This window comes from Vidua macroura, chromosome 6, assembly GCF_024509145.1.
Source record: "Vidua macroura isolate BioBank_ID:100142 chromosome 6, ASM2450914v1, whole genome shotgun sequence".
In the NCBI taxonomy this organism is placed as follows: domain Eukaryota; kingdom Metazoa; phylum Chordata; class Aves; order Passeriformes; family Viduidae; genus Vidua; species Vidua macroura.
The window spans coordinates 50042188-50185461 of NC_071576.1; the positions used below are offsets into that span (position 1 = coordinate 50042188).

General features: G+C 40.4%; 3 protein-coding genes across 8 annotated transcripts; 2 read left to right on the forward strand and 1 right to left on the reverse strand.

The window, feature by feature from the left end:
• Window positions 1-8486: 8486 nt before the first annotated feature.
• NUCB2 (nucleobindin 2) lies at window positions 8487-34384 on the reverse strand. 5 transcript variants are annotated; one of them, XM_053979894.1, is made up of 15 exons: window positions 34243-34384; window positions 30240-32899; window positions 29647-29724; window positions 23965-24108; window positions 23224-23331; window positions 22370-22496; window positions 19760-19863; window positions 17985-18170; window positions 17227-17317; window positions 15612-15670; window positions 14392-14484; window positions 13289-13378; window positions 12581-12751; window positions 12195-12276; window positions 8487-10489 (listed from the first exon to the last, which is right to left on the reverse strand). In XM_053979894.1, exons 4-15 carry the CDS (start codon window positions 24106-24108, stop codon window positions 10377-10379), a joined length of 1368 nt encoding a protein of 455 aa, XP_053835869.1. In that variant the 5' UTR covers window positions 29647-29724; window positions 30240-32899; window positions 34243-34384; the 3' UTR covers window positions 8487-10376. The 5 variants fall into 5 exon arrangements, with proteins under 5 accessions (XP_053835869.1, XP_053835868.1, XP_053835867.1 ...); XM_053979893.1 differs by lacking the exon at window positions 30240-32899; XM_053979892.1 differs by lacking the exon at window positions 34243-34384 and having other exon boundaries at window positions 30240-33964.
• Window positions 34385-50859: 16475 nt separating this feature from the next.
• Window positions 50860-100289, forward strand: PIK3C2A (phosphatidylinositol-4-phosphate 3-kinase catalytic subunit type 2 alpha). Of its 2 annotated transcripts, none has more exons than XM_053980250.1 (33): window positions 50860-50930; window positions 62282-63456; window positions 69025-69131; window positions 69645-69802; window positions 72731-72851; window positions 73491-73602; window positions 74147-74226; window positions 74335-74398; window positions 76713-76856; window positions 78794-78836; window positions 78922-79135; window positions 79243-79365; window positions 80787-80954; window positions 83135-83243; window positions 83986-84128; window positions 84756-84944; window positions 85410-85503; window positions 85756-85850; window positions 86190-86370; window positions 86914-87018; window positions 87999-88091; window positions 88337-88466; window positions 89941-90077; window positions 90772-90941; window positions 91209-91365; window positions 91787-91896; window positions 93062-93269; window positions 95040-95164; window positions 95578-95695; window positions 95788-95869; window positions 96295-96404; window positions 96638-96763; window positions 97287-100289. In XM_053980250.1, exons 2-33 carry the CDS (start codon window positions 62347-62349, stop codon window positions 97467-97469), a joined length of 5109 nt encoding a protein of 1702 aa, XP_053836225.1. In that variant the 5' UTR covers window positions 50860-50930; window positions 62282-62346; the 3' UTR covers window positions 97470-100289. The 2 variants fall into 2 exon arrangements, with proteins under 2 accessions (XP_053836225.1, XP_053836227.1); XM_053980252.1 differs by having other exon boundaries at window positions 69031-69131.
• Window positions 100290-100374: 85 nt separating this feature from the next.
• Window positions 100375-104811, forward strand: RPS13 (ribosomal protein S13). Its single transcript, XM_053981386.1, has 6 exons — window positions 100375-100477; window positions 100757-100805; window positions 102458-102536; window positions 103442-103611; window positions 103959-104059; window positions 104734-104811. Exons 1-6 carry the CDS (start codon window positions 100455-100457, stop codon window positions 104765-104767), a joined length of 456 nt encoding a protein of 151 aa, XP_053837361.1. The 5' UTR covers window positions 100375-100454; the 3' UTR covers window positions 104768-104811.
• The last annotated feature ends 38463 nt before the right edge of the window (window positions 104812-143274 follow it).

Here is a 143274-nt window from a genome sequence, read left to right on the forward strand (position 1 = left end):
AGACACACGGTCCTGTTGACTGTGGTTTGTGTAGAAATTTCTCATCTCACAGAGACAACAGAAGACTTTGCTAAAGCAAGAGAGAAAGTCTTCCTTTAAAAAAAGCTGCTGCAGTAAAAGACTCCTGGGACACTGAGCCAAGAGTGATTTATTGCAGAGGAAAGAGCTGCACCAGAGCAAAACATTGTGTGTGTTGGGGTTTGGGTGCTCTGTACCTGAGCTCAGTGAGACACTGCACTTACATATGTACATACAAAGTGGTACATTAATATGCATATGCATACATAATATTCATACATACACACTGGTACATTAAAAGGGAGAAATATTGCTCCTTCTTAAAAGGCTGTTTTTAAAGTTTTTTTTTTTTCCTGTCAGCAGGAGTAGGACCAAAGTATGACTCCTATCAACATAATAGCAATGAAGCACTTGACTGGAGCAGGCTGTTTTCAGCCCAGTCACCATCATCCACCAACTAAAACTTTCTGTTACTTTGTATAGAAAAAGGAGAAGAGTTATAGTTTGAGGACTAACTAGTTAAGAAGTGTTTTTTGGTTAAAAAAAACCCAAGCAAAGGTTTGATGTTAACGGTCCTCAAGTATGTAATGCAAAATCTATACTGCTTTCTAGCCTCTAGGATTTTACAGCAGGGTAAATATGAAATTACATCTTGTGGTTGAGAGGGGAGGAGGAAAGAGAAATTGTTCCTGTCAGATGTGATCTCATGGAAAGCAAATTGGTGGTGGGATGGCTGGATTAAAGATAACAGAGCCTCAGTTTGTGGCTTTTATTTTTTTCCCTAACCACTTTCAGCATTTCATAGTGGGGAATATACCATTCTTCAGTCACTTGAAATAAAATAATTCAAGCAAAGTGGAACCTGAAGTAAAATTCAGCCTTTGTTTATACCAGTTTGTTGGAGCTTTTGTAGAGACTCTCAATAGCAAAAATACCATGCCAAGTGAATACATCTTGTGGAGCACTGCATGGAATAATTTGATATAAAGCTGCAGCCAGGGTCTCCTGGGCTGGACTGTGCTTGCACATGAGTTACACCTTCCTGGCCCAAATGACTCTGTACAACTGAAACAAAATTACTGTCTCCTACAAATTGCATCAAACAGCAAACGGTGCTCTGTGCTGCCCTTCCAGTGAGAGAACAACAGAGATTTATTTTACATGCCTGAGAACCTTAGAAATGTATTTTTTTTTTTTAATAGGTTTCTCCAGGCTTTGTATATTACTTTGAAAACAACTTTATGTTTTGACAAATATAAAAGCTGTAGTGTCATGTGAAGCACAGGATAAAGGTAGAAGAAGTTGCCTGAGTGACCCAGTAGCTCTTGTCTGACATTGATTATATCTTCCTCCAATAACCACTGATTTTTAATCTCTTTAGGTCAGAAGCCACTTATTCTCTGTACACAGAGAGACTATAGAGTATTTCCTACTGCTAGATAAGCAGGAAAAGGTGTGAAAAGGAGGTCAAAGAAACTTGATTATTTATCTCTTGGTATTTATATATTTGGTCATTTATAAAGGAAGAGGAATCCAGTTTCAGGAAGAAATATGAAAAATAATGTTCTTTTGACAGCTTAAACACAACTAACCTTTAGTCCTCTGGCTATGAAAATGAATTTATTTTTATTAATTTAGTACTCATCCAACTACAAGGCTTCTGTAACAAATGTACCATGTAACTACATATTTTATTTTCCCTGCCTTATGAAATTCCCAGCTTCTCCTTGCTAGTCCTTCTTGTGTCCCTGGATCAGCTATGCCAGCACAATTTAAAAATTAGGAATTACAAAGTACAAGTGGCTTCCCTGCTACAGGAGGAATAATCTATTTATTTTCTCTTACACAAAGTGTCAGTGTCATCCTATTAAAATATGCTTCCTCAGGAAAACACTTCACTAACTCCAAGAGCTATTCTTTCCTTCTTTTTTTTTTTTTTTCTTTTTTTCTTTTTTTCTTTTTTTTTTTTTCCCTTGTAAGAGTTTCTTGAAACCTTCAAAGGTAAGTATTGCTCAGTGGATAAGGCTCTATAATTTTCAGTAGGGTAGACAGGAATACAGATGCCATGGACACTGAAATTCTCAGGCTAGCTCTGTTTTTTAAGCTTAATCTAATCCTCAGGTTAAATTTAGACCTACGTCTACATTTTTCTTCTTTTTTATGCATTGGTTTGCAAGTTTAGTGCTCTGTACTTGTCTCACAGTGGGACAATCAGGTATTTGTGGGCTTCTATTTGGGTTTTTTCTAAGTACTTTATTAAGATAGCTTGTAACAAGTCCTGTGATATCAGGAGAGTACTGGTGTTGCTCCTTAGGTGCAGCCCTCTCAAAACTCTCTATTTCTGGTGTGTCAGTGCTTGTAAAGCTGGTCATGGAGGACACAGCTGCACTGACCTCCCTCCAGGGCACACTTGCAGCCAGTTTGACTCATGGCAGAGCCAGCATGGCTTTGAAGGCACTGTGTCCTCTGCAGATGTTTTCAAGTGGGCCAAAGAGAAAAGCACGAACACGTTGCCCAAAGGATACAAGATAAGAGAATCACCTTGCAAACTCAGAGGATTCCATTGCAGAACCCTTTGAGTGTGCAGCATCAGCAATGAGCCATCTGTGGGGATGTGAAAATGGAATTTTGTGGTCTTTGCAATGCAGTTTTGTCTCCAGCAGCAAGTAAAAGATCTTTGTCTTTAACTTCAGGATCTGCAGAGGATCCTTCTGAGAGCTACTCATCATCTTTTTGCCTAAGAGTTCAATTCCTTCAGGAAAGAAGGAATGGGCTGTGCAAATTGAGGAGCCTTCACAGTAGCTGGCCTGTCCATTAAACATTGCACTGCTTCCAGCTCTGGTGGGGCTAAAAAAGCAAATCACCAGATTTATAGAAAGTTTTATCAAGAGAAGAGAGCACAGCAAGGTGCTGATTGAGGGAGTCCCCAGAGGAGCCCATGCTGGAAGCCCAGAGCACAGGAAAAAGAAGAAGGTTGGGGAAGGATGGGCTTTGTGACTGCACCCAGTGCAGATGTTAAATTCCTCTGGAGAAATACCCAAGATGTGTTTGTTTTTCCTGGTTAGGGGGATCCAGTGGCTGTAACAGTGCACAAAAGTCTTGTTGACCTCTATGTGTGCCTGAAACTGAAAAGCTTTCAGGTCCCCTGGTTCTTTAGCAGAATTGCTTTGTCTTCTCCCATAGCAGTACTTTGCATGTCAGAGGAAAATGTGTACCTTCCTTTCTTGTGGATTCAGATAAAAAGTTGTAGTAGTAATGATTTGGGATGAAAACGCAAAAGGTTGTGATTCAGAACAGCTCCTTCCAAATGCTTCTTTTCTGGGTTTCCTTTGACCAGTGCTACTTTTTGAGGAGCTGTAAGGAAAAAAGGATACCCTTGTCTGTGGATGCACACTTACCCCAAGAGTGGACAGCCTGCTCAGCTTCTGGGCAGCCTTGGGGAGCTATGTGGGAAGTGACATGCATTTACACAGTGCAAGTGCCTGCCTAATATAAGCTGGAGTTTGTTTTTTTTTTTTCCCCAACTCATAAATGTGAGTTGTTTCTTCACTTTACAAAGGTTTAGATACTGGATTGTGATCGTGTGTTAAGGTATTTTATTGCCTTATTGCTTTAAAACATGCAATTACAATCTCTTAGTTGAAAAGCTGCAACTACTTAAATAGCCTTTGGTCCCCCAGTGGTGCTAGATATATGACTAAGAGTCAGCTACAGCCAGGCAGTCTCCAAAGTTTGTTCTCTGTGAATTTGTTTGTGAAAGAGTTGTTTAGATTCCTAAGTTTGTCACAGTTTAATAATAAAGAAACCATGTCATCAAGCAGTTGGGAGTTATCACTTTGAAGTTCTACTGATGAAACCTGAAATCAGGCATGAGCAGGAGGATGTGCATTAGCTCTTTTTTGGGTCAAACTGCATCTATTCAGCCAGTCATTTATGGCTGGATGTGAATGCACTGCCTATAGTCACAGCACATTTTTTTTCCATGTTTCATATGTTGCAATATGGTTTTGAGGGGCTTTGTTTTGTTTTTAATTTTTAAAAAAAATGCTCTGTGCCCACTTGGTGCCACCCTGGCTTTGTCCTGAGGAGCCCAAGAGACATCTGAAACATTTAGGACACGTCTAGACTGAAAGCTGAGCTGTGATGAAACATGCATGAGCTGGCAGGGTCCAGGTCTGCAGTGCCACGTCAGGCACAGATGGTTTAGCAATCTCCAGCCCAACTGCAGCTGCCAGGGGACCAAAGGAAAACTTTTTCCTTTGAAGCAAACGGGAGCAAAGTCGTGTGAGTGTTGCTTTTGGGAGCTGGGGTAAAATCCCAGGAATGGTAAGAAGCATTCCAGTGCTGGCTGCAGTTGTTCATCCTTCCCATTGGCCTTAGAATAAAATCATCTACAGGAACAGTTTTCAGTGTAGAAATTGTAATACAGTCAGAATTGAAATTTAGACTCTGGCAGCCACTGATGTGGTTGATAGTGCTTAATGTACAGGAAAGCTCAGCCCAAGAGGAAGACAAGCAGTTGTTAATCCAAAGACTGAGCCATCTTGAAGTGCAGCTTGGGGCCTATAAATAATTAATAGATAAATTAATAAAGACTATTATGGTGATACTGTCATTACCTGTGGATTGAACTAAATCTACTCCTCAGGATGGATAACTGGCTGGTTATTTTTCTCATCTGAAAACAAAGTAGAAAGTTAAAATACAGACAATTAGACTGTATGTGATTTCTTAAGTTCCTTCATATTTTATAATACTCAGGAAACACAAATAAATTAATATCTACAGCACTTAACTTTCCTCTTGTTAAAAAGTAAAATGCATAGAAAGAGGGTTTTTAGGCCAAGAATTATAAAGCTATTGTAGTTGAAATTGAGTTGTGGCTTTATATGCAGTGAGCAACATGACACTGAACATAGAAATTAAACTAGGCATAAAGGGAAACTGCTCATAAATTTAAGGTGTGCCTGGATGGCAACTCCTTATTCTTTGATCTGAGTTCTCATATTTAGCAGGATGATTTTTATGAGTTTTCTTGGCTGTTCCTTGCTGATCCCACTTCTCTGGGAGCTTCATAGACCAAGTGAAACAGCATCCCTAAGCTTGCTTCAATATATGCAATTTTTACCTTTAGAACTCCTGAGGGGAAAAAATAACATCTTGCATCTGCCTCCAAAGAAGCTTGAGCAGCCTCAGGAGTGACCATGACCTGGTGCCTGCATAATCTTGTTTCCTCCAGAAAAAGTGCAGGTTTTTTGTTTTGCTAATATGTAAGATCCTACTCTAGGACTGTGGTTTAAAGCTGTAAACAGGAGCTTTTAATGGTCAGTATCTTGAGGTTTTAAATACCATCTATCCTCAGGCTGTTCCCCAGTTGTGGTGTTCTGCACTTGGAGATGAAGCCTGCTACAGAGGTGTCTATTCAGGAAGAACATCATTAGTTTAGTGCTCATTTGCACTTCCAGGGTATCTTTCAAAAGGAAACAGCAGAATGTAAGAAGTGCCTTGTGCAGAAAGAGAAAACAAAAGCCCTTTCGAAACATGGCAGGTGCTGGTTTTTTGGCTTTTGAGGGATCATTCCTCTTTCAACTATGCCACCACTCTGCTTCTTAATTAGCTCCGGAGAGGGCTCAGCAATCCTTGTCTTGAGACTCCCTCTAGTGAGGGAATGGTGTGCAGCTCTGTGAGCTGAGAAATCCTGGTGAGCTGTAGCAGATGTTGGGTCACTCCTCTGCACTACTGAAAGCAGTGGCAAGGGCTTCACAGCCTGTGGGGCTGGCATGGGCTCAGGAGCTCCTCTCAGGGCTGCTGCAGTGAGCACTGCCTTCCTGTCAATGGACATTCCGGGCACAGGTGTTGCTGAGGGCTCTCCATGGCTGAGCAGCTCATCCTTTCCTCCTCGGTGGGCCCTACATGTGTGGATTGGGATAGCCTGGAATGAGCACAGGGGAGTTGGGGAGCTGCCTGTGCCTCCATCCTGCTTTCTGCCATGGCCCTGGTGACAGGGAGCACAGAAATGGAAGCCCTCTTCTCAGTGCATTATTAACAGCAATGATAAGATAGTGAGAGAGGGTGTGAAATGAGATATTGAAGGGGAACCTGTGCATTCGTTGTATGCCCTGGCACCTTCTTTAACACAGAAATGGCTCTGTGGGCAGTTTCTCGGGAGAGACCAGCTGTGAGCTGTTATGTGTTTAAGGAAATACACATTTAAGTAAATAGAAATTGTTTGCACGGGGAATGCTGCGCAGTCACTCAGATTAACAGCTGCTTGAATTGATGGCAAAGGGGCAAAGAATGGAAAGGTCACTTCTGGTGTGCTGCTCTATCCCTGCCTTTGTCACTGAAAACTACACCAGATTTAGAAACTAAGTTATCTCTGAAAAATTATTTTCCCTCACTGATATTGCACTTTATTACACAAGCAAGTAGGTAGGATGATTTTTAGCACAGTTTTTTGATAGTGTAATTCTAAAAACTCTTATTATGGGATATAATCTAATTCTGGCAAGTGTAGCTTTTAAAGCATTAGTATAACTGTAGATGGTTTTGATATTTGCTGTTTGCGGATGCATAAATAACAGGACTTAAACTCACTCCCTCCTTTCTCATTATGTAAAAATGACTCACTTTTAGAAATGTAACTAAACTATAGTCAGTGTTGGTGTTTTCAGATGGAACTCTGATTTCACAGCCTTGGTAGAACTGGGACCAACCTTAGGGACAGCTCTGCTGCCTACTTTTGCATAAATCACCAAAGGACAAGCCCTAGTTCAAAGCTTCATTTCTTTACAAAACCCTACCATACATCATATTCTCCCTAGTCCAAATAAATTCATGAGATGGAAAATTCTAATGTGGTTGGATATTGCCACATCCTGTGGATGTAAGAGACACCTTGTCCCAGCCATTCTCACATCCCGAAGTGGCCAACACCTGACTAGGAATGCAAAATCTAGGTGCAGAATGCAACCTGTAGAAGAATGTTTTACTAAGCCCATGGGGTGCTTCACTTTCTCTGGAAGTTCTGAATGTGAACAAGTCAGGGACGTGTGGGGTGGTGTTAAGAATTTGTAATGCTGTGGCACAGTAGGATTTTAATTAGTTTGATTTGTATTTTTATGAATATAGGAAATTGAGCATTCAAGTACCTAATTAGTGAATAGCTACTGCAGTGAGACAGCTGGTGCCAGGAAAGAACACACAATCTCTTACATCTTATTTTAAATTCACATCTTTCCAGAAGGCAAGAAGTTGAGGGCAAACGGGAAGGACTCCTAAGGAGGCTTCAGGGTGACCTAACTGTGGCCTTTCACTGCCTGAAGGGAGCTGGAGAGAGACTCTTACAAGGACGTGTAGTGACAGGACAAGGGGGAAATGGCTTCAAACTAAAGAGGGCAGGATTAGATTAGATATTAGGTTAGATATTAGATATTAGGAAGAATTCTTTACTGTGAGGGTGGTGAGGCACTGGCACAGGTTGTCTGAGAAGCTGTGGATGCCCCATCCCCGGCAGTGTTCAAGGCCAGGCTGGATGGAGCTCTGAACAACCTGGGATAGTGGGGGGTTCCCTGCCCATGGCAGGGGCTTGGAACGAGATGAACTTTAAGGTCCCTTCCAACCCAGGCCATTCTGATTCTATGAATACAAACCCAGCTCTTGCCCACCCACTAAAAATAAAACACTAAACCTCTGTCACTGTGCTGAGTTTCAGTTTAATCCAGTTAAAAACTAATCTATACAGAGTGGGGCTTTTTTTTTTTTTTTTTTTTTTACATATATTGCACCAGAGATATGAATTTGTACAACATTAGCCAAATTTTACCCCTTCATCTCCTACCAAAATCCCAGCCATGTACAAAACCAAATCTCTGCATCTTTGTGGTGGAACTGGTGTCTGTATCAAGTTAGATACAGTTTTATTGTAATCACCTACTAAATGAAAAGCAGAATACAGGCATAAGCACTTGTGCTCATGATATTCCAGTCCCTTATTTCTCTGTGGTTATACCTTTCCACTTCCCAAGTTACAACAATTCTTTACAAAGCTCTGGATGTTTCCAAGTAAATGGGATAAGGGGGACAGTTGCCAACAGCAGAGTCAGGACCTTACAATCAAATGTAAGAGGCTGCACTGAAACTGAAGCTTGAGCATTACGTTACAAAGCCACCGTGACATTTAACGGCATCTTAGGAGGCAGAAGTAGCCCAAAGGAGTAATTTGTATGGTAGAAATGAAACTGAAGGTTTCAGTCCTTGAATCTCTACAAACATCTGTGGCTGTATCACTTGTCCTCTGTAAACTTTCATGTGGGATGGGGAAAACACAGTAAGATTTCTCCTCACTTCTACCATGACATTTGAATAATTCCCTCTTTGTTTTCCTCCTCACCCTGTTACCCATTATCAGGCTACAACCCCAATGCCAAGGGCTGTGCCCAGAGAAAGTCCATGGAGCTGTAACTATGTCTGGGCCTCTTTGCAAACAGATGAGGCTGTTGAAAGATATTTTAATCTCCAGACAAAGACAAAATCAAACTGTTTTAGAATTGCATAGAAATGACAAACAGTGGAGACATTGGTTTTGCAAACTAAAAATGTCATCTACTTGCATAAAGAACAAAAAGAAAAAGTGAAATAAGTCAAATTGAGTGGTATAAACAAAGGAAATGCAACATGACAACAAGATAAAATAGGTAAGGAAACCCAATCTGTCCTGGCAGTGAGTTCTGCTGCATTGTGTGGAGAACATGAATATGCCCAGGTCAGATGAAAGAAGCCTTGAGCATGGAAGGAATGTGCCTGGCTGCCATCAACCAAAGTTCTTCAGAGTGAGAAACTTCCCAAAAGTCAATACAAAATGTTAGCAATTGCCCTCTGGTTTTTTGACTTTGCCTAAAATATTCAAGTCTTATTCTGAAAGGAACGTCTTTCTCTAACAGAGGCGTGTTTCTGTTTCTTTGCTCGAGCCCCAAAGTATCTCTTTTAATGCTACTGTCAGCAGTTAGCCACAGAACAGGAAGGAAATGTAAAGGATGCTAGCAGAGGTGTGTGTATCTGTTCAAAGCCAGCATTATACAATCAGAACAATCTATGTTTAAAAAATAAAACAAACTAAAAAACAACCACTAAAACCCAAGCAAACAAGGAAATCCAAACAGGGTTTACACTTTAGGATAGTTTCAGTTTGAAATGAATGAGAAGCAGGGCCACTGGCACAACTTTTCAGCATTGTAATAAAACTGACATGAAAATCAACTTACTCTTGTAAAATCTTGGCTTGCAATAGTAGGGACCTATCCTGGTTCAAGACCAAAATAATACAATCAAGTAGCACCCCTGGCTTAGGACACTTCTTAACCTTAGACCAACTGCTGAAAGACTCATAAGACTCAACAGTGAGACCCTTAACAAATCCCAGATTCATGTCTGAGAAGAGCTCTCTGAAGCACATGATGCACTTGGAAAAATCTGTTTTTATTGTAGGAGGTAGGACAATTGCACAGAAAAAGACAGTGAGCCTTGTTCTGTTTTGCACAATATTTCCATCAACATAAAAAGTTTACTTAATAACATGCAAAATTTTGAGATCAGCTGGCATCTGATGAAAGAAATGGGGACAAAAGTGCTGTCCCCAAGGGCCAGTTGAGCTTTCAACTGCTACACAGAATTCATCTCAACAAGGAGGACGGTTCAGATCAGAACACAAGCACAGTATTCCTTTTGAAGGCTTTCAGTGAAATTCTTAGGTTTCTGTAAACATGAAAAATATTCACTGTTCCACATAATTCTTTGCTGTGTTTAAATTTTAGAAAGTGCAAAATTTTCTGTGATTAAGAAATTTCATTTTTATTTGGTCTCAAAGAAGAAAGGGTTTGGTAGTGCTGGAAATAGGCCTTTTTCTATGGTCTTTGTTTCCCCATTTTTTGCTTTTCAGCATTTCTGGAAAGAGTTTCTAATCACACTAGAGCTAACTTAACATCCAGGCCTGTTCCCTGTTTCCTCTCTGAGAAGATCCTGATTCATGCCTAAACACAGAATGGCAGACATCACCCCCTTCTTTATGAGGGGAGAGTTCAACAGCTCAGTCCCCTGGCCATAAAAATCTTTAGTATTGATGATTTCCTTAATTCCCTTCTCTATTATAGCCTCTACTTGATCCCCTTGTGTTTCTTACTGATGCATTTGAGAGAAAATAAATTTAACTTAAAAATCAAATCTGACTGATACTTAATCTCTAACACTCCCGATGATTTTACAGTCTGAGGGAGAAAGTTCATGTTTCACTCTGATTTCCTGTCCCCCCCACCCCTCCCACCCCAAATAATAAAGATGCTATAAAGTTGAGGCACAAGTGGTTAAGGGTGAACTTGATCAGTTCTGACAGCTGGTTCTTGGACATGTCCTGGTGGTAAAGGCTGATCTCCTCCTGCTGGGTGTTGTGGTGCATCTGCAGCTTTGTGTTCAGCAGCTGGAAAACAAGAAGAGAACTCTTTGTAACTTCTCAGTAAACTGGCCCCAAATGTGAAAATTCTCTAAATGAAAGTTTCTAGCATAGGAACACTCAAACAAAACCTTCTATTTTCTGGTTTATAAGTGGAATCAAGAGTTTTTTGTGTGCCTAACAATGAAATTGGATTGACCCAACAGACTGCACTATTAATCAGTGTTACTTCTTAGATTACAAGTTGTTTCTGCTTTCTGTGAAATATTATCACATAACACATTGTTCTTTCTGAAATAAATCATATTTTTATGAGACCTTTAATTCCAATATGGGAAGCTTGAAAAAGAAATAATTAACAACTTGCTCCTGTATGTTACTCCTCACTGCATCAGTACTTAGAATGTTCTCCTTTTGCTTGCATTTAAGTAATACTAATTTTCATAGCTTGATGAAGATTTCAGAATATGCAGCTCCATTTCTGGATTTTTTTTTTCCTCCAATTACTCTTAGTAGCTCCAGTGGCCTGCAGATTTAAAGTAGTGTCTACTTGGACATCCTTGATTCAGTGAATGAGTAGTGGCCAGTTCTGGCTAATATAATGAATTCTCCTGACACCTAATTAAATGAATTTACAGAATGATTTTACATAAAATAATACATGTGTTAAGAACAGTATCTGCTACAATATTGACTGTATTGAAAGATGTATCATCTGCAATTACACACAATGGTTTTACTGAAGGTGAGGGCTCTTGGAATGAAGGGTCATAAAATTAAGTTACCTACAGAGAGTTTCAAAGCAAGTATAAATAGGTTCTGAAATCTCATCACTTCCCTTCACAGAACTGAGTGGGCAGAATTTCAGAGTGCCCAACAAGGTAAGGTGTAATCACTGAACACAGCTCCAGAGGTTTGAAATCCCACTGTTGGCCCTGCAGGAGCAGTTAAGAGCTCCTAGCACTCAAAAGGCTGCCTAGATAGGTCTGAAGCTTGTATTTGAGATCAATGTCAAGAAGTTCTTGAGCTTCACTGATCATGTCAGCACATGAACATGGAATCCAATAAAGCCAGCATAGTTTCAACCTTTCTAGAGACAAGAAAAGGCTAATTTATGATGCATGGGGCAGCAGAGCCCAAAGGAAAAAAAGCACAAAGGAAATCTGGGCAATCTGCTACGGATAAGAAGTGCTAATATATACCTGACTTTTGCTGCCACTAGTGATGAAATGCAGTGATTTATTATGCCTCCACCTTCTGCAGAGGGTGTTAAAGCAATTGGTCATTCATACTGCCCAAGGCTAACTTCTTGTGTCATGCTACATCCAATTGCTGGTAAATTGGCCACTGAGGATTTTAAATGCTTTGATTTGTTCTGCAGCCTGAGGCTGCAATGCAGCCATAGATCATGGGTCCTTGCCTTTTCTATGTCCCTGTTCTTCCCTGGATGCTCTAGATCTCAGTATTTCAGACAAATATGACACAATCCTCTTCCTCTGCCCATTGGATGCCTTGTCCTAGGACTCTGGTTTCTTACTATGGACTTAAAAGCAGTGAGATTTCAGGAGTACTTAGTACTTACTTCCCTCTGAAAAATAGGTTAGTGAACCTCTCTCCAGAGGTCATTAAAGATGCATTAAGTTAATAGTTTTAACAGAAAATATGGAGGTAATGACTTTTACATTGCAAATCTTATTTTAAAGTTTGTGTATCTACACAGAAAGACACATACGGGGTTGGATTTTCAGTTCTCCACCTGGTCCTGCAGGAGGACTTCCTTGCTGTAGTTTCTTTTGTTCCATCTGTTTTACAACCTGGTGAAAAATAAAATACAACAGTTGAAAAACTTGAATTTGTCAGTTTTCTCTGCTGTGACACGAATATACCTAAACCAAATTTTGCAATTATGTAAGGTCCTTCTTAGTGGGTATAGTGCTGAGTTGCTTTAATTCAGAACACCAAACTATGTTTTGCTGTGGTGCCATTAGTTTAGAATTCAGCTGGGACTCATATGAGAAATCAATGTAAATCTCCAGAGCTGGGAATTGTGGAGAGCCATTACACACACAAGGACAGAGAAAAGAGGAAAACAGATATATGCTGTCCTCACACATGTACCTGCTGAAGCTCTTGTTTCTGAGCCTGAAGCTGATCATGCTGTCTCTGTAGCTCTTCCTTCTGTTTCTGAAGTTCTTCTGCCTTCTTTCTAAGTTCATCTTCCTGCTGGGAAATGTGATTTTCAAATTCCTTCAGCTCGTCCTCAGTGAATAGCTGCTGTTGATCTAGTGTCTGCAAGAAAATACATACAAGCCTGAAAATACATACAAGCCAGGAAAGCATGGGGTTTTTTTATTACTTTCTTACTGAAATTCTTGCACAGTTCACTAAAATACCCTCACAATAAAACAGTGAGACATGACACTGTGTACACTCAATGAAAAGAGCAAAATAGTAATTTCTCAGCTGTTTTCTCAACAAAGCTCTACTATGGATTTAGATGTAGGAGAAAAATATCCTCCTTCTTCCAGCTGAGCTCTTATCTTCCCTTTGAAGTGATTCATAAGCAAAATGTCCATTTCCATTTGAAAAGCACGTGTGAAAAGCTCTTCCCGAATCCCCGGGGTGGCGCCAGACCTTTTCCGTTTGTGGAATTCACATCTGCATTACATTTAGGCAGCTGAATGATACCTTCAGCTGAGGGGCTTAACGACACACATACCAAAGCAGAGCTGAAAAAATACAAAGGTCACAGACATGCCGTTTGGTTTCCTGCTCCAAGTGCTGGTAATGGTGCTGCATGTTGTACTTGGAACATGTTTTCATTACCTCCCAGCTATCTGGCTCCAAAAATTCCTTTTTCTCTGTAGCTCGCAGGAACTCTTCCAAAGTCACTAGCCGGTCCTTGTTGATGTCAACCTATTTGAAGTAAAAAAATCAAGCTCAAGCTAAAGAACAGGTTTTGGAGGAGCCAATGTTTTTATTTCATCAATCAAATATAATCATTTTCAATTTTTTTATGTCCCATTTTCATGGGAGTGCCCACAACATTTTCTGAAAACTCCTTTCACAAGCTTACGTAGCTTAACAAGAATAGAACTACAAAGTAAATCCTGACATTTTACTTCAAAATTCACTGGCTTTATTGGAAACACTTGTGCTTACAGTCCAAACACTAACAGTGGAATGTATGATTTTTTTTGAGAAAAATGTTTTGTAGCTTTCTGGTAAGTACTCTGACTCACAGTTACAAAATTATCTCCACCGTTGGAGGGGGAGGTTTTGAAAAACAAAAATCCCACCCAACTGAATTGTGTTGGAATCCTTTAAGGGGAAGGGAGGAAATGCTTCCCTTTATGACTAATAGATGACCAGGCTTGCTCTGTTCCTCAAGTTTAAGGAATATAGTTGAATACAGAAATATTATGGGTGGAAAACACAGTGGTTCAAAACACCCCCTTTCCATTCCTGTGTCTCCTGAGCTGAAAAACCATCAGATCCAGTGAAGGTTTTCACTGTCACAGGTGATAGCTTGAGCTCTGAGCCCTCTTTTAAAGGGACAAAGCTGAGCTATATGAAAGAGGACATTGCTCTACTCCCTCTTCACACCTAATCTTACCCATTTGCCAACTGCCAAGGCACACTTAGAGTCTTCGTGTTTGACACAGAACTCACAAGTAATTTCTGTTGAATTTCAGTATCTGTAAACAACCAAGGCTATAGAACAATTCCTTCTCTGGAACTCTTTAAATAAAAACTAGTCAGCAGGCATTACATCAGAATACAGGGAGAGGGCTTGAGAACTGTAACTTAGCATAATCCCAGCACAAGCAGCACTCAGTGTGACAGGCCATCCCTTTCTGCTGCACTTGGACAACACTTCATGTTAGGAGAACTGTATTTTTTGAACACAGAAGGGAATCAGCCCCCACCTCATTCATTACATGTTCTCTCATTCTCAGCCTTTCTTCTTCCATTTCAACCATGTCATCCTCTTCATTCTTGGGATCATAAACTTTTTCTAACTGAAATTGAAAATTAGTACATGTTAGTTTGAAGAAAAGGCTGCTCATTCAAATGACAGAGCATTTCTGGAAAAGTGGTGTGAGATGTTCTCTGTGTGTGCAATTTTCCTTTTTCAGCACAGTATTTAAGCAACAAGTGAGCCTTTCTTTCCTAAGAATGAAGTTTTCAGTTAATTCATGTGGTCTGTTACAATTCAGTGCTGTGGATGTCACAGTCAAGTTGACCTCAGTGTGCAGTCTGATCCTACATTTGATTCAAAGCAGGCAGAAGTTCCACGTGGTTTCTGGAATGGGAGAGAGTGGCTTTGTCACCAGGGCATGCAGCTGACATGCAGAGTATCACAAGACAAATTCAGAGCCAAATTTAATGGTTCACTTCTCTTCTTGCACAATGCCTTTCTGGAGAGTTCATGCTTATGTGCTTCTACTTGGCTTTCTCAGGCATTGAGCTTCACTTGCCCAGCCACAGGTAATTTTAAGGCCCCAGTTTTTACACTACAAAACCATAAAACAGTGAGACATCTGTAAAAAAGACTGCACTGTGTCTTCATTGTAGTGAAGGAGATTATGGCAAATTATTGTACCAGAGTTAAATTTTCAGACAACAAACCAAGGCTTAAAGAAACTAAGAGACTGTCTATTTTATCAGATGTACATGTGCTTCAAACTAACCAGATGTAAAATATATTAAATTTCTGTAGCCACTTCCACAGTGCTGTCCCTGAGCCGAGGCACATGAGTGTGACCCTTCTTCTCATCAGACTTGTTGATGAACACTGATTGAGCACAGGTGCCAAGCTTCAGAACCTTTATCAGCTGCATCTAGGGAGAGCAGCTCTCTACATTGCAATTTACACAGGTAATACCTATCCTGCACATTAGTTATAGAATCTCCAGCAAGCCTGGGGCAGAAAAATACATGACCACTAGATTTCTGATGTCTGACTCCTATGCTTTAACTACTTTATTTTGCCTGCTGACAGGTTTTACATTTTTGTAGAATTATTAAGGATGCATGAAACTTGGCATGAATACTCTATTTTGTTGTCCAAAGCCTCCAGATACACTAGGGAAAAACAGACATCCATTTACTGATAGAAGTTAAGATTTGCAGTATTTTTTTTTACCTCTTTAGTAAATAGAGCTTCTAATTCTTGCTCATCCAGGAAACCATCATTATTGACATCTACAAAAAGAAGTTTTAAAAATACAAGTTGAGTACATATAGAAAGTCATACACATAATAGATCTCCAAGAGTTAAGTAAGGATCAGTGTACACATTTAACAAGAAGCTGGTTACATAGGTTGCTTCTACTGTTTAGGTTTTTAGCAGGCATTGGCTGGAGTGTCACTTTTGGTTGGCTGGACAAGTCTAGAGCAATCTCTCTACTTCTTAGATTAGCAAACTGAAATAGGTCACCACAGGATTGCGCAGACTGCAACTGCCAAAAAATATTGCTGAGAACAAGTTGTCCCCATTTAACCACTAAATTTGTAATTAGACTCAGGAGCAAGCAACAAGATTCTGCAGAAAAACTTTAACTGACAATATAACTCCTTAAAAACTTAAAGAATTACATTAAAATCTACATAAACATGGAGCACTTGAGATAAATGTAAGATGACTTTTCATAACAAATGCAGAGAGGAGAATACTTGATAATTAATGATCCATCTTTTATCCTACATTATGCTCTGAATACTGTTACACTGTCTCTGAAATGAAAAGAAACTATCCACTTCAAATTATTACCCAGTATTTTTGTGTAATTTCTTCAAAGTCTTCTATATACTAAGCTCTAAGGCAACAGGTGATTTCAGCTATTTCTGTTTTGGCAGGTTTTGCGCAAACAAGCTACCAAAAAATTTCAGAAAACTATCTTTCAAAATCTCCTTTTAGAAAGAAGAGATAAGATTTAGTAACTATAACTAGATGATCATTAAGGACCCAAGCCATTCTATGATTCTGTAATAATACATGCTTATTATATGTTATAAACTGAGATAAAAGTTCAGGCTCAAACTAGAACACTTTTCTTTATCTAAATCATCATCTTTGAGATTAGTCAAATTCTGTGTACTGTTCAACCCTTTGCAGCCTAGTACCAGGCAGGATCTACTTAGGGGCACTTTATGATGATGAAGCATTTAACAATATCAGAACATAAAGTTTCTTGGTGGCATCATCAGATGTAAAGCAAGGTGTTCATTGAGATGCATCCTTATCTCTGCTACTGCTTATTGTTTCTAGCTGCCCATTCCTCGGAAATCTAGAGGCAGGATTAGAGGGGTTTTGTGCAACTCCTGAAGAGGCTTGGCTCTTCTATGACCACTCCAAAGATTAGGGGTGTCTGGTACTTATCTGCAGAGATGATGAGAAAGCAGGTTTTGCCCTGCACAAATCTCTGAGGGTTTATTCCCAGTATCTACTGTACAACCAAAGTTATACCTATGGACAGCCCTCTAGGTACCCATACTTCCCTAAGGAATCACAACTGGGTTCTGCCTGTATGATTTTAGGAGTAGTTCAACGAAACACTGAATGTTTTTAAATTTTAAACTCCATTTAAAACATTGCATGAAATTACAAACAGTAACAAGTATTTTCTCCTCTGTACTATTCAGATTCACCCAACTTGCTTGAGGTGAAAGACTTCATCCTAACATATGACAAACTTGTCCTCAGCAGAATGTAACAAAGTCACTTCACGTGTTCAGTAAATTAAAACTAAACCTCTTACCGTGCAATTTGAAAAATGTTTTGGGGTCAAATTCATTAGGATCTAGTCCATCTGCTTCTTCCCACACCTCTTTCAGTTGATCTTTGCTTCCCTATAGATTGGTTACAAAGAAAAACTATTCAAAAGACAATTTAGTGTAATTTCCCTGCATTACCTTTGCATTATGGTTTCTCTGAAAGGCTTGCTTTATTTGCTGCTTAGTCATGTGGCAAATGGAATCAGTGGCATTTTCTTTCCTTCCCTTTTGGTCAAATCTGATATTTTCATTAGACTAAAAGCTCAGGGAAAGGGGGAGTGTAAAGGAAATGCGTATTCTGTGGAAAGGAGCACCTGTAATAATCAGTCATTGCCTCACAGCCCCATCCAGAAACAACAGCTGAAGGGAGCTGAATTGTTTTGGCTTTCCTAGAGCAAATGGTACTGTGATGCAGCTCCTTGCAGGCCAGGCATACCATGCAGGCATCCCTACCGTTTTGAATACTGTTCTGGCTTCTTCCTTATGAATTTCAGTGTCTATGTAAGAATTTTGGCAGCAAATAACACATCTGTACAGAAATAACGGGAGTTGTCAGTAGGGTTTGTAATGGGAGTTTATACAGTGGGGTTTGTCATGCTCTCAGCAGTGTGCCCACTCTCTGGTCCCATGTCAGTAAGAGGAGGCAAACGATGAGAACAAACAAAATACACCCTTCTGTGTATTAGCTTTTTCTCTCTGGAAAGCTCACACTCAGTCACCTAAGAACAGGCTGTGGCCTTACAGGATGGTGAACTTTAGGGTGATCTCCATGTTTTTTCTTCATCTCCTCAAATTTGGATTCCTCTTTCTTCCTCTTTTCTTCATCCAGTGTTTTTAAATACTCTCTCCTCTCGTGTTCTTTCATCATCTCGTATTTCTTAAACTCCTCGTGGCGAGTCTTGTCATAGTTTTCCAGGTCACTTGTAGCCTAAAAATGGGGATATATGCAGACAGATGATTATGTAACATAATCTGACATTAAACCCACTGTATTGTTCAGATCCGTGGGCAAGGCTGGCCATGTTGCCATTCAGGGCTTCCTTTCACATGACAGTGATGCAGAAACATCTCTCCTCCCTTGGTCATTTTCACAGAAGTTAATTTGTAATGGTTCATCTGTTGGGCAATTTTTGCAATTACATGGTGCTGTAAGAAGGCTTCAAGGTGTCCTTTCTCATCAGTGAGCAATAAATGAACTCAAGTTAATCAAGTGTTACACTAACAGTACCATTAACTCCTTGATCATTTCAGAATAAGAACATTTGTAGTTTATCCTACAGTTTAATAACAAAAGTGCCTTCGTTATTTATTGGACTTAGTTTGCAGCAGCTTAATACAGATTAAATTTAAAAGCTCCAAACAATTAAATGGAGAGAAAGGGTATCAGAGGAGAATATCTGACAATTCTTGTATAAAGTTGGGTCGTTTTCATACAGGCCAAAGTATTAAAGGATGTTTTGGTAGTGCTTTTTGAAGTAACATGTTTACACCTGACACTGTCTCTCCATTATTTACATTTTACTTTTCAGATTCACTGTATGTTTTAAAAAAAATTCCAAAGCTAAGACCCCCTTAAGTATCCATTATACCCTGTCAGAATCTTGATTGAGAAATGAGAAGACAAAACAATAATATATGTAATTAAAAAGTAATTGCCCTGTTAAGGGTATGCTTCTCCAAGCCAACCAGAATAGCCAACCAGAATTTTCCCAGAAGAGATGTTCAAAAAAATTATAATAACTCTATAAAAAATAATTCTACAGAAAATGGAGATAATTTCTGTACATTTTTTTTACCCTTGGAAGATTTTATCTTTCAATTTGTTTTGAAAGTATTAAAAACTGTTCGAATTCTCATGTCAGCCATACAGTGTTCTCTAGAGCATATCTGAGACATTTTTCCCCCTGGGAAGTCTATTTTTCTCCAGCAGTTGAAAAAAGCCATGCCCTGCTTAGTTTAACTGCATTCCCTGAATAAACCCCACACACCTGTGACTGATACTGAATTTGCTGAACAGACACTGAATGTCATGCCCAGTATAATCAATTTCTAATATTGCTATCTCAAATTCTACTCTGCTGTAGTTTTGCAGCTTGATGTATATATAGGAGATTGCAAAATTCATATGGCTAGGCTAGGGATGATTATTTACATCATTCTGAGAGTCTTATTTAGAAACAGAAATCAGAAAAAACCACTTGGGAAAAATGCACCCCTATCTCACCTGTATTTAATTTAAAGTCTCTCAGAAAGGTGTGGTTTATTCCCAAAGTTGCCTGTACTGGCATATGAATGTTAAGTCCTGTTAAGGTGACATCCCAAAATTTATAGACTTTTTTGCATCATACACACTGGCAACAGTTTTCAAGTGTGCATGGAGACAACTGATTTTTCTCAGAAAATGAAAACTGCATGTCATTTATAAAATGTGGTATATAGGAAAGGACTTCCCTTTACCAGAGGTAAAAAGCATAATTAAAACCCCAACCCCCACAGCAGTTCAAATCTGGCACTCACTGCTTTGATCAGCATATCCAAGTCTTTAGGTTCAAAGGTGTCAGGATTCTGATGGTTCAGGTGCTCAAACTGCTTAAGGAGAGTCTGATGGTCTATACCTGTGTCTGGAAGAACAAGGTACACATGTAAAATATTAAAATAATTTTGAAATCCAGAAAAATCAAGAAGTCTTTCATGTGGGAGCTTATGCCTTGTAAGTACCTGAAGTTCCCTGAGGACTGAGTAATTTTTTCATTGATGGAGGAAACTACAGTAACATATCTAAACTTGCTTTTCCTGGAGCAAGTTGACAAACTTGATGGCAATTTGAGGGCACTACATTCCTACAAACTTGATGTAGTGCCATCAAGTTTGCCATTAAACTTGATGGCACTACATTCCTTCTGATGGGTCAGTGCTGCATTTGCACCCAATCATTTTACATGCACAAATTACAGTTTTGTTTCAGCAAGAGAAAGCATGATCAATTAGAGCTTTACAAACTAAAAAAAAAAAAAAAATTTATTCTCTTTTATATAAATGAGATAGTTGACATTGTGCTCTACCAAAGCTAACAACTTGCACATTTTTCCTGCAGTGGGAGAAGTCCAACTCTTCTACTGTCCTGGACATTTTGCAAATGACACATCTGGCTAAAGATTTATGTACAATATGGTGTAAAACTGTATCAAATCAAATAAGTAGATATTTAAACTTCACTTGTAGAAAAAAGAGAAATGCAAGACAGTGGAGAGTCAGGTCTTGTGTCTAAAAGGCGGGAACATTTTCTCTTCCTTGTGAGAGGAGTGATGCCCACCAATATCACCACACAATGCACTAAAACTACACACATTTCTACCACAGCTTTTCTAGCTGTTACCATGGTCTCTGAACACTAATGCTACTCTCTTATGCTTTGATATGTTAAATACAACAGTTGTGACAACCTTTTACTAGATGGCTTAGCAAAGAATATTTTCTTTAAACAAAATTGGAAAACACATTTTCCAATATACTGAATATATATTCAGAATATTGGAAAATATTCTGAATAAACAGAATATACTGTTCTTTCACAAACTATCTGCTTTACAATCAATGCTGTGTTGTATTAACACAAAACAGTAAACACTGTCCAGGGCAGATTTCAGCCATCATTCCTCCCTGGTGAGATCATCATTTCTGTTTAAATATATGTGCCTTTGTCTTTATTTGAAACATTTTCAGAAGTGTAGTAATAGACTTAAGAAAAACCAACAAACACTAAAAAAACCAGACCCAAACCCCATTTTTCTCCATTTCTTACATTTAGGGGAAAAGATTACTTCTATTTGACACTATTTACTTGCCACATTATTGGATGATCTGAGACTCAACTCCGAACATTCTTCTGGCCTGTACTGATCAGTCAGGTAGGATCTTGTTGAAAATGTTTAAAAACATATCTGGATGAGGACTGAATATATGATGAATTTAATCTAGTTGTCTGAAGTTTTTTAAACCTGATTCAGCTGAGAGGAAAGAAAAGAGGATGGGTTTGTGTGCCTTTTATTTTCTTTTTGTCGATCAGACAGAAGACTAAGATACTAAGTGGCGTTAGAGGGAAAAGATTACAAGAGCAAATATAAGGAAGTCCAGCCTCTCTGCCTGCAGCTGCTATAGAATTCTTCCTGTGCATATTCCAAGATGTTGTCTAGGTGTATAAAGGCAGCTGGATTTCATAGTTAATCTGGCCATACTTGTATATGATGTGAAGCACTCATGGGCAAAGCTGACTATAAACTTTGCAAAGTGTTTTTACATCTTCGTACTCATCTGAATATTCTGAACTGCAATAATCTGTTCCCAAATGTAAGATCTCACATTTATACAGTAACATCAGAGATGTTGGGGGGAATTCCTTTTCTAAAGCACACTCTGTTAGTTACTATTGATTTATGAAAGCAGAGAGGGGCAGAAGTAATCAGTCCATTAAACTTCACAATACCTACAACAACTATGTACACACCCGGGTATCATTAGCTGCTGTCACCTAGCTGTGAATGTCACCATAATGTCACTGCACTGCTTGTCTGCAACAGGAACAACATCCCCAGAAACATTTTTTTGCCACATCTAAATTAGCTTAGCCTGCAAGGTAGATCCTTATTCTAGGAGTATTTTATTTGATGTATTATGTATTCAATTTCTTGGGATCCCCCTTGAAAACTTGCAAACATCTTTACAACAATAAAATACTGATAAAAAATATCATTTTCTACCCCCTAAGGATATGACATACTGTGTCATGGTTTTTCTCTTAAACACAGTCCTACTATGTTACTGGTTCTCTGTGAGCAATCTATGAACTGATGCATTACAAAAATAAGAGGTTAAAAATAAGAGGTAGAAGTATCTGAAAAATCCACTGACAGAAACAAGTTCAGTTATGTATAAAACAGAGATGGCTTTTCTCTTCTCCCCAGTTTCCTATAAAGACAGGTCTTTAATGGCTCCAGGCCAGCTCAGAAAGGAAACTCACTCAGTTTAGTCACTACTGGTGAAAACAAACAATGCACAGCTGCTGGACTTTGACATTTCTCTAACACAATTCCATCTGTTAACTCACCTAAATAAATTCTGTACTCTTACCTTGAACAGAATCCATTTTAACTTTAATTAACATTCTTAATCTTGCTACCTCTTGCCTTTTTAGTTCATCCAGCCGTGTTCTCACATGGTGGCTTACTAAATCAAGCTCTCTGCTTAGCTTTCCACTCTGTCAAAAAACAAAAAAAGTCATGCATAAACACAGGAAGAAAGAAGCCTTTAGGATTCCCATTAGACATAAACTGCAAGACAGCAGACTAATGGCAGTCTCTGGCAATTCTGTAACCCACACTCTAAGAATCTCAACATTTTTTCAAAGAGTAGATTCAAAATTTTTATGCCTATGGTTATGGAAACAGAGAGGAATCCTAAAAGCTTTCAGAAAAGAGAATTTCTAAGTATCTTGCTCCTCCAAAGAGCAAGACCATAACCTTGAAGGAGCAATAACATTTGTGACAAATAACATTTGTGACAAATGTCTTGATCAAATATTCTCAACTGAGTTCAAAAGAACTGTGAGAAGCACACAAAGTGCCTCATCCTCTCAAGGAGCGCTGTTAAGCTTGAGGGAAGGTGCAAGGCAGCAGCAGCCACCAATGTGTATTCCAAGAACCTGGAAATGAGGAGGAATCTCCAAGGGTGACACTAGATACAGCACAGAAGGAAAAGATGCCACAAGCTGCCAGCAGCAACATGAGGGATTAAAGGAAACACAAAAGGCAGCAGAATCTCCCCCTTAAGTTTGTCATTTTAGACTGTTTCCTACTCATCCCTTCCTAAATTTCCAGCTCCTGAAGGGGCAATGCATAACAGCCACAGGAAGAAAGAATACAACATACATGGCTCATGATTATGGATTTAATTAACCTCAATTTAACTCTTTTTTTCAAACCCACCTTTATTTCTTCTATGTCAGCAGTCTGGAGTTTCTCCCTGAAATGCTTATCAGTTTCCAAGACATCTATTACTTGCCTGAGATATTCATCATAATAAAGTCCTGTATCCTTAAAAAAATAAAAAAATAAAAAAAAAATAAAAAAAAAAAAAAGGGAAATTGAGGAAAGACTATACTGACAAACAGTTAATTAGTTTTGTTTAAATACAGTTATTAAACTGACATTCTAATCTTAGCAACACTATGCTGTCCTACATATCTTTTTGTTTTCAGATTTGCATCATTGCCCTATAGCAATTTATGATCCATTGTTTCAGCAGCTGACAAGGAAGAGGAGAAAAGTGATTAGGAATCCTTGTAATACACAAGCATCTGTCATGTTAATATAGTGTGTGTTTTTTTTAAAACAGTGTACTTCATTTGTTACTGTTCTATTTGAAACACTGAACTGGAATCACTGAGTGGAATTTCCTAAGGCACCACCCAGTCACCTGAAGTAAGTCTCTGTGGAACAGTTATGTTCTTCCTGTTGTAAGGTAGGAATTCCTTCCATGTGCCAGCTCACCTTTAGCAGCTCATTAAAAAAAAATAAAGAGCAAATTTGAACAGAACATCCCCATAGTAGATGGCACACACACTGACAATACTGGCGAATATTAGTTTCTTTCTAAAGGAATTTGCTATATCCAGATTACTAACAATTAGGATAAGCACTTAATCAGATCAGTTTCTTTATACTTACTGGATTTTCTACCTTCTCTCCTTCTACATGGCCTTCTGCTTTGACTTTTGTCTTATCTATGTCTATAGGTACAGCTTCCAGGGCCATTAGGAGACATGTCATCAGCACAAGACACTGTTGGGGCAGGACAGATAACCTCTTCATCTGAAATGAGACCAGGTCACAAAAATTAACATACATCATCTTAACCTACTGCACTGAGGAAAAATTTTTTACATTCTTACCTGTAATAACTCACTTTCCTCACAATGTCCTGCTCTCAAGGAACATGAAAACTCGGAAGAAATAATACAACCTTAATTTCTGAATGCTGTTCTTAGGCAAATAGATTGGCTTCCACTTGTGTACTAAACCTAAGCTGTAAATGGTGAGAGGTTTGTAACCTGCTGAGGTATTATTAATAACAGATAGCAACACCTATTTAGGATATTCAAGTCTCACATAACTAATACTGACATTCCTACTTGGATCATGCCTTTGCTGAATTTATTGGCAAAATCCTAAAGATCATTTAGGGACATTGAATCAGATCTTAGTGTAGTAATGCCAGTGGATTTTACATTTCAACACTGAAACATTTTGCTTAATTTGGAGTCAAGATCCCCTCCAAAATTTATTTGCAGGAAGAATATTTTACAATCCGTGTTATATCCATATTTCTGGTGGGTAGAGATTCCTGAAAAGTGGTATTCACACGACATGAAACTGTTGCTGAGGCCAGGGCTTTATGAAGATGGTTTTCCCCACCCTTTCTTTAGTGTATTAGGTGGAGCTAACTCACACATAATTTGATAAGCACTGAGCAATTTGAGTTCTTGACCTTTGTCTTCTTCCCATCTATCAAACTTGGTTGAAAATAATTCATTCAGAAGCTGGTAAGATGGAATAATTAGAGTGAGTACAGGGAATCCAGCTAGAAAAAGTAATGATGGTAATCCAGCATCTGACAGTAATGTCAGGCTCTTGAGACAGTCTGGCCAGTTCAGACTGTGACACTCCATTATCTATGGATATTCTATAGGAAGTTTGAGCAAATTCCAGTGTTACATTGGTAATATAAATCACCTCCTAGAAGGTGAAAGTTGACAGTTGAAGACTGTTTAAAATTAGCTTAGATATGCCAAAGAAAAAGACGTAATATAGCAGAAATGTGCAGTCAAATAAATCAAAAGTATACCTGCTACAAGAGGAATTTCTGTACAAGTGCTTTAGCAAGTCATGCAAGGAATTCTGTCAAAAGTATTTATGTCTACCACCAACAAATCTCTTTTTAGGGGGAGGGGAGAGAGGGACAAACTAATTATGGTGTCAGTGCCAGTTTTCCTGACTACATGATCTGGTACTTGACAGAGATGCATTGCTTTTGCTTGGGTTAAACTGCCCTTTACTATGGCACTAAATGTTGATAATGGTACACACTTAATATTAAGCATTGTTGACACCTTTATTCCCCCTTATTCAACTGCTAGGAAAATAAAAGCACTCGTATACATTAAAAAATGCATTCAAGATGTGTAGAAATATTATTTCTTTTGTTAGGGATGAGGAAATAGCTAGAGATAAAAGTATATCCACCTATCTATTGTTTTATATGTCAAAGGCTCAAGAATTACAAGAAGTTCTGTAAATTCTTTAAAACTGTTTTTTCTTAATCACATCTTCAGCAAAAGGAGCCTAAATGGATTATGCTCTGCAAATACCTGTCACTTGCATTTTTAAAAATAATATCTGATCATTAGCAGATGGGATAGCAGGAGCTATTGTTGCTGCCACATTGAGCATTTGAAATTGGATGTCAGCATTACTGTCAGGTTCACAAATCTGACTAGCCTTGCCTAGGTTATACCCTTAAAACAAGCAAACAAAGACACCAGAACCAGACTGATTTGCTAGAACTGGTAAGTTAATTTCTATACCTCTACACAAACTGTTGGCTTGCAGTGAAAAGGGTTCTGATGAGTGAAAAGCTGATGAGTGAAAGGGTTAGTTTTTCACCATTGTTTTTAAAAATGCCAAAGTTCCAGTATGTTGGGTGTTTTTAATTACAGAATATTGTTGTATAAATGCTGTGCCTAGATTTGTAATTTCAACAGAATTTAATCACAAGACATGATGATAATAACTAGCAAATACTAGGTCTTCAATTCTCCTAATCTTGATGTAGATGTCAAGACTGAGAGGAGTTCTTGGTACTACCAGTAAAATAAAAACCCACCTTGTTGAAGTTCTTGCAGAGTGTGAATGGGGCTGTCTAGTAATTTCTAAGTGAAAGTATGTAAGCATACTTCAAATCTAGGAAATGCATGTGAAACAAAACTAATAAACCCCAAAATACTTATCAAGTACATAATAATTATGTATATATACACTCTCAGCATTTTGCAAAACATTTTTAAAAGGTTATGTACATTTGAAGTATTCATTTTTATAATACTAAAAATCTGGAACCTGATAGATACTTTTCCAACCAAAATATTTTCATATATACACAATTATAGTAATAAAAATAATTTAATATCATTACACACTGCTCTAGTTTTGCAAAGAGTGTAAACAGTGTTTTAGAAAATCATTATGAGGCTAGGAAATGAGCATGCTTAAGCCCATCAGGTGATGGCAGAGAAGCACAGAAAGCCAGAAACTCAGGTGCTTCTCACATTGGTCTGGCATTGACTCATTCTTTGCCTATGGCAAGTGCTAAAGCCAACACTTTCAACAATGACACCTGGTCTTTGATCCATTTTAAAGACATGTCTTAAAGCTCCTGACCTACAACTTCTACTAACATGAACAATTATGGAGACAAGGATTGCCAGTTTAGGTTGAAGAGGGGCACACTTAGATTTTTCAGAATTTTTCTTGCTCCTGAGGAACACTGATAGATAAAAAGTCCATGCTGAGCTGAAACAACTCAGATATAAGTAACCATGCTGGTCTGCCAAGCCCCATATGAGGGTGCACTAATCACCTCCAGATTTGGGATGGGCAACTGGAGCTGTATCATCCTTGAGTACCTCTGCAGTAGTCAGCAGAGTTAATCTATCAAAAGGCCTAATCAAACTAAGTCCCACTGGCTCTGCTGACATTCTGTGGAATTTGTGCTCATGGGCAATGAGGTTTTTCTTTAAGCTTTGTAATTACATGCTGTCATACATAATGGGAAAGACTGGATGATATCACAGTATGTTCTTCATATCTATTTGACGTAATAGGCTGCTCAGAAGACTTCATCAGGCGGTTTTGCTTTAGGTTGTGCAGTGCATGTTTTTATTGTAGCTTTTTCGATAAAACAAGCTAAAAAAATTCACACATACCAGGAAGAATAAAAAGCAGAGGAGTCCAAAATGGGTAAGTAAACAGTATCTCTATAATCACAGCTGACTTTGCAGACAACTATGCCTAACACAGCATTTCCCACAGTATTTTGAGGAGCCCAACTGTGATGTAACAAGTAAACTGGAAATACATTTATTAGAATAAAAAACAATTAGCTAGTGAAGACAGTTACTGTATTTAGGTATCTACTAGTCCAAGACTATACTCACCAAAATGTCCTTAAGAAAAGCAGGTGACTAAGACTAAGACACCTTTAGAGTGTGCCAGTGTCACCTGAGTCACTGGGCACCTTCTACTCTGACGTGTACTAAAAGAGATAAACCGGGCCCATTGCAAAATCTAACATTATTCACCTGCCAGAAAAACTCAGCACAATTCTCAAATTCAGCAACTGTAGGAAAGAGTGAGAAAAGGCTGGATGAGAAGAAAAGTGGAGATTCCCCTTTTTGTTCCACCAAGCGAGTTCATTTCACTCTCAGCCCACTACCATCTGCTTTTAAGAGTTCTGCACTTTTGAAAACCCATTCCTGGATGGCCATCCCTTCCCAGGCATTTAGAGTGCATCCATGTCAGGAATGTGCCTTTTTACCAGAGCCACCAAGTGAGCAATCACAGAGTGTGCTGCAGAAGAGAAGCAGTGTCACTTTGCTCACTGCCATCAGCAGTACGTAATGCACAGCATACATCCCCCTGCCTTGCCATGCGGCTTATTATTATTATTCCTATTTCTATAAGCTTTAATGGAAATACAAACTGTTATGGATCTGCCCAGCTGACTACTTTCTCAAAGACAGATGGAGAGAGCTAATGTTACAATTGTCATCTGGAAATTAAGAGATTTTAGTCAAAGACAGGTAGCCCATCTAGATGTAAAGGTAGCATTAACTGTCATCTACTGGTATCAGAAATCAATCTTATTTTTACAAGAGGGATACACAAACATTCTCACTTGCAGTACATAAAGAGAACTAATCATAAAAGTAGTGCTCTAGAACTGACAAATACTGTAGATTATAAACAAAGCCAATATCCTAAGTTTTCAGGAAAAAGGAAAAATAACTTCTCCAAGTATTTCAAAAAACAGAGTGAGAGCTCAAAGAATGAGATAGTCAGCAGAAAACAGAGCCACCAATGTACTTGCATGAACAGAAAAATAAAACTGGAAAAGAAAAACTGCAGGCTGCCTGTCAGCAATCTTGATTATTTGTTAAGCACAAATTCCTATAAATGTCAGTGAAACAGGATTGAACATTTGAATTATAAAGAGCTACAGGCTTTGAGAGGTAACTTCAAAATGCTACTTTTAAAGTTTGTTCCAGCAACTGTAACACAAACTGCTAAACACCTATTTTATACAGCTGCCAGGTATTATAATACAAACCCAAAAATCATAATACTTACCCAAAAATTTCTCAAAAGTGAGATATGCAAAAAGATAAAGTGATATCAGGATGCAGTGTCTGCACATGTACAAGCTCAGTGGATGGTTATGATGCAAGACAGCACAACACTGTAAATGTCACATCACACATTTGCACTTGCCAAACCCATGAGCACCATGATGGGCAATGAAAACATAAATCTGGACTCACATAATACACAATAAACTTATCTTTTCACAGATTTCACATATGCCTGCTCTATCTGATATGGAAGTAATTAAACCTGTGTGAGATACAGTGCAGATGTGCAGGATTAAATTAATGTTCTCTACAGTCATGACCATAATGTGACTTTCTATTTTTATGCTGTACACTGGAGAAATGAACACTCTTTACAAGCAGTGCTGAATTAAAAAAAAAAAAGTCAGGAAATAGATAAAATATATCTACTCGTTTATTTTTCTAAGAATATTCCACTCTCAGTACTGGAATGAGATGTAAAATATTCCCTCATCAGTCTGCTCCAGTCACCTAGCATCTTCAATCTGGTTTCACCTCTCTGAAACACCAATATACCTGTTCATGTATCACAGTTTAAACAGGAAATGTTTCATTCCATCAGCTTTTTCCATTTCTTTCAAATTTATTTGCAAATCTATTAATTGAGCCACTTACAGAACCCTAAAAGAAACTACATTAAATGTTTGAAGTTAGGCAAAACAGATTATTCTTATGCCATATTCTGTTTGGAAACACCAGGGTTAGTTCCTCCCAGTCTTTTTCAGGAGCACTTGCTGCACAGATACCCTAAGCTATCATACCTTAAGCAGGGTATGAAATTCCATAAATCAAGAGTTAATGCATCTTCTTCACACTGCTAGTCCAATGAGTTAGTCTGGCATAAGCACAGCTGACATGTGGCAGCAATTTTGAGAAGCAAGTGGAAAAACCTGTTTGCACTCACTCTGTTAAGCTGTGAACCTCTGGCTGCGGTGAGGGTGTCTCTTCACTTGGCCACCAGTCCCCCACACTGGGTTTACCCCTTGAAGACACAAACAGGAAATGACATGCAAAGGAAAATGGCTACAAGCTGCAATAGTTTTCCCCGTACAAGTGAATGTTCCAAACACAAAAATACCTCCACCCTTCCCTTCCCAAATGAAAACTGATCCTTTTAGAAGTTAATGTGCAAGCTGTTAACTATTATAAGCCAGCTATTATTGCTATATAATTATATATATATATATAAAGTTTCATTATCCTTTAAGTATTTTTCTTTTCTCTTCTATCAATGCTGTTCACTAACTGTATGATTCAGTTGCTTTTTTTTCCTGGCCAATATTCAACAGGTTTCACATTGGTCATGCTGTTCTAATCTTTTGTTAGAGCACATCCCACTCAGTTCTCTGCACCAGGAGACCTTCCTTATTTTTTCAAGAAGCATTTTAATCTTGCATGGAATTACTAAACAGTATTATTTAAGTACATAAAGGCAGCAAAATCCTTTTTTCCCATCCTGTTTACTTGCCTTAAATTATTTTGAGTTGTATTTCTTACCTTTTCACTGAACTCGAGCTGCTTAATTCTCTTTACAGCTAAAAGCTGGCTGATGGAACAGCTGCTTTTTTCAGCTTCCCAGAAAACACAGCATGCCTCGACCGTGCCTAGTACAACATTTGCTCAAAGAACCTCCTTTTAAAAAATGCACTTCAGCTGTTTTATTAAATAAGTCATCCAATAGTAACACAAAATATGAATGCTTGAGTGGAAAAGAGCAATTTTATGTTCAAACCACACACAGTATAGGATAATATCATAACACAACACAACACAACTATGTCCAGAAGGAAAGATGGCATAGAAACAAATTGAATTGGCTGATGCTACACACGTGCTTAGCTCTGTCCTAAGTGAAGTCTGAAGACTTTTCTTCTTGTTGCAATGCTAATTGTTCATAATTTAAAAACCTGTGTGCACACACAAATAGATACACATATTTATAATAGTACCTGCCTCCAAGGAATTTCCCTGTCCTTGCTTCAAAAAAATAAAAACCTCTGTCTACAAAGCTACCTTACTAACTGAAGAATGTTGAAATATTAGCCTTCTTTTTCAAAGCAACTTGCTTGGTTTTATTAATTCTTTCCAATAAGGTTGCCTCAGAAAAAGATTTATAAAGCCAATAGTCAAGCAAAAACTTGTACTGAATTCAATGTATACTTTATAAAAATCTTATCAGCTTTAAAGGGAAATTAAAAAAAAAATTACTGCTATAACTCTAGCTTCCTGCACTCTAATTTCAGTTCCCACACAGAACATAATACAACAGTACGCTTCGAGTCTCATAAATTCATTTTTCATAAATGTAAATGGCAATATTGTCAGTGCTGACGTAAAAAGCAACCTCAAATGTGCTACTACACACAATGAATAAGCTTAAACTCTAACTCAAATCAAAAAGTATTTCCATTATTCTAACAACATGCATTTTGCTCTAGTCAACAAGTGATGATGCTAAAAGTAAGCTTTGAATGCCCCAGGAGTCCAAGGTACCTTTTTCCCCCTTTGAAAAAAAAAAAATACAAAATAGTTATCCAGAATAAATCTAGATCTAAAGATGTGGAGCCAGATTTAAAAATATTTAGGCACTTAAAGACCGCTGCCTAAAGAGATTTATGTTCACAATTTGCTAATTCCCATTGATTGCTACTTGCTTAGAAACAAAAACACACATCAACATCCCATTCTAATTCTATAAATACTAGCAGGAGAAATGCAGTCATAAAAAGGGTCTACACTTCTCTTGAATTACCTATGATGAAGAATAATATTTATAACTGAATATGATTAAAATTGTTCTAATGAAATGCAGTTTCTTTTGCTCTTCCAACTGTCAAATCACACACAGAAGAGCAAAAACTATTGAAAGTAACATGACTTTTGACTGATTTCATTTGGTTTGGCATTAGCATCTGGTCATGCCTTTCTCTACATAAAAGCACACCCCTATGCAAAAGGCTCCTGTCTGCTACACACCTGACAGCAACTTCAGAGGAATCTTTTCTGCTTACTGAGCAATCAATAGTGAGAGCACAATACCTCACTAGATCACTAAAACACCTCCTCACAGGAGTTCAAGTCATAGAAAACCCTGATAGCAGCTTCAAACTTAACAGTAAATGATTTTATCTTTCTTATGTAAAGTGCATTTGTTTAGTCAGCACAGCTCTGAAACTACTGCGTCAATATTTCCACACCTCTGACAGTTAAGTCAATATATTCTACATTTTTTATTACCTGAGAGAACTACTGCTCTCCACTTTCACGGCTGCAATTTCAGTTAGGTATGTATGGTGGGAGGGAGGCAGGTTTTGACAGAAAATCTTTAATTTGGCTTATAAACACAATTTGGCTTTAATTTGGCTTTAATTTTGCTTATAAACATAAACTTTCTGTTCATGTCAGCAGCACTACCAGTACTGTACAGCCAAGGTATGAAAACTTTGCCTTAGTATTATTAAAAAATAATTATTGTTGTTGTTGTTCGGTTTTATTTGCCCAGTGGGGTTTTCTGAATACAATTTCAGACACCAAATAATGGTATCTCATGCAGTATGATAACAAACTTAATATCAGATGTCTTTGCATCCAATTGTTAATGTAAGTTTTAAGCAGACCCAACAGGCAATATAAATTTATAATTTTATTTCCCCTTTTTCTTTGTTTGTCTTGTTTAGAAGTGAGTGAGATTCACATTGCTCTACATCAATACAATTTGTTTAAACCTATGTTATTTTTTTAACATAATTATATTTCTTATTCTGAAACAAAATACTGCTACAAAATCCTAGAGATTTCAGAAGCAAGTAAAAGGGAGAATAGGTGATGACACTTAGGAGGCACTGTATGTAACCAGGTTAGTAGTCTGTGGCCCATGGTGGATGTGGAACTGTGATTGTGCAAGATCATTGTGTAGTAAATGACAGTGAGAAACATAACAGGATCTTAAGTGCTCACAGAAATGTGGGCTTCTCCCATAAACTTTCTATGAGTTTTAAGCAGAGGTCCATAAAGGTTTCAAAGTAGAGTGGCTCCTATCCAGTCTCTACAATAGGAATCTTCCCTGCGCTGCTTTGTTTGGTCGAGAGGGACAGTCACTTCAGAATTCAGAGTAGAGGTGCACCAATATTGAGTCAGCTACAGGACTTGTCTTGACACTGAGAGAAAACAAAATGACACAAAACCACAAACCTCCACACTGAACTTGATACCATGAGTGCACAGGCACTTCACTGTTGATACTGTGATGGTTTCACGTTGAAACTACTGGATGTTATCTTTCCATAGCAAATACTCGTAAGTCAAACAACAAAGCCTTTTTTCTCCTACAGGCTTACTAAATAAAGTTGCCAAATGCAAACTCTTTTGAAAGCCTTAGCCACATTCATTTCAGCAAAAAACATTACCTCTCTACAGCTGTACCTCAACCTTTTCCACTTTTGGAATTATCTGAGTGCAGTGGCCAGCCTGGCACTGGAGTACTTTTCACAGCTCCTCCAGGGGTACCAGAGTAACAGCTGTGGTCAGCTCTGGGATCCCAGCAGAAGAAGGACAGCAATCTGCTGGAGTCAGTCCAGAGGAGGCCACCAAACTGACCAGAGGATGGAGCACCTCTCCTACAAGGAAAGGCCGAGAGAGTTGGGATTGTTCAGCTTGGAAAAGAGAAGGCTTCAGGGTGACCTAATGGCAGCTTTTCACTACCTAAAAGCAGCCTTCAGGAAAGATGAAGAGTGACTATTTAAAAGAGCATGTAGTGACAGCACAAGGGGGACTAGCTTTAAACTGAAAGAGAATAGGTTTAGATGAGATATTAGGATTTTTTTCTTTTTTTTTACTGTGAGGGTGGTGAGGCTCTGGCACAGGTTGCCCAGAGAAGCTGTGCATGCCCCCATCCCTGGCAGTATCCAAGGCTACGTTGGATGGAGCTCTGAGCAGCCTGCTCTAATGGAAGGTGTCCCTGCTCACGGCACGGGGCTGGAACGAGATGATCTTCAAGGTCCTTCCAACCCAAAGTGTTCTTTGACTCTAGACAGTAATGCTGAAGAGCTGTGCCCTTTCTAGTGAAACCCGTCGAGTCTCCTGTCCAAGTTTTCCCCGCGGTTGTGCAATTACGAGCCACTCAACATTTCTGCCGCTGCTGCAGCTGCCGCCGTTGCCAGCTCTGCTTTCATTTCTGCCGGCGCTCTACAGCCCGCCGTCACCTCCCGCACAGCCGGGGGCCGGACGGGGGGACCAATAGAGGGGACACGGACACACGCACCCCCACACCTGGAGCCGCCTTCCCGGCGGCCGCCAGGGCGCTCCGGGAAAACTTCAGCTGCGCCCCGCTCCCGCCCGACAGCCCCGAGCCCCGCCATTCCACCGCCACCCCCCGCGTCCCCGCCTGGCCGGCGGGAGCGCGCTGCGACCCCCGCGTCCCACCGCGACCCTGACAGCGGCTGCCCCGCCGCCAGGCCTCCGCCCGCGCCGCCGCCAGGGGCACTGGGACGGACGGCGCTACCTTTGGGTCCCGCTGCGGCAGGAGCCGCTGCTTCTCAAGGGCGAGGTGCGCGCTGACGGCGGGTACGAGGCGGGGGCTCCGGCGGGCGCGTTGCGGCTCCGGCTGAGCTCGGCGCGGCTCGCTGCGACAGTCCCGCGGCGGCCCCGCGCCCGTTGCCATGGGCACAGCGCCCGCCTCCCAGCGCGCGCCCATTGGCCGGCGCCGATCCGCGGCGGCCGTCGCGGAGCGTTCCGATTGGGCGTCGCGGGCCCCGCCCCGCCGTGACGCGCGCCCCGCGGAGCGGGGAACGTGGCGGCCCCGCGGGGCGGGGACGCCGTGCGCGCCGCTGGCGTCACCAGTGGGGTGGGGCACGGCGTGAGGGCGGCAGCGGGCTAGCCGCCGCGGCTGGTATTCCTGCGCTCCGCGCCCCCGTGCCGCGGTGCCAGCCCGCTCCTTGTCCCCAGCGGCGTCCTCTGCAGAGCTCTTCGCTGCGCCGGGCACTGTCCCGTGTCCGGTCGTGAGCTGCTGTGTGGGAATTTGAAAATGTGTTTCCCCGGCATCCCTCCCCAGGGCTGCTCCTTCTTGTTCTTAATTCTTTTCACTCGTTTGAGCTCTAGCTGTGTTCGGACCTGGTTTTTCCGTCCCCTTAAAGGACAAAATCTTGGCCCCAGTGCAGATTTAACAGTTTAGGAAATCATATTCTACCTTCGTGTTTGTTAATGGTTGGCGTAAGCTTTGAGTTTGATTTGTGGTTTTCCATTCCCACCAGTTTAGAAGTGCGGTACCTGGCGACTTTTTGGCTATTATTTTCTGTGAGCATTAAGCATTTATTCAGCACTAAAAGGGCTCAAAAAGTACATTTATTTTTAGTGGACAGGTAAGTACTAGCTGTTACAGCAAATGCACTGCACTTTGTACAAAATAGTGATTTCCAGTATAAGCATAAATTCTACTTGTAACCTCTTATGATGTTTCAATTCTATAAGCGTGTACTTCTTTTTAAAGAGATGTACCAACGTGCACAAAGCACTGAAAAACTTTTATCACTGTATATTGTATTTCTGTTATTTTGATTTACAAGGTAAGTATAGTATGTACAAGGTAAGGTTTGGGTTTTTTTTTTTTGTTTGTTTGTTTGTTTTTTTTTTGTTTTTGTTTTTTTTTTTTTTTTTTTTTTTTAAGAAACTATTGCAATAGTTTAAACAAATCAGAGATAAAAATAAATTATTGAGGGATTTGCTCAGCCAAGGGAAGAAACTCAAAACTGCCACGGGGCTGAGGGTTAATTATAATGAGGGCAAAGTGGTGGTTGAAGCTGCAGCTTCTGCAGGTGAAAATAAAATGGGGATGTAAGCTGTCTATGGTGACATCTGTGGTTACAAAGCTGTTAAAGCAATAGGGCTGGCACTACTTGGAGCTTTCCCTTTCTCTCCCAGAGATACTGCTCCAGATTAGAAAACTGTTTTCCTACACTACAGTTCACTGCAAAAACAGAGTTTTGTGGTGACTTAGCATTCTTCTCTAATTTGTGCCCAGATGTGGGAGGCTGATGGGGGCGGAGGGGCCCTCTCCTGGGGCTCACTGTTTGCATGGAAGGCTGTCCCTTGGGCACAGGGACTGTCCCCCACCTCCCCTCAGGAGCCTCCTCATCCTGTGGGGTCCCCTCAACAACACACCAAGTGTGCCCTCACTCTCTGCTCGTATGAAGAACAAAGCTTCTCTCTGCTTTTGTGGCCTCCTGTTTACCGCTTCCTGCTTTGTAGGAGGAACCAGAGGCAGTGCCTGTACCGGAGCCTTCCCACAAGTTTCCAAGGAGAGCCTGCCCTTCTCAGACAACTGCCTGAATGTGGCTTGGAGGCACGAGAAGGACAAGGTGACATCATCTGCAAGAACAAGCTGTGGTGGGACCAACATGAGCCTTGCCTGGAGGAGGGGAGTGTCCAGGTGGGACAAGGGAAGAGCAGTTCAGAGCCATTTACTGTTGTCAAGCCTGCTGCTTGGAGTGGAGAAGGTTTCCATCACAGCTTTGACTGTTTCAGGGTTGTTTTGACCCTCTCTCAATCACAACCTGCTAAGTACCATAGCCTAGTTAGTTGTGCTACTTATTTTTCTCTCTCCAAATACTTACATGGTTATTTCATGTCAGGCTAGAAACTCCTTTAACTGAAGGGTGGAAAACCTCTGGGTAGGTGCATCTCCAGCTCTCTGGGGCTGTGTCGATGACCCCTCTGACAATGGGAATTCTTAAACTATGCTAAGGCACATGGAAAATAAGGAGATGATTGGTGATAGCCAAACCTGGCTTCACCAGAGCAAATCATGCCTGAAAAATTTGCTTTAGAAACACAGAAGGACATATGTTCAGAGAAACAGGCATGATGTTCCCTCCAAAATAAGAGGGAACTGAGAGTTAGAACTGAGGTAGGACCCATAATATATTTGGAAGTAAAGAGTAAAGTTGAGGGAGAACTGTTCTGAAGGCATAGAATAGTTATTAATACTGGTACAAGACACAAGGATAATTTCAGACTTGAAGCCACATGAAAAAGTCACAAAAAGAAGGCAGAAGAGGAGTGATACCTTGTGTAAGAAGGAGGTAAGACATCTAAGTTGTTTTGATCAATTTTGGTACTTTTAACTGAAGGAGGGTGTATTGAAAATGAGATAGTAACAAACGGGAAGAAAAACAGGACAAAACTTCCTGCTGCTGTGGTTGCAGCAGGAAGTGTATCACAGCAATTTTTTGGCCTCTCATTTCCATTAATGTAAATATTTTTTAGAAGTAGAACAAAAAGGCTTGTGGTAACAAACATATAGTGCATGTATATCACACAAATCTCGCAGGCAACAAGAAATAACATAAAGGTCTCATTAAAGGAGAGTGTAGCACTTGATTCCTGATGCAGTTTTCATTTGATTTCTCATGCAAATCAATATTTTATTACTTCTTTCTTTCAACTTATCTACAGTTTATAAATGCCCCTCTCATCACAAAACAGATAAGTAGCATCTAAATATTTGGCAGAGGCTAAGCGTCCACCAAATATGTACGAGATCATGGTAGTAATTTCTAAAACTGTCTGTCTTTTAAAATTATACCAGCTTCTTTCTTGTCATATCTGTATGCACATGATTATCACCCAGTTATTGATGGGCAAAAAGGGGCAGTCAGCATGGGGGGCTTATTCTTGTGATGTTTAGAGGTTTGGGTAAGTTTATTTATTATTTTTTTATAAACTTTGGACTAATGGCAGGGGGATTCAGCAGTGGTATTTCCTAGGAATTTTTACGTGGCCTATGTACTTCAATGTTATCATAAAATTCCCAAATGGGGGTACACAATGATGTGAGAAAGTTTGCTGATGACTTAGAATTAAGGAATTACTTAGAGGAACAACACAGAAAGAAAACATTTTGCTTCATATCTGCAGAGTGTCTCATGATATTCAGAAGCTGCATGGTGAAGCAGTAAATGATATGTCAGTAATATAGATGACTTGCCTTGAAGAAAAGGCAGCCTTGGCTTTTTTAATCTATTTCTCTTTTTGCTCAGATTATGGATGTGTAATGAGAAGGTTCTGTGGTATTGTTAGTGCAATGCTTAGTGGAGATCAAAATAGCAAGTGCTAAGAATAATGGAATTGCTAGGACAATAATAGAATGTAATGAATTGTTACATTGCAGCATAAATCCATTGTATGGTAAGTATGACATGCAGGTCTATTCCCATGAAGAGTGACATGCTGGAAGTAAAGAGAAATGGTCACTATTTTTCATAACAAGAAAAAAGCAATGAAATCCTGTGGCAGATTCAGTGGTACCTGCTGAACATTGGTGCCTGTCTTTCCTTGGTATTACACGTTGAAATTTCTCAACTCTCTTCTCCTCTGTGAAGAGTTATCCCCCCTTTTGGGCTGGATTGCAAATCAGAGTTAAAGTTCAAGCTTATTAACTGCTTTGTGGGGAAAGATGAGGTGGAATCTGATCTATCTTTAAGAGATTAAACTTCAGGGCACACTTTTCCCTTTCCTATGTGTGTTGTGGAAGGTACAGTTCTGCTCTTTAAGCACTGTGGATGAAAACTGCCATTGCCTTATGGTATCATTAATTGTACAAGCCAAAAGTCTGCCTTTCCCTTTAGGTTCTTAAACGTGCACATTCTGTAAAATAAGAGAATGGAGGATTTAAACCAGGATTCATGGCCTTTCATTTTCCTGCCCCACAGAACTGTTTGAGGAGAAGTGGCTCTCACTCCCCAGTTCCCTCCCTGTCCGAGTCATTTTCCCCTGCTGTGCTTCCATGGGGAATGAAGTGCTGAAGACTGAATCTTTGAGTCAGAGGGTAGTAAGTGTTTTAGTCTGGAAGCCATTTCCCCTGCCTTTCTAGACTGTCCCCAGCATGAAGCATCCTTATGTCCACTGTTTCATCCCATTGTGCTGGAATAAAACATTCATGTTTGTGAACATCTGTAGACCAGTGCTGACAATATTGACAGTTTTGGAAATTGAAAACAAAACACCCAAAATATATCTGTGTGCTCATTAGAACAATGAGTTCTAGACTGGATGTGTTTTTGTTTCTTACACTGAACAAAAGAGCAGTATTTAGTAAAAAGTATTGTTGGTGTCCCTGTTGGACCTTAACATTATCTCATTCCTGAAAAACTTGCTGAGGAAATTTGAATGTTACAAGAATGGGAGGATATGGTTGTAAGCTCTGCTCCATCCTGTGTTGTTTTGGACCCTGGCCATCAGGAAACATTTAGTCTATCTCAGAGATGAAACACTTTCTCTTCAGAAGTAGTATTATGAGCAAGATGTGTAAATAATCTGTGGCAAGCAGTGACTTTGTTACAGAAAGGGACATCATCCCAACTTTTCCTTTATTTGATGAAATTTTAAAGAGAGATTTCTACAAATAATGTGCCAGAGGAGAATTTGCAAGGTTTGCATCGACCTACATAAACCCTAGTTGAACATAAAAGCAGATTAAAAGTTGTTTCACTCTGCTTCTGTCACCCTTTGTACTTTTTCAACCACTGATCTTTATTCTTTGTTAATTCACATATGTTTAATGCAGCATTGCAAATATTTTTCCTCACGTCCCAAAGTATTCATAAAAATACGGCTGTGTGAGAATATTTCAAAGAGCATTGTTTGTAATTTTCTTGCCTCTGCACAGCTGTGTGTCTAGAAACTGGAAACACAGGCTTCTCTGTGCTGCAGAGGAATGGAAATAAATCATAATGCAAACTCTTTCAAAATAAATTATGTATCCTGGAGTATCTCAGATCGGGAAAACGTTTTGTTGCATAGCTTGAGTTTTATTTCAAAAGATTGACTCTATATAGACACTCACTTTTGTATCTTAACTAGTTATTTTACTGAATGTGTCTGATTTGGATGAAAAGACGTGGTTGACCTGATCAATTCATGCCATGGGTCGGTGGAGGGGAAGCAGGGAAAGGACAGTCTGAAGCAAAGGGAACAGAAAACCTTGTGGAGGAAGAAGACCAAGATTGCCACATAATCCTATGACTAATTATTCTCAAGAATATGTTTTTGCAGAAGCAGGAATTAAATATGATATGAAAGGCAAAGTAATATCTTTGAAATAATTTTGGAAGCCCAGCATCAAATCAATTGTGCAACTAAATTATCACATTATAATTTTTCAGACACTCTTTCTTAAAAGCAGTTTTAATATCAAATATTTTATGGTGGTTAGTGTTCATACTTATTCTGTGAAATAGGGAAATACTAAGTCAAGGTTTCCATAGATTGTGAAGCAGAGAAGTTCTTCCAGATTGTGGAGCAGCAACAACACTGGAAATAAAAAGTCAGTCAAATTTCAACTTGTTGATACAACTTAGAAGTGAAAAACCTGCCCTGTGAACCGGCAGCTAAGAACTTTCTAGAACTGGTTAGCCACTTGCTACCTACTTTTCTGGTGTTGATGTTGGATTAAAGGTAGCTAATGCTGCCTTTCTTTATGGTGTTTGCTGCAATTGCTAAAGTGTTTACAGTCGTGGAACATAGTGGAGATGAAAATGAGGGACAAACTGGGTTATAAAATAGATCAAGACAACAACAGTTCTTTTATTGCTTATTATTCTGTTTCTAACAGTTCTTCTGGACATAATATTTTCTTTACTGATGTTATCTCCTGGCCTGATTCCCACATCCTTCCATATTATATATCCTTCTCCAATAAAAGTACAGTATATGAACTAAAAGCTTTTATCAGGCTATCTGAAACTGCTCTGCAGTTGTTCCTTGTTGTGAAAGTGTGATCAGACTCTTTCTATGAGCCTCAGGCTGCAGGTGTATAATTGCATTTTAGAAATAGGGCAGGCTCAGTTGTCTCATTATGAAGGACCTGGAAGGCCTGTCTCACAACAGTCCTTTTTCATCTCTCCATATAAGCCTCTTCCCAAAATTTCTTGTCCAAAGGAACACAGGGACACCCTGCAAGTCCTCCCTGAAGAGTCAGCCTTCCCCAGCCTACCCAACAAAGCATGTGGTCTCCATGTTGAAGGGATTGCTTTACCTGCACAGATGGAAACAAATACTGCTTCCCATGTTATTTTAAAATTGATACCATTTTCTGAGCTTTTAAAGAACTTTACCCACTGAAATGACTGCACAAATTTTTCTCAGATATTCACAGTCTTAAGGTTTTATCATCTGGTCAAGGCAAAACTCCCTTCACATTAATGACTGCAGGCACTGAGTCCCTCATAGGACTCAAATCTGGGGCCAGAACTGATGTCTTGCATCAAAATATTCTGATTTATGTACCACTGTTGGAAAGTATTAGACAGCAGTCAAGTTATTTAATGATTTCAGATTTTTAAAAGCAAGTGAAGATATCAGTGTCAGATTCTTTTAAATCTTCCCTTACTACAACAGTCTGAAACATTCATTTCCAGTGCTAATGATCACAGAGGGATATCCGCTTTAAACATGGGTTAAAAAAAAAAAAGCTTTCAATACAAGCTTTACCTCTATCATCACATCTGTCTGCCTTTTGCCATTAGTAGGCAGTGTATTTATCTTTGAAGTCCTGTGTTTGCAAAGGTGCCAGTCATGCTCTACTAGTCCTCTCTAATCTCCATGTGTGCACTTAGCTGACAGTGTAACACAATATTTGTTCTTTAATTTTAAATTTGTGGTTTCTAATGAGTTCCAGGGTCTTAGTCTGTTTTTACCCTAAACACCTTGGGCTAGGTCACTGAACCTGTATCTCGTGGCATAATCTATCAGGCTTATTTGAGTTTCCTTAACCTATATGCTTATTTAAGAATGGCGGGAAAGGACAGCAGTGGAAGAATGTTATTCACTAACTCCAAAAGGTTAGTGAATTCTCTGAATTTTGATATCTGAAAAGAAATTAAAACATTATTAGTATTTCTAAAGTAACTTAGTGTTAAAAGGGATGTTCTGGAAACAATCTCATAATTATGGTAAAGCCTGTGGTAAGCTGGATACTCCAGTTCTGGTCTTAACCACATCCCACCATGTGGCCTGATTTTCAGTGGCTGAAAGTACTCCAGGGCTTGCTGGAAATCCCCTTTATTTAGAGGTTGGATGGAATCTCAACAAATTGTATTGTGACACACACTGTCACAGAAGCAGATAGTCTTCCTTTTCCTTTTCCTTTTCCTTTTCCTTTTCCTTTTCCTTTTCCTTTTCCTTTTCCTTTTCCTTTTCCTTTTCCTTTTCCTTTTCCTTTTCCTTTTCCTTTTCCTTTTCCTTTTCCTTTTCCTTTTCCTCCTTCCCTTGATTCCAAGCTCCCAGGGATGTTTTAGTCATCCTTGAGATCAACCCTGTTAATTTCAGTGCAAATAGAACATAAGTAAAGCTTAATTTCCACCAAAATCAGATTAAAGAAGGATTCTTTAAATGCTTTCAGTATAAGCCCTCTACAGCTGTCAGGCTTTCTGTCCATTTCCTCAGAAAACTGTGCAGTGGCTGCAGAACTCATGAAACTGTGATATTATAAAAAATAAGGATGTAGAAGTGGTATAATTGGGAACATGATTTTTAGCCTGATTGTTCCAAATTGTAGGATTTGTGATAGCAATCAATTTATTAAAAAAAAAAAAGCGCCCCATCTGTTTCCAATCTGTACTTTCCTCCTTTAGTGAAAGCTGTTTGCATCCTCAAAAATATCCAGGGAATTCTCTAAAAGGCTGGGAAAGTATACTTCTGTCTGTCCTTAGAACAAGCTGTTAAAGTATCTCTCAACCTAAGTGAGAGGTCAGGGGTGATCAATGTATTCTCTGCTACCTCAGGAAAATGTAGTTAATCTATATTCAGGTTTTAAATCTCACAAACACTACCAGGTTTTAGAAAAATTCTGGCTTTTCTGGCTTAAACTTCGTGGATTTTTAAAGGTTTTTAATATTACATGGGAGGTGGGCATTTTATATCATAACCTAATGACCAGGAGTTGGACTTGTTTTTAATGATGTGAGACTAAGGAGGACAGGATGCCCTTGCTAACAAAGAATAAATAGCTGGAAGATGTAACTTTTCATTAGTGTGGTATTTTAATATGTACCTTCCATGGGTTAAGTATTCAGACAGGTACCTTTGGGGATGCCAGAATACTGCAAGTGGATCCATATCCATAAACCAGTGGGTTTTTGTGGAATAAGGCAAAGATAGTTTTGTTCTTTTTATGCTGTTCTTTCAGTGAAAAAAAAAAGAGCACAACTTCCATTGACTTAAACACAAAACCAAGATTGTGCTTGATTATGTGATTCCTGACTTGGATAATGAATTTCTGCTCTCCCAAAAGACTATGCAATATTCTAGTAGAAGTAACATCTGTAGGTGACATATACACAATTTAATTTTTTTTTTTTCTGAAAGGCCTGGGATTTAGTTAAAACAAGGTAGCTAAAACTGATTTGATTTAGAGGTTTCTAAGAGTTGTTAATCACTCTCTACTTTCACCACACACACACATAATCTTGAATACTTGCTTCACTGTAGCAAACTAGGTACCATAGAATCATAGAATGGTTTGGGTTGGAATGGACGTTAAAGATCATCTAACTCCAACCGCCTGCGGTGAGCCGAGACACCTTCCATCAGACCAGGCAGCTCAGAGCTCTATCCCACCTGGCCTTAAATATTTCCAGAGATGGGACATCCACAGCTTCTCAGGGCAGCCTGTGCCAGTGCCTCACCACCCTCACAGTGAAGAATTTTTTCCTAATACCTTCTCTCTTTCAGTTTGAAGTTTGCCTCTCTTTCAGTTTGAAGTTTGAAGGTTTTACTTTGAAGGTATGGTATCATAGGCAGAATTAGCCAATACTGTGGTGTCATTCCCTTATCCATATCCTCTTCCACATCCTTCAGCTACTCTTCAGTGTATATCTCAAGCAAAGAGCCATTACTATTTAAGGCTTAACATTGCATTTATGTTTGGAAAATAAGTAATCTTTTTAACATTAATATTTCCAAATGCTTCAGTACTGCCTGTGTTCTTAAGATAAGGGCTGTATTTCTCCACAGCCTGATGTGTCACTGCTTCATTGCAGGAGGATGACTCTGGGGCCCAAGAAGGTGATCTGACAGGTGATTTCTCTGGCACCCTAGAAGATCAGAAGGGACATTCCCAATGTGCTCTGCAAACCTACACTTAGGTGTACCAACTCAATCCAGACGGAATTCTGCTGCGTTTGGTGGAGTTGTTCTGTTGGATGGCATATCCACAAAGATGGGGTTGTAACAAGGCCAGAACTCTGTGGTAAGTCCATCAGCTCTCCTGCCCCCTTGAAGTTTCTCAGTGAGCTGTGCACACATGACCCCACAGTGCTTTTTTTCCCTCCCATGCACACAAACTCTGTGGTAAGTTGTTCAGTGAGTTGTGACACGTATTAATGTTGTTGGCCTCTGATCTTATTTGGTTCCTTTTTCTGGGGGCTGACCACAGCAATCCTATCTGAAAAGTTTTCCACCAAACTCAGAGATAATTTTCATTAAAGCTCTCTCCGGTTTAGTCCTCAAGCATGCGTGTCTTTCTACTCAAGAATGCAAGCAGCAAAGGAAAGCAATAAATCCCTTTGAATAATGTACCAGTGCTCTACTGTTACATAACTGTCATCCCTAAGTAGAAGATGCCTATTTACCAACTAGAGAATATTGGCAAGGATTTAAGGCATTTAAAAATAATTTTGCTGCTTCCAGAATTTGGATCATTGACTCTTAACCTGAAAACTGGTTTTACAAATGTCCTCCAGGGAACACATTGTGTACTTAACTTCCCCTATGAAAACTACAAAAAAATTGTATACCAAAATACAAGGATTAAGAGCCAGAGCCATGGCATATTTAGACTTGGACAGGGATATGAAAACACCTCAGTGAATGTACTTAACAGGATAATTTCATTTTACCATATACACTGTGTGACTACAAGTAAAAGCATGACATAAGGAATTGTTCAATACTTTTTTAATAGTAGAATATTTCCATGGGCTTGCAGTGCTTAAAGAACTGTGAAGTTTTTTTTTTACTGAGGAACACAGGGTAGCTACAAGAAGCTTAATGCAATTAGCTTGTACCAGAAAGGAAAAACCAGATTTTGTCAGGAAGGGTTTTGATCTTTCATGGAGCTACAGGAACATGGGCAGCTGGGAGAAGACCTTATAACCCCTTTCTTAGCCTGTGGAAATCTTTCTCCTGTGTAGGACTCCTACTGGTAGTGCTGGTTGGTTTGTTTGAACTTTGTGATATGGGATAATTCAAGTGAGTACTCAATATGCAGTTTTATCACCCTCTGCCTTTGGATGTCTGATTAAGCATGACTGGTTGTGATTGGGATTTTAACTACTAGCAGGCTTCCCAATTACCTCAATTATCTTTGCCCCAGGAATGATTGCTATTTCCAGGCACACATCCTGTTGCCCACAGTTTCTCACACAGGCTTTTCTGGCACCTTTCTTACAGTAATAGCCCTTAGCACAGCACACTACAGACTAAAAACTATCCCACAGTACCTCCTGAGTACACTGCAGCAGTGACACACTTTCTGCATGCATATTCTAATTCTTCTGCTTCCACTCTATTTTAGAAATATTCAGAAACTTCTTTTTTTTTTTTAAGATTTCTTTAAAATTATAGCAGTTATGCATATTGCTTAGAACGCATTCTATCCAAAAAGCATTTCTTATAGTTTCTTTTCTGAGTAAATAAACCATCTGCAAAAGGGAGTTTATGAAAAAAAAAAATAGACTATCACAAACTATTTACAGTAGAACAAGTAGTGACATGTAAAATTATTTCTATTCAGGTCCATGTTCTAGTAGCTCTTCTGGCCATTACTTATCTGCAACACTATGGGTAAATATGAAAAATATTTTATTAATTTCAAGTGTATGCCCTGTTATGTAATTTTGTAGAGAATATTGCCTAAACCATATGAGACATACCTAAGCTTCTGTGCCAATATCTGTATAGTAATATTTTGGCTTGTAATGCCTAAATTCCCATTTCCTGAAGCGAGACCTGGGTCCTAAGAAATTAACCCAAGAGAACATTTTACTTGCACTTGAAGCCACCAGGAGTTGTTTTTGTGGTTTTTACTTTAGAGTAGAAGTTTCTTCTTATAGTTAGTCCTTAAATATGTAACTCATATGTAAAGCCAGCTGAAATTATTGTTTAGATTTTGAGAGCCATATGCGGACTTCAGACATGCTGCAAACACATGCAAGCTGTTGCATGACAGTGAAATAACAAAAACAAAACCACATTTTTTTTTTCAGTCATTACTAATACTGATATACCCTTTCTTCCTGAGAGAAATCCATAGGGAAGTATTAATAAGGAGCATGCTTTTGACTAAACATCTTCAGATGTAAGCAATAGCCTTTTAAGCTTGGATAAGCACTAAAAAAAAAAAAAAAAAGGAAAAGTGAGTATTAATAATAGAGTTCAAAATGACCAAGAAAAGGCATTGCAAGCCTGAACTATGAAATGATAGTGAATTTTCAGAAGGTGTCATTTTTGAAGTAATACAATCTTCTGTTTTCTTGCAGAGTAAAACAGAACCTGTCTCCATCTGCTGGTCTTCAGAGAAAAAAAAAAGTTTATAGATACTAAAAAACCCCCGGCTACAATTTTGATACAAATTACCAGTTGTTCCAAAATTAGCACTTAAAGCTTGCTGACTTTAAATATACAGAGGTCACCTTGAGGCTGTCAGTGTCTTGATTAGCTGAGGATTGGTAGATCTTTTAGTGTTTAATCTGTTTAGGCTTCGTTTCTCAGTATATTTAACATGATTTCTTTGAGAAAATGTAACAAGATAAATATAAATAGAACAAGATAAAAGCTGTTTTGTCTTTAATTCAAACATCACCAAATCTAGCAGCTATGCTAAGAGCAGCTTCATACTGGAGTTGTAGATGTAGTTGCATGATTTTCTTTTCCTGAATAGTCTGAGTTGGTCTACTTTCAAATCCAAAATTTGTGTTGCAGACCACATCCCAGTGAACAAAATCCTGGGAATTTCCACACTGCACAAAGTGGATGTGGGGTTTTTACCATGTTCTGGTACATGGCACGGATTCTGTGAAGAGGTCTTTGTCCTTGGTAGGATATGCTCTATCTTCCCATTGTCACAGGAAGCACATTTGTCCTTTAATAATCCCTGTGCTCCTACTAACAATTTGTCATTTCCAGAAAGGATACTCTAACAATAGACATCAAGACATCAAGTTTGTTCCTTCCAGTTAGTTAAAGGCAAGCAGCAATTCCAGTAGCTCAAAGCACTCATCTGTTAAATTTTGGGGGCACATAAATGCATTTTATGCTGAGAAGAAAATGAAGGAAATTTTGGCTTTAAAGTGATTTTAGTTTGTTGTTTTGTTTTGTTTTTTTGATGGGGGTGTTTGGTTTTTTGGGTTTTGTGTGTTTTGGTTTTGTTTTTTACTTCCCATGTGTTATAGTCACCACAACACATTTGTTAAGCTTTGTTGTGTGTAGGTGTCCTTTTGATCTAGGTATATTTCAGGCTTCCTTGTATCCTAGATATTGTTTAAAAAATCATCTACCAGTGACAGTTTGTCATATTTCCAGTTAATACCAGTGTCAGTATTGTTAGTTACACAAACTGATTTGGTCTTTGCATATGCTGTGTGTCAGTTCTTTTGGGATGTTTGATATAGCAAGCACAGCACTTACTCTCTCCAAATATTTGACCAAATTCTCTCATTTATTCTGTCTGTGGTATGCAATTTAAATTGTCATTAATATGTTATTTAATAAATTGTAGTGTTTTTTACAAGACATAGTTTTATCAAGTGAAAATATCATTGTTTTTATAATAGTTTTATCTCCTGAAAACCATCAGGGCAACTGTGGCATTTGGTCTGTGTATCACAGAGAAGATACACAGGAACAAGACAGTGAGGCTGCTGAGACACACACCTTGTGCAGTGCTTTTACATGGGCACATTAGTAACTTCCTGTGTGAGAAATACTTTAAAGCTGGCATCATTTCTGCATGTAGGAATGGCTAACTTGTAATCATCCATTCCTAAGCAGGTCTGCAGGCTATGCCATTGTTCCCCTCTTGACTCAGCTCTCTAGGAAATAGTGTCACTTTGCCTAGAATCTGAGCTTCCAAGGCTAACCAGTTGTCTTTCTTGAAGGAGAACTGCTGTGGCTGCCCAGCTGTGTGGCATTTGACATACAAATGGTGTTTCTAAAACTGGCTGGTACCACTTCCAGAGTGCACCTGATAATTGGTACTTGGGTAATGTGGATGTAGCTGAGAAACAATGAAAGCAGAGGCAAAAGTGCTTGTGTTGGAGTTGCTCTTCAGTGCAAAGTGCTGGCCTGTATCACAAATAGTGTGGCCAGCAGGAGTAGGGCAGTGCCTGTCCCCTGGAGACCACATGGGTGAAATGGCACCTTGAATCCTGTGTCCAGTTCTGAGCCCCTCAATTCAGGAAAGATATTGAGGTGCTGCAGCTAGTCCAGAGAAGGGCAACAAAATTGGTGAAGGGTATGAGGAACAGCTGAGGGAGTGTGGTTGTTTAACCTGGAGAAAAGGAGGCTCAGGGGAGGCCTCATTGCTCTCTACAATGCTGAAAGGAGGTTATAGCCAGGTGAGGGTGGGTCTCTTCTCTCAGCAACAGGACAAGAGGAAATGGCCTGGAGTTGTGCCAGGGGAGGTTTGGGCTGGATATCAGGAATAATTTCTTCATTGAAAGTGTTGTCAAGCACTGGAACAGAGTGCCCAGGGAGGTGGTGGAATCACCATCCCTGGAGGTGTTAAAGAAATGACTGGGTATGGCACTGAGTGCCATGGTCTAGTTGACAGCATGGTGTTCAGTCAAAGGTTGGGCTCAGTGATCTTGGAAGTATTTTCCAACTGTAACGATTCTGTGACTCTGGGAAAGCAAAGGAAGGAATAGCACACTCACTTTGTATTCAGTGTGGTAATATGAAATCAGTGCCTATTTAACATTAAATACCTTCAGAATACCTTTCAAAAATGAGATCGTGCTAAAAAGAATGGGCTTAAATTAATTTTTTTTAAATGTGGAATAGCAAGAAATTTTTTTTACATGAAGGAAATAATTTCCAAGTAAAGGTACAGGCAGTTCTTACAGTTATAGTGACACTGATAGGCAGGCTTAATAATGGTCTAAAATTCTTCATTAATCCACAGAATAAACCAAAACATCTTTCCTATCTCAACTAGTAAGATTCATATTTGACCTACTGTCACATATTATGTAATAACATGTTGGATGTTGGTCAATCTAATAGCCATGATCATGGAATCATAGAATGGCTTGGGTTGGAAGGGACCTTAAAGATATCTCATTCCAATATGATCTTGTTGAAACTGTTGGGTGTGCCAACTGCCTTTTGTTCAGACTAAGCAAGTTAATGCTCCTTTACTTAGCAATGGATGAAACATCGACAAATGGTTATCCCAGGACTAAACCCTGTGGCCAGTGAGTCATAGGTGCAATTGGGAGCAGTTTAAGGTGACCTGTACCTGAAGGGGAAAGCAGCACAAACACCAAGGAACTGGTTTGCAGCAGGATCCAGGCAGAAAGACACTGTGCCTCTGTAAAGCACCATTTATGTGGGTCACTAATTGTTCCAAGTACAGAGCTCTCCTGGCCAGGATCACCACAGGAGCCCAGTAGAGGAGGCGGCCAGGAGACACGACTGCCAGGACAAAAAGTCTAAAATGCAACCTGAAAAGAAGGTGTATTTGGACAGACTGTCTGGAAAGGAACCTGAAGCTTTCTTTTTTTGAGTAGATTTCTTCTACTGATGCTCTGTGTTCAAAATTGGAGCAGAATTTGCTTATTGATTGTCAAAAACGGAATGGCATTAGAAAGGATTGATTTCTACTCCTAATAACTGTCAGCCTGAAGAATTCCTGATGGCTTAGATCACAAGGGTAGTAAGAACTCTGGTAATTTTTTTAAATCTATGTAATTACGGTCATGTTTGTGATGAGTCTCCAGGAACCCATTTTGTGTCAGTCTTCTAAGTCCCCATTTTGCTCATATTGAAATCTCCTGAAAAGGCTTTCATTGACCTTAATGGTGTCAAGATCTATCAAGTAGAAAATGTTTAGATGCTAAAATGATGGTTATATATATCCACAGTAAAAATGTGACTGCCAGCCATGTATTCCTGACTACTTTTTGATAATTCATTTATATTGTAGCTTCTAAACTTATGTGTCTTCTTGTCATGTCTTCTGTGCTTCATTAAGTGTTTTGTATTTTTCGGAATTTCTGTGTGCTAAAAGTGCAGAATAAAGTACCAATAGGCATAAACTGAATGCCTCGCTTATTTAAAGTAATCCCCGAGTGGACGGAATATAAAGTTATTCCCTCTGGAATTCTTTTACATCTACATTAAAAATAATACTGCTACGTTTAAATGACCATGACAGCTTTTAATGTGATGTTATGAAAGGCCCATTGTCTATAAACTTTGTATGAAATCCCACACGCAAGACTTTAGGGCATACCCAAAGAATTCGTTCTTTTGAAGCTACTGTGAAGGTCAAACCAAAATATTTGTTCTTTCTGAAACGTCTTGGTATGTCAGGAAGATTGGAGTTGACAACAGGAATCTGCCCTTGCCGGCCAAGTAGTTTCTGAAGTTAGTTAAGCAAAATTCTATGTAGTGGAACCTGTTGTTCCAAATCACTGGGGTCGTCCAGCAAGCGCTGGTGCTGTTCGTGCCTGCAGCCCAGCCCCATGTGCTGGGGGCTCCCCGGCTTCCCCAGGGTCACTGCTGGGCCCCGTCCCCGCCGCGTCCTGGCCCTTCCCCCGCTGCCGGCGGCTGAGGAAGTCCATTGTGTCCGCGGCACGGCTCCAGCCCCCCCGACGGACGTTTCTGGTGCGCTGGGCAAGTTCCCAGTCATGCCGGGCATTCTTGGGAAGATCGGGCGATAAGGGGAGGAAATGACGGAGAGTCACCCCAGCGCCACCGGCCCCGCCGCACCACCACGGCCGGCGGGACGGGCCCCCTGCGTGGGCCGGGGGGCGGCGGCGCGGGCTCAGGTGAGGCGGCCCCGGGGCCAGGCCCGGCGCAGCGCGCGCCCCGCCCCGCGCGGCCGGCGGAAGTGAGCGCAGCGCGGCGGGGGGAGCTGCCCGCAGCCTGGAGCGCTCCTGCTGGGAGCAGCCGGGACGAGGGGAAATGGCCAAGGTAGGCGCGGGGAGCCCCGGGGGTCGGGGCGAGCTGCGGGCCCCGCGCCGTCCCGGCCCTGCCGCGTGTCGCTCGTTCCGCTCCCCGCCGTGCCCCGCTTCGCCCGCCCGTCCCGGGGGTCGCCGCGACCCTCGGCCTCCGGGCGCTGCTCGCCGCCGGCGCGACCCCGGGGCTGCCCCGGGCGGCACCTGCGGGCGGCGGGCCCGGGGTAGCGCTGTCCGCACGGCCCGTCCCGCTCCCGTGGCTCTGTGGGCTCCCCGAGCCGGGCGCGGCTGCGGCGGCGCTGCCTGCGGGAAGCGCTTCCAGCCGGGAACTGCGTGTCTGGAGCTCTGGAGCGGCGCCGCTCGGGGCGCGGAGCCGTCCGGAGCTGCTGCCCGCGCTCCGCAGGTGCTAGAGGTGCTTTTTGGATCCGGGGATGAAGTTTCCGCAGTGGCGGGGAGCTGTCACCGGCGCGGAGCGGGGAGCTCGGGAGGTGCCCGGCGTAGGGGGGCACCTTGGCGGTCGCTGCAGAGACCCACCAGGTTTACGTTTCCTTTTTGTTCATCACCTTGTTGGTTTCGGAGGGGGTTCGCTTGCCCCGGGTTGCTGTGGTTCCAGAAAAGTAGGATGTTTACAAAACTGATCCCTAAACAGCTCTGCTGTTTCCTCCGGGAGCTTTGCCGATATTTCTAGTGATACATGGAAGTTTGTGACTGCCTTGCTGTTCTTGGCTCGATCTAGTTTATCATTCTGTATCAACACAATAAAAAAGGTATTCCTGCAGCTTTGTTAGCACAAGTAACCCCCCACTTCAGCTATGCTGTTATTGGGGGAAGGATGTGGTAGCAAGATGCAGTCAAAATAAAAGCATTTGGAAGAAAAGGAGATTCTGGTGGTCTTTCTACTCATTGTATTACTTATTACAAGCCTGATACTTGTAATACTCCAGAGCATAGCACAGTTAAACTGATTTGGGGGAGAGGAGAGATGCAGAGGTTTTAACTGATAACATTGCATATTTAATGCAGATCTCTTCCCAAAGGGAACTGAAAATGTAAGAAAAATGTCTGATGTTTGTACAAGATGTTGTGCAATACTTGCTTTGAATATAAGCTGTATTCTGGAGTAGTAGTGATGGATGACTTATGAAGAATCCAAAGGAGAAGCAGAAATGGGGCAGGGGAAATGAAATCAGACAGACAAAAGTATTTTTTATATGGCTTTGTTGGCTTTGAAGGCAGTTGTGTGCTTCATTCTCCCAACACTGAGAGTGGGCCTGTAAAAAACTTTATGTATCTGGGAGAAAGAGAAGTTGCTTAAATTGGCCTCACTTAGCACATTTGTGGGAGGGGGAGAAAGGGAATATAGTTCCCACTAAGTTCTGTTTGTTTTTTGGGGTTGTTTTCTTATGTAAAAGCAAGTTGGAGCAAAACTGGTAAGAATAAGAGGACAGTGAAAGAAAGATGCATAGAAGATAAAGGCAGCGGGAGAGAACACAGGCAGAAACGACAAATACTGGAAGTTAAATGACCTTTTGGGGAGAGGATCACAGACCAGACAAGTAATAGGTTATTTAGAGTCTCATGTTCTTAAATGGTCTGCTGTATTTGAATATTATTTTACGTCTCTTAGAGGTGCTTGTTTATGAAAAATACAAAGGAGATCTCAGGAAATATTTAATATTTTGATTGATTTAATAAAATAGATTTGTTTTAATTTCAGTGCATTAGTAACCCTGATTTATGTACTTGAGGTTCCTCTTTTATTGCTGTCATCCCTGAGAACTCAAAGGTTCATCAGGACATATAATCGTTGTATTGAAATTGATGATTTAGTGATTTTTATCCAATTTGAGTAGCTCTCTGTGTACTAATAAAGAAAATTGAATGCCTTAAATGGAAAGTGATGCATTTCAAAATGTCAAGTAAAAAAAAATCACTTTCAGATTCTGTGTTCCTTTGTTTCTTGCTTCTCAAACTAAATTGAAACCGTTGATATTTCTTACTCAGTGTTGCTGTTGTATTTGCTGCCTAGCTGGAGACACTTGGATTAAAATGTTTAAGGAATAAAAATGCTGAGGTGATGTTTTTGAGGGCGTTTTTGTTGTTGTTGTCTTAAGCTTTGATGTGGGCCCAAAACCAGACGGTATGGGGTTATTTAGAAAAATGAATGCTAGATTTGAATTTTATTAGAGCAGGATTGCATGTTGTTTGTCTTTTAAACTCTTGAACAGCTCTTAAGGCTGCCTTATGGGAACTTCAAAAATTGCAGTGAAGTAGCTCTGGTGGGTAGGCCGGTTTAAGTCCAACACTGACATGATTAAAATTCAGAAAACACAAGATCAGCGTTAAAGACATTCAGGTAAAGATGATATTTTTTGGGTTTGTTTGTTTGTTTGTTTGTACTTTTTAGAAGTATTGCCTTTTAGTGTCTGCAGTCAGTACAGAAATTATTTGGTGTTTATTTGTTTTTAGGATAATACAACAAGCTTAAAAATGAGAGAGTGTTACATAAATGTAAGTTGTTTGCTTTATGGATGTGTGACCATGTAAATGTATCATTCTAGTTTAAGTAGAATATGTGGATGTGTAATTAATTACCAGAACCAGGGTTCAGTCTTTATCATCAATAAAATTAGTCATCTAATACAGCATCACCCAGCCCCTTTGTAGGTGAGGAGGTTGATGTGATGTAAGTTTGTGAGAAGAATGGTGAAGTTGTTTCCAGACTGGACAGGGAAGGGAAGGAGGAAATGTTTCAAAGCATGCCAGTAATGATAAACCTCACTTAAGCTATAAAAGTTTTAGAATTAAATGCTTTCGTCAATGCTCACATTTAAAAAAGTTATGAGAAGTATTACTTCAACCTGTAACTTTGTAGAAATGCAGCCTGAAAGTATTTCCTTAGATTAAGGTGTCCAAGTGATGGTCACTTCAGAGGGAAGAAATGGAAGTAAGAGGGAGAAGGTATGTGTGCATGTTTCATGTAACTTGGAGTTACAAACAAAACATGACTTACAAAAACCCAACCAGAACTTGCAGTGTGTAGTGTGTGAGCACCTTGTGGTGTTTGTGCTAAGGGAATGTCACTGGATCAGATCTGGAGGTTGTTTAGTGCATCGTGACCCAGAGGAAATAATTGAGGTTGTAGGCATCAGTGTTGTAGTTGATGTTTGTAAGGGACTGATCAAGAACAGGTCATCTCAATAACTGATCTGATCTTCTGCTTAGGTTGTAGTCACAGCAGAGGAGTAGAGACGGTGCTCTTATAAGGTGAGAGCTGGAAGTTTACCCAAGTTCAACATCCACCTGAACAAATTCCTGATGAAAAAGTTCATCAAGAGTCTTAATCTTAGAGAAGTTACCTCAGGATTCAGGAAGTACTTGAGTGCCAAATTAGTGGAGACTAGAAGTGTATTTTGAGGAAGTATTTGTGTTGGTTTGGCTTTTTCCTGTTTGCATTTCCAAAGCCACCTTTAGAGACAAGATCAGGATGAGATGAACCTTTGGTCTGAGCATAGCCACCCTGTTCAATTTTCTACCTGTGTACTGTAAAAAACCAAACTCAAACAAACCCTGTAATTGTTCAGTCAATACATGTGATAAGCATTTAGTGTTTTCTAATGGTTAAAGCGCAGAGGTACGCATGAACAGTGCATTTCTTCTGTCAATTAGTAATTAGCAATTCTGCTGGATCTCCTATGAATATGAGGTGTGTGACTAAGAAGCATCTGCTGGTTATATCTGAAACTGTGCAAGTTTCCTGCCTGAGGGGAAACTCAGCTGCTGAAGCAAGTGGTGGAAATAATTTGGCTACTGCAGCAGAATTGCATTAGGTTAGACTGGTAGGGTGATACTAATACAGTGATATAGAGTTAAGTCTGGGCCAGAGCTGAGGTGTCAGTGTTTCCTCCCCATGCATGTTTTAGATTATGTTTTGTTGATGGTGTATGTTGTGCACTGCTGCACAGGGAGTAAAATAGGAGCTCTGTGGGGAAGGGTTGTTTTTATCTCCCTGTGCTAACAGCTTCTGTACCTTGCATCATGAGCCTCCTGCATTTTGCTGTATTTTCAGTGTTTTGTGACATTAGTAGGATGTCTGCAGGGCTTACTTCAGGCACATAATTTAGGAAACATTGGGAAAAAAATTTAACACGGTCCTTTGTCTATGCTGCAGAATGTTAGAGAACTATATGGAAGGTGTTTGGGCATCTCTGTTGTGGTAATTAAAGCAGACAGCACAGATGTTTCTTTCCTCTTTCTCTATTCTACCTACACTAGACACTTTCTATGGTTTTGATAAAATTGGATATGTAGTTTAAAATGTTGTCTGTCTTGTGTTTAGTACCACTGGGATCAGGATTAGTGCAAGTACTAGTTTAGCTACATGCTCCAGGTAATTTGTCATGTTCTGCTGGGGTCAGGCCTCACACTGCATGAATAACTAAGGTCCCTTCCAGCCTTAATTGTTCCATGAAAGTGATATTCCAGAATAAAATTACTTTGCAAGTCAGGAATTACTGCACCAATTATTCAGCTGGGGAATCAAAATATTTGGGACAGTGATCTCACTTAAAGAATAGGAAAAAGGCTCCCCTTAAGCCAGCAGCTAATGGTGATTCTGTGTGAAAGTTTGTGTTGCCTGGGTGTTTTCAAATATCCATTGAAAAGGGGGATTGGTGGAGGGATTGTGCACGTCAGGGTGACCTGGAGAAAAGCACCACTTAAGACGTGTCTGTAGAGCAAAGGACCCAGTACAAAGGTTTTAAAAGCGAACTTTTGAAACAGGAGGGTTGGAATTGAAAGCATTATTCTGTAAGGAGAAACATTGCAACAGAACTAGAATTCCTAGCCTTTGTCAAACAATGAGGGTAATAAGCTTGGCTGTAAGGCGTGGAAAAAACTGTCTTGGCCAAGTGCATCGGAGTGAAACAGCCTGGGATGCCATCAGTTTCATTCTTGCTCTTTTCTGGTACCTGCATCCAGAAAATACTGGGCAGGGACAGAATAGGAGGATGCTGTTAGAGAGCTGGGAACAGGATAGGGATGCAAAGTGTGGTGAGTAGTTCTACAGCTGATGAAACTGCTGCCAAGCTTCCTGTTAATTTGTGTCTTCCGCTGATGGGCTTTAAGGACTTCTTACCATGATTCAATCATGATTCAAAATTTGTGAAGTTTATCCTGATGATAAATCTGCAGTGTCCAGTTACATGAGCTCATGGTACAGTTTTCTTCTGGCTGTGAGAGCCAGTGTTCTTGGCAGGGTCAGGGTTTTTGTTTTTATGAACCTTACATGGAATTCAATTATCTGTATGACCCCTATCTCTTAACAGACCTAAATGGAGTGGAGGTTAGGTTCAAAATTTGAGGGGAGGAGTATAATAGCAGAAATGTGCTGAGTAAGCTTGCAAACCTGCTGTACCAAAACTACATGTACCAGTATCTACTGATGGAAGGGCTTGCACTGGCCAGTGGTGCAGACCATTGCAGGGAAGAGTGTGGCCATGGGAAACACATGATCTGTAGGTATCTGTAGCTGCCCTCACTGACATCTGGCTGGAAATCATGACAGATGCATCCATGCGTTGTCTCTCTTGAAACATTGATCAAAACCTGAAAATTCAAATTTAACAGCAGCTACAAAATGTGCCATGTCTACTGATGATCCTCTGCACAGTGTCCTGGGTGAAAATTTATTTCAGTAGTGCATAAGTTTTCATAAGCACTGAAACAGCTGAGGCTGGATTTTTCAAGGGATTTGTTGCTGATGTTGAAAGACCTTAAAGGCTGAGACTTCCTGTTCTAGTGCTAGAAACGTCCTATTCTTGCCTAGCTCTTGAGATCAAAGGTTTTGTGATGAAATTGTACTTTTTAGGCATAAATGAAATTTCAAAATCAGAGTGAAGAGATGCAAGTTCCTGCTTAGGTATTTATGATCTGAATTATTTGAGCAAAAGAAAAGAAGTGAGTGTTGGTTCAGGGTTTGTGCCCAATTAAAAATTGCAGCTGTATTTCAGCTAGTGAAGTTGTCTTTGAAGGTTCTGTAGATACGAGCTGAAACAAAATGGATTCAATTTTCTGGTTAACTGTGTTAATCTCATTTGTAAGGAGGTACTTGCTAATTTTAATAAAATGACTGGATTAGAGAAGCTACTAAGTTTTTAGTGGAAAGATAGTGTGATAGAACTGTATAGCTTTAACACTGACTTTTCAGAACAGTTTGTTATTGAGAAAACCTCCACTTCAAAGCTAACATTATTTAAAAAGAATAACAGCCTTAGTTCAAGAAGTCATGTCATGAGTATGTGCTCAGTTTTTTTTCTCAGTTTGTAGCAATCTGAATGCATCTGGCAGAGAAGGCTTCTGAACATCAAAGTTCTTGTGACTTTTTTTCTTCCTGTTTTTTTTGCTAAGGAGTTTTCCTGCTGTGGCAAATGTCTGGCTATGAATTCCTTTGCAGATGATTAGTATTTTCCACAGTATATTACTGCTATATTTTGCTAAGTTTTCCCTGGTTTCCCATAAAACTGCTACTGTCTCTGGTATGCAGGCAAGATTTGTTAATTCCTAAGTTAGCTACGATCCAATGTGAGGCAAATACTTCAAGTATTTTCGTTTTTGTTTTCTTTAATGGCAAAATAACCTCAAGATTACTTTGAAAATTGCACTTGTTTTGAAGAAGCACTGGCTGCTGTATGCCAGGGCCTTGCTTTATAAGGAATGCAGGAAATGGCCTGACTTGTTATCATTGCTTCTGTATTTAGTGCTTGGACTCCAGGGAGTTCATGTGCACTGATTTCTGATAGCTATAAAGTACTTCTTGTGAAGAAATTACCAAATAATATGTTCCGTGCTTGCGTAGAACAAATTATAAATAGGGTATTACAAGCCTTGGGTGTTTTTGAAAAGAAAGCTGTGCAACTCATCTGAAATAGAGAAGAATGTTAACATGTACATAAGCAGATGGTGAGATTACCTCTGCTTAAGGTAAAATGATCTGTGTCTGATGAAGTCATCCCTTGCTCATGAAGATAGGAAACTAATTTAGATTTTGGGAGTCTTTGTCCTGGTAGAGATGTAATGTCCTGTACTGGTTCCTCAAAGCTTCTTGCCAGAAAACTATAAATTCGTTATTGGAAAAAAATTTCTTCCTGGTTCCATTTTATGTATTTGCTAGGCTAGTGCATATCTTTTTTTAAAATTAAGCCTGTCTAAGTGAAAATCTGGTTTAAAATTAATTTCTATTCCATGTAGAGGCTTTGATCTGAAGGAGATGGTCAGGCATCAGGCATCTCTTGAAGTTTCTTGGTTCTTGATTATTGAGAAGTTTTCTTGCTGTTTTTTTTTTTTAAGAGTATTTTACTCATCTGAAAGAATGAATGATGTGCAAGACTCAAAATTATATAACAATGCACAGGTACTTGAGTGATCAAATTAACTTTAGGCTCTAAACACATTTATGTATAATTGTTACCAAGGAAGTGTTGCTCTTACAGAAACTCTGGTAGACTGGAGCCAAAGAGGTCTGCAGACTCCTGTCTGATCACAGCTGGTTGAGAAGGAAAGTACTGTTCCAAGTTAGTGAAATCTGGCTGCAAGAGACATTACCCTTGGTCAGGGCTGTAGTGGTTGAGGCTTTAGATCCACTTTTAAAGGAAATAGGTGAGGTTCTGCTGGAGCAGTGGAAATATGGTGACTTCACCCAAATCTGAATGTGTATGTTTAATTTCAAAATTAGGGGACAAGTAAGTGATGTAGGGGATTGTTTTATCACTTCTGAATTTCTGTTATAATCTCTTCAATTGCTTCTGGCTTTCATTTAAAAATAAATGAAATGTTTCTCGTTCTTTGAGTGCTTGGCAAGAGGAGCACTCTTGAAGGTGAACAGATTGACAGCTGAAAACTGATTATTACTGTTACTTAAAATAGTGTGCAGCAGTTCAGATTAGAGAAGTCCTAGATCAGTAAAGATCACTTCTGGGTCTTCAGTGACCTCCAGCTGTTGCAAACTTCTGGTGAGTTCCTATAGCTTGGTCAGTAATGGTTCAGGATTCTAGGATTTGAATTGAAACTTATTTTTCTGAGTGTTTGAGGAGTTCCCTGCTGATAGATGATCCTAATGGAATTTGCCCTTCTAGAACTTTGTAAATATTGGAGAAGTTTAAATTCTGCTCACTCTCTGCCTTTGAACTTAAATGGCTGCAAAGTGAGAGGTTCAAAGTGAAGCTAAACTTATGTGAAAAAGTTAACTGATGCTGCATGGTTAGCATTTAAAAGAAAGTCTATCAGTATTTCAATCATGCTTATGCCTAGGGAGCTTTTCTTCTGATGTGTTATATGAATGTACTGCTTAGAACTGACATGCAGGATAAAGTTTCGCCAAAACTAATGCAATTTCATAAATTTTTTTGTATGAGTATTTTTTACCTCAAACTGTTAAAAAAAAAAAACCTGCAGTCTGCTTATGAAATTTGATAGAAGTTTATACACTGACTTTAGAAGTTTCCCAAGGACAGGACTTAAATACAGCAATCATATTATGTGTATGTATGCTGTTGAGGTTGTCTTACAAAGAATAAGGCTGAAATTCAGTTTTTCAGATAATCACTAACCTTCTGTCTTGAATGCTGGAAGTCATTGGATTTGTCAGTGCAAGTGTGCTGTCATAAACTGACTAAAATGCAGCACCGTAATGTGAAATTGTGAAATAAGCAGTTACTGCGTGTCTGGGATTCTCTAGATGTTGTGAATGGAGGTGCTGTGGTAGCTGTGTACCATGTTTCTGAGAGCTAAGGAATGTGTGTTTGTCTGTAGTTGTAACTTCGTGGAACAGTGACTCTCCTTGTGAACAGGAGACTGCTTGATGATATGGAGATCAAGGCCATCAATTTCCGCAGACAAATAAGGCTTTTTGTTTTCTTTTAAGAGCTGGCTGTTGTTATATATAGATACTTTAAAGACCATATAAGTATTTTTTTCATCTCCTTAAGGAAAAATCACTTTAATTATAAAGCAGCACCTGAATGATTGATCATCTTGTAAGTTGTAGCCCAAGCAGTTCTGAAAGTATGATTCTATTTTATTTTTTTGAATAAAGTTCAGGAAAAAGCCCAGCTGCTCTTTAGAATTCTTAGTCAACACCAAGACTCTGAAAATTGCAAACTCCACTTACCTCAGGCTGCTGCTTCTTGGAAGAGCTAAGTAGGAATTCTTGAGAGGACTTTGTAAGTCAGGGTGTTCTTGCATCTAAAAATCTGACATAGCAGTTTAAACCAGCTCTAAGTTAATGAAGAGATTAAAGCCAGCTTAGCTTTCTAGACAGTGAGAAGGTGGTGTCAAGTATATGAGACTTCTCATTAGGATATTATCTGTAGCTGATAGGCTTAGACCATCTACAAAATACTCAGTACATTTTCAGGAGAAGTTTTAGTATGATTGTCCTGCTAACAGGAGCACAGTAAATAATTGAAGGCCACATTTGTGCCATTAATGGGTCCAGAGACCTGCATTATCTATAAAGGAACCCAGCAAAATAGTTTTGGGTTTTTAAAATTTATTTTCCATTTGTGTTTTATGCTGAGCTCTGGAGAGAGGCAGTAGACAGGACAACACTTCTTCCTAATGGCAATATTTGTGGCTTTAATGGGTGTTCAACTCTGCAGCTTCATACACTGTACAGGAGAGGCTCTGGTGTCCATTTTTTTCTGTAGACTTTGTCTGTGTTGAACATTTATGTCATTATCCTGTGGATTGATTCATACTTATAACTTCCAAAGCTCCTTCTTAAAACTTTATGCCCCAGGACTTGAATTGTATGGTAATTCTGTTAGTCTGTCACTGTTTCAGACTTTCTGAAGGCATCCTCTTTTGTTTAAATCTTTTTTTGGTAACTGTAACATCATTTCTGATTTAATTTTGCTTTGTGAAGGGTTTCACTTGGATTTGTCTTCAGACTGAGCTGAAATGCATAGAACCTCTTATAAAGATGTATGTCCTTCACACTATAAGCCATTGAAATGAAGAAGATAAAACAAGAGCTTGGCCAGACTTAAAGAATTTAAAGAATCTGTTATAAATCTACTAAGAATCTTGCTGTCTGTGTGGGGAGTCCAGAGAAATACAGTCACTTTGTTTGAAGCACATCTCGCTGGTTTGATTCAAGGAGGGGGGGAAAAAAAAGCCTATCTAAAATCCAAACCCTTCTAATGGGTATGAATTGAAAGAGAACATAAAGAATTTTGAGTTATCTGCCTTATTTGCTGCAGAGAATTCTTAATTTGTAGATTGTTGCATGACTTAAACTCAGAATGATTTCCATCTATAAGGCTTATCTGCTTCAGTGAAACTGTGTTTTAATGAGGACTGCTGATTATGTAGTCCTCCTAGCAGAAACTCATTATTCCTGATTTTTATCTTGCTGCTGGGGTGTGCATACTGGCTGTTGCTGGAAGACATCTTATCTCCTGGGCTCAGACCCGGCTGTGTGCAAAAAGCTGCATAATAAAGTAGAAGTAATGCTGAAAAATAACACAGTTCTTGTGGTAATCTATTTCAAGATTATTTTAATAAAGAGTCTGCATAGAGTTTGTGGTGAATATGGAAAGTTGTATCATAGTCCTAAACATGAGACTGGAATTGGAGAAATGCAAAATACCATTTTCTTGGTGGTGGCCTTAAGCAAAAGTGCCCTTTTGGAGTTTCTTTCCTTACCAAGTAGTGAATGACACTTCCTGTAAAGGGCTGTTAAAGAGATTAGTCAATGAGCAGCTGTATTTAAATAGTTTATTTTGCTTGTCCAAGAAATATCATCTCATAAGCATTATTTTTCTTGTTAAGAGGGTAAAGTACAATATTTTCCAAAGGAAGAGAGGTCCTTCAGTGTCATTATGACCGTTACAATCATGGTACAGCAGTTTGAAAGGTCTGGTTTTGTAATCTAGTGAAGTAAAATGGAAGTCTTCTTGATAATGTGCTTTATCAGTGCTATATTTGTATAGTCTTTAGAACGACTTCTACTTGCAAGATTGCACCTGTGTAGTTGTTCAAGTCTGAAAACAGCTACGTACCTGAAGGTGCCTTTTGTGTTTTGGGTCTAGTGGTGCAAAAAGAAACCAAGTGCTAACTAGCACCAGTGGGCAGAGTAAGAGAAATAAATGGGTCTTCAATAATTCAAAGGCTGTGAATTTATTTGTGTGGCTTCTTTTTAAGTTTGATACTCCCTCCCCCCAAATAAACAAAAATTGGCCTCCTCAAAATTTGACATCCTGGGTTTCTGAAGGACATGTGCAACTTCGTCAGCTGGTGGTGTGTGACTTAGTAGTTGTCCACATATGGTTTGTTGCATGTGTTTCTAATGTTTCATTTTCTTTTCAGGTCTGCTAAATCCACTCTGAAGCCAAGGGGAGACAACCAGTGCAAGGGAAGTGTTGCTGATTTACATGGACATCTGCTCCTGCGGCATGGCCCAGATATCCAGCAGCAATGGATTCAAACAGCGCTCCTCACCTTCTCTGTCAGCCCCAAGGTCAAAAGATGTGGACAAAGAGGAGGCACTGCAGATGGAAGCTGAGGCATTAGCCAAGATGCAGAAAGAAAGAGGTGTAGCTGGTAATAAACAAACCTTTCATTCTTTAAGCAGCCCCAGACAAAAAGCACAGACTCATAACAAGCAGGACCATGATCTCATGGTGTTTCCAGAGTCTGATGCCAAGAGCATGGAAGACAAACTAAGTACCATTGACATAGAGAAGCTTACTCATGCTGAACTAGAGAAACTGCTGCTGGATGACAATTTTGAATCTAGCAAAGTACCTACATCACCAGCAAGACCTATTTTGAGCCCATCTGTGTCTTCACAATTTCATCTTGGGCCCACAGGTCAGAGGAGACAGTGGACACCTGGAATACCAGCACCTGTGACATGCACTTTACCTCCTATTTACACCTCAGCTTCTTACACAAAACAGACTGATGTATTTCAGAATGGATTCCATCCAAGTATGTCATCCTATCCCCCTAGAGAGCCTGTTTATCTTGGTCTCCCTAGACAGTCACAATACATTTCCTACCCCCTGGCAGCTACCACACCTTTCCATCCACATGGAGGCCTACCTTTATACCCTCCAGTACTCACACCTGAAATGGCAAAAGTATTTGACAAAATTGCAAGCACTTCAGAATTCCTGAGAAAGGGGAAGTTGAGCACGGACCTAGAAATGACTTCCATAAAGTCTGCAGTGTCCAACCTGCCGGCCTCGGAGAGCTGCAGGGATGTCTGTAAATTTGACTGGCTGGATTTGGATCCCCTGAGTAAACCAAAAGTGGATGCTGTGGAGACTCTAAACAAGGCAGAGGATGATGGAGAGAGGGCTTCAAGTATGACTGCTGAAGATCCATGGGATGCTGTTCTGTTAGAAGAAAAGCTGTTACTAACTTGTCATCTAGAAAGAAAGGTTAATGGGAAATCTTCTGGAGCCACAGTCACAAGGAGTCAGTCCTTAAACATGAGAACAACTCAGCTTGCAAAGTTACAGGGCCAAACATCACAGGTATGTAAATCAGTATCTTGAAATTGCAGTATAACAGTAAAGATTAATGACAGTATTTAAAGACACTTTAAGGTCTGTTATATATTTTGTGTGTATTACTTGGCTTGAGCAGTGTCCAAATAATGTGATGTTATGGCATATATATTAGTGCTATTCAGAAAATTGAACATTACTACTGAATTATCTCCCAAAATACTTCTGCCCTTGTGTAATCCTTCCACATTTACTGAGGAAATTGCTGTTTTTCAGCTCAACACTCCAGTAGGAAATAGAAATAATACTCAGCTCAATTAAGTGTCTAAATCATATTGATAAATATTTCAATTTTATGAGCAATTCACATGATACTGTGAAATAAAAAGGTGTCAAGCTAAGCACTGAAAGTTTTATCTTGCCTTTTACAAGACCACAGTAATTCTCTTTTGTGGGTAGAAAGCTTTCTTTCTGTGTAGGAATGCTAGACACAACTTTTGGTTTTGTGCTGGATGGTGTAGTGGCTATTAGGTCAGAAACACTGTACTTCTGCTCTAGAAGAAAGCAAAACATCTTTGTGTGATGTTATTTTTATCAGGCAGGGCAAAAACATGTTTGAGAGATTCTTATCTAGGATCGCTTTAACAAAACATTCAAGACCAAATTCTCAACAGGGGCTTTATTTATGGCACTCCTATCTTTCAACATGGAGCACATGCAGTTTGTGTCAAAAGCAGACTGTGCAGCAGGTGATCAATAGTGTCACAGTCTCACCTGCTTAATTATGCCCCATTAGGGCATCCTACTTTTTCCCAAGTCTAGTAAAAGAATTGTAGGTTATTTAACTTTTCCTATATTTTTAATTCTTCCTGTGATAATTCCACCACAAAAAAAAAAAAAAAAAAAAAACAAAACCTACATTGTGTTTTAAAATATTAGTCAGCTCACTAGAAAGTGGATATGAATTCTTCTGGGATTTGGGTTTTTTTGGAGGAGTACTAAGGCTAAAAGAGAAGTGGAGAAGTTTTCAGTGGAGAAGCCAACACCCTGGCAAGGGTGATAATGGCCAAAAAAATTGTATTTGTAGGAACTGGTTAGAGAATGGGAAATAAATTATTTGTTTGCTTTGGAGACTTTGGTTTACAGATGTTTTAAATCTTAGGTGTTGTCTTTCTAGGTGTTTTTAATAGGTGAGGGTATGCCATAAAAACCCAACTGTTACCATTCAAGGATATTTTGCAAATAATTCCTTATATCTTCCCTCCCTACCCCCAAACTGGAGGATGTTTTTTTCTCAAAAATATGAATATTTACTAGACTGTGGCCTAAAAGGCTGTCTGAATTTCCATTGAAGTGAAATTTTTGGCCCCTCATTTGAGGGATTTCCTGTTTTTTCTGGGTTAGGTGTCAGTATTCTGGCAAAAGTTCAATAGAAGGCCAGTGGAGAAGGAATAAAAACCACCCTGAAACCCAAAAAATCAATTTATCTCTGGTTTTGTGTCAGGTGTACAGATCTTGGGTCTGACGTAACTTTTTTTTCCTCCCTTGCTGTTGAGCTGTGATACATTAGCTCTGTTATTTCCTAGTATTTGGAGAGGCATGTAAATTTGGGCTGTACAGCAGTTTGCTTTTCAGTTTGCTATGTCACCTGGTGATGTGTTTGTCAGTTTTGTCAGTGGTGCTTGGTTGGCTGTAATTAATTCCTGACTAATAACGGGGCTACACTGGATCAGTGCTTCCCAGGTGGTGTCTGTAGGAAGTAATGTTTGTTGCTGAATCAAATCTGGCTTTATACATTCCAGGTTTTTTCAAGAATGTATGATTTCAAAGGGTCAATTTCTGTTGATAAGGTCCAGTCTCCTGCAATTTGCATGTCATGTACTGCTACTGATTCATAAATTAAGTTCAAGCTCTGCCTTCACAGGTGGCCTTTTCTTCCTGCCACTTTTGATTTAAAGGCTGTTCCAGCTCCTCCTCAGCAGTCATCTGATTTTCAGCAGAGCACATTTGTAACTAGCTCTTAGGTAATGTTCTTCTTTCAGGATGGAACAGCAGGTACTTAAGATGAAAGAATCATTTTGATATTTACTTCAACATGTTACAAGATATGGTGACTTTTCTGTCAGCTTTCACTGCAAGCTCTGTGTGAGAGCTTCTCTTTCATTTTTTATTTTTTTTGAAGATGACTTATGAGAATTTTAGCTCTCTGTGTGAGAGCACAGTGTACCACATGCCTTGTACACCAGCATGAATAAACCCTCATTACAAGCAGGGCCATCCTGCTTGGTACTCTTTTATTGCATTTGCTTTATTTGTGATAGCATTGCAACATCAATTCTGTAGGCAATTAATTTTTATTAAGTCACCATCTTTTTCAAACAAGTTCTTAATTTGTAACAGACTTCTGCAGTGAATGCCTAACTGAAGGTTTGAGATTTCCTTTCCAATTGTGCTCCTCCAGAATTGTTTTGGCAGCACACTCCAGTTCTAGCCTGTGTTATGACGGTAGGTGATGATACAAGACTGTGAGTTAGCAGGATTGTTTCTGCCGAGTTACTAAAGAAGAAAATAAATAGATTTAAAGATTAATATCTCAATTGGATATTCTTGAAATATACCCTGGATAGTCCCTCTTTTGCCTGTCCCGTGCCTCTACTTTATTTTCTAGTTTAAATAATTTTCCACTCAGTATAATAGGAAGCTGAGTTATGTAGCCTCTATTTTTGGCTGTCCTCTTGTGTTTTACCCAATTTACCCTGGGTTTATATGTTCTTCAAAATATACTTTCAAGTCTTGCATCTTAACAAGTTGGGATCATTCCCCCCCAACCCTTCCTGAGAAACTCCGTCTCACTGCCCCTTTAGAAAAAATATTTGTATTTTGATTCTGTCAAAACTTATGACTGTCTGTCTGTTTAATCCCTGAATCAATAGATTGCTTTGTTTTGGTGAAGTATCTATTTGTATCTGTTCTTATTATTGCCTATTTTATATATGTATTAATATTTGAAGTAACTATACATTTGTTTGTCACTCATTTCTTAAAGCAGAAGCATAAAGCATCATTTTGTCCTCTTTTATGTGTTGTTTTCTCTTGCTTTCCACAGAGTTTCTGAGTATTGTGACTTTGTGTACTCATGGAATTTTATTTAATTTGACTTTTTTTAAATTTATTGGGGTTTGGGTTTGTTTGTCATTGTTCAGTTTAATTGTATTTACAGATCACTTCTATTTTTGCAGCCTGTGCTGACATGAACTATTTATCTCATTTGGCCTGATGTCCTTTCTTTCAAGTTATTTCCTGTTTGACTGATAGCTTTTGCACCTCCTAGATTGACCCAAGTGGAAGTTAAATGAAAATTCTACTTGTTGCTCAAAACCTATCTGAGTCCAGTGGGTTTAAATAGAATTCTTAGCTTTTCAGAGCTTATTGTCCTGACATTATTTTCACAAAGGTGATCAAAAATTAATATTGAAGTTCAGCTAAAAATAAGGAGGTGTTTGGTCTTAATTTCCACAAGGAGGTCTTTCCTTACATTACATTCCCTTTCATTACATATTTGTAATAACATGAGGTTTCTCTCCTTAGCCAAGTGTGACCCTGAGGTAAACCATAGATAACCAAATCTTTTTTCTTTGCTCATTAGATTAGAATTTATTATTTACCCTGGCTAAGCTTGCATGTGTTGACATGCCTTGTTAGTTCCCCAAACTTTGAATTTAACAGTAGAATAACCTGCAAATTTTTCTGTAAGGAATTCAGAAGTGTCACATAGTGGCATAAGGTGGTGTTTCATAGTGGCATAACTGGTGTGACTTTATTTGAAGCAGGCCCCTTGTTTAGTGCTTTTATCCTATGGTTGCATAGTGCTTTGTGTACTTATTTTTAGCATTCCTTAAGGAGTTTTTAAATAGAATTTAACATTTGTAGAGGCAGCTTCTTGATTTGCAGTGGCTGAGTTCTGTGTTGAGTGCCAACCAGCAGGTGATTAACCTTCATCACAGGTGCTTGCCTTTCCCTGGGTGTGTTCCCTGCGTCCTTCCTTGTGATTTTTGGTGGTGGTGTTCTGCAATTGCTTAGAGCGCGTGCTTACTAGATACAGTTGCACAGGTTAGCAGGTCTTGTGAGGTTGCGCAGTATTTTTATGTGATAGAACTTGTCTAAGATGTTACAGTAGATGAACCTATTTAAATTTAAGATACTATGCATGCTTCTGCAGCTCATTTCAAATTTTGTGGCTTTACAGTTTCCTGTTCTAATTGTCTCCTGTGGTATGGCTAATCCCCAATTACACAGAATTTGTCCTTTTGACTGATCAGTGTTCATGCAACCAATATTTTAGCTGAAATAATTAAGTTTAAGTGCAATTCAAGTGGCAATTATAGGTTGTATCTCTTCCAAGTTTATGCTGTACTGCTTAAAGAAGTTAATTTGAAAGGAAAAATGTGCTTAAAGGAAAAGACCTGACAGTGTGTGGCTCTCAGATTTGACCCCTTTTCTGAGAGTCTAATTTGACTATATTATCTGATACACTGTAATGAAATTAGATGGCTACTTTGGCTAATAATAAATAACCCACATACTTGTTAAGTAGTTAATCGCTACTTCAAATATTAATAAATTGTGATTTTCAGAAAAACTGTAGTGCAGTCTCCTTTGTTCCTGGCCTTGTGGTTGGAATATAAGTTTCTATAAGGATTGTAAAATCTTTGGATGAGAAATGTAACTGGTCATGTAACTTATTCCAGGGAGCATCTGGCAGGAGCTTCATGAATCCTTCTGGCTAGTGATGGCTATTATACTATGGACAACTGCGTTCCACTGGTTATTCCAACTTTTCTCTGCTTTTTGCTCACTCCAGCGTTTGCATGCATGTATTGTGAATTGGATCAGAAAACAAATATTAATTTAAAATCTCCTGCAGTTCGGTGTTTATCATTTTGATTTTGTTGGTTTTTTAAGTTTATTAGATTTTGCTGTTTGAAACTACAGCTCTCTTTTAGCAGTTGTTCTTTGAATTGGATACTTTAAAGATTGTGGTTTACAGTTTTGGGAGGTGATGGGAGCATTTGGCATAAGGAATTAAAACAGTGGTAAGGTGATTCCATGGGGTTAGTTGTAAGTTTCATGTTCTGAATGCTAATTCCTTCCAGTGTTCAGCTTGTATTTTCCTGCTTTGTAGGAAGAGATAATCATGGGCACCAGTGATATGTAGTGGTTCTTTCTGGAAATACACTGAATTTGAATTGCAGAACTGGAGAAAAAAATTTTTTTTCCCTCTGTGGTTCAGCTGAATTTAGCCAAATCTGAATACAACAGGTCACTGCTGAGAGCTCAGAAACTGCTTGCAACTTCATATTAACTAATAATACTGATAGTAACTGATGCTGTCAACTAAATGACCTGCTGTCAAGGAGTCACTGCTCCAGTGAATCTATACTTTTCAAGTTAGTAGTGATACATGGTTATCTCCATATAGAAGTAGACATAAAACTAATAGTAAACCTTAGACTCATGAAAATCTGTCAGCTGCATGTGGCTTTTCTGGCTTTAGGAATATGTTTGCGGCTATTTAAATCCTGTATTATCTTTGAGTTGCAGAAAGACAATGGGACCACTGGCATGCTGACAGAAAATGTGCTTCTCCAAGCAATTGAAGGGCAGAATCAAGAACTGTCAGTTTTTTCTGAAGCAGTTACAAAGTAAGAAATGGCTGAATATGAATTAACTTTCAGAAGAGAAAAAAAAAAAGCTAAATTATTCATTTTCAGTTAGCTTGGCAGGAGCAGTCCTATATGTTTTTTTGCTTGATGGGACAAATTTCAGTATGTATCCTTTTTCCTTTTCAGATTAGACTTATAAAAATTGAAACATGTGAAGAGGCTTGTTGGTTTTTTTGGGGTTTTTTTAAGAGCTTAACTTCTGCAGAAGTTGGATATGTCCTGTAAGAATTGACCTATTAAATATTTTAAGCTATGTGGAAAACCTACCTAATTATACACTTAAGATTTTTTTCCTGTCTAACTACTAGTTTTATAATTATTGTGGGCAATGTTCTGTTGAGAGTAGAAAAATTAAATGGTGCTTTGCACATGCAATTTAGGTAGAGAGTCAAAGGTAGTTTTACTGTTCTGCCTTGTGGTTATTACCATGTTATTTTGCTTTAGTCTTGGATTTCTCCATTGCAATGTTTCATAAACCTTCTCTTCTTCCAGACTGAGGACCAAGTTTCCTTATACTGATCAGCAAACAAACCCAGGTTTTGTGCTGAGTCCAATCATGCTGCAAAGAAATATAAGTGGGGAGAGTGCCAGTATCAAGGTTTCAATAGAAATCGAAGAATTCCAGCAACCAGTAACTTTCACATGTGATGGTATGTTCCTGCTTCTTGAGTTGGAGTTTGCTTGTGAAAGACTGTACACTCAACCCAGGAGAATTTCAGTTTTTGTAATCCCTGGGTCTCAGGGGCATGAGTTGTTTGTGGGAAATGTGGAAGAGGTAACTGAGGAAAGGACTAGTTCTGGGTCAGTGCCTCCATCAGAAAATATTTAGAAGTTGACAAACTGAAATATTGACTGTGAAAAAGGAAAGTCCAGCAAACTAGAAGCACTATTCTGTCCATAGCTGGATAGAATAAAACAGTTTTTCAAGACTTTTTACTTCATAGTTATTGAGGGGATAATGACACTAGGACTGAGATTTTTAATGTTTAATTTTTAATTTCAACAGTCTTAACATATTTTAAAATAAGTTTTTGTAGGCTATCTAAAAATTCAGGCAAACTGCTGCTGGAGAATAGGAATAAACACTAAAACTATATATTACTTGCCTTTAATACATGCTTATGAACACAAACACTAAAATAATACTGTTGGATGTGCCACAACTGGCTGTCCCAGTTTTGTGGGTAACCAGGAATATTGGTTTGGGGTGGACCTTTGAGGTTTGCCTGGCTGTACTACATAAATTCATATTCTCTGTGCAGTCTTGTATTTGTAACTGCATGCTGTCATCTTCTGGCAGTTCTGGCTGATAAAGTCACTGGTAATAAACTTTTTTGCCTCTATACTTCTGTAGTCTCTTGTCACTTTTGAGGGTTATCATTTAGATCTCAACTTCTGACAGTGTAGATGCTTCAGAGCTGGTTGTTCTCAAAAGATATGGAGTTACTTTATTGCTCACATGAACTTGCTGCTCTGTTGGGAAAACAAGCTCTCTGTGCATCAGTGTTTTCATTCTATATTAATTTGCTGGACCTTACATTTATTCTGTGGTGACTTTATAATCTTTTTGTTAAGAAATGAGGTGGATTGTAAATATAGCCTAGGAAGGGTTTCTGCACTTAATCCTTAAGACTACACTTTACTAATACTACAGGCTTAATCCTTTCCTACATAAGGCTATGGTAGGGTAACTAAAATGCTAGGGCTTCAGCCCTTTAGTATTTTTGTGACTAGCTTGGAATGCATTTTGCATTCTAACCCGACATACTTTTCTTCTTTGCACTTTCTACTCCCTTCCTTTTTTCTGACGCTGAAACTAATCTTAGTTAAAACTACTTGTCTTCCATAGCTGGTGAAAGGTGGGTATGTGACTTGTAATGGAGGTATTGAAAGTTATTCTCTCCCTTTAATTCCTTCTCTTCTTGGTCAGATTGTTACATACCTTGGCATCCTGATGCTTTATTTCAGTGTGACTTTCAGTCTTGCTCCGAAGGAGCTGCAGCCTCTCAGTGCTCTGACAACTGTTTGTAGAAAGGACCCAGGAGGGAAATGGATGAACTTTAGAGCTTATTTGGATTAATTTTGCATTCATTTATTAGATTTTGCATGGAAGTTTGCTCTGTCTGAGCAAACCTTGTGTGTCAGCAAGAAATAACGTCTTTGAATAAGATGTAGGGCAGGGAAAAGGTGGTAACATCTTTGCAGTCTTCACAGGGCTTTGTAGGGCTGGCTGACCTTTGCAAGGCAGCCTGTGGCTACAGCACAGAAACTATCCCTGCATGAAATATCACTGCATCTTTTTTCTTTATCAACTGCCACATATATTCTCTGCTGAAGGCAGTACAGCCATTTCACCCAATAATAAGTTAAACAGTCTTATTGACTTAGTGTTTCTGAATTCATACTTCCCATCATTCCCTGTTCTTGAATTTCACCCAGTCATTCTTCACATCTGTGAAGAATAGATATATACATCTATTCTTGTATACATCTCTGCTTGTAATAATTAATCATTTGTTAATGAGGTGAAGCACATGTGTTATCTTGTGGAAAATATTGTGGCATTACCTCTGTGTATATACCACAGTAGTAATATTTCTTTCTTTAAAAAAAAAAAAAAAAAAAGAGAGAGAAAATCAGGAAGGTCCCTGAAGTGGGGGAAAAAAAACCCACTCTGAAGGTACTGACAAAATATAAAATTGCTTTTATAAAGCAGCTTTTTTGCAAAATTTTGAGGCATTTTGATATTACTTGCAAATGATTTGAAGGAGATAATCGGAAACTAGGTAGGGAGGGCTAGAGAGCATTTTGTATTTAAACATTTGTGTCATTCAAACTTATCTGTATTTTTAGACAATGACAGCTGGTGGCTGTGGGGGAATGGATTTTGGGTTTGACTGGGATTATTTTTTTGCTCTGTAGATACTGGATGGAAGAGAGACTATTTTCCAAAAAGCATTTGGAGCCTGATGCAGAAGTACTGCTAGCTAAGAGTTGCATTTTGCAAAGGCTTGGTGATGCTTACTGAGATCTGCTCTGTCCTAAGTACAAACTTCCCTGGACAAGTGGAAAGGAAAAAGGGGAAAAGGACTTTCAGTAGGATTTACCTCAGCTACAGCTGATATTTAGTTCCTCAAAAGCCAAACAGATAGAGGAATTCAATCTCCAACTCTTCAGATAGTGTTTTTTAAACTGAAAGTGCCTCTGGGATCACTTACCTATTTGAAGTCTTTGTTAAATAGGGCAAATTTTTAGTAAAATTTACAAAAAAAAAAGAAAAAGGCTATCTTCAGTCCCGCAGACTGTGTTTGTACTTCTGGCTAAGTGACTACACTGTATCCTAATTTTTAAAGATTTATTGGGACTTTCTATAATCAAGTTTCATGAGGTACTTTTCTTTGTGAGAGAAAAGTGAAGATCTCAAATGATTAAATTTAGGTGATAATAGGAACGTAAAAGTCTTCTCTACAAGTATAAAAATCAATTTCATTAAATAGCTACAATTTGTGAGTGAACAGTAGTTAATATCACACGCTATAGATTTGTATTTAACTTTTAGATATAATTTCTTTAAACAGTGAGTTCCCCTGTTGAGCTTATAATAATGCAGGCACTTTGCTGGGTGCATGATGACTTGAATGAAGTGGACATTGGCAGCTATATCCTGAAAGTCTGTGGCCAAGAAGAAGTTTTACAGAAGTAAGCAAACCCTTTTCATTAATACTTAATTTCATGCTTTTTCATGACACAGTTACTGGAAAGTGTATCTCTAGTGATTAAATGTGTGAGAGAAACCTTAAAAATGTAAGGGAGTCACTCTTTGCACAAAGATCAGAAGTCTTTGGAATTGCTCCGGGATATAGCAAAGTAGGTTGTCATCAACTCTGTTCTAATGTAGATGCATGTTTTCTAGAGCATTTTGGTATTGTAGCTTTTGACCACTCTTCACATCTCAGAAACTGAAAAAAAATAAAGCTCAACTGTTTTCTAATAAACTGGGGGAGTTGTGTTTTGCAGGATTTTATTCGTTTCTTGGTTTGATTTTTGGTTTGGTTTTTTATTGTAATTTTTTTCCAAAACCAATGGTTTAAAAAGACCCATTCTGGGTTAGAATATTTGGTTTCAGTGTTAACCACTGTGGTTAAGAGCTTTAGCACAAATACAGGTGTCTGCAATAGCGAATAAAAACTTGTGCAGAAGTAAAAATCAGATCAAGGATGGTGTGGAGGTTGATTCACCATTTCCTTACTTCATGGCAACAGGTTGCCTGGAATATTTGGTGTGAGTTCTTGGGCAAGCACTGCTTTGGTTGTGACTGTGCTTGCTTTTGTTTCTCAGCAAGCACTGCATAGGAAGTCACGAGTACATCCAGAACTGCCGGAAGTGGGACACGGACATCAGCCTGCAGCTCCTGACCCACCGCGGGATGTGCAGTGACCTGGCACGGACAGTGAGTGCTCCTGGTCTGCAGGAGAGTGCTGGGCCCAGGCTGTGACCTCCTTGTGGGATTGACAAATTAGCATGCCTGCCTGCTGTTGGGAATGCAAGAAAGTGAAATACCCAACTGAATTTCCACAAAGCAAATTACATAAATATGGATAATGCCTCTTACTAGAACCAAGTATTTTATACCTGGAAAAGGTATGCTAGCAGTTGGACTAAACTTGAGGCTTGAAAAAGAAGGAACACATTTCAGAATTAAATAAAAGTTGGGAACAGTTTTTGGGTTTAATTAAATATGTATCAGACCATCAAGGAAGAAGGAAGGAGTATCTGGTATCTGCATAGTTGGGCACTTGATGGCTGTTTCTTCCCTCTGTCTCCATGTGTACACATTTCATAGGCTATTAAGTAGTTGTTTCTTTTCCCCTCTGAAGAGATCCCCTTATATCTTTCCCCTTCAACACTCCAGGTGTTAGTAATTAATTTTCTAAAACATTATGCATGTTATAGAAAGGTGAGAGCTGGACTTACTACCTAATATTTTATTGCAGGAAGATGATGACAGGACACCTGTACATCTAACCAAACACCTCTACAAAGTAGAAAAGCCTTTCAGAGAACCTATCATAAGGTAATGTTTGTGATTATTTTAATAATCAAGTGCTGATCATTGCTGAATTCCTGACCAAGGTTCTGTTCTGTTCTTGTTCTTTTGTTCAAGAGCTTTTATTTCTTGCAGGTCTTCCATTGAAGAGCTTCTTGAGGTTTATCACAAGCAAGTTAACATAGCCCTTAAGAATGAGGTAAGGTTTATTGCTGAACCAAAAGTAGCATGACCAAAGTCACTGGTAAGGTATCTGGCAAAAAGACTTGCAGGTTTTCTCAGGGAAACTGAGAATCTGAGCAAGCTGACAAATGTGAAATTATAATCATGGGTATTTAGATTTCTGTTCTTCTTCCTGGATTTTCTTGCAAACCAGTTATTACCTGATCATCACAACTAGAAATGTATCTTCCAAGTCCTGGGGTGCAAAATACATTTGCACCTCATACATTCAGGAGAACAGGGAAGAAGTCTGAATTCTGACTATGGCTGTTGTTGATAGCCATGAACGATGGCTAGCAGAAAAATACTAGCAGAAATAAATCTGCATAATAAAGAGTAGGAAAAGTTGTGTACAATGGGAGGTAGAACTGAAGCAGGTTTGTAACATACAAGTAAGTTCTACAAAAACATAATAATGTTTTATTCTGCATTATTCAATTAATTTAAAATAGCCTGTCAAAAATTGTCTGTTTCAGTGTATGACAGGTAGCTTAAAGCAGCTTGAATGTTGAATAGTTTAGAGTTATATCCCATCTGCAAAAGCTTATGGATATAACTGCTTTGGTCATTTCTCAAAGGAGAAGCTGCTTTTAACTGCTGATAGTAATGTAACTTGGAGTCTTAAATGCTTAAACCTTAGATAACTGTTTTTCTTAACCAGTCTCAAAATTAATCAGTTAATTGCAATACTTCTCATTTCCATATGTTTGTTTGGCTATCCAGGAATGCAGGTCTGAACAAGCTGCTGTCTGCTATTTCCATACTCCCTTAATATTATTTAATTACCTTGGTGGTGATTCACCACGTTCTCAAGGGTAGTTTTGAACACAGCCTTTTTGTAGAAGAGCGAGCTTTACTGCTCCCTGCCATGGTGATGGTGTTGTTGCTTTGCTCTTGCAGCTGCTTCAGCTTCTTTGTTGAGCTGTGATTTCACAGGCTGAGATGAGGAATGCAAAACATCTCAATTCAGATTTGTGTTCTAGCCTTTGTTGAGCTTGTAGGAAATTGAGCTTTTTGAGGTTGGGGGAAGTAGTTTGTAGGTGGTGATGATTAGGTCCAAATAGCAGCAGTTTTGCATTTGAATTTTTTTACTTCATGAAATGAATTCCTTTACATATTCAGTAGCTGAAGATGGCTAATCCAAGTGAAGAAGGGTAATCCATAAATTGTATTTAGGCTTTGATTTCACATTGTTGAACACTTTGAAAGTTATCAGTTGTCTTTTTATTGAGATTTGGGAGCCTATGAGGAAAATAGCAATGGAAATGTCTCTTTCTGTGTCACAAAGAAGCAGTTACTTTCAATTTGTTAGCTTTGGAAGATTGGCTTAAATATTTACAGCGTCTTCTGATTTCTGTGGTTATTTTCTTACCAGAATAGTTAATTGTTGCCAGGTAAGTCTCAATTTAAAAACCTTCTGATTCAAATGGCTTCTTTGCTATGCATTTGTAGGAAGACCATGAGTATATGTCTGGGAGAGTGGTGGTTGGGAATCAATTTACATCTTAGTGAGAGAATATTGCAATAATTATTCCTCTTATTTAGTTGTAAGTACTCAGAAGTTACTGTGAAAGAAACCTATACATTAAACCTTTAAAAAGTAAACTTATTTTGAAGCAAATATTTTAATTTTCTACATGTGCTCTTTAAAATTGGGTGAAGACTTCCCTTACATTAAAAAATAAACCCCAGGAAACCTAGGATAATTCAGATTTCACTTGAGTGGCTTTTCTTCTGTTGGAAGAGTAGAGGGAAGAGAACATTAGTAGCAGCTCAGCTTTGTCTGAAGTAGCCTACAAAAGTAAATTCAAGTGAAGTAAAAAAGATTAGTTCCATCATGGAAGCAGTACTGTAGTGTAAGTAGTAGAAGTGTCAGTGTAATTTAAACCTGTGGGCTGAAATTGAACCACTGCTTCTTTAGCATTGCTTCCTCACACTCACTGAATATTCTTCTTTGAACTGCACTTACTTTTTAGGCCATGAGGGAAATTGAACTTAGTATCTCATTAGAAAATAATTGTTTGCCAACAGTTTAATAGAAAAATGGTTGGGAACCTCCTAATGTTTCCTGACACCCCATTCTAGGATCTGTACTACTGGTTTTGGCATTCATAAGGAAGTTCTCAGTATTGAGGTTTTGTTAATTTCAATTATTAGACCACAACTTAATGTAAAGAACATGTGCATCTAATAGTGACATTTTCTTGGCAATTAATTAAAAAACATTAAAGCAATACTGGTTTTCACAATTGTGATCAGATCAATGTGTTTTCTCATACATTCCTTATTAGAACCAGCATAAAGCAGTAGATCATGTAATTAAGACTGTCAGAAAAATCTGTTCTACACTGGATTGTGTAGAGACTCCTGCAATAACGGAATCAGTGAAGAGGCTCAGGAGGGCTGTTAATCTTCCGAGGATTAAAAATGCTGAGGTAAACTTTCACTCTATAAATTGCGTGTTTTAACTGATAAATTTTATTTCAGTCTTTAGTAGCTGGAAATACCATCAACAGTTTTGTCAGCATTCTGTTGGGATTTTTTGTTGGATTTTATTTATTTATTTATTTATTTTACTTGACAGCTTCCATTTATTTTGACATCTCTCTGCTGTTAATGCATTTATCACTTGCTTTGGGAATATTTTCCTTTTCTAAGTAGTGACTGTTTAAAAACTGGTTTTAAGGTACTGTTTTCTGGTTCTGTAAGTAGAAAATTGTGTCACAGCAGATGCCACTAAGTCTGACTGAGGAGAACTGACAGGAGCTCATGCTGTCTAAAATTAATGCAGTTATACTTTAAAGGAGGAATTGACATCATGTATTTTCCCAGTAGTGTTTGTGACTACCAATAGCATCTTAAAACTCTTAACTGTTCATACTTCTGCATTCCTGAGCATAAGGACAAACCCAAAATCTCCCAAACAGCACAGAATTTCATGATGCAACTGCCTTATAATGAATGGTTCACTTGAGCAGGATGGTCTCTAGTCATGTTGTCAAAAACAATCATTAAGTGGAGAAGTGTGCAAATAAAAAAGCTAAATAATCTTATAATGCTATTTTGGTTGTCCTGCTGCCTTATTAGAGTGATAAAGCTTTTGGTTTTATCAGTTCAGTGATGTATTTGTAATACTGAGCAGAAGACAGATAAATATAGTTGTCACAAGAACTAAAATTCTACAGGGAAGTGCAGAAGACATTAAGACAACATAGTGAAATACAGCATATAAGTATTTTTTTCAATGTTTACTTTTTGATAGGAGAAAGCTGTAGAAATAATTAGATTATAGTGTACAAATAGCTCCCAAAAATAACATTGCTCCAGCAGAATTTGAAAAAGGTGGGATTTTCTGAATAAAACCCTGCGATTATTTTATGATGGACATTGGCTTACACAGTAATGTGTATGACGACATGTAGGACTGCTTTCAGAAACAAAAATGCTATAAATATTGGAGAGTTGCATTGTAGTGTTTTGTAAGATATTGTTTGATTTTATTTTATTTGAAAGTAATTCTTTGTGGCTGGACAAAGTGACTGTGTTTTTAAGAATGTGAAATTTCTTGATATTCAAACTTTAAGTTAAAGATGCTCAAGTAATACACTAAAAGTGTAAGGAGAGCTTTAATTCTTCTGCAGCACTTGTCGCAAACTTCTTAGGAAGTTACCAATTCACTGGGCTTTGATTTTAAACCACAAGCTTAGTTTTCATTAAAAATTTTAGTTTTATCAGGACTTGAACTTGGCATTAAAACTTTCCTGATTAGAAGGGAATAAATTTCCAAGATTTGTTTGTCACGTCTTGGTTTCAACATTGTCTTTGTTGAGACTAGACATTGCTGTAATGTTGCACCATGTTGAGACTTCCATTTTAGCAGACTAAGAAGCAAAGATAGTACAAAGTAACAGTCCTACTGTTCATTTTTTCAGTTGTTTAGTATTTTTTTATTCAGTAAATTTATAACTCTGCCAGCAAAAGGTACCTTACCAAATGCCACAAACAAAACAAAAAGCTCTAATGACCTCTGCTTTCATCCACAACAGCCCTGACCAAGTTTTATCTCTACCTAGAGAAGGTAGATTATCCTGAGCAATATTCCAACGTACCGTGTCTTTCTGAACTTCATATGAAGAATGTCAAAGCAGTTGACTGGACAAAAAAATGAGCTTTGAACTTGGTGAACAGTTGCTGCATCTTATGGAAATTGTGATGCTGTTAACTCTTGAGGAACTTTGAGTGAAAAGATGTGTTACATAAACTTAAATATGAGCCTCAATCACATAGTTCATAATTTCTGTAGAAGATACGTAATAGCCATGGACAATTAATATAGATTTTCAGTATTGAAATTTCCTCTGACTTTCTGTAGGTATCCTTAAAATGTGGTGATGACAATAGCAAGAGCCCCTCTGGTGAGTAAAGTTCTTCAATTTTTATTTAAAAACTGTTTTGAGGTAGCTAATTTAGAAAGAAATGCATTAAAAATAAATTATTTAGGTTCACTGAAGCCTGAAAACCCTCTGAAAGTGAGTATAGACCAGTTAACAAGAGCAGTTGAGGCCCTTCTGCAGCTCTACACAAATTCCTGTAGCAGTTCAGCAGCAATTTCTCCAGAAGACAGTAAGAGTACCAAGGAAGCTTGGACTGCCACAGAACATCTCCAATTCACAATATTTGCTGCTCATGGAATTTCTTCTGGTTGGGTATCAAAGTAAGTGACTTACTTATTCTAAAATTCCTCCTTTTATCTATATATTTTTAAATATTTTTATGGATTTTTTTTTATGTTTTTATGTTTAACTTTTTTTCCTTGTCCAGTTATGAAAAATACTACTTGATTTGTTCTCTGACTCATAATGGAAAAGATCTCTTCAAACCTGTTCAGTCCAAGAAGGTTGGCACATACAAGAACTTCTTCTACTTGATTAAATGGGATGAACTGTAAGTGACTTTAGTCTTTTAAAACTCAATAAAATGTTTTGTTTTAGCTAGCTGCTGAATGCAGTCATTCAAGCAACTCTTGGTTCTAATTCCATTTCAAGCATCCAAAGAACAATTTACTGATCAAAATCAGAAATATTTTTCCAAATGGTATTTCAATACTCATTGTAAAAGGGGGAATAGAAATGCTGAACAAGTGCCCTGTGCTAATGTCTTTGTAGCATACAATTGCGGGGAGTTGGGAAGATCATAACATTCCTTGCAATGGGAATGGCTTGTGCTGCTGTAAGAGGGATTAAAGAATAAAGCTTGCTTGTATGTACTGCTAAATTTATGTAAATGGAGAGGAAAAGCAGTGTCTCACTTTTACTAACATGAATGTTGAATCAGTTTTTATTCCAAATACAGAGGATAGAAAGGAAGAGCATACAGATAAAAGATAGGGAGATAATGGCAGGTGGTATCTGCTAACTGAAAGGGGAACATTTTTCATTATCTGTGCACAGCTTAATCTCTGCCACTTGAATTATCAGCCAGCCTGTCATAGCTGAAGTATCATGTGAGCTCCATGGTGCCCCATATCTATTCTCCTGACTGTTTTTAAAGGTCAGAGATAGACCCTAAGGAATACCCTGAAAGTTTGTGGTGAGCAAATTATTTAAGATCAGCAATGAGAGTTTCTAGAACACCTGCCTTCAGAGAGTACTCCAGCTACCTTTTTTTTTCTGGTGATGCGTGGGATTAATTGTTAGATCTTTTGCTGAGAAGTACTAGTGTATTACAGTGAAAGGTCTGCTAGATTGCTTAAAAGCTGCTGACAACAGTGTAGTGCTTTTTAGTGCAATTGTCATGTTTTAAAGAGAAATCAAACTAAAAGAACATTTGTAGGCAGTAAAAACAGTGTAAACAAAAGTGGAAGCTTGAATAGCTCAGTGAAGTGTATACTCCTCAGCTGCTTGCTTTATAGGTTTTGTACCATTTAGAATTTAACTTCCAGTAGTTCTTAATAGATTCTTGCATTTGGATGGGAAACTATTGTCAGCTGACCCTTTCAATCTGAAAAAGTAGGAGGTGGCTAACATGGAACATTCTGTGTGCCCTTCCTAGTGAGTGGAGTGGGAAAACTGGTTATGCTGGACAGTCAATTCTGTGCAAGGAATGTGATTTAATAGACAGAGATTAAAAGGGTTGTTCCAAATCTCACTATAGTGCAGAAGTGTAATTTAGCAGGTTTTACAAACCATTGGTGTGGGAGATGAGGTAGAGTGAAATATGATTGCATGGATATTTAACACTTGTTCTTCAATGTTAATTGACTTTTTGAAGGCAAGAGGCATAAATGGATTATATGGATAAGCCTGTAACTTACTAACTGCTGCCTTTTTTCTAACTGACTTATTTTTAATACTTTTATTTTATAGAATAATTTTCCCCATCCAGATTTCACAGTTGCCTTTGGAATCAGTCCTACATCTGACTTTGTTTGGAATCCTAAATCAAAGTAGTGGGAGTTCTCCTGACTCAAATAAGCAGAGAAAGCGCCCAGAAAATTTGGGTCAGGTTTCTCTACCTCTATTTGATTTTAGACGGTAAGTATCCAAAACATGGGTAAGATGATCAATATGATTTGCTCTGTGTAGAGCTTCCTCCACACCTATAACTATAGGTATATTGCCTCTCTGATATTGACTATAGTAGGCCATGATAAAGATAAGAATTGTAAACTGTACTGATACAGAAAAAATACATTTCTTTAAATAGAGGACAAAATGTGGTATTGTGTTGTAGGATTTCCATCTAACTGGCTGATAAAACTTCACTGCTGGAGGAAGTTGAATATTGTTTGAAGTATTATAGCCCAGAATATTCTAAAATTATTCCTTTTGATTCAGAGCTGGGTTTATTTAAAACAATTAAAATAAAGGGATAATTAGCCAGTGTGTTAAACTTGAGGCATATTTCTGGTGTGAACTGGCTTTCCTGCAAATACAGCTGCTGGATACTGTTACATGTTTTTCCCTAAGAATGAAAATCCTGCTGTAAGTTCCCTAAGCTGAGTGTTTCTGGATTGGTTCAAGTTGCTTTGTTCTTCCAAGTTTGATTACGAAGCTCATTCCAAAACACTTATCACTGGGGCAGCTACTCAGTGAGACATTAACCAGTAGGCTTGACCCACAATGCTCAAATTAGACATCATGGTGCAGAAGCGATCACACCACTGTGAAACAGCTTCTGCATTCATGCTTAAGGTTTCCTATTTATGTGTGCTGCTGAGTTCTAGGTCTTACTGGGAGTTTAAATTGTCAAGCAAGGCTGCAGAAAGGCAGCCAGATCTTTCCTGGACCGTTACTGCTGTGTGTTGCTTGTGGCTGTTTTGTGTGCTTTGCGTCCTCTGGTTCTGGATTTGACTTCACTTGTTCTGCTTTCTCTTTTGTCTGTTGATGATTCCAACATCTTGAGGGTTTAGGATTTCCTGCATTACAAAGGTGGCCTGCAGCTGCTTTCAGTCTCCACCAAATCCTGGATTTCTTTTCATAAACGATGCTTATTTCAACCTTCTGTTTAAATGCTGCATTTCAGTCTCCTATCTAAATACCACATTTCACAGTGTTTGAAAATACAGCTTTTGATTGGAATTGCAAATTTATCTAGTCTTCATGGTGTTCTCACAGGTGTTAGTTTGGGGCAAAAACTGTGTTTTCTGTTCATGCAGAGCACTACAATGGTGTGTTGCTGTGCCAGAGCTTGCTGAGTGGCCTGTATGTAGGAGCTGTAGAGATGCTTAGTGGTCTAACCCACTTGCAGTCCACATAAATTAAATCCAGACCTAGGTAATTAAAGCTGCTAGTCAAATACTCCAGTTACGGTTGAAAATAGCATCAATGGCAGGCAGGAGCTACAACTTGAAACGAACTGAAATATAGGGAGAACAAAACTGGTCATGTATGTGTTCTGGAAGAGAATCCATGACCAAGTTAAAATTCCTTCTGCTGAAGTGCATGTGGAGTGGCTTAAGTCATCATTACTTGTGGATGAGACAGAAGGCTGTGGCAACTGTATTAAATGGAGAATTATTGAAAAGAATAAGCTGTTCAGCTGTGCTTTAGTGGCACAATTTGGTAATCTTTATTGGCACGACAAGCTCCTAGTTAATCAATGTTCACATATAACAACCTGCTCTTTATTTGAAATACTTATAAACCCTAAAATGTCTTTCAAAATATACGTAAGGCTTGGCCTTCAAGCAGTCTTTTGAGTGACATTTTGATTTCAAAAGAGTGATGGAAGTTTTCTTTACCTAACATTCAGCACTTAATTGATTGATGAAGTGTCTTCAGTTGTGCCCTACTACAGCTGGAAATGGTATTCATGTTGGGAATACACTGGCAAGTGCAAATGTCATTTGATATGCCCTTGCAGAATCTGGTAATGTGAGAAGTCCAAGCAAATGGTGATGCCTGTAAGATTCCTATGCCTGGGCCTTTTTTCTAGAAGCTAAGAAGAGTGTGTGTGTGTTCAGTTTTTTTCTCAGAGGCAAAAGTATTCCTTTTCTGATTTAAAGAACAGGGAGCACCAATTTATCTGTGTCAACTAAATCAACACTCAAGTTTTTCCTTTGCCTTTTCCACCTAAAAGTTGTGTGCATCCCTTTAAAGCACTTAAAGAACACACAACAGCCAGTGAAAATCAGTAAATTAATTTGACAACTAATATCTTGGTGAAGTAATCAGACTGTGATACTAATAACCTGTACATGCTCTTTTCTCAGATTTTTAACTTGTGGGACGAAACTGTTGCAACTGTGGACCTCGTCACATCCACATCATGTATCAGGGATGGCCAGTAAGAAAGGAAATATGGAAAGAATAGTATTGCAGGTTATACATAGTTCTGTTTTACTCTGTGCTTTGTTTGAATGTTGTGATTTGTAAGTCATATTAGGTGAATGTTTTGGGGAGAGGGAAAGTACTGCTAAGTAATATTTGAAAGTCATTATAGAATAGTGATTACTAAACTGTAAGGGCAAAGAACGGGAAGCTCCTGGAAGTGTCTACAAATCTGTTATTGAATAACTGTCTGGAAGTAAGAGAAATCAGAAGTGCTTTGGCATGACATGCTGTCAATACTGGGAGAGAATGTTTTTGAAAGCAATCCTTAGAAATATGTGCTGAGATGGGAGTTGTCTAGACACAAGCAGTAGCAATTCCAGCTCCTTTACAGAACATAAGCACCTCTCTTTCTCAATTCAATTTTCTCTCCAAAGAGAAGGTGCCTTACTAGGCATGGCTCAGCAGTCCCAAAACATAGCCTGAGTGGGTGGCTGGGTGGAAACCACTAGTGTGGGTTTGAACAGCTCTGTGATTATCTTTGCTCTAAGCATTCTCACTTCTCTTCTGAGGAGTGCTCCAGCCACTGCATTGTGCAATAACACAGCTGTACATTTAGGAGCTGTAGTCATGTAGAAGATATGAGATGGAAAAAAATACTCAGCAAACAGTGTATGGGGACTGTTGCACTTGTAGAACTAAAGAGTTCAGATACCCAAACATCTGAGATTGCTGGAAGGGAGAGCTTTCTCTACTTAAGGACTTGCGTCATCTTTTTTTTTTTTTTTTCCAGATTGACTTCCCATCCCATGCTTTTGATATTGAATATAAAATTCCTCAAGCTGCAAAGACTACTGTGCATCATTCTGTAGAAACATTAGAAAAACCATTGAGAGAACGTCTCCTTGCCATTCTCTCCAAGGATAGCACCATTGGGTATGTCCATCTCTTCCAGCTGAGCTCTTTTTGCATGTGACAATTTGTAGCTAGGGCATGGAATGCTTATATATTCTTAAGTTTCTTTAATTTTTTTTAAATGTATCTTGAAGACCTGTAGAGACTTAAACAAGAGATTGAATTAAGCAGGTGAAATCATGGTACTGACTTAATGCATTTCCTTCTGTTTTCTTTGGCTGGTGCTATTAGTTGCTTGCTACAAGACTGCTGCCCCTTTGCCTGCCTGTTATAGTCACCTGTTCCTGCTTGGCTCAGGTTCTCAGCTCCAGGGAGTTCCTGCAGTGGCTGTTCATGTGCCATGGGAGCTTTTCTGGCAGCCTTTCCTACTCACCTGCATCAAACAAACATTGATGTTTTTTGTTTATTTCAGATTATACTGAAACTTAATTTTGTCCTGCCCAAATTATAAATTTGAACAAATGTTTCCTTAATGTTTGAGGCTTTATTTGGCTTCTTGTTTTGACTTTTATGGAGGAAAGAGTAATTTCAATGTCATTCCATTCTATGTGTTAAATTATCTGTCTGAATACAAGAATCAGTGGCACTGGGGCTATTCAGGTGATGGTTTGTCATGTGCATTATAAACTGAAATGCTCTTGTCTGCAGGCTGTCAAAAGAAGATAAAGAATTTTTGTGGGAGAAGAGACATTATTGTCATAGCCATCCTAATAGCCTACCAAAAATACTGGTTAGTGCCCCTCACTGGGACTGGGCAAGTCTCCCAGAAATATATTCGTTACTTCAGAGCTGGCCTCCTTTATCACCCTTAGCTGCACTGGAACTACTTGATTCAAAGTAAGAAAACTGCAAATAGACTCTCTTGTGTTTTGTTCAGCATTAAATTACTCTTCTTTGGTAGAAGATCCTGGAATGGTGTTCTGTGGGAAAATACTGCAGAATTTCTTGCAGAAAAAGTTAAATGTTTTTAAAATTTTAAAGAACCCCATGCTTACTTTATTGATGTAGGCTTAACCAAGTCATGTAGTGAAAGCACAGCAACTGTGGTTAGGGTTCTGAAGTTTAACATGCAGCAGGACAGGAGTTTATACAGCCAGAGTTTTGAGATGTTTTGAGTGTGCTTGTCCTAAACATGCACATGCGGTTGCATCTTATGTGATGAAGGGCCTTGTAGGTCCCTTATTGGGCTTTTAAAGACTTTATATGGTTGCTGTTCTATCTAACTGATCTCAAAAAAAAGAATAAGAAAAAAATCCTACATGAACAAAGAAAACTTGATATGGATTTGTGGTGACTTTCTAGGTTTGCTGATCAGGAAGTACGAAATACAGCTGTGAACTGGATAGAGACATTGAGTGATGATGAGTTAACAGATTTCCTCCCTCAGTTTGTACAGGTAAGACTTTCTGCCTACACAGAGGTTTGAATTTTTCTGGCTCTTGAAAACCCAAAGGGATTGCTTCTGACTAGTAGCAGAAATGCAGCTGTGTGCCTCTAACTGTAATGCACAGTAGGTGAAACAATTTGAATAATCACTTTGTGACCATCGAAAGTATTTATGGTAACTCTGTCTGTGCATTAGTCACAGAATATATCTTCATCAAGAATTAAATGCAGACCTGATTTATGTAATTTCCATTGTATTTAGGCATTAAAGTATGAAACCTACCTTGACAGTGCTCTTGTGAAATTTCTTTTGGCTCGGGCAGTGGGAAGCATTCGGATTGCACACTACCTGTACTGGTAAGGGTTTCTTTGTTCCATTGCTTGTGTAATGTGTGTGCCACAAGATTAATATTTCAGATAAAAAAATCCTTCTTAACATCATCATTCAATAACATAACAATGACTGTGATGAATGGTGATTATACAGAATGTAGATCCTAGTTGTTGGTTTGGTTTTGTTTTAGTGAAAGAACAGATAGTGCCTCTACAAAGCACAAATTTCTTGTCTTTTCTAGTCTGTATATCAGTAGCTTCAGACATATGTAGTACTGATTCACTAAATTATTTTAATGTCTTAATATTGCATTGTTTGCTGTATTTTCCATAGGAAAATTTAACTTACATCTTTTATTTCAGGCTTCTTAAGGATACACTGTATGATACAAAGTTTGGTGTAAGGTATGAGCAAATTCTTGGAGCTTTTCTTTCAGTCTGTGGAAAAAGGCTGAGAGAAGAGCTGGAGAAGCAGACCAGGCTAGTGCAGCTCTTTGGAATGGTAGCAGAAAGAGTAAAGCAAACGAGTGGATCTGCTAGGCAGGTGTGTATATGTTTTTAATTCTAAACTAATCCACTTAATTGTCTTTTTAGTCTAAATTCAAAATGTTATGTAAATGTGTAGGAAGTTTTATGAACCTGTTGCTCTGCAAAGTTTAATGAAGTTGATGCTTTTGTCAAGTTTGTCACCTGAAACATATGGTGGTGAGGTGATAGGGCAAGAAGGTATAGTTTCTGTGTATGATCAACTGGAAATGAATTTAAACCTATTACTGCTGAAGAATGATCTCATAGTGCAAAACAATGGGATATCTGTTTTTGTGCTGATGAAAGAACTTAGAGTTTGATGGAGTGGGATGCTGTCATCTGGTTCAGTCAAAAAAAACCCCACAAACATGTGTGATGAGTGTTACATTGTTAGGCTTAGGTATTTTTCATAGCTTAGCCAGCAGCTGTAGTTTCTAGCATTCCTTTGACATTGCAAAGTTAAAATAGTGCCTTCAGGTAACTTTGTCCAGAAGTTTTCTGTAGATGCTTCAGATGCATTTGTAGGAAAATGTCAGCTGAATTTTCTTTTTGTCTGCAGGTTGCTTTGCAAAATGGCATGGAGCGTGTGCAGTTATTTTTCTTGAAGAACAAATGCCGTTTGCCTCTCAATCCCAGTCTTGTGGCAAAAGAGTTAAATATTAAGGTACTGCACATTAAGGGTTTCAAGACCCTTCTGTAAAAATTACATCTAGGTAAAGCTTTTACGAATGAAAAAAACCACTTCAAGTGCTTGAAAGCTCTTTATGCTGTGGAGATGTGGTTTAATCAAATATACTGATGGAATAAGGCAGCAAAATTCAGTGAGCAAAGATAAAATGTGTACAAATACAGTGTAAAACCAAGGGCAATTGTGTTAAAAAATATATACATATATCTGTAATAACTTACTACATCATCAGACCCTGTCTCCTGAGACCAGCAATCCTGAAAGTGCATGAAAGAGTCCTGTGTGCTTTAGTAATCAAAAGAGGAAATTGACCAAGAATATAAAGTTCAAGCAGTGAGTAAATACTGTGAAATGCGTGAAACTACCTGATACTGGTTGTGTCCAGGGGAGGGAGGCAGTAGCTTTATTTTATTGTGAAGGTCCAGAAAGTAGTAATGTAGAAGAAGCACGGTTTGACAATATCTGCTCAACCACAGTCTTGATTATATCATCATGCATGACTGAAAACCTAAAGGTTTCTTAACCCTTGAACTAATCCTGTGTTTGAGAGACAGCTCATCTCACTTTCCTTCTCTACTGTAACAATTAAATCATAGGCAGTGACTTGAAAGCAGATAAATGAGAAGATATTGTGAAACACACAAATACACATTTTTAATACATCCTCTAGGTTTCAAGAAAAAGTTGCTGATAAAATATTTATTAATGTTTTATTCTCTCTTCCCTTCAGAATGTTTGAAACATCACTGTGCAGCACTGTTGGCTTTTGTGCAATAATTCAACAAATAACAGCCAAAGAGCTTGTTATTCAAAGGAAGCGTGTATTCTCCACAACTGAAATGTTCAAAGTCTGAATAGACACATTGTGTGCCAAACCTGCTTGTTGTCAGAATGTCTTGTTTTCTGGGCTAGCAGGAATAGTCCTTTTTGACCATTGACACTAAATCTACTTGCAGGCCTGTTCTTTCTTCAGCTCCAATGCAGTACCACTGAAAGTTGCACTGATAAATGCAGACCCACTGGGAGAAGAAATTAATGTGATGTTTAAGGTAGGCCTTACATGTGTTTTGGAAAAAAGAAGTTGAATAATAATCACTGTTTCATTGGTATCAATTAATTTTAGCATAAACCAATAAGCTTAGTTATTCCATGAGTTTGTTCCTTTGTATCTAGAAAGCAATATGTTAACAGGCCATAAAACATAAAAATTACCATATGTGAAAGTTTAATTGTAGTCTGTTCCTCTTTGAAGTTTACTGTGTCACTGGTTAACTTCTTTTTTTTTCAATTTAAGGTTGGAGAAGATCTGAGACAAGATATGTTGGCTTTACAAATGATTAAGATCATGGATAAGATCTGGCTGCAGGAGGGACTGGATCTAAGGATGGTTATCTTCAAGTGTCTCTCAACAGGAAAAGACCGAGGTGCTAAACCAGATGCTGCCTTTAATCTTTGCTCCCCCTCTTCAGTTTCTTGTTACACTGATAGTGAAAAACCTCTGGGCAGAAGGTGCCAAGGAACAGTTCCACTGCAAGGAACTTCAGTACTTGAGAGTATAATAAGTTAGATTGTTCTGAATTTCCTGATGTCTGAGTGGCATCCAAATGTGTTTCTTCTCTTGAGTGTTCTGTTGTAAGTGAACAGTGGGACAAACAAATAAAGTGATAAAAATCAAGGTTGCTCTTCATGCTCTTACTGCAACACAGGAAAATAATGTTGCTACAGCAGTCCTTATTCTGAACTTTTAATTATGGTGAAAGTATTCCAATGCAAACCAAAATGCCGAAGTATTTGGAATCTGCTGCAGTTGAGTCAGGGAGTATCATTCTGGTACTGAAATGTGCAAAAAGAAGAAAAATTTGAACCAGCCCTTGACATGCACACACACTGTCCTCCAGAATTTGTGTCATATTCTGGTGAAAGTTCCTTGGCAATATGAAGCTGTCTCTGGGGTTTGAAAGTAGGTCACAGAACTCTGAGTGCAAGTACTGTGCCCTGCACCTTGAACATGCTTTTTACTAGTTTTAGCTAATTCTCTAGAGCTAGCCAATAGAACCCAAAGATATTTAAGAGGATAAACAATAACTGAAATCTTTCTTCAGTTGGATGAACAGCATGACCAAAACTCTTAAATACATGGAAAAGATGGACATTTAGTTTGGCAAAACTAAGCAAAAAGCTTCTATTTATGTAAGACAGGCTTTTTAGAGAAACAGATGGCTTTTCCTCCTACTCTGAATGGTGACTTGATTTATGTAGCTTTTTCTTTTTGCTGCTAATATTAGTGTCCTTAAAGTACTCGAAAGATTGAAGGGGAAAAGTCAAATGGATGTAAATTACAGATGTATCTTTATTAGCTCTTGCCAAAATAGAAGTAAAATTCTATTAATCAACTAAATGTTTTTCTTTTATGATTTAGCTGTACAAATATTTTTAGTAAATTATATCTCCAAAGTAAGGCCACGTATAAAGCCCACTGTCTAGTCTGTCTCAACACTTGACAGCAGATAAAATTACTAGATTAATTCACTGTTAGTGTGTGGGAATTGTCAGCATCAAAGTACTTTGCCCAATTTAGAGTAAAAGAAGTTTATGTGGTAGAAACTAACTATTCAAAGTTTAACTTAAGTGTGCATTCTAGCAACTGTAACTAGTTGTAATAAAGTAAGCTAAGTTGGATTGCTACTTGTTTCATGGTTTACTTTGTAATATAGAAATGGAAAGTGGAAATGGAAGTTGAATTGCTTAGGGGACTAATAGAGTTATTTTTACACCTGACCAGGTTTTTAAGGAGGTTGGTCTAAGGCTGTAAGATTCATCATTGTTAGGAATGAATAATAAAACTGCAGCATAACATAAGGAGAAGGCTAAATACACTTTATTTTATTCTATATCAAGGCATGGTAGAGCTTGTTCCTGCTTCAGATACACTTAGGAAAATTCAAGTGGAATATGGAGTGACAGGTTCTTTTAAGGACAAGCCTCTGGCTGAATGGTTGCGGAAGTATAATCCTACAGAGGAGGAGTATGAAAAGGTAACTTTTCAGCACTGGTTTTTTGTTGTTGTTTTTGTTTTGTTTTGTTTTTTTAAGATCTTTTAAAAGGGCTAAGTACAATCTGAGGAAAGAATGAAATTCATATTCCAGGTCTTCCATTGAAATTTTTTGTTTGTGTATTTAAGAAACTTAATTTTTTTTCTATACTTGAAAAAGAGCAAATTAAAATCCCCTCCTATAAAAAGGAGCCAGATGGATTCTCAGGATTCTCATCAAGAGTTTTTATTGGATATAGAAAAAATTTACTTTAAATTTAAGACAGGGGAATACTGGCTGCTCTTAATTGTAATTTAGGAGCAGTGGCCTCTTCTTGTACACGAGATTCAAAAATTAAAATGTTTCTTTGGGCTATAATGCCATTACAATACATTGGAAATACAAGTCTTGTACCTTTTTCTTTGCTAACATTGTTTTGTGATATGTCTTCAACTCCTCTTTTCTCTTTGATTTATTTAAAAAACAAAATAACATTTTTGCTGGAAAGTGGGATGTCAAGAGATTTTGGCAAAGCCAACTGTTTGAAGAACACTTTAGGGGGAAAAAAAAGCAAATCTAGGGTCTGTTTTTTTGCCTGGATTGGATTTTGCACACATCGAAATCAACTGTTGAATACATTAATTATGTTTTTCCTCTGATATTTGGTCTCAATTCACTTCTTTTCTCTCCCTCCCAGGCTTCAGAAAACTTCATCTACTCTTGTGCAGGATGCTGTGTAGCCACTTACGTCCTGGGAATCTGTGACCGCCACAATGATAACATAATGCTCCGGAACACTGGGCATATGTTCCATATTGACTTTGGAAAGTTTTTGGGACATGCACAAATGTTTGGTAGCTTTAAAAGGTATTTTCTTACCTAAGCAATATAGAGAATGAAGTGATTTTCTTTCCAAGTGTTGCTCTGGGAGATCTGCTATAGATCCAGTACTGTGTGAGTGTGCTGTGTAACCTGGGCCAGCACTTGGGAGAGGAACCCAACCCAAGCTCGTGAAATTACATTAATGGAATATTTAATATCATGACCTCAGGGTGGGGATGGAGGACAGCAAGGAAGTACATGACAATAAAGAGACCTTATGATGAACTCGTGAATTCTGTGCTTTTTGAACAGGGATCGAGCTCCTTTTGTGCTGACATCAGATATGGCTTATGTCATTAATGGTGGGGAAAAACCCACAATTCGCTTTCAGCTGTTCGTGGATCTCTGTTGCCAAGCTTACAACTTGATAAGGAAACATGCCAGCCTCTTCCTTAACCTACTTTCATTGGTAATAATTTTTCACATTCAATTGAAACTTGATAGATCTGTCATGCTGGGTTGTATTAAAAGCTATGCTTTTTATGCTGCAGAAATTTATAATGCAGGCTTTTTTTAAAAGCCAGAAACATATGATCTACTTTTTGGGAAAGCTTCATCTGGAATCTTTTAAGCTTTTTTACTGCTTACCTCTTTCTTGAAAATTTAAAACTAATATACCACCACAAATTGCACTGCAAAGAGTTCTTAGCTGCTTTTAATTCAGCAGAAGTTGTTAATAACTGCTGATTATAAGTAATTGGTGTCTATTGCTATTAGTATTAGGCAAATTAGTGCAGCTGTAAATGAATTTGAGGGTTTAAGTCTTAATAATTTCAGTATAAAATCATATTTTGTTTATTGCATTAAAACTAAATTTCAATTTCTTGTAGATGCTTTCTTCTGGGTTACCAGAACTAAGTGGAGTTCAGGACTTGAAGTATGTCCAGGATGCTCTCCAGCCCCAAACAACAGATGCAGAAGCCACCATTTTCTTTACGAGGTACTGGATAAGGGAAAACTAAAATATCTCCTAGTATCATCCTCTTAATGGGAGATTTCTGTTAGGAAAAAATGTACTAGGTATGGTCACAAACGTGTCTGTACAAGTTGAACAGTTACACTGTACAATCATAAAAGATCAGTTACCTACATAAGTAAGATCACTTCCATGTAAGAGTAATGCTTGTGCTAAAGTACCTTGCAGATTTTAGGGGTGACCTTGTGTGAAAAACTGGTTTAAAGTGCTGAGAGTAAATAATTCTGTCTGGCTGTTTAACACTTACATTTTGAATACATCTGAAATTATTAAATAGCAGAGTATGTGATGGAAAGCATTGCAAAGAAGTTCTCTCTTGGAGAAGTGCTTTTGCACACTGGGGAGGGAGGGCTGGATGATGCCCCAGGCTAAGTGGAGGAGTGCATACAGTGTAACTGAGATGTTGCTACATGCTAGAAAAGTGTTACTGTACTTCACTTCAGACACACGTGGAAAACTGCAGCGGTGTACATGCAACTTAGAAACATAGAAAACTTTAGGTAGGAAGGGACCTCTAAAGGCCATCTAAGACCAATCCCCCTGCAATGAGCAGGGACATCCACAACTAGATGAACTTCCTCAGAGATGTGTTCTGATATCTACAGCCTCTCTGAGCAACCTGTTCTGGTGTTCCACCACTCTGTTTCTTATATCTAATCTGAATCTATCCTTGTACATTTTATCCCTTATCCTCTCGCAGCAGGTGCTGCTAAAAAGTTTGTCCCCATCTTTTCTATAAGTTCCCTTTAAGTAGGAATGTCCTCCCCATGAAAGGCCACAATAAGATCTCCTCAGAGCCTTTTCCATTCTGAGCAATCCCCATTCTCTCAGACTTTTCTCACAGGAGAGGTATTCATCCTTCTGATAATTTCTGTGACCCTCCTCTGGACCTGCTCCAACAGGTCCATGTCTTGCCAGGGGTCCAGACTTGGATGCATGTCTAGAAAGCCTTCATGGCTTCACTAAAAACCTATTTCAAATTTGGATGCTGAATCTTCTATTAAATGTTGATATGATACTATTTATATAGGCCAAAACCTTTTCTTTGTCAGTAAGAAGTAGGGTTTAATTTTCTTCAGCTTGAGTCTGATGCATTGACAGAACCACTTTTGTGTGTTTCTTTTTCTAGGCTGATCGAATCCAGTCTGGGGAGTGTTGCCACAAAGTTCAATTTCTTCATTCACAACTTGGCTCAGCTGCGTTTCTCAGGTCTGCCTTCTAATGATGAGCCCATCCTGTCGTTTTCTGCTAAAACCTATTCTCTCAAACAAGACGGCCGAATCAAACAAGTGTCTGTATTTACATATCAGAAGAGATACAACCCAGATAAACACTATGTAAGTGTGTAGGAGCTGTTTCCACTCAGGGAGGATAATGATGTATTTTCTTCCAACAAGACACAGGGAAGGGACAGGGCCAGCTGACCAAAACCGGCCAGAGGGATATTCCACAGCGTATAATGTCACTGTCAGCAATAAAAAGTGGGCATAGAGGAAGAAAGCAGAAGATGGGAGAGGGTTGTCTTCCAAGGTGGCTGTTTGGGAACTGGCTGAGCATGGATCTGATCTGCCTGTGGGCTGTGGTGATTGCCTTGCGTCACCTTCCCTCCCCAGAAGTGTCTTTATCTCAGCCCATGGATCTTCTCACTCTTGCTCTTGTTGTCCCCTCTGTCCCACTGGTGAGGGGGTGGGAGTGATCAAGCAGCTGTGTGGGTGCTGAGCTGCTGGCCAGGGTAAACCAGCAACAGCACTGCTAGAGTACAGACTGGCATTCTAGCATCCCATAATATCCTTCAAAACGAAAACACATCTCGAAAAGCATGTAGAAGGAAGTAGAAAGGGCAGAAGTAGTGTTGGTGGAGATTATTTTAAAATACAGAAATTTGAGTCATGTTGATGGGCTTTTATATAGCTGCCTTCTGTAAAATGGCTCCTTCCTGAGTAGGAGTTGTAACATCAGACACTCTGGTGTTGGTCTGTCCTTCCGTTAAAGTTTGATTTGTTCCTCCTAGGTAAAAGCAGTGTTTCCTGTACTAATGTGGTTACACTCTTAGCCTTACTAGAGACACCAACCATTGCAATTTGCCCTCAGGATTTTAATAGACCTGGTTTACACTTTGAGACTTAATGTTTGTATTCCTATGCAGATGTGCAACCTTCTTCAAAATTTTTTAGTTGTTTTATTTCTCTACTGGTATTTGCTGGGCTGGAGTAATCAGCTCAAGTTATATTGTCCTGAACTTTTTTATAATGTGAGCTATATCGATAGATGTAAATGTACATCTCTTTCCAAGCTGTATTTGCTGTAAGTGTCTTAATCTGGTAAGACACAGCAAGGGAAGGTAGAACAAATCTGACTAATGCTGGAAGTGAAGAGCTTTGTACTGAATCACTGTATAATAAATGTATTTGAGTATTCTGGCCTAAGCCAAAACAGCCTCACTTCTTCCAGGAAACTGTTAGGATGGTCTAGATTCTGTCTAGATTTTTAAAGTTAAATTATATGTTAAAAGTATAACTCTTCTACCCATAAAATGAGGACACTGAACTGAATTTTCTGTGCAGCTCTCAAACTTCATTTCCCTTGAATAATGTGAATGTATCCTGCGACTGTACTCACAATACTTTGAAAAATTATTTTTGTATAATGCAGTGCACTTGCATCCTCCCACCAAATTATCACTATAAAAGTGGAATCCTTTAGAATCAGGAGGGAATTAAATTGAAAAAAATATACCTGAAAGGTTCTGTGGTAGTTCTGGTGCCACAGATCCATGTCTCAGTGTAATCCTGCACCAGTGTTAACATTTTATATACCTGGTATGAACGTCAATGAGGCTTCAAAGGGAGAGTGTGCATAGCTCATCCATCCGTCAGCTTTGGATCTACCTTATGGGAAGAGCATGTGATGTTACTTTGCATTAAGGGCTACTTAGAATTCTAACTCTACTATGAAATGCCAGTGTTGGAATAAGGGATATAATAATGGGATATATATTCGGGAGAAGGATTACTATAGGAGAAAGAGCTGATTGTGAAGAAAATTATATTGTTAAGTTATTTTTAATGTTTTTATATCAAGGACTTTTATGTTTGTGTTTTGGGCAGATCTATGTAGTGAGAGTTTTGAGAGAAGGGCAAGTTGAGCCAACATTTGTCTTCCGAACATTTGATGAGTTCCAGGAGCTCCACAACAAACTTGGCATTCTCTTTCCTCTTTGGAAGTTACCAGGGTATGTTCCTAACTTGCTCATCACTATTACCAAAGCAACAAAACTGCTCCCAGCTGGGTGGAGGAAGAAATAGCTTGAAATGGACACAACTGCTGAGGGGCAAACTAGACCTCAAAGTTGGCAATTAAGGGAGAAAACAGTTGTCTCTCAGTTTTAAGGAGGAGATCCAGAGGAGCATCTCAGTGTTGTGATCTGCGTATCATATCACATATAATAATACACCTATAAGTATTTCCTTGCCTTTCTGGAGTGTCATAGCTATTGGCATGCTGTGTTTCCACTCTGGATTGGTAATAAAAAAAACAAAAAAAACAACAGATGTCAGCACTTCAGGATGGAAATGACAATGGAATCCTACTGTACGTGCTTCTGATAAAGTAACTGAAAACTCCTGTGTTGTTCTTCTCATGTAGCTTTCCTAATAAGATAGTTCTGGGAAGAACACATATCAAAGATGTAGCAGCCAAAAGAAAAGTGGAGCTCAACAGCTACATACAGAGCCTTATGAACAGCTCTCCAGAGGTGGCAGAAGTGAGTACACATAATTTAAATCAAATGCAAGTTTCCAAGTTTTGGCACTTTTTAACACTTAAACTAACATATAACATTTCTTCCAAATTTAGTGTGATCTTGTTTATACTTTTTTCCATCCATTACTTCGTGATGACAAAGTGGAAGGAATAGATGGAATAGCCAGACCTGCAGGTAAGGGTTGTTTGTGAATTGGATGATATAGTATGACACATTTACAGTGTGAATCTTTGAAATGTTTTTTTTACTTACCTGGAGTTTTCTCTCATTGAAAACTGCATCTCTGTCTTTTCAAGTGTGCCTACATACAATTTCAAGCATATATATACCAAAAATTGCAAAAATGTGTGTGATCACTTGGGCTTGTTTATGTCTTGACTGAAATATTCAGGTTTTCACTCCAAACCTCCAAGCTGGTTCTTGCAAGAGAATGCAAAAACCTTTAAAGCTTGTAGCCTTTCCCCTGTTAGAAAGCTAGAAATAAAATCAGGAACTGAACTTGGTCTAAGGCTTGTATTTTTTCTCATATGTGATAAGTCAGTGTAGTAGTGATGAAAATGTACCAGTATCACAGAAGAAATAATTGTCTGTTATTTCAGATACAAATCCATCAAGTCCTACCTCAGGCAATGTGGGAGGAGAAGTGAAGCTATCCATATCCTATCGAAATAGCACTCTATTTGTCATGGTGATGCACATCAAAGACCTGGTAAGTGGAGATACTGCACTCACTACCAAAAACTTTCCATTTTCTCAATTACCATCTTGACTTAGATTGATGCAGGAATGGTGAAACTCTCTCTTTTCTTCTAAATTTTCCAACTACTTGCTTAATTAACTGCTGCTTTTGATTAGCTTGATTGCAAAGTCTGCACACTTGAAAATAAATATGCAGTTATGCACTAATCAGTTTTCTATCTTGTCTTGTTTCTTTGGCTGAAGGTTACAGAAGATGGTGCAGATCCAAATCCCTATGTGAAAACCTATTTGCTTCCAGACACGCACAAAACATCCAAACGCAAAACCAAAATCTCCCGGAAGACAAGAAACCCCACTTTCAATGAAATGGCAAGTTAAAATTTATGTGATAACTTCCTATAGCTTACTATAATCTCTTATTCTAAGCAGTAATTAAAATATTGTCTAAAAAAAAATGTGAATATGTATAAGTGGAAAAGGAACTGTTTCCAAAAACTTTGTGCCCTGTTTAAATATAAAGCATCTTAGTGGGTCAGAGTGCTATTACAAGGAAGCAGAAATTTCTCAGACTGAGTGTGAGGAGTGATGGGGAGAAGGTAAGGAATCTTAAACTAAAACTCCCTCTGCCCTGGATTCACTGACTCATGATGTGGAGAAAAATGAATTCAGAAGTCATGGTGTGTAAATAGGACTTCACTTATTTTAAACAGTTAACATTGGGAGCCCAAAATAAAACAGGGATGTCCTTCAGCCCGTTGTGTAAGAAAGGGATGTGCTGAATGGTCACAGTGTGTAGCTGAGACATCTGTCAGTGGCTGGGCAGGCAGAAGAAAGGGCAGTCTAGATAATTTCTTTTGGCTAACCAGAAAATTCTTGACTTCTCACCTCCTAGCTCGTGTACAGCGGATACAGCATGGAGACTCTGAAACAGAGGGAGCTCCAGTTAAGTGTGCTGAGTGCAGAATCATTACGTGAGAACTTCTTCCTAGGTGGAATTACACTCCCACTGAAGGACTTCAACTTGAGCAAGGAGACTGTTAACTGGTATAGACTGACTGCTGTACCCTATCTGTGAACTCAGTAAGACCAGAACAGTTGTATTCACTTGTGCTTTGTGCATCTTCCTACTTGAAGATAACCTGTACATCCTAAAACAAGAGACTCTCCATTTCAACAGATACATTGGACCAATGTTCAGGTAGCCTAATTTGGAGGATTGCAAAAAAAACTGGTTTATACCCATGTGATTTTATCAAAGCATCGTTTGTAAACATTTAAGAGTTGTGGGTAAAGGAAGGGGTTTTTAAACCATCAGTGAAAGTGAGATGAGCAGTTTGACCATGCTGGTTGGTTGAACTCAATCATTAGGCAGTGCATTTTTGCTTTTAATTTGTTGCCGCTGTTGTGTCATCCATGACACAGTGCTGGAGAACATCAAAGAAATTGCATATTTTAGGATTACATTCCCACTACTGAGACATCACAGAAACAGCGACAGGTAAAATTTGTCTGCACGACACCTGTAGAAATGAAGGTTGAAGGGCTGGAAAAATTCCTTAACAACATTTAATTCCAGATTCATGCTTCTCTGAGACTTACTGGAGTGAGTGCCAATAGTGGAAATTGTAAATAATGGTGCCTTATAATGCAAATGCTTCTCTTTTACCTCATTTCTGGTATTTAAATATGTATACATATTAACTTTCAGCTCCTTATAAAGGGGGAACATTCTTATATTTGATACCTTGCAGGTCCTACTGGAAGCCTTTTCCCAGGATGTGTTATTTACAAATAGCATCACTTATACTGATCTACACAACTTGTTCAACTTAAATAAGTTTTTTTTCTACTCCATCTTCTACCCATGGTCTCCAAAAATTGAATGAAGACTGGCTGAACATGGTACCATCAGAAATGTACCCAGCTTCTCAGTGGGGATTTTTGTTGTAATTTCTAGAACTTTTCAATACTGCAGTGATTAAGTGGAACAGATTCAAACACTAATCCAAAGTGGCATTTACATCTGTGCTTCCAGGGAAAGGGTGGCCTCTAGTTGGAAAGCACCACTGCTGGCTGATTGCAGGCCAGAAATTAGTTCATATCAACAGCTTTGAGAGAGGAACTTGGCTGGTTTTTATTTTTCCTTTAGCAGTTCCCAGCAACACTGTTTCTCTCTCCCAGTAAGAACTACTCCCACTAAAATTCTTCATTCCAAGGAACATCAGATTTGAATATGACAGCGGAGTGCAAATGTCGCTATCTCCCATTAATACCACTGGTTACTTAATTAGGCCTTTCTGGTGCCATCTTTTTGTTCACCTTATTTGGGATTTAGGATGTTCATGTTCTATGTAAACAAAGCTCTAAAGTTGCACACTTCTTTAGTACAAAATCGTGAACCAAACTTTTAAAGTGAAATATGCAACTATGAATGAGGACACAATACAGGGAAAACCTTCTATCTACCCAACACTAAAAACCCATTTTATAACCCAGTTTTCCTTCCCCTGCTACTGACCAATCTCCCTTCAATACAGAAGAGAGACGTAAACTTGAATCTCCTGGTGCCTAAACAATTCATGGTCCAATTTCATAGGAATTATTGCAATTAAAAAGCTAATGATACCTTGAATGTTAGAAACTGGGCCAATACTAATGGGCACTAACAAATCCCAGTTGTAGTAGGCTTCCTTTGCATATTTTTCATTTAGTATATAGCCTGTAAATAATAAACTATATAACTAACTAGATATATTTCCTGCTCACTTGATGCTTTTGAGACTTACTCCATTCCATCATTAGAATCACAAGTCACTTAAAACACAGGAAAGTAGACTACTGTTTTTGTGAAACGTTCCATTGTGAAATAAGATGAAAGCAATATGGACTGCCTTTTTTGCAGTTTGCTATTAAAGCACAGTGTCTTACAGCACAAAATACAATTAAACTAAGATCGTTTAAAAATTATTTGCAGTTTTAACAGTTGTCTGGACTGAAAAAAAAAGTATAGTACTGTATTATTGTTAGCACATGTCCTGACTTCTGATTTAATCTTCTTCATAGCTTAACTAATTTTGTGCCTTTCCCTTCCGTTTCAAAATCGTCACTGGCTGGAGCTTTTTATGGTCATGGATTTTATGTTGTCTATGGGATCTGGCCTTGGCCTCTCCTCGCATGTAGAGGACCAGCACCAAGTTTGCACCTCTTTGCACTGTTCTCAATTACAAAAAAACTGATTGTTGCAATAAGAATTTTACCGTGCTACATAGAAAAAACAAGATGGATGTGAAAGAGGGAAATATTTGATTGGGATGGAATTTACCAGTATGCTAAGTAGCTTGAAAATGTAGTTTTAACAGCTTTATATATCTTGTTTAATGAAAAGAAAAAAAAAATCTTTTATGCACCGTTTGACCTGCAGCCAGAAGTGTAATTGTCCCTCTAGACCTTGTGTTGGTATCCAAGAGCAGCAGCTTGCGCTAGGACTTCTTCCTCTACTAACCTCCAACTTTGCACTGAACTTTTTATTACTGCCTTTTTACGACAGCTGCCTGTCTCTGGACACATGTGAGATCTTTGGTAAACGCTCTTTTTTTTTATTTTACAACTGTAGGGTTGCGTAGAATCCCCCGTCACCCGCCTTAGGGCCGGGGCTTCCCCGGGGCCCGCCGTGTCCCCGCTTGCCGGGCGCTCCCTGAGGGGGCCGGAGGGCAGCGAGAGCAGGGCGCCTCCATCCGTCTGCGTGTCTTGAGAGCCAAATACTTTAATTAAACGATAATAAAGATGTACAATATGGCCCCGTGTCGGGCGCGTTCGCTGTGACTCTGTAACTCTCCTGTACGTACATTAAACACTATTCTGGAATAAAACCCAACGCGTGGCCAGCTCTGTGATGGAAAGGGGCGGGGGGGGGGCGGCTGAGGGGCCGCGCGCTTCGCGTTTCAGGCGCCGTTGATTGGCTGCCGCGGGCAGCGGGCGGGGCTGGGGCGGGACCGGCGCTTCCTGCGGAAGCGTGCGGGTGGGGCCGCTCCTTCTGCCCGCTCTCTGCTCTGCCGCCATCATGGGTCGCATGCACGCTCCGGGGTGAGAGGCGAGGCCGGGCCGGGGCCGCGCCCGGGGGGCAGGCCGGGCCGGGGCCGTGCCCGGGGGGCGGCCCGGGGCTGCTCAGGGGGGCCGGGAGGCACCGCGAACCGGGCCGGGGGCGGGAGGGATGCTGCGGGAGCGCTCCGGCGCGTGTGGGGAGGGCGAGGGAGGCGGCCGGCCGTGTGGACATGGCGGCGGGGTGGCGAAGGCTCGGGCCGCGGCCGAGGGGTCGAGTCCGTCAGCTCGGGCGCTGAGTGTCTGATGTGCTTCTTCCCGCAGAAAGGGCCTGTCCCAGTCGGCCTTGCCCTACAGGCGCAGCGTGCCCACGGTGAGTACCTTCCCCAGAGCCTTCCCCGCCCCGTGCGCGCTCTGGGACCCACAGCGCAGCTCGCGGTGCCCATGGAGGGAAACAAAACGAGATCTGGAGTGTTTTGCGTCATCACTTTCAAATTGTGGCCTGTGTAAATGCTTCCTTGGCATGTGATGGTGCAGGCTTCCTGGAGAGATCGCGGCGTCTCCCTCTGTGGAAGTGTTCAAAACCCACCTGGGTGCGCTCCTTTATAATTTGTTCTAGGTGACCCTGCCCTGGGGAGGGGTTGGATTAGATGATCTCCAGAAGCCCTCAACCCTAAAAATTCGGTGGTTCTGAGATGATCCTTAGTATATTGAGGAAGCAAGTGTCTTTTCCTAGCCAGATGGTTCGTTTGACAAAGAAGTTTCTTTTCCTCTTCTATTTAAGTATTTCTTCAGATACTTCAAGTCTGTAGGCTGGTAATTCCTGGAGATTAAATCATTGTTTTTACACTCGAGTTTGCAGTTGTGGTATAAATAGATTGCCTTCAAAAATACAACCAATTTGTTGGTCAGGGCACTAAAAGAGATAATTCTGGTGTGCTCTTAGTTCTTTCTAAGGAAGGGTACTTCCACTTAAAAAGGCTGTCTCTGTCCTCCTTTGCAAGATTATTTCTTGGAGGATCTCTTTGTTGGCAGAAAGAACAATTTGTGTTGCATGTGGAAAACCATGGAGTAAAAAACAGTGAAATGAGAAAATAAACACAAAATCTGAAATTAAATAGATACAATTAAGAGTAAGGTAATTAGAAGCTGCTTGAAGTCCTACTGATGGTTAAACAGTTCAATAACTGTTAGGATGATCAAATGCTATATTGGTTTTTTAAAAATCCTGTGGGGGTTTTTTTTTGCTTATTTTTATTTATATTTTGTCTTAAATTGTGATCTTTAGAGCACTTTCATGTTATTTTTGTTGTGCTTTTCTGTTTCATACTGTGACAGGACTGAAAAGTAAAAAAAAAACCCAGGCGCTTCTGTAGCTCATGGCAAGTCAGGATAACATAGCTTGTTGGTGTTGTTTTCTCATTAGTAATCATGGAAGCAGTGGTTTTATCTGTGCTCTTTAACATGAAATTAATAGAAAAGGCACAGTCCTATCTTGGTAGGTTCATTTCATTTTTTAATTAATTAGTGTACTTCAAGTTTTCACTTACCTCTGTAGGTACTTTACTGAGAGGTGGCTAAATGGGTCTCAATTTTGTATTTATCAAACGACCTAGGTGAACAATTCCTTCCCAAGGACAGTGATTTTTTTTTTTTTTTTTTTTTTTTTTTTTTTTTTTTTTTGTCTGTAACATTGGATTTGTGCTTCTGGTGTGGCAGTTAAAGTGAAATGATGATAAAGCAGTTGGTTGGAGGCTTTATGGGGTTGGAGGTTTTATGGAGTTTTTTAAATGGAGACTCTCATTTTTACCTCTGCCTTCCCCACTGACATTTCACTAGCACTATGGGTTTATTATATGCTGAAAAATTTCTTTATCATTAAAAGTGCAATTTCAATTCTTGATTGTTTTTTCAAGCATTACAAAGCATCTCTTTCTACTATTTATTAAAAGTTTTCCTGTAGCTTGCCTCTGTATTAAGCAGTTGTTAAATAGCTTGGCTTTTTTTTTTTCTAATTTTCTTTAGTGGCTGAAACTTACTTCTGATGATGTAAAGGAACAGATCTACAAGTTGGCTAAAAAAGGCCTGACTCCCTCTCAAATTGGTAAGGATTATAAACCACTCCTGTATGGGGACCAACCCACATTTTTTCTGACTGTAATATTGTAATTGTTCCTTCAACCTATATTAAATAAGGTGCTAAGAGAACACAGCATTTCTGGTGTACCTGTGTTTACTGTGGATACCACAGAGAGTCCTAGGATAATATCCTGCCACAAGGATCAGCAACACTGTCCAACACTGGGACATATTGTGTGTTGTTCTTGCAGGGAGCATATTTAGTGAGGCAGTGGTTTTTTTTTGTTTGGTTTGTTTTTTTTTCAAGTGGAAGACTGTTTCATCTTATCCTTAGGAATGGCCACTAATAGGTGTTCTAGGGAAGTTTGGTGTGCCCAGTTTCCTGGAGGAAATTTTCCAATACTTTCAGCCCTATGGGGTTTACTGAGCCAGGCACTGCAGCTGCACCGTGGACTGGTTCTGAGGTTTGAACCCTTCCTGAGCCGAAGCATTTGCATGACACAGGTCATGAGCTGTGTATGCAGTGTAAGTAGGTGCTGTGTAAATTACTTTTTTTTAATTATTGTAATCCTGAAAGCTGTATTAATTCCTTTTAGAGGGATCCATAGAATGATTGAATATGTTGCTTTAATGAATCCTGTTGAAAATTTTCCAGTAGTATTGGAAAAGGTGAGCACCTCATGTGTTACCTCCCTAAGCATGATGGGGGAGTCAGTTGTCTTTAAAGTTTCCCAGACAAAGTGTTTCAGTTCTGTAAGTTGTATTTTGCTCACTCATTGTCTGCTATTTCTTCAGTTGCCACTAGAAAGGCTTTTAACTTGGAGAAGATCTTTTTTTTTTTTTTTATAGCTTGTGACTGTAAGGTCAGTTTCACAAGGTTGTTGGTGTATGTTTCTTCTTTTTATTGTAAGATGTACATGTTTGTTTCAGGTGTGATCCTGAGGGATTCCCACGGTGTTGCCCAAGTTCGCTTTGTTACTGGCAACAAGATTCTGAGAATCCTGAAATCTAAGGGACTGGCCCCAGACCTCCCAGAGGATCTTTATCACTTGATCAAGAAAGCAGTTGCTGTTCGCAAGCATCTTGAGAGAAACAGAAAGGTGAATTAGATAACTCAATGTCTGTGATTTTAAATTACACAGTAGTTCGTGTACAGCTTGACAAAACAAAGACTCTTTGTGTGATGTTAGCCCCCCTTTGAGTAAACTCCTGAAGTTGGAGAGGCATTTTGATCAAGGACAATGGTCCTTGAAAAGGATTTTAAAAGCAGTGTTTAAACTGTGTATTACTGGTCCTGCTCTGACTTATACTGAAGCTTTGGTAATGGAAATGTGAAGTTTTTAGCAGTAGCTATAGATTATTTGCTTTACTGAAACTCATCTGAATTCTGTATTGAGAAGTCCAAGTAGTTGTAATGTTGGGGTCGTAATGTAACTTTGTTTTCCAGGACAAAGATGCCAAGTTCCGCCTGATTCTGATTGAGAGCAGGATCCATCGGTTGGCTCGCTACTACAAAACCAAGAGAGTGCTGCCACCCAACTGGAAGTAGTAAGTCTTCTCCTGCATTCCTCTTGACACTGAATACTGCAAGGTCTTGTTAACTGTGCTGGGGCTGTTATTCAGAGGGTGGGTAGTGCATTGTGATAGGTGTGTATCACACACCAGGCAGCAGAGAACAAGTATTTTCATAAATAATCAACTGAAAAAATCCATGAAACTTACACTTGGGTTAAATGACTGTTGTAACTCTTGGATAAAAATCATGGTCCCAACAAATGAAATCACTACCAGGCAACTTTTATAACACTTTAAACTGTGGTCTTGGTTCTCAGGTACTTGTATAATTCATATCACTTTCAAAGCTTAGTGAGCTTCAAGCTTCGTAGCTGTAATAAAAAGGAAAGTAGCTTGTAGCTTTTCTGTAGGAGAGGTAACCACCATAGAATTTCCACAGACATTAGGAAAAGCCTTTTTTATCTAAGGAGACTCAAGGGCAGCTAGCCTGGTTTTTAAATATATGGGTTTGTGCTGTCACCCTAGGATTTTTATTGTAAAAGGAAGAGTGAAGTTTTAGGCGATAAAAAATTTTTAAATAGTGATTTAGCTGCTGGTAGTAGTTAACTGATAGTTAAAACTTTTAATGGAAGCTTTGTTTTTGATAACTAGTTTGAAAAACTGCCTCTGCAATTAATACATTTCGCTTTTCTTTCCTCTCTTTTTAGTGAATCATCAACAGCTTCTGCCCTGGTCGCATAAGAGCTGGCTGTGACTAACTGAAAGAATAAATTTTCGTTACCTGAGTTTGTGTTGTCTCTAAATGGTTGATGTGTTGGAAGCTTCTGCTTGTTTTAGGAACAGGATGTTTTCCAGGTGGAGCAGGCATGTGGCTGTGTTTTCTGTATTGCTCTCCTGCAGTATGAAATCTGGGTCATGCTTGTTGCAGTTGTACCCCAGCTGTCTGTGCTTAAACTGGTTTGGTTTTTTATTACCCAAGAGCCTCAAGTTAGTGAAGTGCCCTATTCATTCACCGCAAATGCATTTTATTCATGTGGAGCTGTGCCTCTGGTGTCCTGCAGAACTGGGGGAGAAAGTAGTGACAGCAGAAATATGTAGAAATATAGAAATTGCACAAGAGGTTATGCAGGAGGTAAGGGGTTAAAACAAAATTGGAGAGGTTAATTAACTCATCACAGGTCATGTGGAGTTGTTGCTTATGCAGAGAGCTTAAGCAGACCTCAGCCAGCTCCTGGCATTATCTTGCTGTCATTTGTAAGTAATTTTAAGAGTAATCTTTGAGATTTGGGTAAAAGTGGACTATTGTAAATGCAGGTGAACCCGGTGGGAAGAAATGATGATGTCTGACTCCAGTTCAGAAGGCTGAATGAGTTCTTTATTATAACTATATTATAATACATTAATACACTATTTAAAGGAGATACTAAACCTGCACACCTACTTTTTCTAACTACCATATCTAACTAACTCACAACTCATGACCCTCTCGTGAGAGTCCAGACACAAGTGGATTTGATTGGCCATCAGGCTCAAACAGTCCTCACTAGAATCCAATCAAGCAATTACCTCAGGTAAACAATTCTCTAAATACATGGGAAAAATAAGGACCAGAAATAGAAATTGTTTTCTCTTTCCTCTCTCTGTGCTCTTCTATGAAAAATCTTGAGAGAGAGAAGAATGTGCCTGCCACAGTGGACAGCAGTTTTAAGTGCACTCATGAGAGGCAAGTGTAGCGTTCCAGTTGCTCTCCCAAGTGCTGCTGCCTGGTTGAAGTCCCTCCTCCATCCCAGCAGCTCGGGACGCTGGCTCTCTTTGCTCCCCTGCCGGATCGCTGTGTGCCAATCTGGAAAGCGGCCGGCAGGCGGCGCCCGGAGCCGGGAGCTCTGCAGTTCCGCGGGCCGAGCAGCGTCGCCTGCGGGGCCGCCGCTCCCGGCCGTGGAACGGGAAGGATTTCGGACCTGCCAGCTGCTCCTGCGGCTTTTGGAGCTTGTTGGAACTTACTGGACCTGAAGGTGCTTTCCTGAGGATGGAGGAAGAGACGCACACCATATCTCTTGTTGAGGAATGGTAATGGTGTTGCAATTGTACTGTTATGCTCAGAGTTCTACTGCTTATGTTGCTAAAGATTCTGTACTTCCTATAAATTATACACATTATTTTAGATAAATTGTCCTCAGTAGGATTAATCATAAAATCGGAATGGCCTGTGTTAAGAGGGACATTAAAGATTACCCAGTTCTAAACCCCTGCCTTGGGCAGGGACATCTCAGAGCCCCATCCAATCTGGTCTTGAACACTTCCAGCGATGGGGCAGCCAAAACCTCCCTGGGGAGCCTGTTCCAGTGCCTCACCACTCTGACAGCAAAGAATTTGCTCCTAATACCTAACCTAAACTCCCCCTCTCTGTTTGGACCCATTACTCCTTGTCCTATCACTACAGCTCCTGATAAGTATACCTCTCCAGCTTCCTTGGAGGCCCCCTTCAGTACTGGAAGGCTGCTGTGAGGTTTGCACACAGCCTCTTCTCCAGACTGAAAAATCCCAACTCTCCCATCCTCTCTTCATAGGGGAGCTGCTCCAGTCCTCTTTACCAGCTTCATGACTGTCCTCTAGGTCTACTCCAATAGTTTCACATTCATTTTATGTTGGGGACCCAGGGCTGCAGTGCTGCAGGTGGGGTCTCACTGCAGCAGAGGAGAGGGGCAGAATCCCCTGCCTTGACCTGCTGGTGCTGTTGCAGCCCAGGGATGGTCCGTCCGTCACCCTTTGGATTGCCATAGCCACAGCAGGAGTTGGGCTCCCTTGCCCCAGGGCAATCCCAGGACTGTGTGCTCAGCAGGTGCTGTAGAAACAGTGGGGCCAAGCACTGGCAGGGGTAAATCCCCCTGGAACCTGTGAAACTGAGCAAGGTGTCAGAGGGATGTGCTCCAGGAGGAAAAGGGTCACTTGGAAGCATCAGGTGAGTTCATTTGTGGTACAGGGCTATGAAACTGTCAGATAGTCTGCTAACCTTTCTACCATGTTCTGAGCCCCAGGACTGCCCCAGGCAGCTCAGGACTGGTGATCCACCTGCCCAGGAGACTAAGTGGAGTCTTTCACTCTCTATAAAGGTACAGTAACTTCTCTTGTCTGGAGAGAATCCCAAGCCAGAATCTATAAAGGTACAGTAACTTCTCTTGTCTGGAGAGATGTGAGAATGGGGATAAACCCAGACATGCATATAGTTGCTCAAAAATGATTTTTTTTTTTTTTAAGGACTAGCACAAGCTGTCTGGCTTTCCCCTCCCTTAGCACTATGGGTGTTCTCAGACTTTGGGTCCCACTGCCCTCTCGCTTTCTCCTGTCACTGTCACGTGTCTTTATGGCTTCCCTTGCCTTGATTTAACCCTCAGAATATACTGCTTTTGCCTTATTTCCAGCAGCAATGTACAAATTTCCAGTATTGCCTTTTCCTCCAGCAGCACTTTTTGCTCTCCTAGCAGGGAGAGCCAAATCTAAATGATGATTATTTTAATTTTTTTCCTTTCCCAATGTGAGCTTTTTCCTGCTTTTGGCTGGGGCACACATCAGAAAGGAGCTCTCAGCCTCTGTCACTTCCATCTCTCTTGGCCCTTCCTTCTCTAGAGAGGAGCAGCCCCCTTTTTTGCAAATCAGTCAAGCCAATTTTCTTCCTTTCCTGTAGGTAAGATGAGTTTAGCCCACCCTGATTTGGGTCAGCTAGGGCAGTGCTCAAATGTATGAACGCACCTTCATGTTTTCTTCACTCCAGCCCAGAATAGTAAGTCCACAAAGGTCTTCGGTTGAATCTACATGGCATGTGCAGTTTCTACCTCTATTTCTAGGAAAGCATTTGAAAGGTGACTATTAAGTATGAAAAGGATTAACCTTGACAGGGATTTAAGGGAAAGCTTTGATTCAGTCATGGCCAGAGGACTCTCTTAGTGCTAGGTATCTCTTTATTCTGAAGGCTTTGGTGATGTGTGACTGGTTCTGTTGTGGAGGCAAATAAACCATCTTTTACCCCTGAATTTTTCTGATTGACAGTTCCTGTTTACAGGTACCTCTGTGGGAAAAAATCTTAGTAATTTATTTCAAGTAAGGGAACTTGAACACCAGTTGTTCTGCTGTTAAATCATTGCCACTGCTGGAAACAATTTCTTTAGCTGAAAAGGGGCAAAAAAAGTAAACCAAGCTGCAGCAGTCACAATCAGAAAAGGCAAGAAATGATGTGGATTTATAAAGGTAGAGCTGCAAGTATGTGTTGCTTTGTTTTTTCTTAAGAACGGTTTGTTTCCAGTTGCATTTTCTGCCAATGTGCATTTTAATTTTCAGCTCAAAAATCATTGCTTGCAACTTAATACCAAATAGCAAAAAGTGAATGAAAAGTGCACTGTGGTTTTTTCAGAGTGATGCTGTGTGTGTGTGTCACTTTTTTGTACTGTTTTCAGTGTCACTTACGGACCACGAAACACATTGTAGTTAAAAAACACCTCACGTGTTTCTCGGGGCTCACAGGCCGGTTTCTTTCCCCGTTCCCATTTAAATAAAGAGCAGTAGAGCCTGTGGAATTCACCAAAGGCAGGTTCTGGGATAGCTGGTGATTCTGGCTTAAGCTAATGATGCTTCACGTTCATGCAGTTGTTTTGTTTTGTTCTCCTTTCAATGCTGGGATCAAACTGGTGAAAAAATGCGGCTGTTGCTGGGAAGTCCCTTCAATAACTCGGCACATTTGCATGACAATACGTGGCTATACCCTGGTAACCTCCCTCCTTGGCCAGCACATATCTTGGCAGCAGGAAATACTTCCACAGTGTTTGCTGCGCTAATGGTGTGTCTGTGAATGTCATTTTCTTGCTTCCAAGGATTTCTGGACATAGTTGCAGTTGGATAAATGAAGGCTTCCCTCTTTTTCTCTCCTGTCTCCTGCCCTCTTTCGGGACAAATTTTACCTCTGGTTAGAAATCTGTAAGCTTTGTGATGAGCAGTGGTGCTGATTAGCGGGGGTGCTTTCCTCTCGCCACGGGATCTATTAGCGGTGTTACCCAGCATAGATGCAGCCGTAACTGGAGCTGAATCGATAAGAAAGGATAATGTTCATGGCATGGCAACATGTATGGGATGTGAGGCTAAACTATACATTGGGCCTGGTGACTACAGAAGGATTGGCAACCCCTTTCTGGAGGCTCCCTCAGTGTTTGGGGCAAAGAAGTGAAGCATAGCCCGGTACCTCAAGCCCTGAGCTGAAATCCTGGGTGGCAGGTAATTATGTCGGCTGTGCCTGAGGCTAGAGGTGTACCTACATTAAAAGATCACCTGAGTTTTCTAGTGACTGCTGGTTTTACAGGCTGATATTTTATTCCCTTTGAGGCTGCTCACTCAAGACCCCTTTTCAGGTCAGAATTCTCCTTCAGAGCCAGGAAAGGGCTTTCAAGTTTAGTGCAGCTGTCAGGGATCAATCTCTTTTAGTGTTCCTTCAAGTTCTTTCTGATGCAGATGAATAATTTTCGTAGATCCCGAGTCCTGTCTTATGCTGAGTGGGAAGAGGGTGACTGGTGTTTTGAACTGTAGAAGCTGTTGACTGACTGGGTGAAGAAACCAGTGACAGCCATTAAAAATTAATCAGGTTAAATGAACTTGGGAAGGATCCGAATCTAAGGGGTTAAGTTCTGATGGTGAAGACATTTGAGATTTGCAAGGAAGGGGATAGAAATCTCTTTCAGTACAGTATATTTTAGTGGACATGGGGGCACACTGAAAGCTGCTGTGAAATACAGGCTATAAAAGAAATTGTTTCCTCATAAGGTCTTTTTTCCTGCTGCTTTGTTGTTACAGTAAAAACATAGCATCTGCCTTTTTTTTCTCTTTTTTTTTTTTTTTGTAAGTCCATCCCATCCTGCTCAGCTCTGCTGGCCTTGGCAAAACTAGGACTATAAATTGATAAATTCTCAGAAACTGCTGATGGAGCAATATCTATCTATTATATTGGGTATTCCATTTACACTTCAAACTTATGCTACAGATTTCTCCTTACACCTCACTTAGGTCGTTATTCCTGATAACTTTCTTCAGCAGTAGATTCAGGTTTGGATTCTTTTGGTTTAGTATTCTGTTATTTTCAGTACTGAATCTGACAAGCAATACAAGAATAATATTTTAAAATGGTATCAAATGGATAAAAATGGAGATCAAGCTAGGATCTCAAAACCATATATGATTAATAAATAAAGCCATTACTAACAAATAACATTCCTGGAATGTGCAAGAAGGTGATGGTTTCAGTGGTCCCAAATTCTTTGTGTGTTGGGTAATGACCTGGGAATAGTCTAGAGAGTGTTTAGTTTTCTGGAATTCACCAAATGTGAGTGTTGCAGAAACATCATTTCACTGCTCATTTCCAGCTCTTATGTAGTAGTTTTGACTCATAAATTCAGTGTCTTGTGTGAAAATAGAGTAGATACCCCCCGGGTATCTATTTGCAGGGTGACAGAGGCGTGAAGCAGTGAAAGGGTTTGCTTGGGGCAGCGGGAGAGCTCAGCACCAGCTCCGAGGTCCTGGATCCCAGTCTGTGTCCTGCCTGTGATAGTTGCACTTTAACCAGAGCTGGATGTTTATACGTAAATGACCTGTGTGGGGAGTGGTGCAGAGCAGAGCATGGAGGCAGCTCCCAGAGGCTTTTGGGGACACAGACCATTGCACTGACTCCTGGCACAGGATCCCAGAGTGTGGCTCTTGGTGGACAGCACTGGGCAGTTAAAATAATCCCTCTTTGCACTGATGGAGGCACAAGGCTTAGAGTGGAGGGAACCCCAACCTCTTCCTGCCCAGGGTGGGGAGTGGGCTGGACCTTCCTTCCTTAAAGGAGCACCAGGGAAATGGAGCCAGCTTTGTCTCCGAGACTTGTCTACCTGATTGTGCTCTTGGGCACATAACACAATTCTTCTGTCAGCTCAAAGCAGATTGTGATCTGGTATCCTGCTGTCAGCTTGTCTTTCTGTGTATGTAAATTTGGATGTAGAGAAGGAGGATATAAAAAGCAGGAAATAAGTAAGGAGCTTGGCCCTTTTGTACAGTTGAGACACTGTCACTTCTCAGATTTGAAATTACTTCGCTTACAAGTTCTGTGGTAAATTCTTGCACAATAATCACCTCAATTAGGCTGCCAAATATAGAGGACTTTCCTTAAAGTACAGGTAAATTCTATGTTTGTGATGTCTGGAAATTGTCCCCTCTTCTTAACAAAGATCAGTCCCTTCTGCAGCTGTTTAATAAAACTAAGAGCCGCAAATCAGCCAAGTAAAAAATTCTGTTTCATGGAATGATTCCTGTCAGCTTTGTTTCTGATTCAGAGATCCAACTAATAGGGTTAAATCTGAGCAGTTTAATGGAATAGTGTTATTTAAACAAAGCAATCATGTCCTGCTGCAGCATTGTTTGGTATTAAACAGCAATTAGATTTGTCTGCCCAAGAAAATTGCAAAGCTCCTCTGAAAGCAGCTGTAATCGGAAATGTCACACAGCAGATACCAATGATAGATATGGTCTAACAAAACACAGGCTTTGGCTGCAGTTCCTCACATTGATGGGTAATCTCATGGCATGCAGCAGTTTACGTTGGGATTATTCTTCCACTGTCCTGTCCAAGCTTGTGTTTTTTGCTCCAGCATGCCACCGACAGCCAGGTTAAACTGGAGGGTTCTGCCCCATCGCTTACTCTGTAGTGAGGGTCAAGTGAAATGACACTTGGGATGGTGAACCTGAGGTTCACCCAGCAGTGCTGGATATAACAGCACATGCACTGGACTCCACTCTGATATCTTGGCTCACTCTGGAAGCACAAGGAACTGAGCAGCAGTTTTGGAAAGCTGCAGAGGTGGGTCATGCAAGAGTCAGCACCAACAATAAAGCAAATGTGCTGATTTAGAGGGGTGTTTCCACAGACACTTCACTGGATTTGGCTCAGCAGTTTCCATAAGGGACAATTTGTGGATTGCACAAATCTCTATCTCCCAGACTCATGCAAATTGGTGAGAATTTTTGCTCAAAAACACCCCTAGAACATGTTGAATGTGTCAGAACATGTTAAAAAGCAGAACTTTTATTAGTCACAATACCCTAAGTAATAAGCCTTCCTCTAAGCATCCTGATTTTTAATCCTTGAACATTTGTGTTAGAAGTGAAAGAAAGAAAGCTGTATTAGCATCAAACTACAGAGTAGGTAGAAGCACATGATGTGCGTAAAAGAGCTGGTCATGGGTGTGTTTTTAGTCTTCATATTTCCCCTCCTGTGAGCTGGGAGATAGTAGTAAATCGCCTCTGTGTTTTTCATGAGAAGATACAGGTGCTGTGAAGAAGTGTTAAGGTGTAGTTGTCCTGGAGGTCTGCAGCAGTGGCATTGCTATGTGTTTTTATGGCCACAAAATCCAAGCAATAGACTATGGATTAGATTGTGCTGGGTACTTCAAGCAGTGAGGTTTTTTTCCTGCTCCCTAGTCCCTTTGTACTCTTGCACTTATCAAAGTACTAAAACTCATCAGGGAGTGTGTTCAAATGCCTGGAGTCCTGATGTGCATTATTTGTAACTTCCTCTGATCTCTGCCAGTTAGATGTAGCTGCGGTAGTCTGAGTGCTGTCTCTTCCATCACTTCCCCTCCAAGATGGTGTATCCTGGTGATCTGTTAAAGATTCCCCATTTCCATGGCTGGAAAAAGTGCCAAGCCTCATTCGTGTTCATTTAGGCTTCAATTTGCTTTAGGGATGAGGATCTCCGGAAGAACAATGACTCTGCATCTGTGCACTGTGGATATATTCCCTGTTCATCAGGTGTGTGTTATCTGTTATCTGACCCTCTTTCCCTCTCCTGCCACGGGCACTTTTTGCATCACTGTTTGCCACCACACAGCCAAGGGGACCCAGAAGTTCTCTCAGTGGCAGTGTAGGGTGCAGTTTACCCTTTGAGCAACGTTGGTGTAGCATCCTGCTGCTGCTGGAATTGCAATCCAGCCTGGAGCTGCAGGTGCAGCTCGGTGTGCAGGCAGCAGATGTGACACAAGGATGGAGGTGGAGCAGGAAGGGGAGGCAGAAGAGAATCCCAGCAGCACATGTGTATGTTAAATGCTCTTTGCTGCCATGCTGACTGCAGATTCAGCTCTGCCTGGCAGCTGCCTCCTAGCAGCACAGAAGTGAGTGGGTATGTGGGTCACGGGGGAGGCTTGGCACTTCAGCAGCTTCCCTTCCATGCCTGGCTGGTACCACCAACCCAGCAAATCTGGGAAACTGTGTGTGAGATGGGTTGGTGTGGCCCCAGTAGCAGGAGGCTGCTGCCACGAATGCCTTTTCTGGGAGACTTCCCCTCCCTGCTGTGCGACCCACATAGGTCTGGATAAAAAGGGGGACAGCCAAGAGAAAGAAGCTTTGGCACAGAGACATTGCCCAGCATGGATACAGGCCACAGCCCAAGCAGCCTAGTGAGGGGCAAGTCAAACAGAAAATTAGGATAATTACTTTTATATGTGGCAGTGTTGTAGTTCCTCTCAGAGGGACCCCAAACTTCTTAGTAGAGTAGATTTTTCCCCTTTTAATTATTGTTCAAATATTTCTTCCCTCAGTCTTGAATTACTCTGAGTGTTTTTCATAGGTTAATCTGCCTCTTTACCCTTGAAGGTAATTGAGCAGTCACTGGGTTTGCATTTTTTTTCTCTTTATCTTTCAAATGTCTGTAAGCCGTTGTCTTTTTAAAAAAATAATTAAAATCCCCTATAGTTCTTTTACAGTTCAAATTTGCTACAAAAGCAAGATTCAAATTGCACCATTCTCCATGGAGAATGATGAGTGTGTTATGTAGGGGTGCAGTTCCTGTTCTTGATGTAATAACTCCCGTAACAAAGACACCTTTCTCCAGGGCACCTTCCTTCAATTACCCTTTTATTTTTCTTTCTTTACTAATGTTAATAATTCAGTATGTGGAAGCCAAGTCTTAAAGGGAGATCAATGCTTTGTGTCCCGACATTTTGAATTTCAGTTCCTTTGGTAAATGCAGTCCCTGGTGTGTGTTTGGGCTCAGTAACCCTGGAGCATTAAGCCAGATCGTGCTGCCTTAAGCCAGGAGAGGACAATACTGTGAGTCAAGGCCTCGGAGCAGTTTGTCTTCACCTTTTAGAATAATTTATGCAATCCCCTGGGAAAGCCTTTTAGTACTGCACTGTATTTTATAGTGCCTACTTTTCCTCTTAAGTAAGGAGTACATAGGGAAGGCAAGTGGAGCACTGGGTTTTGCACAACAGTAATTACTTCAGGCTTCACTACCAGGGACCTTTTGACCTAATGCTACTTAGGCTGATTCTGTCATCTTTAATCCCTCATGCCCCATCGCCCCTGTGAGCCTGCAGAGGTGTCCCGTTCTTACATATAAACAACGCCTTAAAGGTAAAATTCATGTGCTGTTTCACTTCAAATTATGCACTGAAGCCTTCAGGAATTGCTCTCAAGCTTTGAGGAGAAGCTGTGCTTTTATTGGGAGGCTGTGATGGCTGGTGGTTGTTAAAGCCTGAGAAAGGCTGAGATTATGGATTGTTTCTGTTCTGTTCCTGCCCTGCAGATTTGCCCGGAGCTGGTTGCTAATTGCTGAGCCTTTGGAATCAGTTTAACATTTTGGCTACATGTTTTTGTTTCCTCAGGGCTGGCTTTGCCCAAATAGCACCATTTAGTCATTTAGTTTTCAGACTGAATGCTCCATGCAGGTAGCCAGTGGCTTCTTTTCTGGTTGTTAAAATCAGGCAGTTTTGTTAGCCACTGTTTCTGGTTTCTTCATAAATTCTGGGTGTAGAAATACAGGCACAAACAAGCAGAGTGTTAATTAAGAGTCTTTTGGCCTTATTACTTAGTTTGTCCTTGGATTGGCCCACTCTTAATTACTACGCGGTTACTATTGCTATTATTCTTTTTAATGAGATAATCCAAATAATCTCATTTCAGTTTCACAGATCGTTAGATGCAACACACTTATTAATAAGGCATTTGTGAGCTCTTTATGTCCACTCAGCTGTTTTCAGTCCTTCTCTTATCCTCTATGATGGATGGAAGGGATGTGCTGAACATTTTGTAGTTGGATATGTTTCCTCAAAGCATTAGCACTTGCCACTATACGTTGTTTGAACAGCTGCTTCTTTGTGTTAACTGCAGTAATAAAAACGTTGTACACTTGGACAGAGGTGTTGACTGTGCCAGTGAGGAGTGGCTCTGGCAAAGAGGGAGCAGCTGCCTCCTCTCTCCTGCCAGGAAGGGTCACCTTTCCCAGCCAGGCAGGAATGTGCAGCAGGTGCGGGGCTCCTCTGCTCTGCTGGCAGCAGGGTGACAGGGACGTTCCATGCCAGCTTCCCAGTGACAGCCAAAGGTGAGGAAGCACTAGGCGGACCGTCTAGTTCATTGCTTCCCGATCTTTTCAGCAGCACGCTCACCCGTGCAGCCAATTACCTGTTCTTCGGGTGTCCCCAGGGCAGAGTGCCAGCCACAGAGGCGTGTCCCATGCCTCACTGTCTGTCTGTAAGCTCCTCTCTGGTGAGATGTGCCTCTGGAGCAGGGCATGCGGGTCAGGTGTGCCTGCTGGGATGGCAGGGGTGTAGGTGTGCCCTTGGCTGAAGCACTGGTGGTGTCCTACTACCCCGTGCATCTCCCGCTGACACCGATACCCTACGGCTGCCCTCTAACGCTGTGACTCAAATGGAGCCTTTGATTTGGGCTCCTAGAGGGGTGCTTGGATATCTGCTTGCTGGGATCATGGTATTTAAACCAGTGAAAATTCTCTAAAAACTTGAAATGAACAGGAGTGTGTGGCTGTGCTTTTGTGCCAACAATGGAAAACCTGAGGTTTTTGCACACACACACGTGAAAAAAATGCAAAGAGTTACACACACTTCACTGCTTTTGGTAGAGTGAACCTCTGGCTCTGGAGGATGTGAGCTCTCCTGGTCATGTCAGTGGGCTTCTCAGGGGTTCAGAACCAGGCACACATTGCTGACTCAACAGTGATCCAGCAGTGAAATAGCAAAAGGGTTGAAATAATCAACTTTGTTTCATTGTTGGACAAGCTGGCACAGGCTGTCTGAGCAGTTGAAGTTCCCACCTGTTCTGTGAGACTCTTCTCCCTGCTGTGTCACCCACGTGTGCCTGTGACAGAGATGGAAGGAGAGCTGCTAGAAAGGACTGGGGGCTGGAGGCCCCATCTGTGTGTGGCACACAGGCCACGGCCCATGGTTCTGTTAAGCCTGGAACTTGCTGTTAAGGCAAGATCTAAAGCCACTGCTCTGAGCAGTTGATAATTTCTCAGTGCCCAGTGAAGCTGTTCTTTGCAGGAGGGAGAATTCCATCTGCTCCACTCATGGTCACTGTGGGTCTGTCTTCACCCCTGCACCGCTGGGAAGTCCAGCCAGGCCACTGATTTAGCCTGCACTCACATGCAAAAGTCCTTAGCCTGATTAAGTGTTAACTCTTTGTAAGGAAATGTGCCTTGAGGCTACGGGGGGATAACCCAGGCTGTGGGTTTCTCATGTGATACCAGCCCTGCTTAAGCAGGATTTAGCAGTCTCCTCCTCAAGCCCCTCTTCCTACCCCTCTGCCCTTCTCTGGGTGTCAGCAAGGCTGCTGCTGCCAGCAGGGTGCTGAGCTGGACTGAGAGACAATAGAGCTTAAGAAGGAAAAAAAACCGAATCATAAAGCAAGTAGAGGGGTTATTTGGTTGACTTTTAAAAAAGAAATTCAAAGTCTTTTCTCTGATCTGTTTTCCCATGTTGCTGCACAAACAGCTCTGTCAGGAAGTGGAGCAAAGGCAGGAGCAGCTCTCTGCCTTAAAAGCGACAGGGATTGCATAAGGTTTGTTTTTGTGTCTGACGGCAGGGCCAACAACAATGCTGAGCTAATGCCATCTGCAGTGCTGTCACCGGGGCCGTGCCAAGGCAGCTGGCTGCGGGGCTATCACCCAGCGCTGCTGCCCGGCACAACAGTGCCCTGTGCGAGCGCTGCTGAGTGCTCTGGGCCAGCTGCCTGTGCTCGCTGCAGTCTGAGCACAGCTTCTGCCTCTCCTTACGTACCTTTGGAGAGCAGGGAATGAGTTTAAGGATGGATAATCCAGGCTAACTCTACAGTAAAAACAAGTCCCTTACCTCAAATATCACCGAAGTCTCTCCTGCCTTCCCAAACCTCCGGCTTCCCCATCCTTCAGCAGCAGCCGATATTCTCCTGGCACAGACGAGCAGGGAAAATTAATTGTGCTGTAATGATAACTCCCCTCTCAGAACCTGGCCTTCTGCTCGGTGTAAATAAAGGGCAATCTGTGGCCTATCAACAGACTGTTTCCTTTGGGGAAACAGCCTCACACTTCTCAGATTTCCCTTTACACTACTGACTGTTGGCAACTTTTCCTACCTCAAGATCTGCTACATTGCTGCAAAGGGTTTTTTTCTCTTTAATTAATTTCTTTCAGCTCTGTCAGGATAGAGGGTAATTAAATGCTTCAGTATCTTGTCATAAAAATGCCACTTTTCAGAGGAATTGTCTTAATGAGCCTGTTTTTCAGTATAGCAGAGGCTCATCTATTAGTCCAGTGTATATTTTTAGAGCATGGCATTAGCCAGAAAAGCCCATTAGATCGTTATACAAGTGGCTGAATCAGCAGACTGTATCTGCTGCTATTCTGTCAAAGCAATAACGTTAACATTATCAAAGTGATTAAAAGCCATTCATTCATTTCGCATCTGGGTTGACAAGTTCATTCCTGCAGAGGCATACAGTGCAGAGCTGGGAGAAAGGAAAACTAAAAGCTCATCATCTCCCTCAACCTGAAGATCTACCAGTGTGTGACAGATGCAATCAAAACATGACAATTGAGTGGAACACCGGACGCCTGTGTTCTGTCACTGACAAAGTGGCTTGTCACTGACAAAGCAAAATCAGCCTTTGCCTGGGACTCTTTTTAAGGATTTGCATCTTTCTGCGGCAAATAAAGCTGTGTGTGCTGGAACAGGGCAGGATTTCCACCACAGAAACCCTTATCCTTCAGCTCTGGGTCATCCTCCTGGAGTTTCAGAGCAGCACTGTTGCTGCTGGCCTTTCCTTTGGGCTTGTTGCAGGTGTGTGTTGGGCCAGTGGCTTCCCTGGATTTCCCCCTCAGGAGCCATGAGGGCTGGGTACTCCAGCTGCAGTTCTTGGCCTTGGCAGGGCTGTTTGTCCAGTGTTTATACAGAGAGCAGAAGCAATGGGAGGGATGAACAAGTGTTGGCATCACTGTCATGACCTTTCTGGAAAAGCTGAGTAGACAGAAGGCTTTGATTCCTCGGGACTGCCTGGGGAAGCTGCTCAATTAACTTGCTTGCAAAAGGTGCAGCATATTCAAATCCTTCCCATGGATAGGGCACGATCCAATGGTAAAGGGCATGGGAGCTGCAAGAGCAGTTTCTGAGGCTGAATTGAGCTGTTGGCCAGAGTGAGAGATTTGCATGCACAGGCCTCTGGTTTCTGCTAACAAATATAAACCAGCTTTGAGTTGTGCAGGTGAAATGGTGCATCAAGGAAGGAAAAGGCAGAGGAGAAGAAGGGCAAGCTGTCACTTGGTAAAAATCCAGCACTTGCTTCCATCAGTGATCCCACCTACTCAGCTCTGGTCAGTACCTGAATGTGTTGCATTGCATTAAAAAACAAACCAAAGAGTTATCACACTGGGGTACATACATGTAGCTGATTTATTTTTTTTCCATGTTGTGGATTGTCTAAATTCTGCTTGTGTCAGTGTGACCCTTTATTAGGAATTCACTGTAATGCTACAAGCCTGTTGTGGCAAAGTGTCACTAACACTGTGAGTTTGTTTTAAATGAGTGTCTTGTGATAGCAGCTGTACCACTGTGAGTGTCAGACTTGTGTGCTCTGTGTGCTTGCATGCCTGTCCAGGGGGTATTTGCCTTTTTGATGGTTGGTGTCCACGTTACACACAAATTAGTCTTTCCTACCATTGTGAAGAAAACCAACTTTATTTTTTTTCATTTTTAATCTGCAAATAATAAAAAAGTAGCAAATCTGATGGTTGATGCTTAGCCAGGGGAGAATTGCTCCAGTGGGGCATCAGTGATATTCTCAGAGCCATGAAGATAAAAAAAATCCATTAAAACTATGGATGATTTAGGCACTTTAGTTATCTAATTGAACTGCAGTTTTGGTTTCCCTTTCCCATTTCTAGGCAACCTTGTAGTCACTTGGTCTCCTGCTCATTGAATTTGTGCCTTCATTGCACTCTTCAAATCAAGAAAATGAATGCATTTAACAGTTTGTCTTACATAGCCTGCTAATATGAATCATGCCTGGAAAACAGTTACTTTTTTATAAATGGTGAAATGAAATTGTCAGGTAAGTGTGAGAGTTGATAGAAACAATGGTGTTTCGTTTTGAGGAGTGGATTTGAGTTTCTGAAAGACATTTAAAACTGCACAGAATGGTTGTTAGGTTCAGTCTGATAAAGGTACCTCGGTAGAAAAGTTCAGAAAAGAGAATTGCAAAAGCAGTGCAAAGTCCTGGCAGTGACAGAGACATGAGGATGAACACCTGAATATTTCATATCCAGTAAGACAAACTTAATGATCTGCTGTTGCTTTTTGTCTGTTTTATCTGTCGAAATGGGCATCCATTTTTATGGGTGGGTGCTTTGTAAATACCGTTATCCCACTGGATTGTATTGGCTAAGTTGTGTGTAGAGCATTCCCTTCAAGCATCTGCCACAAGAGAGCAGTGTTGGTGTAATAAGCTGGCAGAGTGTGCCTCGGGCAGTGGAACTCTTCCATCAAAATACTGCACGCTGAAATACTGCAAGAGAAATTCAAATGCAGCACAACAAATCCTCTGGGAGCTCAGCAGGATTAAGGGATAAAAATAATGAATGGGGCCTAATTTCTGGTATTGAGATCTGAGTTTCTTAAAGGCATCATTGATATATGACTGTGGGCTCTGGAAAATTTCAAGGAGTTGAGAATTTCATCATACTGCTGATAATCTAAATATGTTTTTTCCTTTTTTTCCCCCCCTCCATTGAAAACAGTGATGTTTAGTTGGTTTCTCTGAGAGAGTAATCTGGTCATGTGTGTGTATTTGGGTAGGGTGGCCTACAGGAAAGATGGAGAGGGATTATTTACAAGGGCATCTAGTGACAGGACAGGGAAGAATGGCTTCAAACTGAAAGAGAGTAGGTTTAGATTAGATATTAAGAAACAATTCTTTACTGTGAGGGTGGTGAGGCATTGGCACAGGTTGCCCAGAGAAGCTGTGGATGGCCCATCCCTGGCAGTGTTTAAGGCCAGGCTGGATGGACCTCTGAGCAACCTGAGATAGTGGGAGGTATCCCTGCCCATGGCAGGGGGTTGGAATGGGATAATCTTTAAGGTCCCTTCCAACCCAGGTCATTCCATGATTTTAAGAGCTGACTCCAAGCTCTGTGGAGCCACAGCCTGGGAATTCTCTGTGGATATTGAATGCTGGGTAAGGCTTGTTAGCACACAGCTTCATTTTTAAACACATAACCCAGTCTGCTGAGCTCTATGCTTTTGGAGAAGCACAAATCTACTGCTCTGCTGCAGATGCCAAAATCCCAGTTATATGAAACAATTAATAGATTCACTGCACCTTTACTTTCCTGGTTGGAGACCAGAGCCGCAGCAGTACTTGGAACAGATGACTGCCAATTTCTCCTCAAAAGAAGAAAAAAATTAAACTTTTTTGTTGAGAAGTTGGTATGGATTAGTCTGTAAATAATTAACCTTAATTTGTGCACAGCTTGTTGATGAAAATCTGTCTCAATATTACAAATTATAACTGCTTTCTGTCTTGATCAAATTACTGAATTTCACTGAAATGTATAAAAACATTTTTCTGTCAATAAAAGCCAATATTAAATTTTTTAAAGCATGTGCCCGATAGCTCCTGACTTCAAAGCCTGGACTCTGATCTTAAAACTGCCACTTTACTGTGTGGCTGTCAATGATCTGTTTCCATGTGATGGAGAACTTGCTATCTAAAAATGACATGGCAAGTATGTGTCAAATCGAGGTCCTACAGAAGCCAGGCTCAGGCTTAAGAAAGCAGGATGGATTACTCTGAAGACAAGGTGTATTTAAAGGAGAAAAGGATGTAAATGGGGAGAAGATGCTAGGGGATTAAAAAAAAAAAAAGAGGTGAAAAATGATCTAGTCATGGGGCAATATTTTAAGCTTGAAGTAAGTGGAAGAGTGATAGTAGACTGCACTCTCTCTTGGTGCAATAAAATGCTGAACTTAGCAGAAATGGATCAGCAGATAATTTGTTCCATTTGGAGGAGACCAACAAAAACAGTTGGGTGAGAGGAGAGCATGGCTGTGCTACATCAGAGTATAGCAGTGTAGACAGGTTGCTGGCCTTTCTCCAAGTATCTGCCACTGGTTGCTTAGGAAGGGGTAGCAGAAATGCATGTGACAAGTTTAGGATTACTCTTCTCCTGTTTTACCCATAATTTTTTAAAAGACAAATAGGGAGAAGGGGTCACAGTGTGCAGTACCTTGTAGGTGAGAATGGGAGCTGGGATAAAGCCTATCTGAACTGATTAGCCAAATTAGTGCACTTGCTAAAGTAGCCAAAACTGAGCTTCATTTTGACTAAAAATAGTTTTCTTATCTAAATATGTCGTGTACCCACTATGCCTTCCACTTCCGAAATGCTATCGCAGCTGCAGTGTCCTGCATCCTAAATTTAGAACCATTCATGCCACTGAATTTTCCAATACAGTAGATGGATGCAGCAGCTTTTTTAGAAACTGAAAAATAGAAAAGGTTAAGAATAACATAATGCAGAGCCACCATACTGAAATATCTGTGCTTCATCTTTGGTAGCCATAAGTGTCTTCTGTGCTTTAAGCAATGATGATACCAAGTGCGTGGGGATTTTAGTGTCTGAATTATCAGAGATGGTGCCGTTTTTTTTCTAGAATGCTGATGAGTGTCCTTGACACCCCTTTTGTGAAACAGTGTATTTGACTACAATCCGTGAGTCACACGGGGCATGAACTGTACTGGCTGCTTACTGCTCTAAGTCAAATTTGAATGTGAAATATATCTCTAATATGCAGCAAGTTGAGACAAAGGACTGTCAGAGCTTTATAGATCTATAGCTTTTCATGAGCCCTCACAAATAGAGGTTGTTTGGGATTTGTGTGGTTTTTGTTGTTGTTTTTTTTTTCCACAGGTACATGCAGAAACAAGGTCACAAAATCTTTTTTTTCTCCTGCTCATATACAGTTGTCAGCACAACAGCCCACATTATATCTGATAGCCAGTGTATTTTCAAACTTTCCAGAATACCTTTCACTAAATCCAGATCTGAATGAAAAGTGTATACTGAAATGAACAGGGCTAATGCCTTTATTAATGTTCAGCTCTTTATTAAAAAGATCAGCTGGGCAGGGGGCTCGACGCAGAGCTCGCCCCCGCGGTCGTAGCTTTCCCAGGCAGCCGAAAGGAAGGCGGCGTGCAGAGTCGGTCACTGGAGTCCCGAGCAGCAGCTGTCCTTTCTCTTTTCCTTGTGGCACACCGGTGGCCCGAGGATGAGGAGGCGTGGTGTGCAGAGTCTGTTGCTGAAGTCCAGAACAACAGCTGTCCCCGCTCCTTCCATGGTGGCAGCACCAGGGCTCTCTGTCTCTATCTCCCTGCTTCTCAGAGCCTAATATAGTCTGTTCTCTCTTAGGTGATGGCGACGGTTAAAAGCCAGTCAGGGGATGTGTTTCCCTCTTCCTCAGCTAGGGCATTTATCTAGACTCCTCTATTGTGTTCAGTTTTTGATTTATATTCATTTTTATCTCCTAAAAATACTCCCATGATCCTAAGGGGTTTTTATTTGCATGTTAGTCCCAGAATGGCAGCGTGGAGGGGTGGGAGGCCAGGTAGTTTAGAGAAAACAAACAGAGCAATTAGCTAATTAGCATTTCAATATCGGTACTTAGCTAGAGTTAGTTGTTTTCTTTTAGTGTTGCTATGGGAACTAGGAAAGCCCTGCCCGTGTCTCTGGGGAACACCTGGAAACTGTTCATAACAAATCCCTCCTCTACTTCTTTGATCGGGCTTAAGCCCGCATCAACTTACAGTCTTTGGCTTTTGAGGGCTAACTTCTTTTGGCTTTTGTATGCTTTTACTCAGGCCTGAGGGTAATTCTAGTGTTCTTTAGAAACCAAGGTTTTTTTTTTTTTTTTTTTTTTAGGTAACTCCTTTGGCTAAAGGACACTTAGTCTTATTAAACAATTACCAAGTACTTAAACCTTTTCTATGGTACTTTAACTCAGAAACAGTTATTAACACCTTACTGTATATCAGCCTCTAGCAAGTCTTCTTTAAAGTTAATTTTAAGTCCTCTGGTTTCTTAATTACTGTCCATGCACAAGAGGAGGCGGGTGACACTGTTGGGTCTGGTCTGGCGTCTGGGGGTGGCACTGGTCCTTTAACTCTGGTGACGTGGGTCCAGCCTTTTTCTTGGGTCCGTACCGCAGTGTGTGTGGTGAGTAGTACCTGGAAAGGTCCTTCGAATTTGGGGGTTAATGGAGTGGTAGTGTACCAGGACTTTATCAACACCCAATTCCCAGGACTGATGTGGGCATTGGCGTCCAGAGGGGAAGTTTGGGAGAGATACCCCTTCTTTCGGAGGCCTTCTAGGGATTTTCCTATGACCTCTAAGTATTTCTGAGTTGCTGCCTCCCCTTCCAGATAATCTGCTGTACTGAAAGGGGTGATTAAAAAAAAAGGGAGTCCAAACATTATTTCATAGGGAGAGACCCCTATGTCAGACCGAGGTCTGGTTCTGCTGCACAAGAGAGCGAGAAGTAAACACCTGAGCCAATTCATCTTTGTTTCTTCAATTAATTTAGTTAACACATTTTTAAGAGTTCTATTCATCCTTTCCACTCTTCTAGAGCTTTAAGGATGCCATGGGGTGTGCAATCTCCACCTTACCCCCAGGACTTTTGTTACTTGATGTAAAGTTTGAGTGACAAAATGTGTACCTTGGGCTAAGTCAATGTTATTGACTAGCCCATATCGTGGTATGATGTTTTCTAAGATTATTCATGCAACTTCCTGCGCAGTTTCCTTTTTGGTTGGGAAAGCCTCCACCCAGTGAGTGAGGTGATCCACGATCACTAGTAAATGTTTGTACTTTAATTTTCCCATGCAGGATCAACTTTTGGGCTTCTTTTATCAGGATAGCTGCTGCTGCTGCGATTACTTGCAGGCAAGTTGGCCATCCTCTGGCTACTGGGTCTAGTAGTTTTGAGAGGTAGGCTATTGGCTTTTTTTTATCTTTCCCACTTAAATACATTCTTAGGGCTTCTTTGAGCAACTCATTCATGTTCTTTTCTTGCCAGTCCTCTATCTTTTCTAGTTTTTGTCTAATATCGGGTCAGGATTTGGTGACAAACTAGACCTTTAAGAGGACTTGACCCTCTGGGCTATCTGGGTCTATATTTGAATATAACTGGAATTTTCGTTTTAGTTGGTTAAGCCAAATTGCCGGGGTCTCATCCTTCTCCTCAGTACCATCAAAGGCCAATTTCGTGTTGCTTCCTCTAGGGATACTCTTTGATCCCTCTTATCATGAGGGACCTATAGTCTCTTATGTTTTGCCTACCTTCTTGTTGGCTGGGACTCCAGTTGGGGTCCACCAAGGGCATCCCCTGGTTCCCTGGGGGCCCCAATCCACCCTCTCTTTCCCATATCTTCACCCCTGCCGCTCAGATCATCTGGACCTTTCTCAGAAAGAACAGAATGCTTAGAATAGCTCAGGTCTCCCCAGGTACAAATACTCAGCCCTAGAAATTGGTCCAACTGGCTAGATATTCCAACGGGGTCTTCCACTAAATTTCTTAGCTCTTTCCCAAATCCCCGGACTTTGGAAACTGCCAAAGGTGCATCCACAAACCTAACTCCCCCAGCTGCTCTACCCACAGGAACCCCTCTAAGGGGAAAGAGCCCCTCCACCCTTGGTGCTTTGGATCGGGTGCTACAATACGGCCCTTTTTCTAAGGCACCAAGCAGGGAAATAGTAGTGGAGAGAGACACTGGAGGCCAGGGGGCATGCCAGGTGGTGAACCAACCCTGGGCAAAGGTGGCCTCAGCTCCCAAGTGGGAGGAGGCAAGGAAACTCCATCTGGAGAAGAGGAAGAGGGAGTTGGGGAGATGGCTGAGGAAACTAAGGGAAGGGACGATGAAACAGAGGTGGGAAAACGGGGGAAAGGAATCAGGGACTCAATAGGAGGGGCTGAAGGACCAACTGGGGAAACTGTTGGGGAAGTAACAGGAGCAGACGGGGACAGGCAATCGAGGGGGTCTCATTCCTTTATTTTTCTAGTCTCCCCCTCTCTATTCCCTTTTGTCTTCCTCTCTATTTCTTTGTAACTTGCATATTCTCACAGTCTCATTATTTATAGAATTCTCCAGCCAGCAAGCTGCATGAGATAGTTGTTCTATATCAAGGCCCTCTCAGTTGTGGTTTGTTTTTTTTTTTGGTTTTTTTTTTTTTTTTTTTTTTTTTTTTTTGTGTTGGTTTAACTGATTACACATCCACTGATCTTGGGTTCCATATCACGGCCACTGTCCCTGTAATTCTAACTTCGGCCATACTTCCTATACTGTAATGTATCATCTTACTCTTGTCTAAACCCTTCATAGTCTCCTGAGAATCCCATTAGTCTAACAGTTGCCCCAAGGGGCTGTTAGGTGGAATTCTCTTTGCTTTGGAAGGATTTGCTCCTTTACTATAACCTCTTCCCATTTTCAGGCCTCAAAAACAAAAAAAATATATACCTTAAATGGTGCTACTATCTAAAATGGAATATACTGACAGGCAGCTAAAGCGCATCTGACCCCTCCCAACTTCGTATTTTGAATCACTTGACTAAACTTAATCACTTTTAACTAAATTCCCCTCGTGGCACTTTACATTGTCTCTTGGCCAGGACAATCACTAGTCATACTCTTATCTATTGTCTTCTGTTCTTTTTCTCTTTGGCCTAAGTTTTGAACTCCTTGATGGACTTTCTAGCCTTGTACCCCTGCTAAGTCCTGCCCAAACTCTTACTTGGCCTTTTGCCTAACCTTCTTACTAGGCTTGGGAAGCTTGGTCTCCCTGCGGAGGTAAGGTTGAACGTCCTGCCGAGCCTTACACTCGAACACTGGCCAAGCCCCCTTGCCTGACTCTCCTACTAGGTTTGGGAAGCTTGGTCTCCCTGCCGAGGTAAGGTCGAACGTCCTGCCGAGCCTTACACTTGAACTCCGGCCAAGCCCCCTTGCCTGACCCTACTAGGCTTGGGAAGCTTGGTCTCCCTGCCGAGGTAAGGTCGAACGTCCTGCCGAGCCTTACACTCGAACTCCGGCCAAGCCCCCTTGCCTGACTCTCCTACTAGGCTTGGGAAGCTTGGTCTCCCTGCCGAGGTAAGGTCGAACGTCCTGCCGAGCCTTACACTCGAACTCCGGCCAAGCCCCCTTGCCTGACCCTACTAGGCTTGGGAAGCTTGGTCTCCCTGCCGAGGTAAGGTCGAACGTCCTGCCGAGCCTTACACTCGAACTCCGGCCAAGCCCCCTTGCCTGACTCTCCTACTAGGCTTGGGAAGCTTGGTCTCCCTGCCGAGGTAAGGTCGAACGTCCTGCCGAGCCTTACACTCGAACTCCGGCCAAGCCCCCTTGCCTGACCCTACTAGGCTTGGGAAGCTTGGTCTCCCTGCCGAGGTAAGGTCGAACGTCCTGCCGAGCCTTACACTCGAACTCCGGCCAAGCCCCCTTGCCTGACTCTCCTACTAGGCTTGGGAAGCTTGGTCTCCCTGCCGAGGTAAGGTCGAACGTCCTGCCGAGCCTTACACTCGAACTCCGGCCAAGCCCCCTTGCCTGACCCTACTAGGCTTGGGAAGCTTGGTCTCCCTGCCGAGGTAAGGTCGAACGTCCTGCCGAGCCTTATACTCGAACTCCGGCCAAGCCCCCTTGCCTGACCCTACTAGGCTTGGGAAGCTTGGTCTCCCTGCCGAGGTAAGGTCGAACGTCCTGCCGAGCCTTACACTCGAACTCCGGCCAAGCCCCCTTGCCTGACCCTACTAGGCTTGGGAAGCTTGGTCTCCCTGCCGAGGTAAGGTCGAACATCCTGCCGAGCCTTACACTCGAACTCCGGCCAAGCCCCCTTGCCTTACTCTCCTACTAGACTTAGCTTCCTTGCCTTCCTGCCTTTCTCCTTACTTGGGTTATTGCCTGCTCTGACGGGGACATCCTGCCCTGCCTTCCAGGGCCATTCCCCTGTCTGCTCTGACGGGTACCTCCATCCTTGCCTGCCATGGACATCCTACCTGCCCTGTTATCCTGTCCTGCCTGCTGGGGACATGCCCTCTGCCTGGCGCGACTTGCTGCTCCTGCTTGCTAGGACATCCCGCCCTACATGCCCTGTTATCCTCTCCTGCCTGGCGGGGACATGCCCTCTGCCCAGTGGGGACATGACGCTCCTTTCTGCTTGGACATCCCACCTGCCCTGTTTTCCTGTCCTGCCTGGCAGGGACATGCCTTTTGCCTGTCGGGGACATGCTTTCTGTCTGCCAGGTACATGCCCTCTACCTGCCAGGTACATGTCACTCCTGCCTGCTAGGACACCCTGCCCTACCTGCCAGGGACATCCCACCTGCCGTCCTATCCCATCCTGCCGGCGCCGGGGACATGTCCTCTAGGACCTCCACATCCCACCTGCCCTGCTGGGGATATTCCCCTTGCCCTGATTGCCAGGGACTTACTTTGCCCATAGGGCACCTCCACACGCTCGGAGGAGGGCCTGCTTTACTTCTAAGGAGACGCCTCAGTCGCTCCTCTATTCCACTCGCTTCCCCCCGTTCCCGGCCGGCCCCTTCGCAGGAGTCCGGAAACGCGGGTACTAGCGGGTCCCTCTCACTTCGGGGGTCCGAGCTGCCGGCCCCCGTCTCACTCACTCACTCATTTGCTCGTCTCCCGGTTTTTCTTACCCATCCGATGCTCCTCTGCGTTGCTCATCTCACGCGGATCCTAGGGTCCGAAGGTAGCCAGCAACTCCCGAGGGTCCCTCGAAGCAGATGGTTGAGCTGTCCAGCTGTCCGGGGGTCCTCTTCGGGCGTGGCTCTCCCGGACGAGCCCCCAAATTGAAATGAACAGGGCTAATGCCTTTATTAATGTTCAGCTCTTTATTAAAAAGATCAGCTGGGCAGGGGGCTCGACGCAGAGCTCGCCCCCGCAGTCGTAGCTTTCCCAGGCAGCCAGAAGGAAGGCGGCGTGCAGAGTCGGTCACTGGAGTCCCGAGCAGCAGCTGTCCTTTCTCCTTTCCTTGTGGCACACCGGTGGCCCGAGGATGAGGAGGCGTGGTGTGCAGAGTCTGTTGCTGAAGTCCAGAACAACAGCTGTCCCCGCTCCTTCCGTGGTGGCAGCACCAGGGCTCTCTGTCTCTATCTCCCTGCTTCTCAGAGCCTAATATAGTCTGTTCTCTCTTAGGTGATGGCGATGGTTAAAAGCCAGTCAGGGGATGTGTTTCCCTCTTCCTCAGCTAGGGCATTTATCTAGACTCCTCTATTGTGTTCAGTTTTTGATTTATATTCATTTTTATCTCCTAAAAATACTCCCATGATCCTAAGGGGTTTCTATTTGCATGTTAGTCTCAGAGTGGCAGCGTGGAGGGGTGGGGGGCCGGTTGTTCCCAGGTAGTTTAAAGAAAACAAACAGAGCAATTAGCTAATTAGCATTTCAATATCGGTCTTTTAGTGTTGCCATGGGAACTAGGAAAGCCCTGACCACGTTTCTGGGGAATACCTGGAAACTATTCATAACATATACTATTTAATAGTTTCTGTTATTAAATGGTTTGAAACTCTTTCTTTATGTTCTGTCTAATCAAAATTTGTTTGACAGATACAAAACCCCACTCTCTTGACAGAGCAGTGAGCAAGATTTTATGTTTAGATTAAGCCTTTATATTTAGATTAGTTGTAAGGCTGCTCATCAGTTTCAAGAACTCAGCAGAGTTCTTGAAACAGCCTGAATTGCTGTTAAATCTAGTAAAATGCATATGAAATGTTGTGTTTGTTTGTTTGCTTGTGTTTTGCCAGTTCTTGCCAGATTACCACCTTAAAAATTTGGCAGTGTTGTGCTTGAGTGTAAATTATGACTTCAAAAAAGAAAGTTGCTTTTTTGTGTCTGGCCAAAGGTGCAGAAATCTTGGAGGACCAGTAGATTAACAGTAAATCTCCTGATTTTCTAAATCTTTACAGCTTTTTCCCTTTTGGAAACTATAAATTCTAGATACTGAGAATGAAGTTCTTAAGCTGGATTCCTAAAGTGACTTAGAACATAAAAATCCAATGAATGGTAGAGGAGAAGGGGAGAAAAAAGGTGTCTTCTGACAGTGTGAACATCAAAATACAGCTCCTCATGGTGGCCAGGCCAAAGCAGTCTTTAGACTCAACTCTTTGAGCAGTGCTCAAAGTGGATTTCATGCTCACACGTCCTCCTTTGTGTGGGTGAAAAGAGAGGCTCCTGCCCAATGCGGGGCGGCGGGACTCGGATGCCATTCCCAAAGTGGGCTGGCTGCGAGTCTGCTGGTCTCCCTGCACTGCCTGCTTTCCGAGAGACAATTTTGTTGTCATCTGCAATTTCAGTGCTTTTCAGAGAGCTGCAATTCCCTCGAAGGGAAGTTGTTGCCATAAATGTAATCCTTACAGGGAGCAGCAGTAAGAGCTTGCAGGTGGGTTGTTGTTTCAATCACCTAGGATTGTGTGGGGCTCTTGCAACAGCTGGTTTGTTTGTAGGCTTTTTTTTTTTTTTTTTAATCAGACTTATATATACATATATTTAAAATATTTCTTCTAATTCTTCATTAAAGAAGGGAGAGCTAGGGCGAGCATCCTCCTTAGGAAGTAATGAATTTTGCATCTTAAGGCAAGTTGTTCTCTTCAACTGGACTTCATGACAATTTGCTTTCTGAGGGACCAGATGGGTTTGATGCCTGTCTGAACTCTGTCATTATCTTCTAAATCTCCAGGTGTAACCTCTGACCCTTTTCTGAGGCATCTCTTTGCTGGCAAACCTGAAATCCCAGTTGTTAGCTACCTCACCCAGCCTGTTTTCAATTCTAATTCCTCAGCTTTCGGGTGAGCCAGTAAAACCTGGGTGCCTTCGGCTGTTTTTGGTTGAGGAAGGCACATTGCCATTTTCCAGCAAGTTGGCATTCCCAGCAAGTTCTGTTTTGTAATCATCCAGGCTAGCACTCTGGAAAACAGATTTGACCATTTCTTTCTTAACAAATAGCTCAATTTCTCACCACAATTACCTCAAACAGTTCTGTGGCAGTTTCACAGCTATGGCAATCATTAGGAATGTTCATTATTGCCTTCTTTATCGTGCTTGCCTTTAGTCACACATTAAATACATGTTGCTCTCTGAAACTCTGCAGCTCTCTTTGTGCATTCTGTGACCCCATACCTGGACCTTTAATCAGGCTGTGGGAGTGCTCCTGTATCACACTTCCTGAGGTGAAAAACAGGGCTCTGTAAGAGAAAGTGACTCAGGATCAAAGATTAATAATCACCCTTTCATTGTTGCTTTTGCCATTTTTCCATTTCAGAATAAAAGGCATAAAATTTGAGGGGCAGGAAAGCAGAATTTTAGGCAGCGTGATTTATTTCACACTGTATTTTTAGATTCTTTAAGTATTTTAGTCAAAAAGATAAAGGTTAGAATAAGAAATAAGAAAAAGAACTGCAGGATGTCTGCTCACAACTGGCTCAGAGGCTAGTTTACAGCAGAATGTTCCTGCTCCTAAAGGCAGATCCAGAGCTGAACTTTTTGCAAAGGTTTGAGGTGGGATTTGGTTCAGATTATGATTTGCTGTTACAGCAGCTACAGGCCCCTGCTGAAATCAGAGCTTCCTTTTGCTAAGTAGCTCATATAAATTAAGAGGCAGATTCACAACATGAAGAAAAAGGACAGACCAAGAGTGCAAGAAAGGAAACATTATTTTCCTTTGTATATTTGTAAGATGACAACTGAGTCTGAAACTTTATGAAATATTTGGGAACTGAACTTGGATGTTCCAGGCCAGTGTTCAATCATAAGATAGCCTTCCTCTGGTTTGTTGCATGTCAGGGATAAGAGTAGAGTGAAATAAATTCTGGAGCTATTCTGCTTGTGTTTGGCAGCTCTTCCATGATCTTCGGTCTGTATGTGCTTCCCTTTGCCCTTGCTTCCCATTCCCATACATTGAAATCTCACTCCTGCAAAATTTCAGTCCTTCAGTAACAAAGATGTTCCAAAAAAGATGAAGTAAAGGTCTCTGCCTGGCCTTTCACCCTGCCAGAGTGTTTGCAAGTAAAATGCAAACCTAAGGGGTTTTATTAAATTTTGCTTTCTGCTGTGTTTGAATAGTTCTTAGAAATATAGTAATTTTGGCTGCTACCTTTGTAGAATATAATTCTGAATTGGATATTGGTAGCTTTCATGCTTTATTATGTATTTAATACTCTTCTCCATACCCCCCTTACCCCTTTATCTTTTAGCAGCCTTGAGTCATGGGATTAGGCCAGGCTGCCAGATTTTGTCTGAAAAGGAAATGCTTACAGTTCTCCTGAGAGTGATTAGGGTCTCAGGAGTGTGAACCTAAGGCTGGAAAACACCAAGGATCAGAAAACAAACTTCTTAAAAATTAAAATATTTCTAAGCTATTTAGGGACTGATCCAGGTCTGAAGACGCAGGTTGGTAATACTGTGCTGTATACCTCATCTCAAAACAATGCCCAAAAGGCAGGGATGCGTGCTGGGCTGTGACTCCTTTATTTCATAACACCAGAGTCTTGAAGCAGGCAGGCATTGGGCTTTCCTGGCAAATGCCTCCAACACGGAGTTCTCTGTGCTGAACCTGCCCTCCTGGTTGCTTGTCCTTTGTGCAGCAGCTCCAGGCAGGGTGGGAGAAGGAGCAGGAGAGGTGCAAGGAGCAGCCTGGGTGTGGTGTCTTTACTTTCCTACACACAGCTGATAAAGACAAACTGCAAATTGTGTCAGCCACAGGGGGAGGGAAACTTTGACTAGACCAGCCCCTGGTGTTTGTATAAAAATGAGTGTGTTTAGGGAGCAAATGCAGGCTGTGCCTCGTGCCGAAGTAGTGGAAATATATTTTTCCTAGATATCTTTTTCCTGGATATCTTTTTAGTTGAGTAATAAAGGCAACCTCAGGTGAATGGTTTCTGTGTCCATTCATCTAACATACATATTTTAAGATTTTCTTTTGTGGGAAGTTTTACCTGCCTTAATAATGTCCCTTTTATTGTTGTCTCTGTCATTTGTCACTAAAAGCAGTGTGCCAGGATAATGGGAATTGGGGCTTGGATTGTATTGTAGGTATCAGTGGGAATTATGAGCATGCATCAGAGGGAAAACTTCAAAATGCTGGAAACAAAGGTATTCTTGATCTCCAGTGCATAAAAACTGCATTGTGTTTAATTTAGGCGGTCATCTCACAGTGTCCTCACATCCTCACAGTATCAGTGAGGGACAAGCTTTTCTTTCACATTTCCCAGCCTAAATCCACAGTAGCTGTGCTGGAAGTGTGTGAAACTTGACCTAGAATCTCCACTAGTGTTGCACCTCCATTAGCACAGTGTGTGCTGTATATGACAGGAGCCATAGGGTAACAACCTTGCTAGAGGAGAGCTTTGCTTAGAAAGGTTTTAGAAGGTATTAGTCTTATCTCCTGCTGCTGTTTTTCCCAGAGACTAATATAATGGATTGTTGAGGAATACCCTGAGTGCATTTCATAGAGGTCACCAGGTAAACCAACTTAATTTCAATAAATTAGCATAGGTAAGCAAGAACAACAGGCAGTATTCTCTGCTAACCTTGGAGCTGAGTAGTATGGAAACTATGTATTCATTGTAACCCCGAATGAATTATCACCATTAAGGAAAAAGTAAGATCTTGGAAAGACATTTTGGGGTAGTCAGAGGTAGGCATAATGATAGACATGGTTGCCCATTTCAGGTGTCCCTATAGATTTATATATTTATACCAGGCTTTGTGTTACACGTCCCCTTGAGTTGGTGACAGTCTCTTCAGTTTGAGAACATAACAAGGAGCCCTCAGCAAGCCCTGCTTCTTTTGCCAGGGGTTTCAAGGAGATGCAAGGAGTGCAAGTGCTGGTAGGACACTCAGCACTGCATGGGTTTCCACTTCAGCAGAGGGGAAGCTGGGCATTTTGCAGCATTAGGACAGCTATGCCAGGGCAGTGTCCTCCCAAACCCAGGTGCCAGGATTCTTGACTTCTAAGAGAAGCAGACGAATCAGAGGTTTGCAATGAGATTTGATGGTGTGTTCATGTTCTGCTGAGAAGAGGGGTGAACTCCAGGCTCCTACATTCGTGGTAGAGATCCACATGTGAAACAGGTACCATGGCTGTTACCTTGTCAGCCTGTCTCACCAAGAGGGAGGGTGTTTTTCCAATGGCTACATGAGCCCTGATTTGCCTGTGGAGCTGTATATCCACTAGAAGTGTTTTGCTGTGGCAGTTTCCTGGAAGAGTGAAGTGCTTCTGTTGCACAGAAATCCTTGAACCTCCTTGTCTCACAGCATGCAGTACTATATTTTTCCAGGAACTTCATTATGAGTGTGTCTGCACTGCAGCTATCAATCAGCTGCTTGGCTCTGATCTCACCTCTCCCTCACTCAGAGGGGGCGCGTGGAGTCTAAAATTTGCTTCACAAAGGCAAAATCAGTGCTGGCTGTGGCAAGGAGTTTGCAGACTGAAAACATTATTGAGATTTTCACTGGGCCCTGCTCCTGCATAGCTGCTCAGAGCCGATGGTAAAGAGCTGTTGGCCAGTGCTGGTCCATGTTAGTGAGACTGGACCATGAGCTATAGCTCCATGGAATACTGCTACTTTATTCTCTCTCTGCAAGGCCCGGTGGTGCGATCAAATCACATTCCTTAGTCATTGGATTTGCATGCCAATTTTTTTCACATTAAGGCTGTTTTCTGTTGGCTCATTAGAAGCTGCACTTCAGAACCTACTTGTTTTAGGAAAAGAGGATATAAAAATTAAAACTAGTAGCAAATCAGACTTTCTGGGCTCTTCTCTATAAGGGTCAGTGTGTTCCTTTGAAAACAGACATTGTGAACTTTGGGCATAGTAAACTGGGAAAGATGCCAGTACAGGATAGAATGAAGATTAATGCAGGCAGCTCTGAGGCAAGTTTCCATATTTCCTTTCCAGGATGTCTATATGCTAAGATTATTTATGAATTTATATAAGATATTGTTATAAAGGCTGCCAATAAAGACTCTCCCTCTTAACCTAAACTGTAGCAGTTCTAATGTTTCAGTGTGAGGCTTCTCCTGCACAGAGTTGCTACTGTGCTGAGCAGTGTTCCTGTGAAGAGAATACATTTCTGAAGGGATTATGCTGAAATTGCCCAACTTGTTTCCCTTTAGGCTTAAGTGAGATTTAAAATTTGGCTTGTGGATGTGAAAAACAAACACACTGATTTGCTGAATTGCTTCCTGTTCCCAGGAAGCACTTTCAAGTGAAGATAAAATTCTTTTAATGTTCTTTTGCTCACATTTTGCTCACACACCTCAGTGCATAGGGGTGAGCTCCTCTGAACTGAGACAAAGCTGCCAAATTAGGATAAATATTAGCACCTCATATGTACCATGGTCCAGTTTTCTATGGATGCTCCAGTTTTTCCATTGTAGCCAATTATGTTTGAAACTAGAAGTTTGTCCCAGTTTCACTAAAATAACACCTGACATTTATGAAGTGCCTATTATCACGAGTTTCCCCAGCATTTTACAAATGACAAAAATATCCCTTCATACCTGTGCAAGCCAGTGGGTGATGGAGGTGGCAATTGGAAATGAGACAATAATAGCGATAAGAAAAGACAAAGTGTGGCACATTGAATTGTTGGAATTAATTAATAAGTTAGAATCTACTTGCATTTTACTCTGCCTGAGATCAAATATTGAGTCAAAATCTAGAAAAGCAGAAAATGTAAAGATTCATTCTTTTTTCTGTCAGAAATACCTTTGATCTCAGGAGAAAAAACCCGGTGAGCATTGCCAGGATTCCCTGTGGATTTCTATTACATCTCCTAGTAAAAACACATTGTTCTAATGCCTTTTGACTATGGGATTTCTTCACTTTTGGTTGATTTTATCAGCTTAATAAGAAAGCTACTGTTCTGTCTTTATTTGGCAGTCTTCATTTGTCTGCCAAATGAAAGTTCCTCACAAATTAATTAAAGATTATTTCCTGCTTTTCCTGGCATTCCTCAGTAATAATGCCATTTTTTTCAAAATTCATGCATGACCTTCTCAGTGAAGCTCTGTCGTGCACAAAAAATACCAAAAACTTGTCATAAGTGTATCTTAGACTCAGTGCTATTCAACACTACACAGTTCCATTTCTTATTTTCTTTATTCATTGGTGAGACAGAATAATGTTTAATCCTATCAACAGCCTCATATTTGTGATGTGCTGGCATCTTTTCTAGGTATTGTGCTCTGCCAATTATTACAGAGGCTATTATAGAGATGTGTATAGGACATTTCAAACTGTTGAGCTGGCAAATATTTACTCCAAGTGGCTTTTGATTTCTAAGAAAATCCCGAGGGGATTTGAATTAGTCTTTTGCTGTTTGTCTTGCATGTTAATTTTCTGTTGTGTTTTTTTGGCAGGGGAATACTAAACACTTATGCCAATAATATTCTTGAAAAATGCCACCAAATGTAAATCAGACTGTTTTGCAAAGCAACAAACTTCACAAATAATCCACAGTGTATCCATTCTTTTACAGCTAAATTTCTCTCCTACACACAGAGGAATAGTGTTACCCCTCTTCAGAGATACTGGCAATTGTAGGTGGCCTTAATTCAGCTTTAAATTTGCATGTAATTCTTTTCAGCCTGAGATTTGAAATCTCATTCAGTGGAAAAGATAAGCCAGCTTGCAGAAGGCTGTCAAGCAGGTGGGTTCCCTTTCCAGGAGAAACAGCAGAGATATTGCTTGTTTCAAAGCAAGAAGCTCCTCCCCACTTCACAGAATTTCCCAAATCTGCAAGCAGGTTTTTAGGATGTGGAAGACTGTTACTTAGAATAAATCCAGTATTCTCTTCCCTTTTCCACCTGCAGGCCTGTGAAATACGCTTCTGTGCAGTTCTTTGCTGGGCATCTGTGAGGCCCCCCCTTCCTAGAAAGGCTGGTTGATGTTATACCCTGTGCAGAATGAGCCATGTATTGATGTATTGCTCCTTGGCTCAGAGGCTCTGCATTGTTCTGCATCTACCCCTGGGTCCTGAGACCCACCAAAACCTGGCTGAACAGTTTTTGTTTGAAGAGTTGGAGGTGGAAGGCAGTGAAGCCAGACAGAAAGGTTCCCTGGGCAGGAAGGACAGGGCATTGGCCTTACGCACACTCAGGAGGCTGCTTTTGCTCTGAATGTTGACTCACCCTTTGGACAAGTGACTTTCCATCTCTTTTCTTGCTTTTTGTCTCTCCTGTCTTTTTATACTCTTCCAAATAGGACTGATGTCCCAGCACATGTTTTCATGGCACATTGTCAGTAGCACCTTGGGTGCAGTTAAGGCCTCTATGGTCACTGTAGCCTGCTCAGTTTGCCTGCTGCTAGGAATTGTGGATGCATTACCACCCTGAAAATATTTTTTCCCTTCTCCCTCTTTTTCAAAGATTGCTGGGTGTCTGGGAACAGAGAGGGGATTGGCTGCTTTTTAAAATCTTTTTTCCTTTTTACTTTCTTGCTTTGTAATATACTTTTATTCTGTGTGGCAAAGGAGCTCTTACATAGCAGTGGCTGCCGTGGCCTTGCTGCCTAATGCTCTTCTCTCAGGCAGCTCCAGCAATCCAGCCACGGAAGCCACACAGGAGCACGTGTGCTGGCTAATGTGTAACTATCTTTGTTCTGCTGTTGTTCTTTCTGAGGCTTGGCTCTTTTTTTTTTTTTTTCCAGGACTTCAGTTGGTTGTTTCGTCTTTCGTTTTTTTTTTTTTTTTTTTTTTTTTTTTTTTTACTTTGAAATGTAGGGCCTGTTGGATCATTGCACCCAGCCTTCTGCTGTCACAGGTGGAATGGCGCTCAGTCTCTTTCCCAAACCTGACAAGTTCTGTCCTAAAACTGGTTACAATGACTCCCACTGGAATGCTGTTATGAAACCTGCACATCTCACACTTGTAAGTATTATTAGTTTGCCTGTGCTGGTGCAGCCAGGATAGCAGAGGGCCATATGGAAGATGCAGCATGTCACACAGGGAAGTTTTTCCACTGGGCTTATTTCCCTGCTTCCCTGAAAGCCACCAAGTAAGCCAACAAAATATTCTGTCATTTTGCCAGTGTAGCCACGTAAGATATGGATTTCTTTTCACATTCTTATCTGGCAAACTATATTATCAAAGCTTTGTAGAATAGACTGCAGATAGCAATTGTACATTTTGCAACTGCAGTGCTTTTGGAAGGTGCTTCAAAGCATGGGTCAAGTCTGGAGGCAGGATTTACTTCAGGGCAGGAAGGAAGGAGATAGCAGGTGAGAAGAGAGAAATGTTTGAGTGCTTCATGTCACCTGCAAGGACTGAGAAAAGCCAAAATTAGAGGCTTGGGGAAAGAACAGCAACTTGTTTTTTTGCTTGCAGATAAAGAAGAAATGCTGTTTAGCTCCTCAAATATTTTCACTGTTGCTGTGCTGCTGGCAAGGGCACTTTGGCCATGTAGGACTGGTAACAAGCTGGAGCTGTGCCCTCAGCTTGCCTCAGCTGCAGATTGCACAGATTCTCCTCTGTCGTGAGCCCTTGCTCTTGGTAAAAAACAACACATCTGGGTTTTCAGGCTGTCTGAATAAACTGACATGCCCTCACAGCAGGAGTATAGCCCTTCACCAAGCAAGTTGCTAAATGAATTTAGTTACATTGAGATTTATGTGAACAAAACCTTAGTAGATGCTCAAGCTTAAAATTTTCTAGAAAACATTGCCTGTGACTGTTGGTATGCAACAATTTTCCTTGTTCCTTGAAGAAGCCTTTCAGAACTTATTTCTTAAGGGAACAGGAATGCAGGAAGTTGATTAACAAGTTTTCTGACACTTTAGAGCTGCTGCCTCTTTAGATGACAGCTACTTTTACTGAGAGACTTTCCTGCAGGAACTCAAAAGCAGGTGCTAGGAATGACGTTCTTGCTTAGGCAAATGTCAAAACAAGAGAGTTTTTAAATTGTAGAACAAATTCAGGACATGTAAAACTAGCAAAATCCAAAGAATGCTGGAGATCTGTCCTGATCCTTATTGTGTTAGGGAGGAGCTGCATTTCTCCTGCTCCCCCTTACCTGTCTGAAAGCCCTTTCCTCAGTTTTCATGGTGTACCTACTCTTTGCTCATCAGGCACCCCGGGTGAGACATGATTACAGATATTTGCACTTCTTGTGCCAATATATTGCATTAATCACCAGGGACTGCTAAGCTTGTGTCTAAGCATGAGGAGGCTGCATCTTTAAAAGCACCCACAAGAATGAACCCTGAGTGCAGAACCACAGCATGTGTGGGTTTCACAAGATGCTTTCAATCACCATATTCAATCATTAATGCTCACATTGCCCAAAATTCAGAGAAATTGAACTGAGCAATCTTTAGGGTGTGCAAAATAGGTGTTAAGTTCCAAAATTCATCCCCCATTTTCCACAGCACTGACCACTTGTGTTTAATTGGTTAACTGTCTTCAGTTCAATCCCTCTGTGAACTCAGGTCAGTGATGTGATTAATATTACTTAGAAGGGTTTGAACTTATATTAATATTACTTAGAAGGGTGAAATATGTGTGTCATTTGCTAGTGCTTCTAGTGATGTTAGACACTGGTATATTCTGAACAGATTCAGGACAAACCACTGCCTTTTATTGAAACAGACAAATTGGTCACATTTCTTTGTGCCTCTGCCTGTCCATCTAACCACTCTGATGTTCTCTCTAGAGTTTCTGCATGCTTACAAAATGCTTTAAAATATGTCGTTTCAACATACGCTTTGACAGTGGTCAAGATGTTCCCACTCCCCAAAGTGAAGGAGGTGGTTATTTTTAATTCATGTCTCATTTATCGGGAGAACTTTGCGTATGTGATTTTGTGTAAAATGTAATGAATACTTAAATATGCATTTACAGTGTAATTAAACATTAATTATTCACAAGGAATTGTATATTTGTGTCAGCTGTAAAGCAGAATTGCAGTTGTGCATTGAATGCAGTGATATTGAGAACAGTATTGGCCTGTTACAGTAATTTATCCTGAGTATTTGGAATGCTGGAATATCCTGGTTATCTGAACACATGGCTTTTATTCTGGACTGATCCAAAATTAATTACAATTCCTGATGTTATATGTGCAGCTGTTTTCCCTCAAGAAGAAGAAAATCCCACTTGGGCAAAAACTTAAAAAGAACACCAAAAGATCAGGGAATTGGCACTTGTGTTTGCAAGAATATGAGTAATTTCACAAGTAGAACAAGAATCCAAATCTTTAATGGTCTGATTGCTACAACCAGTAACTCCAAGAGGAAATCATTAGACATGACTTTCTTGCAAACAGGAATTAATAAAATGTAATTTTAGGCTACAACACATTTTAATTAACATGATGCCTATTTCTGAGAGGTGCTGGTTTCTGTAAATATTATCTGCATATACAGTACTGCTAAGGAAATTGGTATAATCTGGGATTTCAGTCATGTTTCTTCTGGGCAATTTTTTTTTGCTTTTAAATTTTTTCCTTCAATCCCCACACTGAATCCTTATTAGATTATATTTCAGCCAAACTAGTTACTATGCCTGGCTGATGAGGAAAACTGACATTAAACTTCCAAGCTGGCTAATTTAATAAAAAGAATGTAACAATAATGTGTGTTCTTCTCTGTCCAGGAGGCTGCTATGAACCACTGACAGCTTGATTTTTTGTTTTACATTGGCATTGATGTATATAAACATAAACTATACCCTCCCCTGTGTCCCAAAATGCACTAGCGGCTGTGTATGAGGAAAGTAAGAAAGTAGAAATAACCACCATTGATAGGTGTAGGACAGATGAACTAATGGGCAGAAAGGTATGAGATATTAAAAGCCAAGTTTTTGCCTTTCCTCACTTCTCATTTATTGTGCACAGCATGATGTAGAATTAAAGTGTCTGGGCAACAGTTAGTTAATGTGGAAAGAAGGATTACTTCATCCCAGAATCTTTATTTTGCCTGATCTTTCTCTTTTCCTACTAAAATCTGGTCTTATGAAGTTTTGGATTTAGTTTAGAATTACTGGGACTACGCTGTACCGTCATTAGTGTTACATGAGATTTTATTAACAAGGATAAAGCAACTATCACAGTGTACAAAGAAGAAAATAAAATATAGTTTAAGAAAATTAACATTTGAAAATTTCTTTTTTTTCTCTATAGACATTTATCTAGTTTAAAGAGCACACAGCATCTGTAACAGGTGCAATGGCACTGCAGTGATGGGCAGGAGAATCACATCAACAAGCAGATAGCACATGGAAGTATGAGATTATCCTGTTTGCCATGTGTGCTCATAGAATCTGTTGTACCAGAGACTGTCAGAAATCTCTGAGAACCTTCTGAATTTCTGATTCAGAAAGCTGATCTTCCAGGAAGAAACATGGCCACACAAGGAACTAGAGGTGACTTCAGTTCTTCCCAGTGAGGGTGGTGAGGCACTGGAACAGGGAAGTTGTGGATGTCCCATCCCTGGAAGTGTTCAAGGTCAGGTTGGATGGGACTTTCAGCTGTCTGGTCTAGTGGGAGGTGTCCCTGCTCATGGTGGGAGGCTTGGAATGAGATGGTGTCACGATCCGCTTATTGTGGAGTGTTGTGATGGTTCTTTTCACCGATCCCAAAAGTGCAAAAAAAGGCAAACAACAAGGGACTATCAGTTAATCACAACAAATGCACCTTCATTAGGGGCCTAAACAGTAGATGCGATAGTGGGGATCAGAAAGGAGATAAAAGGATAGAGAGAGAGAAGAGGGGTATGGGAATAGCTACCAACACAGGCGAGATCCTCAGTGGTCCGGACGATGGGGATCTGTCTGTCGTGTCAGGGAAGTCTTTGAAGTTCTGGTCGACTTGGGGGTCCAGTTATAGTCCACAGAGGAAGGAGGGGGGAACAAGTGTAACAATGAAAGTCCATTGTAATCGCCACGAGGGAACAGGTGAGTCCACAGAAACCACCAAAGCAAGACGAATACAATGAAGAATAAGTCCATTGAAATTACTGAAGGGAAACAGGTCATGTCATTAGTGGTCAGACCACCAATTTCCCCTCCTCCCTATAGTAGGGGTCTCAGTCTCAGTCCTTGGGAGGAGGGTTCTCATTCTTTGTCATGGTGGTAACGAGGCAGATGAGGGGTCTTCAATGAAGGACCACGGGAGTCACCCCAAAAGTTCATTCGGCTTAAGAACGGAGATCTGAAGCAGGCCGTGCATCAGGCTGTCCCATGCTGGGTCCATGTCAGGTCTTTGCCAAGTCCTTGCCAACTCCTTGCCAAGTTCTTGCCAGGCCTTGTTCGGAACAGCTAGCATGACGGTTCAGTGGTTCCACGTGCACTGTGTCCTGTTCTAAGCCAGAACTGTAGTGGGGGAAGGGAGTCTTTCTCATGGCAATCAGAAGGCAGAATGGAGAACAAGGGGCTTCAGACAGGCTCTTACAGATGGTCTTTAGGGTCCCTCCCAACCCAGACCATTCTATTGCTACTTAATCTTGTTTATTCTTCAAGTAGTTCTTTGAGATGTGATGTGAGATTGCCTCATATGGGGAAAATATGGGTGACATGGGGTGAAACAAGAGAAGAGAGAAAGTTCCTCAACTTTTCCTTTGTCCCTGGACATCAGAGTGGATTCAGTGGGAAGGAAGCACACTTAGCCTTTCAACTGGACAGGAGTGTGAACAGGAGCCTGGTGAAGTAAAACACCCTTCAAATGCACATATTGATGAGCTGCAGTGGCTATTCTGAACCAGTAATCTACACTACTTCATTCATTGTAAATGGTCTGATGTTTTGCATTTTGAGAGAGCATTTCAGTCAGAGCTTTACAAATACTCATTAAGCCCTGAAACACTGCTCTGGAATAGATAAATGAATTATATGGGGAAAGTAATCATTAGAAACCTTGTTGTTTTGTTGAATGGTATACAGTTTTCATGTAACCCAGGACTTAAGTGCAGCAAGTCCTTGACACCTTTTTTCACTTTCCTATATGAATATTCATTTGGCTTAAGTTAGCATTTCATCCCCACATCTTATCAGAATTAAAATTCATCCTCTTCTAATGAAAACTCTGCTGTTTCCCTACCACAGACAATGGTTGGCATCAAATAAAATTGTTCTTTGTAAACTATGCTTAGAATTCAGTGGTTAATCAGAAGCTGATAGCAAACACTCCTGGTTTCCTTTACATCCATGTGACAATACAAAAGACAATTGATCTGTGGCCAGTGTAAGATTCACTCTGGACATTCCAGGCACACAGGGCTTTGTTAATACTCCAATTTACAGCTTGACAATATTGTTGCCTTACTTTGAGTTGTGTTTCTTTCCCCTAGTGCAAAAACTGTTCTATTCTTTGAATTGTATCATAGATTTATCTTAAATACATGAATATATGGATTTTACATTTTGTTAGTGCTACATTTTGTTCTTAAAATCCCCTTAGAGTGTTAAAATGAAAAGAAAGGATGCTCCCAGGGACATATGGTGGGTTATTAAATGGTTCCTTCTAAAAATCCAGCCTGAATCTGGTCCACTTCATTAATATCAACTTAAATGACACAAGTTTAGTTGGGGTGCTCATAATAGGAAAAAAATAACCATAATGGCATAATTTTTGCTACTTTTCTCAGTGAACCTGATATTTGAAAGGCTGGAGTTGTAGGTGCACTTGATCCTGCTATCAGGTCTTACTACATCAGAACTTAGATGTTCACAGAGCCAAGGGTAAAGCCTGCAACAGCCTAACTCATCTTGTAACTGCTTTATGAACTGTCTTTACAATAGCTATTCTTCTTGGTTCACAAGCCATAAAATAATCTTAGAAAAGTAAATATTCTCAAAACAGTTAAAACTGAAAATTGCAAAGCTGATTTCCCATGTACCAAAATAACTATGTACCAAAGT

What these genes read in the sequence shown, in the direction of transcription:
- NUCB2 (XM_053979891.1), bottom strand. Translation starts at nt 24,147, where the DNA reads ATGATGTATGTTAATTTTTGTGACCTGGTCTCATTTCAGATGAAGAGG. An exon ending in TGGAGCCAGATAGCTGGGAG is followed by an intron (nt 12,752 to 13,288) that starts GTAATGAAAACA and finishes ATTTTCTTGCAG; the next exon opens with ACACTAGATCAACAGCAGCT. An exon ending in AGAAACAAGAGCTTCAGCAG is followed by an intron (nt 12,277 to 12,580) that starts GTACATGTGTGA and finishes ATTTTTCACCAG; the next exon opens with GTTGTAAAACAGATGGAACA.
- PIK3C2A (XM_053980250.1), top strand. Translation starts at nt 62,347, where the DNA reads ATGGACATCTGCTCCTGCGGCATGGCCCAGATATCCAGCAGCAATGGA. An exon ending in AGTAACTTTCACATGTGATG is followed by an intron (nt 69,803 to 72,730) that starts GTATGTTCCTGC and finishes TTCTTTAAACAG; the next exon opens with TGAGTTCCCCTGTTGAGCTT. An exon ending in CCTCTATTTGATTTTAGACG is followed by an intron (nt 80,955 to 83,134) that starts GTAAGTATCCAA and finishes CTCTTTTCTCAG; the next exon opens with ATTTTTAACTTGTGGGACGA.
- RPS13 (XM_053981386.1), top strand. Translation starts at nt 100,455, where the DNA reads ATGGGTCGCATGCACGCTCCGGG. An exon ending in ATCTTGAGAGAAACAGAAAG is followed by an intron (nt 103,612 to 103,958) that starts GTGAATTAGATA and finishes TTTGTTTTCCAG; the next exon opens with GACAAAGATGCCAAGTTCCG. An exon ending in CTGCCACCCAACTGGAAGTA is followed by an intron (nt 104,060 to 104,733) that starts GTAAGTCTTCTC and finishes CTCTCTTTTTAG; the next exon opens with TGAATCATCAACAGCTTCTG.